General features: G+C 52.3%; 1 protein-coding gene across 1 annotated transcript; it reads right to left on the bottom strand.

Moving 5' to 3' along the window:
• Window positions 1–17,982: 17,982 nt before the first annotated feature.
• COL13A1 (collagen type XIII alpha 1 chain) lies at window positions 17,983–70,314 on the bottom strand (the record flags this gene model as incomplete). Its single annotated transcript, XM_080347670.1, has 40 exons — window positions 17,983–18,015; window positions 21,523–21,561; window positions 25,787–25,873; window positions 28,119–28,154; window positions 28,949–29,002; window positions 29,272–29,325; window positions 31,271–31,306; window positions 33,380–33,460; window positions 34,779–34,805; window positions 35,319–35,360; window positions 36,666–36,764; window positions 37,548–37,691; window positions 38,034–38,078; window positions 38,580–38,633; window positions 39,664–39,687; window positions 40,209–40,277; window positions 40,884–40,928; window positions 41,133–41,186; window positions 41,761–41,847; window positions 42,230–42,283; window positions 44,208–44,270; window positions 44,892–44,918; window positions 45,678–45,710; window positions 47,335–47,379; window positions 50,052–50,078; window positions 50,645–50,707; window positions 51,734–51,769; window positions 52,465–52,491; window positions 53,347–53,388; window positions 53,865–53,981; window positions 58,820–58,876; window positions 60,920–60,946; window positions 61,233–61,259; window positions 61,364–61,390; window positions 62,468–62,494; window positions 63,264–63,290; window positions 64,256–64,291; window positions 67,959–68,009; window positions 69,682–69,708; window positions 70,294–70,314. The coding sequence occupies 40 exons, from the start codon at window positions 70,312–70,314 to the stop codon at window positions 17,983–17,985; spliced, it is 1,971 nt and encodes a 656-aa protein (XP_080203796.1).
• Window positions 70,315–110,110: the final 39,796 nt, after the last annotated feature.

The raw sequence follows: 110,110 nt of genomic DNA, 5'->3' as shown, positions 1-110,110 counted from the left end.
CCCTGGGAGCTCCAACGTGGAGCCAAGGGAGGTCTTCAGCCTCCTGTCCTCAAAGGGAGGCTTTTCTGCCCATCAGGCTCCCCGCAGATGTGGGTTTGCCCTGTATTATGAGCCAGTCTAGTCTATACATAGGAGCAACGACATAAAATACAATCTGCTCCTTATTTTTCTGGTGACAGCGAGGTTGCAGGTGAACGGACAGCAAATCCTGCAGCCAGCTGCTCCACTTCAGAGCGTGCATGTGGTCAGGTACACCCCTAGTTCTCACTCTCAGTCACGCAGTGGGGAAGCTTTAACTCCATTTTGGTAGCCGCCCTGGTAGCCCAATGATCCTGGTTACAACACGACAGATCGAGATTCACTCCGCTGAAGTGAACAATGAACACTTCTGCCACAGGTGGTAGTTTTGTCAATGAAAGCACTGCCACTCAATTCCCAGTATTCCGTCACCTCCGCGAAACAAGGAAACAAAAGGACGAAGATAATTTGAAAAACATTACGATTACTTTAGGTGATACTGTCAAATTTGATCACAATCTGCATTTTAAATAGCATTAAAATAAAAGAAGTCATTCGACACCACTGACAGCTCTTGGGAACAAGCAGCATTCCCCCAAGGAGGGCACAGGAATCTGCATTTTGTTCTTATCTTGCTTATACCAATCCAAGTGCATATACAGAGAACGTCACCTGTGCCATACAGAGCCAGACATTCACAGAAGCCAGCTCAGCCGTAACAGCCACCGTTAAGGGTTGGTTTCTATGATAACGCAACTTGAATGCTGGTATCACTTACAGTATCAAGGAAATAAAATCACCACGTGGTCTGCAAGGATCTATAAAACCCTGGAGTGTCCTTGCCTATCAGCAAGATATTTTTTCTTTCTATGTGCAATATATTATGTGGACATGACAACAAAAGTTGGGAAAGATTCAACCAGCAAGCCTACCAGACGCAGACACCTCAAAACTCATGTTGCTCATCATCCCACCCTGAGTTTCCTTCAAACTGACAGCCTGGAATCACGAGCGGTGGTAGAAGAGCTCATAAAATGCCCCTCCTGACAGCTCAGCTCTAGAACAGGGGGCACCATCCTCCTCCAGCACAGCTCTAGAACAGGGGGGCAGCATCCTCCTCCAGCACAGCTCTAGAACAGGGGGGACAGCATTCTCCTCCAGCACAGCTCTAGAACAGGGGGGCAGCATCCTCCTCCAGCACAGCTCTAGAACAGGGGGGACAGCATTCTCCTCCAGCACAGCTCTAGAACAGGGGGCAGCATCCTCCTCCAGCACAGCTCTAGAACAGGGGGACGCATCCTCCTCCAGCACAGCTCTAGAACAGGGGGCAGCATCCTCCTCCAGCACAGCTCTAGAACAGGGGGGCAGCATTCTCCTCCAGCACAGCTCTAGAACAGGGGGCAGCATCCTCCTCCAGCACAGCTCTAGAACGGGGGGCAGCATCCTCCTCCAGCACAGCTCTAGAACAGGGGGGCAGCATCCTCCTCCAGCACAGCTCTAGAACAGGGGGGGCAGCATTCTCCTCCAGCACAGCTCTAGAACAGGGGGGCAGCATCCTCCTCCAGCACAGCTCTAGAACAGGGGGGCAGCATTCTCCTCCAGCACAGCTCTAGAACAGGGGGGCAGCATTCTCCTCCAGCACAGCTCTAGAACAGGGGGGCAGCATTCTCCTCCAGCACAGCTCTAGAACAGGGGGGCAGCATCCTCCTCCAGCACAGCTCTAGAACGGGGGGGGATGCATGTCAGAGCCAGCACAGGCGGCTGGGTCTGCCTCGGGACCGGAGGCTGGAGGAGGCGATCTCTGAGGTCCCTTCTTCCAGCCCTTTGTAATTTGTGACAAACTCTTTTATAAACATTCAGTTTTATATTATCCTACTGATTAACCTTTGTTCTTTTCAGTTCATGATAGCTGACATTCAAATTAATGAATAAACATAGGCTGGGAATTAAGTTTCTAGCCGTCAGAGGAGTGAACTTCTGGAACAGCCTTCTGAGTAATATGAGCAACAATAACTCATTCTAAGGTGGAACTTAATAAATGCACGCACTAGGCTGCGATCGGTTCCTGCAGTGCTGGCAGGACAGCTCCATCACCCCAGAGTTCAGTCCTGCGCGGAAAATCCTACAGAGAGCCATGCTGAAAGAGCACACTACAAGCACTCATCTATCAGAATCGTATTAAGCTGCCCTCTCACATACTTGTTCCCGTCGTACCAAATCCCAGTTGTATGTAAATCAAAGAAAAAAAGAAAAACTTAATGCGATTACACACACAGAAAATATTGTGGTTGCACTTTGTGATAGAAAATCAAAACATATTTGTATAACTAAGCACGCCGCCCCGGGGCTTGCTGTTGCATATACATTTCTGTTTAATTAATCACTTCTGGCTCGTTCTTACGTTGCCTCACTGAACTTTCCACCCCTGTCTCTCTACCCCTTTATTTTTCCTTATTTCCCCCCTGCTGCCAAGACAACCTTTGGAATCCCAACACATTTTTCCAAATACGCTGCAGGTAGCAGATCAGGAGTGTCTGCAGAACTTTGTGGGAGTCTAAATACAAAAGAGGTTTCGAAATTCCGCTAACGCTGTCTCTCTCTTCTTTGCAACTTATGTGGACCAAGATATACTGAGGAGTGGCATAGACAACTTGTCTCCTACGGGAGGCAATTTTTGGTAGAAGCAGCAAGCTATGGAAGCATTGCATGTACTAAAAACCAATTCCTACGGACCTGGACAAAGACGTGTGGTACGCTGGGGCTGCCAACTATCTATGCCAGGGATCCTGGAGAGCGGGTGCTAAGGGAATGGTTCCCAGGCTCGGGTGGCAGTTCTCGGTATCACAAAGCTGTCTGGCACATAGGAGCAGCAGCGGGAACGCAGGGGTTCAGGCCGTGCTGGCTTGGTTTGCCTTGAAGGTGCTGCACTCACCTGAACCGTTCCAAAGCTGCAAGCAGCCACAAGTTTAGCACTGCTCTCCCAATTGCTCTCTTTGGGTGATGCACCTAAGCGCCAAGGGCTTGGCAGCTGAAAATCACTGGAGTCTACCCACACTCACTGCCAGCTGATTCACCGTCTCTACATTTGTCCCTATAAACTACAGCCTCCGTTAAAAAGTACAGCCATGTTATTTATGTGAAGTCCGTCCTCACTGAGTTAGAAGAACTGTGTCTATATCTGGCTACCACACCATCACGATGCTTGGGTAATTTAAAGCAATTAATGTTTCTAATCCCTTAATTGGTCATGGCACACTCCTACTCTGCCATGACTCCAACATCCCTGTGTTGCTACGGGGGATTTAGCAGCTACCAAGTCTCCCAGAGCTCTCCACAATATGATGAAAATAGGGTAGACTTTTGGGAGCTGAGCCTTCCTCTGTGAATTAAATCTTCAGAGCCCAAAATGACCAGCGACATTTTGCTTGGCCTGTTGGAAAGGGCTCTACTCCCTTGCCTCTCTCAGGTGGAATCTGCTTGGGCCACTCGGAGGATCCCTCCGCTACAGACACTGCCACCTCGTTTTCTTCCACCATCGTTATCTGCAGAGCGTGATAATTGCCACACAAGGACACTGGAATCACAGACCACCCCGGAACATTCCTCTCACCATTCTGCCATTCGCATCCCACACCACAGCCCGACGGATCAAGGTTTAACAAAGCAATCTTAACACCACTTTCCAGTCCTTCCTACATAGATGCATTGAAGAACAAAACCTCATAATCATCTTTAGGCAGTAAGGACGCGCACAATTTTTAGAAAGGAATAAGCTGCAAACACAAAACCAGACTGTGACCTCCAAGGGAGCCTGAACCTAAGAAGCTGGCCTAGAAACAGTTCCAGAGATTAACTCGTCAAAATCTGGCACAGAAACACGGATGCAAATCAGAAAGTTCAGTGTGGTACAAAACGCCTCATTATTTTTCTCTAAGAACAACGGCAGAAAACATTAAAAGAAAGCTTCTTTTGCACAACGTAGTGCCAAAACTGTTGGAACACTGTGGAGAAAAGTCAATTCTGGCTGTTCCTCTTCACATCCCAGGTTGCACACAAGATACAAGCAAGCTAACAGCTACACCACATACAAAACACATACTGCCAACCAGCTATCGTGAAATATTTGAGCAACGATTAGGTAAATCCCCAGTCAAATTAACAAAGCTGGCATTGCAGCTTATCCTTCTGGACTGTACAGGTGGCTGCAACATCATCCCGCAGACTAAAATCCGGCACAGCGCGTTGCATGTCCTCCCTCAGACACCTGGACGTTGACAAGGGGACAGAACACGGACGCACGGGCTCACACGCTCAGGCAGGGCTGCGTGCTGACCTGGCTCTCAGCATGAGACCTGAAGCTTTGTAAAGCTTTGTACTGGAACCCTTTCTACCTAAACTGTTTCTGGACCGTTCCCGTGTGTTTGGCATCCAGGGGTTTTGAATTCTAAACACTGAGAAAACTTGACCTCAGCAGGCAAAGCCTGAAATCAAGGATGTGCCGGACTATCAACACACCTGCGCTTCCTCAGGTAGGAGCTGATGAGCAATCCTAAGACGTTATATCTGGGGGTCAACTTAGCCTGTGCACTCATATGCAAACACCACTTTGTCAAAACAACTTAGAAGACCTACAACAGAAGCTTGTTACCTGAATAAACGGGTAAGGCACGACCAACATGCAAACATTCAGGGGGCAAACGGCGGGTCTCCTGGACTCAAGCCAATAGACACGGAGTGCATTCCTGGCAGAAGAAGCCTCACGGTCACAATGAAGCCAGGAAGCAGCTCCCCTCGCAAAACACAGGTGCTGAGCACCGCACGGCTCTCATGTTGAGAGGCCAAGCCCCAATACTCCCTCACACCGAGTCTTCTTTAGGGCCTGCTGGTAGACAGCTGAAGGCCAGGTGAAGCGGCGCAGTCCACACTGGCTGCCCGGTGCTCCCGGCACTGGCCCTTGTGGCCAGGAAGCCAATGGTACCTGGGGTGGGTTAGAAGGGGGTGGTCAGTAGGTCAGAGAGGTTCTCCTGCCCCTCTGCTCTGCCCTGGGGAGACCACACCTGGAATCTTGTGTCCAGTTGTGGCCCCTCAGTTCCAGCAGGACAGGGAACTGCTGCAGAGAGTCCAGCGCAGCCACCAAGATGCTGCAGGGAGTGGAGCATCTCCCGTGTGAGGAAAGGCTGAGGGAGCTGGGGCTCTGGAGCTGGACAAGAGGACACTGAGGGGGGACTCATTGCTGGGGATCAATATGGAAAGGGGCAGTGTCAGGAGGATGGAGCCAGGCTCTGCTGGTGACAACCAGGGACAGGACAAGGGGCAATGGGTGCAAACTGGAACACAGGAGGTTCTGCTTGAATATGAGAAGAAACTTGTTGGGGTGAGGGTGGCAGAGCCTGGCCCAGGCTGCCCAGGGGGTTGTGGAGTCTCCTTCTGTGCAGACATTCCAACCCCCTGGACACCTTCCTGAGTCACCTCAGCTGGGCGCTCCTGCTCCGGGGGCTGCACTGGACGGGCTCTCCCGGTCCCTTCCACCGCTGACATCCCGTGACCCCGTGAGCGCGCCGCCAGCGGCCCCGCCCCGCGCACGCGGCGCCTTGCCGGGACACGCCCGCCCCGCCCACTTCCCCTCGGCGCGGCGCTGAGGAGGCCGCGCTGACTGAGCGGCAGCCGGTGAGCAGCGGGGAAAGGGGCGGCGGCGCCGCCTGAGCGCTCCGGTGCCGGCCGCGCAGGCGCCCGGGGGGGAGTGGCTGGTGGTTTTCCCGCGCAAACGCTTCCCCTTCCCTCCCCGCCTCACCCGCCCCGCCACCCTCCCCTCGGCGCCCGCTCCCTCCGGCACGGAGGCTCCGCGCTCTGCCTCGCCAGGCGCGGCGGTGCCGGCCCGCCGCCGAACGCGCCCCCGGAAGGGGAAGTGCCGGCGCTCCGCCGGTCCGCGGGGCGGCGGAGGCACCGAGCGGGAACCGCCGGCCCGGCCCCCGCCCCCCGGGGCCGGCCCCGCGCGCCCAACCGTGGCCCGCGGCGGTTCCTCCCCACAGCCGCGCGCCCCGCACGGCCCCGCCGCCCCCGCCCCCCCCCCGCACGGCGGCCGCTGCCCCCGCCCCGGCCACGGCGCCGGCCGGGCCCTCTCGGGCGGCTGCGGAAAAAGGCAGCGGCGGGGGGCGGGAAGGAGAGGAGGGGGCCTCGCCGCGGCCCCGGAGCCCGCGCCGCCGCTCCCTCACCTGCCGGCGCCCGCCGCCGCCGCCTTCTTCTTCCCTTCCCTTTTTATTTGTTTTCTTTTCCTCCCCTTTCTTCCTCTCCTCGCTCCCCCGCCCTCGCTCCGCCTCAGCCGCCGGCTCTGCTCCCGTATTGTATGTTCCAATGGCGATGGCGGCGGCTCCTCTTGAGGGGGGGTGGAAGGGGTTTCCTCCCGCTCCGCATAACCGCCTCTAGGAGGAGTCACCGCAGCCCGGGCCTCGCAACAGCCCCCCTATCCCTGCCGCCCTCCCCGGCATCGCGCCGCTCCTCCTCGCCCGGGCCCCCGGGCGCTGCCCGCGGGCGCCCCCTCCCCGCCCCTGCCAGCAGCGAGGGGGCTCCCCCGAACCCCAGAGCCCGCAGGCTGCGCGTCGGGAGCATGAAGGAAGAAAGCGCGGCTGCCCGTCCTTTCCGCTGGCCACAGGGCGGGGGGAGCTGGGAGCCATAGGGTTCCAAAGGGAGTCCCGGCGCGGGGTGATGCTCGAGGGTCGGTTTTGAGGTGTCCTCTGCCCCCCCGCGCGGTTGTTTTTAGGAAGGGAACCGCCCACCCTGTAGCCCGTAGGCAAGGTGACCTGCACGCCTCGGTGCAGCGCGTCCGACCCAACTGTTCCAGCATCCCCAAAACGGCTCAAAACGGCCGTAACAAAGAGTACCGGCAGCTCTTTGTGTCGCGTTGGAGCGTTTGAGGTGCTCACAAGCTTTTCAACTCAGCCACGAGGGCTGCAAACTTAACTCGCTTTCTAAATCAAAGCTCAGGGCTTGTTTTTTTCCCCCCACAGTCGCACAGATACAAGAGCTTCAGCTCTAAGATATGCAATAAGTTATTGTACTCCGAGTCTCACAATAGGTCTGTTGGCAGCTCCAAATACGCGATCACAGGCTGATGCAGACAGAAGAGTGCTGGGCTACACCTCTTAAACAGATCTCAGGGATATTTTTACATGAAATTGGTTTACGCAGTCGTTCCTCCACAAACATTTCGCATTGTCGCACTCGTTTCACTTGAAAGATGTTTGGGAGCTACTATAATGCACTAGGAGACACACTATTAACCCTGACCGCTCCAGCTCATGTGCAATCCTTTAGGAGGGTGGCTGGAAACAACAGAACAGAGCAATAAGGAGGCATCTATGCTTTCAGCTCTCCCTTCGTCGCTGTAAAAAAAAATCCTAAAGATTCACTGGCTTCCCAGAGTTGGGTTTTGTAAACTTTTGTGTCTGTAGAGAATCGCATTTGGTAGGGGAAAAACAATGAAGTATTCCTTCAGGTGACATTAATTGTGGACCACACCATGTCCAGCAGAAAGGGGGCGTGAACTGAGAACCTGGGCTTTCCCAGCTGCTCTGTGACCCTGGCTGAAGCACTTTACCAGCACCAGCTGTATCTTGGCTGTCATTAACACAGAAATAAAGATATCTTGCCTCTTTTTAAGCAAGCCGTTCAATGAGTAAGAGATCTGACGCGTTTCTGCGCATTAATGCTTTGCAGTCTATTCCCCGCTTCTTTTTGAAAAAAAACCAAAGTCAAAATGCTTTGAAACCATAGGAAGAAAATAAACCTCACGGGTGTGAGTTTGAATTATTTTACACATAAGGGGAAGGCTGAGCTGGATCTTTCCTGTTGAGACTTTGAACTTTGCAAATAGAAGTTATCTGTAGAATTCTGAGTGTACTGACCCACATGGAGAGGATAGGAGGAACACAAAGATTTTCAAGTACTAAGCATAAAAATTAAACTTAAAACGCATGTGAAAAGGAAGAAAGAGCATTTACGTTTTTCTAGTTCGAGATGCAAATAGTTGCATCCAATACTGGTAGCGATGATGCATGTGATACATAGCTTTGCAATTAAAAATAATTTGAGATGGGACAAAGTAAGCATCATCGATTTTTGAAAGCATTCCCAGTTTGTTACATTAACATCAAATGGTTGCTGTGTGTTCACAACACAAACATGTAGGAGGCCTAAAGAAAATAAAATAACGTCTTGTGTGTGAGACAAACTTGTTGTAACAACTCACTCTGCCTACAAACCCACGTTTCTGTTTGTAAACAAACATTGTGCTCACTTTCAGGCATACCTTTAGCTTTAACGTTGTGGTTTTCATACTCACCAGGTAGATACGCGCTGTGTAGATGGAACAAAGTGCTGTAGGAGTGGGGCTCCTCTCCACACTTGTCTTTCCCAGTGCAGCGTGGCCATCGCGTGTCACAGCCTTAGCAGACCCTTAGTTCAGTGGGTGCGCTGCAGCCTTCCAGCACAGCTTTTGCCTTCCCTGAAATGAGAGTCTAATTCCCTCCGTTTCTCCCCTCTCTCTCATGCCAGCTTGCTGTCGGTTCTCACCTTATAAGAACAGTGCATCCCAGAGTCATCACGTCCCCGAGCAAACCGCTGTGCTACGGGCAGCAGAGCAGGTAGGAGACATCTCTTCTGCAGCTGTTTTCTGCTGTTACTTGCATTATTTCAGGTCTGGCGGGGGGGGTTGCAGTCTGGAAAGAGTTTCTGTGTTCACGGCAGCAGGATTCCGTGTACATTTTTTGTTGCCTCAAGTATTTCTGGAAGATTCCGAGTTGCTTTGTGACACAAGAATAAACGATTTTTGTGTAGAGCACATCAAAGCAAGGCAGCGTTTCAACAGAGTTACCGCATGTGAGTTGTTCTGCAGTAACTGCCCTTTAGAACTGCCTGCTTTGCAGTGCAGCTGGGATACACGGGCTTTTCCAGCTCCGAGTTGTGTGTTGGAACAAGGCTGCAATAGAAAGGTAATGAGCAGCAGGTCACCTAAACACCATGGTGGGGAATTGGCAGGGTGGATATCTTTACAAATCCTGTAATGCAGAAGATGACTGAAAGGCTGAGGTTTTTGGTCTCAATAGCCGTTTCGATCTAGTTGTTTGGGAAGGAACTGTTACAAACTAGCGTTCTTCAAGACAAAAGTTTGCCAGGCTGAATCAAAAGAGAGCTTTCCCCAACCAGCAGGAGCCAGGCTGCTCTCCCTGGGTTGTACAGAGACCATCTGCCAGTTGACTTCAGAGTGCAAATACAATCTGTTACTTTGTCAAAATAAACAACATATCTATTGATGGAGCATACAGAGACTGCTGCCTGCCTGCCTATTGGAAAAGCAGCCTGTTTGTGGCACTCTCACTTTTGGACAGAAGCTGTTATATTTCAAACATCGTAATGAGTATTTCATGGCTCCAGAGCCAAGAGCCGTAGCTTTACTCTCGCTGGGGCTGGCCAGCATCCAGCTCCTCCTGCCAGAACAGCGATGTCAAGTGCTCCAAAAGCTCCGTCTTGTGGGCATCTGTAATCCAGGAGTTTCATCAAATCAGTGCGTTGTCATGTCATTAACATCATCAAAGCCGATGGATGTCTATATTATGGCACTAGATAACATACATAACTGACTTCTGCAAATAATCTAGACTTCTGTAATTATTTTTCCCCCACTTTGAGTCATTTTTAATGCCTCCTCCACCCTCCATGCTGCTCAAGAGCTTGTTATGCTAGTAGATTGTGTACGGTACGCTTTCCTTCTTAAAGAAAGCAGAGAAGCCAAATCCTGTCTTTTTTGGTAACTCTCTTACAGCGGTGTTTCTTAAAATTAGATCATCCCAAGTACTTGACAATTAAACACCTTTGTTTGTGTCAGATGCTGACACGGTGTTTAAGGTAGCCTGATGGTTAGGGCCTCTTCAAAAGTCATACATTAGATAACATGTAAGCAAGGAGGAAAGATCGCTGCCCAAACACCCACTGATTCTAAAAGCTAAATGCTGCTATTAGCTTTAAATATATATATATATAAATATTTTTTTTAAAAAGGGAGTGTTTTCATCCTTGTTACTTAGCCTTAAACATGTAAATGCAGACTGCAGGGATCATTGTCTTGACTCAGTTTCTTAGTCATGCAAGTAAAAATACTCATTTAATACAAATATTTGAGTAGTCATGGTTATTCACAATAAAGTTGGTTGGGTTTTTTTTTTTGGTCAAATGAAGATTCACAAACATATATTTCATAATTGTAGAAGAAAATAATCTGGGAACAAGACCTGGAAAATGATAGAGTGTTCAGTTCAGGAATGCTCCGTAGGAAGGGAAACAACAGCCAGAAGTGGGCCCGGTGCGGGGAGCAGCGGTGGTGACACGTACAGCGCGGCTTCTGCGCAGAGCTGAACGGGCCAGGGCTCTCAGCTGAGGAGCTGGGGCACAGGAGGAGCTGCACGGGCCAGGGCTCCCAGCTGAGGAGCTGGGGCACAGGAGGAGCTGCACGGGCCAGGGCTCCCAGCTGAGGAGCTGGGGCACAGGAGGAGCTGCACGGGCCAGGGCTCCCAGCTGAGGAGCTGGGGCACAGGAGGAGCTGCACGGGCCAGGGCTCCCAGCTGAGGAGCTGGGGCACAGGAGGAGCTGCACGGGCCAGGGCTCCCAGCTGAGGAGCTGGGGCACAGGAGGAGCTGCACGGGCCAGGGCTCCCAGCTGAGGAGCTGGGGCACAGGAGGAGCTGCACGGGCCAGGGCTCCCAGCTGAGGAGCTGGGGCACAGGAGGGGCTGCACGGGCCAGGGCTCCCAGCTGAGGAGCTGGGGCACAGGAGGGGCTGCACGGGCCAGGGCTCCCAGCTGAGGAGCTGGGGCACAGGAGGGGCTGCACGGGCCAGGGCTCCCAGCTGAGGAGCTGGGGCACAGGAGGGGCTGAACGGGCCAGGGCTCCCAGCTGAGGAGCTGGGGCACAGCCGGCTCTCGGGGACGCTGCCTCTGCCTCCACAGGAACGCAGTTGTGATACCAACTACTATAAAACGCTGTTTCTGATTGTAAGGAAAGCCGCATGGATAAAGTGATACATTTGTGAGTGATGCATTTGGCCACAGATTAATATGATAACAAAGCACCGCCAGTCTAAGAGTTAAAAAAAAAGCCTTTCTCTTTGTAATGCGTGTGAATTTCTTGAAGCAAACTATTTGCAACAAAACGTGCTTTTACTATGTAGCGCAGTTTTTAAATGCAGAAAGCGACACATCCCAGCAGGTGTCTGGGGACTTTTGATGCAATTATGTTTCAGTTTTGGCATCTGCAGAACTCCATTTCTATACAAAGATGAAGCGCCGTGTCACTGCACCGTTTGATCATCCAGGGTCTCATCTACGAATCACTCCAGCCTGTACTGCAGGATACTTCCTTGGCAAACTAGATCGTATCTCCCACTTCTCATGATTTTACAAAGGGGTTTATTTGTAGTTGTGTCTGATCAGTTCTTCCTGTGCTAGAAACAATGTTTGTCCCTTTGCATTTACGCTCTTTGTTATAGTCCGGAGCTGTGATATGCATTTAATTTCTCCTCTGGTGACATTTACAAGCACGTTGTCTTTCTGAATGGGACCATTAAGCTCCAGGTCCTCTTCAGAGGAGCTTCACAGGGCAGGACAGCACTGTTTGTTTGCCTGCTTTCGTAATTGTTCCTCAGTTCGATTTAAAAATCAATTTACATCATTAAAATAACTGTTTTTTCCTTCTAACTACAGAGTCCTGTGGGGTGATAAAAATCTCAAACTGTGATCAGTACATAAGTGAAGATACATTGAAATAAACTTACCTTTGGGTCTTGTGCTTGTCTAAGGCAGGACACAGCAAACCTTTAAAACACTGATTTATTGCACAAGCGCAGAATTGTACTGCTCTCCCAAGGTATAATGAGCCGTAATTTTTATAAAGCAAGAGTAACCTTAAAGCCTTAAGAAATGAGAGAAATCGTACGTTTCAAACACGTTCTCCTTCCCAAGTTGGAGCATCCAAACTTTTACATGTTTCTCCGTAACTTAATCCATCGATCACTGTTAAAAACCCAGATCCTTGCGGATTTTGCCTCACGATCCAAGGCCCATTGTATCTATACTCGGAGGAGGTGAGGAGCAAGACACTTTTGCTGCCTGGCAACTCAAGAGCTGAAGGTTTTCCATCAGCTCACTGTCCTTTCCCCGCTGTGTCGTCCCTTGGGGACACAGAACAAACCTGGTGTCCAGGAGTGACCAGCGGGCACTAAATAGGGCGGAAGGGATGGACGGATGTTCCCAGAGCTGCCTGTTTCTCCCCTTCGGCTGCGAAAGGAGCCAAGGGCAACGTGCTCTGATGCAGATGTCAAATTATCAGATATCTAAAGTTAGATGTGAGGAGTATATCCTCTATCCAGCCGCCTGTTTGCGTGGAGCCAGCAATAACAGTGCTTTTGAGACTTCTGCCCCACTGCCAAATCAGCTGAAATTTGCTGCCTGCTTCCATCGTTACTGGGCCTGACTGGCAAACAGCAGATAGCGTGATTTCCTTGGGATACTGACATCAAAACCATCCCCAAAGAGAAGTATGATGTGGAAGTGAATTCATGGCTTGTCACTTGCATGAGCTGTCATTTACAAAAGACAGAAACCGTGTGTAAGTAAACAGGTATTTTTATAAAAGGGAGAACAAAGTATGTACATCATAGGTAACAAATACAGATCGTATTGGAATATGCATGGCACACGTTAAAATAGAAACCTCATTAAAACATTGACACAAAGGAGTAAAGCGCCAACACGAGGCACAGGGAATTCATCCAAATCCTCTTGGAAAACAATGGGATGACACTTGAAATGTGGTGTCACGCTCACCATTGCAACCACCACCTGGCCCACAACATCTTTCCTTACGTCCTGCCCGGCTTTCCAAAAGTCCGTTCCCAAACCAACCTGCTCCTGGAACCTGTCACTGTTGTTCTCGTCATGGTGTAGCAAACAGGCTAAGGCATTTAAAATAGCGATCTGCAGCTCTTGCGCAGCAGTGTTCATCATCACATAAAACAGCACCTCCAAGTAAGATAAGCACTATCTTCTTTATCCCATAATGGATACGTGGTGATTAAACATACAAAATTGGTGTCTTTTACAAGAAAGCAGAAATGCTTTAAAGGCACTATAATTAAGCAGCAGCTTACTTTTATGAAACCAAACTGTATTTACTGCTGAGTTCTTCACATGTATCCTATCCCTGGTTTCGAGGAGGGGAGGGGTCTCATTGAAATCACTGCGTTAGGTGATGGATATGGGAAACAGGTAACTGACGGACAGTCTTTGTTCTGACTTAAACATTCATATGGATTGAAATAATTTAATGGAATCCCTTTCCTCATACACATTTAGTGTTTTATCCTTTAGTGCCTTCAATTGTTAATCACGCTGAGAGAAGATTTGATTAAAAACAATAGTGGAAAAATATATATAAAGAAAAACAAACTTATTGCAATATTTCAACTCCATTGTGATCAGTAAATCCTTATGGCACAGCCACCTCTACTTTGCTGAACTATTGCTAGAAATGGCCAACGTGGAATTCAGAACTTCCAGGATAAAAACCAAACCAAATCAATGTTATCCTATTACCAAGGAAAGAACGGGAGAAGGAAGGGAAACACTGTGCTGGGTGAAGCGGCTCCTGCTGAGGTGGACACGGCGCTGGGAAAGGACAGCCCTTCTTCCTTCCAGCAATTAGTTACTGTGGAACTTTATCGAAGGCCAAAGAATTCCAAGTAGCTAAACTGTGTCAACAGAAGTTGAAATAATGCCTTTGGATCAGCACAATGACAGTAATAATCACTGGTAACGCTAAAGTATATACAGCACTGACATTGATGAATGCCAAATAACACTGGATATTTAATGTACAGGCTGACAAGTTCAATATATATATAAAAAAAACCACACACAACAAAACAACATGTAAAAAGCGTATTCAGATTTAAATGTCTCAACCAGCACAGAAACAATGCCCTGTCAAGTTCTACTACAAGTCATCAATTTACTACAGGTGTATTAAATATTGTACATTCTGTGCCACCAAATGAAAAAAAAATCTCTCTTGTAGAATTAAAGAAAACCAGCTATGTGATAACAGCAAGGGCCTCAGAGCTCACTCTCCTGCAGGATTAGGTCACTAACGGCCGCCTGGTGTTGGCTGGTGAGCACATCTCTGACAGAAAAGGGGAAAAGTGTCCCAGTATCCAAGAATTTGGCATCCAAATGGTCCAAAGACGAGAAGCAGGGGCAGTGGATGCTATGGGGAGGTACCTGCTTGACCCCACACTGTGCCAACCACTACCAGTAGTAGCTGGTGCTTCCCTGACCACAAAGCCAGGCTGGAGCAGCCAACAACTACACCTCCTGACACAGGTTCCCTGGGCAGGACCCGTTTGTTCTGCAGCCCCACTCTGCTGCTGCACGGCCTTGTGTGCAATGTGGCCCGTAACTCAGCACTGCTCGCCGCACGGCTGAGGAGCCCATGGCATCTGCAGGCTTCCCGTGAACCACCACCCCTCTCGTCGCTGCGCTGCTCCACATCTGGACTCAATTTTGCGTCATTAAAAACTAGGAGAATGTGGTGGGATCAGGCCCCTCCACCCTGCATCAAAGGGATGCTCAGCGCTCTTTTACTGGGAGAGGGGGAACACAACGACGATGTTCTACCCCAGTTGCTCCTACCTTTAAATTTAAAACTGTGAGGGATAAGAGGAAATAATAGAGGAATCCTGTTTGGGTAGAGGAGCAGCAAGAATTCCTGCAGACAAGAGTGTACTCCTGAGGTGCAAAGCTTCATTGGAATGCTCCCAAAAGCGTGAACCCGCCTGGCCTGTGGCGCTGCCGCTGGTGCACAGCGCCGGGGTAGGAGCAAACCTTTGCAGGAGAGCAGAAGGGCACATGGACTGAAGCAACGTTTGAAACGTCACTGTGAGGAAACAATGGAATTATCACAACACGGAATTCCGCACTCCCAGCAAACCCTGCCAAGGAGAACGGACTGACGGACAGCGTGCGCTGGAAAGCAGGAGCCAAGCCCCGCTCCACCGGTTCCACGGCCAGTCCTCTCACACCCAAAGCACGTCTGACCCGCTGAACCCGGGTGTGACGGCACTTCAACGTCACGTTTTGCAGCAAAAAAGAAGTTTAGCAGGTTTATCTTTTAAAAAAAAATCTGCAATATTCTGACTAACTCATTATCAAATAAGTTCAACAAGCAAGCAAAATAATAGGCAAGCTATAAAGCTAAACTGGTTCTGCTGCCTAGCATTTTAAGCAGTAGCAGCTTTACAGTCAGCTCCAAAAACTATCAACAGATAACTACAATCTTAACTCATGTTTTGCCACGATGTTTTTCCATCGGGTCAAAATGTGTGACAACGGAGGGGTGAAGAGGGGAGGGGGTGCAGGGAATAAGAGCCAGTGGAAAAATGATCAGCGTGGGACCATTAGGGGTTTTCTGCAAATGCAGAACAGAGAGTTGTTTTGCCTGGGACAAGACATCTGGAAGCAATAGGAGCTTTGAGTAGGTCGGGGGGGAGTGTAAAAGCAAGGGAGACCCTCCACCCAGCAGAGCGCTGGCACATGGGCTCAGCATGAAGCAAAGCCTCAAGATAAGCTCCAACATGAGTGCATTGCTGCACTCCGAGGAGGGAAAACAATCGCAAGAGACACCACCGCTTCAGCAGGTAAAAGCTTGCGCTTCTCAAGAAAACATATTTCTTGTAATTGCTATTTCAGAGCTTTCTAGCCAAGCCTGAGCTTTCGGGCTGCACAACGCTGCTGAAGAGGACACAACGCATCTTGCCAGACTAACTACTTTAGGACAGACTGCCTAAGATCAGAAGAGACCATTCTCAACCAAGTGGTCCCTCACATAGCCCTTTTGAATTCTGTAAGTGTAAAGGAAGAGTTTTTGGGAGAGCGTTCTGTCTGGGAGGGGTCACTGGAACCTGGTCCCCGGCCTGCGCGGGTGGCTTTACCCCAGCTAGAAATGGTTTGCCTGTGGAAAGCACCATTTTACTGCTCAGCTCGGGTAAAAAACAAACCAAACTCAATCGGAATGTCCTGAGGACATCTTGGGCGAGGAACTTCCACAAACTTATTCCAAAAGCCCGTTAAAAATATACCTAAAAGAAAACACACAAAACCAGAAAAGAGCGAACAAATCGCTCCGAAAAATCATTAATAAAAAGAAGAGTAACATTATAAAACTATATATATAGAATTGTTTTCATTAAAAAAGAAGACAAAAAGCACACCTACCGCCTGCAGTTCTCGCTTGGTTCTCCCTCCTCCCCCCAAAAAAGTACAAATAAAAATACAAATGAAATAAATTAACCCTTTCATCAGCCTGGGTCGTAACTGGAACAACTTCTTCCTGTTACTCTATTTATCGAACACATCTGCCAGAAGGCTTAAGGAAAATCAAAACCCTGCAGTTCTTCAGATGGAACGGAAAGTAGGACTTGTTTCCTTGGGGTTATCTGATCAGCGCAGTCCCCCTGCACGGCAGGCACAGGGCTCTGGTGAGCGGGTCAGGATTGGTGCAGCCGGGCTGGGGGAGCTGTGTGGATGCAGCTTATTGCCTGTCTGGGGCTCGCTCTGATTTACACTTTGAACCCGAAATCAGCGCTTCCCCTCTGAACTGTAGTGTGAATTGCTCGTCATTTAGTTCTGCCTAATGATTTAGATAATATCATTCATTAACTCTAATAATAACAGCCCTGACTCACCAGAGTGCTTTAAATATGCAAATAGCATCGTTTAGGCCTACAGGAGCCACACGCTGAAAGTTAAATATGTGTTTTAGTGCTTGGGCAAATGGGATTCCCAATGCACTCAGTGAAGTAGAAAGGTTGTGAGTCATGTTTGTAATATATGTACTTAACAATTAATTGTAGGGTTTTTAATAAGTTGTAGGAGCTGTGGTGAAAAGACAGCGCGGTGTAAGCGTGAGCAGAATGCAACCTTCGGCTGGGAGCCGGGTAAGGGATGCAGATTTGGTACAAGTACCCAGAGTTAGACATCCTGCCCTTCAGGCCACTGGGGAACGTCCTCCGCACCTCCAGCACTTTGCCAAATCTTTATTTCCCTTCAGTGAATGTATTCAGACATGTAATGGTGGAACTTAGTGCTCGCGGTGGTCATTTTCCGTCTGGAGGTGCGTCTGTCGAGGGGCACCCGCAGGGCGGTACTTCTGGAGAGCTGCAGAGCAGACGCGTGCAGGACGCGCGGTGGAGACCAAGCAAAGGAGCGGCTCCGTGAAACCAGACCTTTGCCACCTCCACATTGCCTTCTCAGACAAGATACCTCACGCCTTCAAAACCCAGTGTGGTTTTCCTTTTGTGGAATAAAAGGGTCATCTCTTTATAATCTAACACGAGAAGTTTGTGATGAAAGGATTAAAGATGGAATCATCAATGATACAGGTGGAAGTTTGTCATCTGGTAACCAGAAAAAATAGCAAAAGGTTTTACCGTGTCCTTTCTGAGCAGCACTCTGAGCATGCGGGGCTGATCCATTTCTCTGAGGATAATTGCTCAAGAAGGATTTCTTTCTTGGATCAAAGTATCCCCCCCACAGAAATATTGTCCATGTCTTGCCCTTGTTTATACACCAGCTGCTGGAAAACGAGCCTAATTCTTCATCTGAAGAGCCTGACCACAACAGTAGAACCGAGTGAAAATGACCAAAGGAAACAAGAACACGAAGGTGTCATTTCCCAGCCCCGCCGCTGGCCTGCGGGAGGAGGCAAAGCAAAGCAAAGCCTGGGCACCGCTGCCGCAGCCCCACTGGAGAGCCTTCCCAGGCTCCAGGGAGCTCACAGGACACCTCCAGCAAACCTTCGGGAAGGTCTGTTCTTCCCCTTCCGTCCTGCCGTCATGTCAAAGTGCGTCCAGCCTCGGGCTTGCCTCACTTCTTGGCTATCAGCCAAGGAGTCTGACCCTTGAAGCGCAGACAGAGAGTCCCATGTGAAAACAGCCAACAACAGTGAGAGCAGCCCGCTTACAGCCTTGAGCAGGGATGGACCCTGAAATGGAGCTCCCACATTCAGGTGGGTGCAGCCCCAGCTTCTGCCATCGGGGCTTTTCTTGAAATGCAAAGCACTCGTGTTTGAGAAGAGCAAAGAATCGGTAAAAGTCTCACAAACTTGCAGCCTCTGGTTTATTACACCAGCAAGAGGGGCTGCAGGAGCAGCAAGCTGAAAGGGTTCTCTAGTTCGGTTAAAACAAAAGCGCTCCGCTCCTGCTCCCGTGCCTGCTTCCTAAGGAGGCCTGTGCAATCAGCCCCGGGAGCCCCGCAGAGCCAGGCGGAGCTGAGCTTGCTCCAGCGCCCGGCTCTGTCGCACCAGCCCCTCGCGTGGCGCAAGAGGAACGGCTGGTTTGCAAACTGAAAGCAGAAATTAAACAAGTTTTTGCAGTAGCAGGCTTTACTCCAAAATATCATTCTTAGAAAGGCTTTAAAATGCTTTTTGCTGAATTAAGTTCAGCTTTTTCAAGGGAATCCAAAAGGAAGCATTAAACAAGCCTCCAAAGGCCATCAGCTCCACAGCCCACAATAAGCACCTTTAGAGCCCAGCAGCTAATTTGAAGCCAAACCAATGATATGAACAGAGTGATCTGAGATAAAAAAGAAGGAAAAAGGTGACAAGGATAAGAGCGTGTGCTGACAGCGCGTGTGTTTGCTGACAGCAAGCAGCCAGGCCCCACGGAGCTGTGGCACCAGGGGCCCTCGTGCCTGCGCTGCTCCGAGTCGGAGCATCTCCACAGAGAGCAGGAAAACCATGCCGGGCAAAGCTGGGAGTCAAGTCAATCAGACCTGTTTCTCGGCCCATCCCTCCCCTCCTGCCTCCCTGCTGACACTAGTCGGGTACTTTCAGAGCTCTGGCAATTGCATTTCAAGGTCCCCGATGCCCCAGGCAGAAGCTTTCTGTCCCACAAAGGTATCCGCCAAAAAAAGAGCCCGAGAAATAAAGCAGACACAGCATCACCTCAAGACTCCTTTACCCTTCAGGGGCTGTGCCAAGACACAGTAACAGACGCGTGTTTTGTTTGCTTTTAGATAAGACAAACCCAAGCAAAGACAATCTCATGCAGCACAATCACAACACAAACCAGAAATACACTCCAGACACTGAAGGGAACAGAAGGCATCGTTATGTTCTTCTAAGGATCTATACATTTTTGAGGATTAAACATAACCAGCATTTTTAGAAGGGGCTGGGGCATTCAAGCCACCTACCTTGCAGGCTGAGTGCTGCAGGACCAGAGCAGAAACTCACCACCCACCACTGCACCTTCCAGAACCAAGGCTGCCACCAGTGGTACCACTTGGGCCTTTAGTGACTGTTTTGTGTTTAACAGGTGTGTAATTAAAACACCAGAGTTGTGTGGCATTCATTTAAATAACTGCTGATCCAATTAGCTGAGCTTCACAGCTTCAAAGCCTTATAACGGGGAGCCAGGTCTTACATTAATGAGTGATTACTGAGAGCACAAACGAGTTCCTTACTGCTCTGCAGTTGTTTGCTTTCTGTGCCGTTTCAGTTCCTGCACCCCAACCATCTCGTGAAAACATCACCCATGGCAAAGTTTCATCCAAAGGACAATGAAGACATGGCAGTAAATATCAGGAATTAATTTAGATTGAAAGTCACAAGGAGAGCCATCCGAGTTGGGGACAGCCTGTGCACAGGGAGGCAAGGGGCATCGGGCGGTAGAAACGCGTCTCCCTCCGTTGTTTGATTCTGATGGTGCTAAAAGGCTGCATGGAACCAGGCACAAAATAACTACCGGATAGCTTGTGCGCTGGTGGAAAGGTGCAGCTGAGCAGGCGAGGGCAGGAGGTGGCTGGGCTGCAGCCAGGAGAGGCTGCTGTGAGCCACCCCCCGATCCACACGTAGGTTCTCTCTGTGAACACAGCGGTGCTGCGGGAGCGGGTGCTGAGCTCCTCTTGCAGCCGCAGCGTTGCGCAGAGAGCGGGGCTCGAGTGGACCGGTCTAACCAGCCAGCTATCGCTTGTGGTTCTCCACTGGGATCTTTAAATACAGACCCCTGCTGTACCCGGAGACTCCTGGGCTGCACACTGTCTTTCTCCTCGAATGAAGGCCCAAGGAAAGCAGGCGTGTTTTGGGAATAAACCTGGGCTTCCACTACTTTGCTTATTGTCTAAGAAAAGTATATTTTGGTGTTCACTTTAGTTCGGTAGTGTGATTTTTCTTGATGGGTAGTTTAGACTCGAGACATTAACAACGGTAGGTCAAGAAGGATAATTAAGACATACACATGCAAATTATAATGACACACTCTGCAAATTTGCTTGCGACCTTTGGTTAACATTTTAAAAAGCCACGTGAATTGATTTATCTAATAAACATTCATTAGGATACCATCGCAGTATTCTGCCATGTGCTTAATTTTAAATGAGGCTTTAATTAAACTACTTGCAGGCCTACAGTTCAGAGAGATGTTTGAATTTCTTCCTGGCCAGGGCTCGTTGTGGCGAGGGTTGTACCAGCCCGTGGGAGGTGCTCTGGTTTAGTTTCATTGACTTTTAGTTGTTATTGTTATTTATTATTGTTTCCAGCCCCCGGGAGGGGCTCTGACTTGGCCAGGGACAATTCTCCTGGGGAAGGCGTTAGCGATCCCGCATGGCCAAGGGGGAACAGCCCCTGTCTGGTAATTATTAACCAGTGTGCAGGTCCCAGTGTGCAGTGGCTACTGTGAATTTTCCAGAAATACCTTAATTTAGTCACCACGAAATTGTTGATGCGTCACTTTAATAAAAATACATATTTTGAAATAGTCTGGAATGGTTCCAGCTTGAAAAATGAAAACGACCCTTTAATCTATCCAGGACAGTTCCTTTGGGCACTTTTAATGCAATAATTTATTCAGTTCCTATATTCATCATGTGTGTACAAGTATCATGTAAATATTACAGCTGTACTCCATGACAACACAAGCGTAATGCAGACACAGAATTACAGAGGACTGACAAACGGGGACGGGGGGACATCTAGTACTTTCTGTACAAAAAATATGCAGCTTTCTGATAATTTGTAAAAACGCATAACTTTAGGCATTTCAGAGAGGAACACCGTATAAAAATAAATATCCTATGTACAATAACACACACAGGCCTGGCCAGGGTTAGACTCTTCACTGCAAGAGAAAACGAAACCAGGCGTTAGTGACGATTCACCAGCAGGTGTTAGTGACAGCTCAGCAAGCACCGCAGTGCCCGCCAGGCCGCACAGAAAACCTCTCTCGTTTGCTCTATAAAACCAATCAGCAATATACAAACAGGAGAGTTTGGCATGCTGCTGCTCAGGGGCCTGGCCCCGGAAATCTCGTGCACCCCACACCTCTTAGCCACATGCATTGGGAACATCAGCAGGACCCGCGGCACTGCCGACTCAGCACCGTCACGGCATCCCCAGGGTTGTTTTACCTTATTCCAGCAGCCTTGAACTGGAAGGCCATCTTCCCCCTGCAAAAAATGTGGATGCAATAGCAGCTTAGGGCACAGAAAATAAGGCAGAGAAGGAAGAAAGGAGCAAAGGAGCGTGTTGTTACAGCTGCAACAAACAGCGTGCCCGGGCTGGAGGAGCAGCCTGGCAGCGTTCCTCGCCCCTTGGCGTGACCCGGGCTCCCGCTGGCCTTGCCAGTGCCGCCCGGGCGAGGGCTGCGGCTGGAGAGGGGACCGCAGCACGCGAGGCTGTTCTCGCTGCTCCCCGAGGAGCACGTCTAGCCAGGCTTCCCGGGGGAACGGGACGGGGACGCGGGAGGAGAACATCGCAGACCGGACAGCTGGTCCGTGTCCGCAAGCTTGGTTGGCTCTATAACGTGGAGGTGACAAGCACTAAATCTGAGTGCTGAGAAGGGTCTGGAAAAAACCTCCAGTTCCATTCTGCCCTTTTTATCAACGAGTTTGCGTTACCGTATGTGAGAGATTGCCTTGCCACCCCTCTTGCCTCCAAAAGGATCCCAGTCTAGGGCAATGAAGGAGGGGAGCAGCTGAGCAGATCCTGTGCTGGCCGAGGGGTCCCCGCTGGCTCCCGAGCGGGGCCTTTCACCTCGGGGAAGTCAGGGACATTGCTGCAAAAGTCCCCTGGCACTCCTGCGACCTTAAAGTCCTGGGCTGCACGTCCCAAGGTGAGCGTGTGATAGGGTTGGTTGGTTTGTATTGTTGAGGAAGGGCCGTGCTACTAAAAGACTATGTGGTTGGCAAATGCTTTTGTGAATTAGTGCAATTAATTTAATCTCCTGCAGCCCTACTTGCTGTGAGGAAACAGGAGATGATGTCAGATGTAAGGGTGGAGATGCTCCTCCAGCAGGAGTCACTTACTGTGCCGTGTGTGCGTGTCGGGGCCGTGGGCTATCGCTGGTGCCCAGGAGGACTGGAGAACAGAGTGTGCGACTGTACAACGCACAGTTCTCCCTCCACATGACTCAGTTCTCACTTCCTCCAGCACCACGTGAGAAATCCGCAGTGCAAATGAGCCCATTTGAGGCGGGAGAACAACAAATAAAGAACCAAACGCACGGTGGTATATTGGGAACTAAACTATTTAAAAGAGGTGCGCTCTCAAGGGACTGATTGAGTGTTGACAATGCTACAACCATATTGCTTTTCAAAAGCTTTTTTAGACTGTGGTCTCCTTGTGATATTTCCTGCCCCCACGTTACGTGGAAACACGGGGTTGCGGGTTAATTACCGGGTAAATCGTGGCGTTCCCATTGGTACATTGGGGTGGTGGGAATGAGTGGTGTGCGTGGCAGGAGATGGGAAGTTAGGTATACGGAGGAATGGGAGGCCGGGGAGTTACAGGTGGGGGATCAGAGGAAGACCAGGGTCACAAGAAGTGTTTGTTGCGGGCAGATTTGCCAAGAACGGAAACGCGACGTGCTCATGAGTACTGGGCGTCAACTCCCACGGAGCTGGGGTGTGCAAACGTTAGTTCACAGCCTCTGTACATACACACGCAGATGCATCAGCTGGATGCTAAGCCTTTAACCTGCTCGGATCAAAACCCATGCTCGTTTCCATTCCCAAGCTAGCTTGCATGCCGGAACACTATCTATAAAAAGAAAATAATGGCATCTCTATTTCACCAGATTTCTGGCAAGTTTCCCTTAACAAAAATAGGTATGAAAAGAGGTGCACATTCTAATATGGCCATGCGGAGTGAATCCGAACTGAGCGCAGGACAAGAAAAGAACGGTGGGCTTCTAGGGCACCGGCAGAATCCTTGCACCCGGGAAATTAAGGTGCTTGGTTCGGCCAAAACTGTCTCCATAGAAACCTGGCTATTATCAGTGGGGGCAATTAGTCAGCGTTCCTGCTCTCTCGTGGGCTGTTCTGGGCAGGTGTTGCCTCACCTGGGGGATCGGCCAAAGAATTTCTTCCTATTACCCAGAGTAGAGAGCAGCAGCCGAGACTGCGAGCGGTCGCGTTCCAGTCGCTGCTCCAGAGAGACAGCGCAGCGCCAAAGGAGGGGTGCTGGAAGGAAGGCTAACCTAGCTCTTCACCACGGGCAGGTAACAGAGGCTTTAATGGCAATTGCAGGGCTAGGTTCCTCCACAAACTACAAAAACCTTCCAAACGAAGCGTGGCTTTTTTCTTAGGGACACATTTTCCCAGCTAGTTGAACGAACTGATATCCCATACCTTACAAATGGCATCAAACACCTTTCAGTGAGCATAAAGCTTGGCTTGACTGTACTCGAGCAAGCCCAGTCAGGGCAAATGGGGGCTGGAAGGGCAGTGGAGTACGAATTTTAGTGTATTTTGGAGTTGTTGAGACAGCTACAGGGAGCAAAAGCCTCACCTGAGTGCTGCATCTCCAGAGAAACCCAGAGTAAGTAAACAGATTGGTGTTTAATGGGATACTTAGGAATCAGCTGCAGTTACATGTTCCTAAATACCTTTATCCTACAGTAGCTGGGTTAGTTGAGGCACCAATATAATAATCATCCTTAATACTTGAATAAGCTGGATATCAGGAAACAAAGCCATTCCAAATTCCAAGTTTCTTGGAGCTACAGTTACCATTTGGACTTCTAGGAAGGGTCACAAATAGGAATTCTCTGGCAGGAATCAAGGGAGATAAGTGTCCAGTTACTGTGTTTCACGTGCTCGCTAACAACAGGATAACTATTGTTTTCAGTCATCTCAGCGTATAGGGTGACAGATAATGCCGCTTGGCGTCAGGATGCACGAGCCGCATACGGGCACTTAAAAATAGTTAGTGGAAGCAGTGAAGCTTCTTGCTAGAAAGCCAAGCCGGTGCAGAGGCAAGTCCTGTGTTCGTTAGTCTGCCGAAAGCTCTCAAAGTGAAGGCAAAGAAGAATCGAAGCAGTTGTAAGTGCATTCACATTCCCGCCGCGTTTTTCCCGTGCCGCAAAGGAACGCGGAGAGCAGCTGTGAACGGCAGCACCGAGGGAAGGGCCTGTTCCCGACGGCAGCGGGAGGAAGGGGTGATGGACGTGGGCAAGGAAGGAACTGCCGGGGGCTTCTAGGGCATGCAGCTGCTTGGAGGTATCAGAAAACAACAACCAAGATACAGAAGAAAGCAAACGAGCATGCAGGAAAGGGAAGGTACGCCATACCAATGGGCATGGGGCATCCAGGCCGTCCAGCCCAGGTAACCCCGGCTCACCCTTCTCGCCTTTAAAACCTCGGAGACCCTGTTCGTGAAATCAACCACTATCGTTATTTCAGTTGATGCCGGTCACCTCCATGTGGCGGGAGGAGAGGCGAGGCGCCGCCGGCGCGCAGGGCACTCTGCTGCATGGCACCCTGCTGCACGGCACTCCGCTGCAGGGCACACTGCTGCAGGGCACCCTGCTGCACGGCACTCCGCTGCAGGGCACACTGCTGCAGGGCACGCTGCCGCAGGGCACGCTGCCGCAGGGCCAGGACACAGAGGGCTCGTGGGCTCAGTTGTAGTTTTGTCTGCGCAATCAGTAGCAGCAGTTTCCTTTCTGGTTTTCTGTGATCTCAGAGTTAAATCTGAGAGGACGGGAATGGTGTCTCCTCCATTCTGAAATCATCCATTCTCACTGCTCTCACCAGCAAACCCAGCAGCTGGATTTCTGGATGCACGATCCACCACTGCTCCTGGGATTTATGGCAGTACTACAGATTTTTGGCAGTGTTTACTGCAGCGTTTGAGTGTAGATGAAATTGCATACATATTCCTCTATTTATTCATGTGTCTAGATTTATAGACACCGTATTTTGACGGAAACGTAACCCATTTGAAATAACTGCGATTGTTTTCCCTCTGGGCAATGCAGCTCGAGTGCCCTGTGTCGCTCGCGGGCGATCACATCATCTGGCCGTTATTCCGGGGCAAGAGGAACATCATTCATGTTCTGCCGACACGGAACGTCTCCAGAGCAAAGGAGGCACAGGGCTCTGTCCATGAAGGAGAAAGCCCTGCGCTCCCTGCACATGGGGCACCCCCGTGTACCCCAAACCTGTGTGAGCTCTGGAAGAAGAAGGAACATAACCATGGTCACTCAACAGCCTGATTGCTCCGAGGCTCGGTGCTTGCCCCTGAAGAAAGCAGCTTTGCCATAGACTGCAGTGGGAACCAAGCTGGGCCTTATCCGGGCGTTGCGCTTTTACGAGACCATTATTTATGATTTCCTTCTTTCTTCCCCATCAACAGATCTTAAAACAATACATTTGATGAAACAGAACATACCAACGGACAGGGTGCATCTAATCCAGGCGCTCCTTGGTCTCCCTTATCCCCTTTAGACCCTCTAGAGCCTTTCTTGCCCCTCTCCCCCTGTAAATAATAGTTTAGTCCAAAAAAACAAGAAAAGAATACACAAAAGCTTTAGGATCATCCATTTCAAACCAATATCAGTGAAAGTTGTTTGTTTTTTTAAATTAAACATTTAGGAAATATTTTAAAAGGAGATGTTAAGTGAGAAACCATGTGTTTAGCAGCACAGACATACCCAGGAAGGTGTGATTCTTACAGAGGTTTAACATTACAGTTTCTCTGCAGGCTGCAGAGCCAGGGCAGTGGGGAAACGTCCCACCCATAGCGGGCCAGCCAAGGCAAGGAATAACTGGGCGTTTGACACGCACATCTACACCAGATCTTGCTGTGTAACAGAGGAAATTGTCAAAGCTGCTGTGCATGACACAGGGGAAGGGCTATGCGCAGAGAATTGGATTTAGGGTCCTTGCGGAGGAGGTTACGGGAATTAAGGGATAAAAATCAGAGAGCACAGGCTGCTGGTGGTTCTTTAAAAAAGTGTTAAACCCAAGGCTGGTGAGAGGAACGGGTGGGAGAGGCAAGGAGGAGGCGTCACCCAGAACCAAGCGCTGGCACAGAGGTAATCCAGGCAGGCACGGCATGGGCTGTTCTGGAGGAAGGACCAGGAAGAAAGGCGGAGGAGGAGGGAGGGATGAAGGGGACAAGGGTGGACCTGTAGGAGCGAGGAAGATGCACATACACACAAGAAAACAAAAAGGCATTAAAGTAACAGTGAAGATGTCAGGTTGGTAGCACAAGTTCAGGGTTCTCACTTTTTCAGCTGGGTTGCTCGGAAGGCCACCAAGTCTCATCGCTGCCTGGGGCCACAACACCATCCCCCCTGTCCCAGGCCCGCGTGCTCTGCTCCACACGCCGAACAAGGGGCGGCACAGGCACGGCTGGGGGTTCAGAAGCCACCAGCGCTCTGTGGCCCTGCTGGCCAGTGTGCCTGCGGCCAGCCAGACACCTGCTCTGCAACAGAATACCCGCTTCGCAAACCAGCTGGAAAAGGCCAGCAATTCTGTTAAGGTTATTTGTTTGTTTAGAAGCCACACAACCAAAGCAAAACACACTGGAATGAAGAAGCAGCAAAGCCAGAATTGCAATGATTAAAAAAGGGGAGAACTTTGGAAGTCCTGTGAAACTTGGGCCTTTCTCCCCTAGTTTAAGATGCCAGGTGGCTACTTGCTTTCCGAAACTGCCCGTTCTGTGCAGAGTAAGGTCAGAAGTGCATTGCAGATAAAGGACAGATAAAGAACACTCACTATGTATCAAAAGCAAATTCATATAAGAAATGGCCACATGGGCACATGCACTGTAAAACTTGACATTTTCAGAAAAACTCGGGTGATACCAGAGCCTTAGGAAGAGAACGTATATGTGTATGTGTGAGTACGTGCATAAAGACATACACATGTGCGCTACATTGAACTGCTTGGCATATTTATGCAATTGTAATCTCAGTAAGACTAATCCATAAATCATTTATATTTCTGAATATAAATTATATTCAGCTATAGCTCTCAACTGTTCTTATCAAAATGATTCAGAGCCTTAAGAAGCCAGAAGTTCCTTATGTGTGGAAAGGCTGATGAAGCAGCGAGTGCTCCTCAACACGCACGTTTCAGTAACATTTGTCTTCCCATAACGCAGGTGGTGTGACAGAAGAGCAGCCGTTTGCTCAGTGGCTCTGACCCAGCTCCTCACCATCGCGTCCGCTCAGGACAATGCCTGAGGACACTTCGTTTCTGATTCTTTAGGGTAAACTCATTTAATTTATCTTTTCCAAATGTCTGTATTCCACATTCTCTGGAGGATTGTTTGATAGAGGGCAACCTTCTTTTTCACGTTCAAGGGGGAATTTAGAAGCAATGTAGTAAGATGCACTGGCTCCTCCTCAGTTAATTCTCAAGGGAATCCTTACACACATCAGTACATAGACAAGCAGGATTTCCTAAAGCGTGCACGTTGGCCTAACTCTGCCACACATGAAGTTCATGCTTCAGTGAGAACAGAGCCATCACAACAAAGAACTTGTTAGAAAACCCCTCCTACAGCTTTCAGATAGATGTCACACTGTCCCAGGTGGTTATACGAGCTACAGGTATCACCTTATAAAATACAAGTCTGCAAAGTTACCCATATGAAGGTGTAGCAGACAGAACCACGTGTTAGCTACTGGAGCCCGCTCAGCAGTTAACTGGTCTGTCACCATGTGAAGGCATTAATTAGTAACTAAATACAAGAAATTTGCCAGGGAACTTACCCGGACTCCTTTGTCACCAGGTAGACCTTGTAAACCCTGAAATACATCAACACGAGAAGAACTGTTTTAAAGCAAGTAGGCCCCATTGCATTCCCACTCAAAAAGAAGAAAGTGTGTCCAAGAGTTAGTTTGTTTTCCATTCATACCGGTTGCTCTACGGTAACAAAACCAACCAAACAAAAACCCCACACAAAACACACACACTTTTCCAGAGACAACCTCTCCTTCATCTCCATGAGACCATCCGGGCTGTAGCACCACCACTGCTACTCTAAGGGTGCTTCAAATAAAGCACAAACTAGTTTGGAGAATGCAGTCTGAAAAAAACAGCAAACTTCACTATTTTTGTGTTCAACAAAGCAGCAGCTCCACGGCTGCACAAATCCAGAGTTCCAACGCTGGTTTGCTTTAGTAAAGCGGTAATCCCAGCGGCAGCAGCCTCGCTGACAGCAGCTCTTGTCACAGCGACAACAGGACAGGGGCGGGCGGGCACCGAGCTGGGGAGAGGCAGACACAGCAAACGTGCTCACAAGTAGCACGTTGGACTACGATACTTGTCCTGGGAGCCCCATGCAGCTCCTCTTGGTAGTGTGAGCACCAAGGTGAATCAAAGCTTTCTCCTCAGCTTCACCCACCTCATTCTCAATCATTGCTGGGAAGCTACTGAGCTCTTTCTGTTGCTCCCATGTGCACGTAAGCTGGTAACTTTGGTTCTTTAGCACCTAAACCCAGCTGAAATTGCAAATGCTGTATTACAGCAGCATAATAAGTTACCAGCCACAGCAAGGAAACGGGCACTGAAGACAAAGCCCCGGTGCGCTCATACTTACAGGAAGCCCCGCGGGCCCCATTGGTCCTGCAACTCCAGGGTCTCCTTTACTGCCCTTAAACGGAGACAAAAGAGTGGAAATCATTACACTCCTACTCAGTGCAGCACAGCAGCGCTATGGGTGAGACGTAAAGGACATTCTGAAGCACCTAAAAACCCCGGGGATGAGATGACACTCAAAAATCAAAGGCCCAGCTGAGGGTCTTGTATGCACATGGGGTGAGCAGTTCCAGCCCTAGGAAAATCTGGAGCTTCTCTGCCCAGGGGAGCTGGGGCACGTTCAAAGAAGTCACAGAGCGCTGGTCGCTTCTGAAGGAAACTCACCCTTTCTCCTTTTGGTCCTGCTGGTCCCGAAACCCCAATTGGTCCTGGAGTGCCCTGTAGTTGTAGGAAGGAAAACACATGAGGACGTTTTTATTGTGGGGGTTGGTTAAGGCCAGGAGACGCTGCTGCTCCTGTAGGGAAGAGCGCAGCCGGGGAGGACAGCCTGGTGCTGGGAGGCATCCCGCATCACTACGGCTTTCAGTGCTGGGGGCAATGGGTTTGAAGCAGTTGTTAGAGGCAATTGGAAGAACATGGGAGCCACTATGTCAGATCACACCAGCACCATCTTACAGAGCCTTTTTTAAAGTTTGAAACTATCTCTTGACAATCATTACAGCAGGCACTTATTTCTACCAGTTCCACAGGAGGGAATCTTTCCTCTCTGGTTTATATCAGACAAGGCTGAAAGCTGTAGCGGAATAAAGGCCGTTTAGATATAGGATAAACCATTGCCTTTTTCTTTCTTTCCTTATTTTCTGCTTTCCCCGTGGGGCTGAGGAGCCCAGCAGAGCTTGGTTACTGGTGCAGGCAGCCATCGGCCACGCAAGCCGAAAGGCGCCATGCGGCAGGGCCGAGGGCAGGCGCACGCGGGCAGATGCAAACTCAGAGGCACCATTCAGTCCCGGGTTCCTTGGCCATCTGTGTCACTCCGCCAGACCCTGTCGTGCTAGGGAGAAAACCCGTTCTCTTTGCTAACCCCTTGACACAGGGGCCGTCTCTCCTTAGCATCCCAAACTTACAGTTTCTTCGTGGGGCCTCGGGAAAGGGATACTTTCGAGACCCATAACCTGCCTTCTGGCAAGAACAAAGGATGAAGCTTCTGAAACGGGGAACTCTTTCTCTAACTGCTTTGAGGAAGAGGCGCTCACACTTTCCAAAGTGAGCTTGGCACCCTTTGTCACTGAAGTGACCCCCGTGACGTGAGCGGGGTGGCTCGGCCAGGGGAGCTCGGCAGACGCGATCCAAGCAGCGCAACTTCAGCGCAGGGAGGGAAGTGGGGAAAGGCAGCTTTTCCTTCCACCCCTGCGCAGGAGTTCACATCGCGGACATCCTAATGGCCTACACATACACATCATTTTAAGATCATTTAGTGCCAGGAAATGCACTGAGCTCTCACCTGCGTATTTATAAATTTAGATCCACCATTTCCCCAAAACAAGTGAGGGGACAAGCTGTCATTCAGATTCTGTTCAGAAGTTTGAGTGGCTCAATTATTTCCAGTTACACAAAACTGCCTTTTATTTTTAAGTAGCCAAATGGATTGTACATGAGTGATGCGTGATTTCCCAACAGGGATTAAAAATACTTGGCCCTTTTTTAATAGCTGTTACCAAAGACTAGCAAACGGTTTGCAGAACCGGGTTAGCATCACTTGTTTCGGTCTGAATTAAACAGACTGAGAAGCTTTGGCACAAGGAGTTTATTTACTTCACATCTCACAGCAAGTTGGCGACAAGAAGTGGGAATCTTGGCTCTTCCTGCTCCACTGTTGGATGTTGCTGCCTCTCAGGTGCGTGTGTGCTGTGTGTACTAGGGCGGAACAGCAGTGCAGCCTTAAGCACCACGTGTGAAAACAACACGCAAAGCTTTTTGCTCATGGGACAAAACACACGGGTATTATCGTGCCCAAGACAAAACCGAAGAGCTGCTGTCGTGGAAAGGTGGTAAGCAAGGCTGCCGAGGAGAACAGCAGGATGGAGACCCCTCACCGCAAAGAGAGCAAGGGAACAGAGCATCACGAGACCATGCAGAGATTTCATTCGTCTTGTTATTGAGATAAAGTAGAACAAATAGGCTGTGAGCCCAGCATCCTGGCTTGTAGCATCAAAAAAGACAAGCATGGACATCACTTCTCAGTCTAACACCCCCCCGCCCCCAGCAAGCCTGCGCTGGAGAAAATAAGGTTATTCCTGGGGTAAACGAGACTCTGGTGGAAAAGACGAGACGAGTCACAATACTGGGGAGAAGGGACGTGGGGTAATGGAGAAACAGAACTCACCGGTGGTCCAGGCCTGCCGTCTAAACCTGAAGCACCCTGAACAGACGGGGTGGGGTTAACAAAAACAAGGCGAGAGGAGAGGGGACACGTGAGTGATGCAGTGACTTGAGACAAACATGTGCTTGCAATAAACAACAATGAACATCTCAAGGACAGGTGGTGGTACTTACAAGCAAACCAACAAAAACATAGAAACACTGAATACATATAATAGTGACCTGCCACTTTCAGACCCTCCTAAGAACACAAATGTCCCTCTCTCAGTGCCACCGAGAAAACCCCTGAGGAAAAAGCCATTCTGTGACAGGTGAGGAAAAGAACAAGGTGCCAGTGGAGCTGGAACTGCGTTGCCTTAGTGGCCGGCTGGGCAATGCAATGAGACGCAAGGCTCGGGGGCCTGTGGTCACAGAGGCACTTACAAGCAGTGCAGAGCCATCAGCCATTCCCATTCCTTCCAAGAAACGGGTGCACGCTTGCTCCACTCTATATCCAGTGGTTTGGAGGCTTAAAAAACAGGTGGCTTATCTTGCTGTGTCACCAGAGCAGATTAAGTGGCCCTTTTCTGTCCGCTTGGCTCTTGCCCTGAGTTTCCTCATCTGTAAGATCTGACAGTGGTTCTGCCCAAGGCCCATATAGCCCGGTGTCTCATCTCAGAGCGGCCAGGAGAGGAAGCTTTGGTAGAACATAGGTCCCAAATACTGAGTTTTCCTCTGCTTGAGTATGGCAGTTTCCTCGGCTTGTCTGCCGCACAGAGAAGCTCGAGGCTGCTGCAGACAATCGGTGCCAGAACGTCCTGCAATTCTGGCATGATGTCAAGCCCCAAGTAACACATGAAAAGGCAGCAGATCCGGCTCCGGGGTTTAGACAGAGTCAGTCTTTGGAACATTTCAGTACCTGGTTGGCACTGCATTCAGTTTGATGGGCTGAAAACACCCTGGCTCAGGCCTGGAAAAGCTGATGGAGTTAGGTAGCTCTGAGGAGCAACACAAGGTCCACGGTACCTCTCTGATCTTACTTGAGCAAGTAAATGTTGACACAGAAAGCTGCCATTCGCATTTCTCAGGGCAAAACGGGTTTTTACTTCTCCCAGCTTCACTGAAGCACAATCCTTCGCATTCGAGGCTTCCGAAAGCGTCGCTTTCTGCCACGGGCTCTGGCGGAGCCGCAGCGAACACCCTCGCCATGAGCTCACTCGAGCGCCAGAGTCAGATGACAAGCGCCCAGGCCTGGAAGGTCCCTGCTGGGGAGCACAGCTACAAGAGGAGACGTCTTACAAAGACACGCACGTGTCAGCCGAAGTCGGGACAAGGGATCTGGGTGATGGAGCACAGGCTGACAAAGTCCCACGGTGCACAGGACACGCTTTGCGGTGCTGGTTTCCAGGCAGTACCTTCAGCAAGTGCTTTTGATGAGAGAGCAACTGGGTGGGACTGAGTCACCAGTGATTCACTGCCAGCTGTCGGCTGGGTCTCAGCGCTGGGTGAAGAGGCTTTCAGCAGGTGCCAGCTGAGAGCTTCACAAGGTCTTCAGGAGTGTATCTAAAGCTCCTGCAGCTTCCTCATCACTCTGCCCAAATTCCCTCACACCAAGCAAAGCAGCACACTAACACCGGTCTAACACGGCTGGGTTCACGTACAGCGGGAGCACAGCAGAGGCTTCGAGCGCATCAGGGAAGCATCGACCGTCGCAGAGTAACAGGAAAATTTTGGTAGCGAAGCAGCGGGTGCATTGAGAACCAGCAAGCTTCTGTCCAAAGCCTGGCCCGGGTGGCACGCTGCTGGCAAGGAGCCTCCTTTCCCACCTCTCTTTGACTTCTGTTTCTGTCTTGCCCCATTCATTGCTCTGAAGCGCAAAGAACGCACAGGAAAGCTGCCGCTTGCTTTCCCCTATCCTGACAGAGGCAGGAAGACTTAAAGCGATCACTGATCTATTTAACAGACCTAAAAGATGAAGGTTCTGTACAGAAATTGAGGCTTTAAGTTTAAAAAGCAAAGGCACAGATATTTATAGGTCGTCTCTTTCTTTGACTTTACATATCAAATCCCGGCATGCGTCTCCTATTGAGGGATCACTTTACAGCTGATACAAGTTTGCTTCCTGGATACTTACGGGTAATCCCAGTGGCCCTCTGTCTCCTTTTTCACCCTGGGCACCCTTCTCTCCTTTCATTCCATCAATCCCTGCTTCCCCCTAAAGGAAGGATGGAGCAGAAAATAAACCCACTGTAACACCGCTTATATAACAAGCATTCCTCCCTTCCTGAAGCAGCAGAGAATCCAAAGGGCCGCACAGCGATGCTTTAGCCCCATTTCTCGGCCCCGTCTGAAGAAAAGCAGCGTCAGGCGGCTGACCTCTGCGTGGGCAGCTGATTTAAGCCGTGGGCAGCAAGAGGAGATTCAGGCCCCGTGGGCAAAGGTGGGCAAGGGGAGCTGAGCTCACTGCCCGCGGGCTGTCACGGGTAAAGAGAAGTGACCGGACGTTGTCTGGTAAGGTGGGGTTACATCTCAAGGGGCAAGTGAATGACAGCTGTCCGTTTTTGTAAATGCTCTTCCTTGCCACTACCGAAAGCCTCTTTATAAAGACTTATTACAAATGGCAGGGATGGAACAAAGCCCTCCTCATTTTAGACATCTCTTTGCACCTGCTAATTAAGACTACGTGGATCCTCAGTTCAAGGAGGCACCAGTGCAGTATTTCTGTCTATAATCCAGGCTGTGCTGCGCAGGACTTTCATCTGCGTTTGTTTGGCACGTACTCCAGAGACAACTGCGCCTTGGGGAGTTTCCCAGGCCCTTGGGAGCAGTGGCTGCTGAGTTACAGAGAAGCAAGACATGACTGTGTCTGTAATCAATGCTTGCAAGACTAATCAGGATAAATATACCATCCCATTAGCAACCAAATAGTGCTGGCAGCCAAATACTGAGCATAACCAGCAGACATTTGCCACATTTTCCAGTCTTCGTCAAGAATAACGTCAGAGGAAAAATGCAGCGCTCCTTGAAGATTTCCACTCAAGTATTTTTTCCATCGAGATGTCCCGTTTTACTGCAGGCAAACCAACGGTGCAGGCCGAACATAGGCACATGGAGATGGAGATTAAAAAGCTTCTGATCACCACGAACAGTGAAGTTCTTGGGTGGCTTTACAGCAGAATCTGCAGGGTGAGGAACCTGGCTGGCTTTAAGCTGGAGCTCGGTTACTCAGGGCTGTACGACAGGCTGTCTGTCCGTCCCGCCATACAGACCTTCGCCCTTCAGACAGAGATTTCAACTACATCCCAAGGGTAGCGAGTCCCCACTTCCCTGGGTGAAAACTGGAGAAAATGACCAGTTTTCTGGGTCCTAAAGCGAGAGCTGCTAATCTGTTTCCTTCAAGAACACACTCACAAGTGCTTGTGCTCTTACCAAGATGGCAAATAGCGTTTGCAAGCTAGAAAGTTCTTAGTGAAAGGTTCTTGCACGTGGGGCAGTCTAGCAGAGTTTCAGAATGCAGTGTTCTGCAGCCTTACCTTCGGTCCTGGGAGGCCCTGATGACCCTGTGTGTGGGACAAGAGACAAAATATGAGTCACGTTTAAGGACGTGCTCTAAGACCCAGGTACCCCGGTTCAGCGTGCAGCACAGAGCTGTCGCTTTCTGACATGCAGAGGGCACAAATTCTCAGCCCAGGGGCCTCTTTATTTGTGTGAAGGGCACTTCATGTACTGTTCTCATCTGGTAAAGAGGCGGCTCATGCCAAGAACAACCTGGCAGCAGGCCAGCCTTGCTATTAAGGCCATTTTTGCAGTTGATCCCTTTAATCCCATTCATCCCGCCTTGCCACTGTCTTCCCTTTCATCTCAGACCAACGCAACCTTCTCTCTTTACCCACCCAGCCCATCGTAGCTCTGACCTGCCCTGGGGGCGCTTTTGGAAGTGATCCTAACCACGTTCCTGTTCCAACACCACCGTGTTTCTGGATGCTTTCTCCACCCAGAGTCCTCCCCAGCCACTTCCCACTCTGTCCTCATTCCCAGTGCTTTGCTCCCCAGGTGAATCGCTCTAAACTTACTGGAGGTCCTGGCGGGCCTTGGGGTCCAGGGGGACCAGGTATCTAGAAAGCAATGCAAGAGGAGTTACTGTCACAGTCTGCTGCCCTCAGAGGTGCCGGGGAGCTGCTGAGAGGGGGGACAGGGCCCAGCTGAGCGCTGCTGGCCTCGGGAACCCGGGCTGCCCTAGGGACTGTGTTAAGAGGCGGCAGCAGTCAGGGGCAGAGGGGCTGAGCAGCAGCAGCAGGGCTCCGGGGAGGGCTGTGCAGCGGTTGCAGAGACTTAGGAGGGGGGAAAGCAGTGTGGCATTTGTTTGGCACATACTCCAGAGACAACTGCGCCTTGGGGAGTTTCCCAGGCCCTTGGGAGCAGTGGCTGCTGAGTTCCTTTCAGGAACATGCTCACTCCCACTACTCTACCACTGCTCCTGCAAGAAGGCACAAGGGCGGCAGCAAGCAGCTGTTTCAGGAGGTCGGAGGGAAGGCGGCTGGCTCCACGCGTGCAGAGCGTACCGGTAGCCCATGGGCTCCTGGCTGCAGGTGCCACAACAGCCAGGGTTAAGTTCAGAAGGGAGAAGAAACAAATGGAAGAACTCAAAATACATTGAAATATATATATATATAGGTAGACACATGGAAGTATCGTTCACGAAATCTCTTCACTGAAAGTGCCAAGGAAAATATTTGTTATGCTTTCCATGAGCTTCTATTCTTCCCTAGACATTCATTATTGAAAAATGCAGCTCATGACAAGTCATCACGTGTCAGGGAGAAGCAGGGCACCAGGAGCTGGCTCGGTCCCACAGGGTGAGTTCTGCTGTCTTTAGCGAAGGGCGTGTGGTAAAGGAGGGGATGTGCTGGCTTTCCGCAACAGCGCTGCCAGCTCGTCCCTCCGCCGCGGCCGACATTGCAGAAGGAAGGTGAGGAAGGTGACCTACCGACTCTCCCGGATTGCCTTTGTTTCCGCGCTCCCCGGGCTCGCCCTTCTCTCCCTGCACACAACGACAGACCCTGTCACCACCAGCTGCGCGCCGGGGTCTCGCTCCACCAGAAGCCATCTGTGACCCACCCACATGCCGGGGAGCAGCGGTTCCTCAAAGGAGGAACGGGAACACACCATGTATTTCACAGGCAGCTCACCCGCAGCTCTGCTGCGCCTCTGCTTCCAGAGGAGACACCCTGCAAAGAGTGGTGCCTCATGGCTGCCCAGCAGCAGTGCCACGGGACATTCGGTGACACCTGAGCACCTGACTAAGGGGTCTGCTGCTCCCGAGAGACTCAGCGCTATAGGAAACACCCCCTTGGGTGGTTTTCTACACCTGTGTTGCTTTGCCAAGCAGGAAAGAGCAGCCCGTCTGTTTTCACTCTTACTGTCAATCCTGGAAGTCCAATGGGACCCGGCAATCCTGGCGGTCCTGGCATCCCTTGGTCGCCTCGCTCGCCTTTCTCCCCAGTGGGGCCATCAAGACCCTATGGATCAAGAAAGATTTGTGGATTTTTCCGCACGACTAAGTCAGGCAGACATACAAGACATCATTGCAAGACCTGAGACTGGCTGTTATCCTCCCAAGAACGCAATGGAAACCCCACACAACCGTCAGGCGCCCATGGAAATGCAGGGCTTCACTGGCACTGAAACTGCATGTACAAATGCCTGGACACCCTGCTGGCATTTGTAGATGTGCCAGTCACCAGAGCGGGGATAAGGACTGCTTTCCTGCCTCCCTGCTCTGCTCACAGTAGCCACCTGTTGTAACAGCAAGACTTTTATCCTAGCAGCCCTGTAGAGAGGCAGAAACTCATCGCATAAAACCCTCTTGGCTAGTGCTGGGGGCACAGAAGTTGTGACAGGCTGAAAACGGGGGACTGGGCACCCCGCCGCAGTTAGTGGCAGGATGCAGGGACTTACCCCGAGCAGCTGCCCCCCGGAGGGTGTGTGTGCCGGTACCTCAGCTGCCTTGCTCACGGCCAGCCCTGCCTGCTTACAGCGGCGTTTCAGCGTGAGCAAGGCGCCGGGCAGCAAGCTGAGGAAGAGACACAGTGCCCAGCGAGCAGGGCGGGCAGCGCGACAGCCGCCGCAGCACATCTGCCAGGCAGCCAACACCCGCCTGCTGGATCCGTTCGCTTGGTAAAACAGCAGCGAGGCGCCTCCAGCACCCACCGCAGAGGGGCTCTGAGGTACCTGAGGAGTCCCGGGGCTTTGCCCCTAACCTAAATGCCAAGCAGTGCCCCGAGAGGCTTTGGTTTACTCACCGGTGAGCCGGCTTGTCCTGGCTCTCCTTTCTCGCCCTTTTCTCCTGTGGCCCCGACATGGCCAGGCTCTCCCTTTAGTCCAGGTGGTCCATCCCTTCCTGGCAGTCCGGGAGGACCCATTTCTCCAGGCTTGCCGCGTGGTCCCTAAAATAAACCCACACAGAGTGAAACATTTGCCGACAGCATTAAGGTCACTCCTGCAGAGCGACCCCCTGGCCTGGAGACTCTTTCACTGCTCATCCTCTTCCTCACAGCGATGCCACCTGAGGAGTCATGGGCAGGACAAAGTGCACTCGCCGTGCCGTCCCAGCTGCTCCTGGTAAGCTGGGACTTGGATAAACCATGAATGCTCATTTTTGTGAAGCAAAATGTATTTTTTTCCCCACGTGGGAAAAGCAGCTGTGCAGCAGCAGAGAGATGGAAAAACGCTGCCTCCGGATAAGAGCACCCAAAGAAAGAGCAGCCCGCAGGGGCACCGCGTCTCACCTTTTCTCCGTCGTGGCCTGGAGGACCTGGCAAGCCGATTTCACCCTGAAACACAGAATTGTGGTACTTGGGCAGTTCAAAAGCAGCGATTCTGAGTCCTCCTGCATGGCACTATGATGATGAAGGGTGGGCATTGCAAAGTAGTCTGCAGGGACCCTGGTAACTAGCAGACCCAGGGAAAAGAGCATAGAAATCCCCATTGAAACAATACATTTGTGACTGCCTCAGAATTTCTCCAGCCTGCTTTACCCTGACAGAGTTCAGAGTCCCGGTGCTATAACATAGTCCCCAGCTGACATAATCCTCGCATAGAGATCAGTTCCCTTAAACTGCTTCCTAAAGGGGAGAGCGAGCAGAAAGGTTCCTTCATCTTTGAGATGAGGCATTATCACTGTGGGAAAAGGGGCTTTCAGGGTATCGTGCGTGAGGAGGGGCGGTAGAAGCCAGCGGGACAGTGTGACAGCGCTGCGCAGGGACAGCAGGGGCACTGCGCAGGGTTCTCGGTGCACTGCTCGTGTGTGTCCCTCAGCCCTGCCGAGCAAATACCTTCTGTCCTGGTGGCCCTGGAGGTCCAGCCACACCCGGCAGTCCTGGGGGTCCCTGCATAAAGAAAAATGCATTTGAGATTATCAACAGGGCTTCTATTTTTGTATTTTGAAACCAAACAGCTCTTCTGAATTTAAGGGGAAATTGCGGGGGGGGAATTTGCATTTGCACTGGAAATTGCATTTGCTTGGGAAGCCTAATAACAGGGAGTCCTGAGCGAGCAGGATGCTGGTCCGAAGTGAGTTGTAGCTAGGTATGTATTTCTTTATGTTTTCATGGAGGAAAACTAAAATGACCACAGCTATCTGGCTCCTGAAAGCAAAGTGAGCTTAACAAGGTTTTCCCTTCCTACCTACAAAAGTATATTTTTAGAACAAAGATCATAGGAAGCGCCGTACTGGTTAGATCCCAAGCACAGCTGAGGCAGAGCTAGACAGCCCTGGTGCTTTGAGCAGATCTCCTGCTCAGTGCGGGCAGTGGCGGGTGCGCGCAGACCCAGGGAGCGCTTTGCTCTCGCCTGGCGCTGCTTACACCCCCGCTGCGTTCTTAACAATCCATCCTTTCTCCCAACCAGGTCTCTTGTCCTGACAAGCAAAATACAGGGACCCTTTTTCCCTTCTTTTGGCTCCAAATAACTACTTTCCCTCTGTCTCCAAAGGGCCTGTAGTCCCTGCTGGTTTAAATGATCCATTTTGTACAGGACTGTTATGGCAAGTTACACTTATCAAGGGTGGAATCACAGATCCCCTCCCACCACAAAGGGTCCACTCCAGACTGGCAGTACGAGCCTGGCGCAAGGCACTCCGGGTCTCCTTTGCCTCTGCTGCCGTCATCCCCCTTGCTCTTCCCTGCCCCTTCTGAGCGCGTATTACCTCTTAAAGCAGGGAAATAAAAGGCCCGGTGAGAACTCGAGTGCCCCGATCAGAAGGCAAGACGAGCTCTTCCTTCAGCTGTCAGCAGCCCCGACTTTAGCTCCCAACAGCAGAGGCCAAATGTTTTAGCTGCACCTAAATTGTCAGGCCATCTGCTTAGGATGAACATACGGCTGCTCGCTCAAAATGAGCCAGCAGAGCTAGGAACTCACCATCAAGGCCAAAGTTCTTATTTCCTGGGGAGGGAAAAAAAAAAATTAGAAAGGAAGACAGGCATTTGAAAGCTAATCATCTTCTCTAGGAGGCAGTTTGTTCTGCACCAGTGTAACACTGGCCCGAATGAGCAAGGAGCCTACGACATGAACAAACAGCCCCGGGAGCTCCCACGAAGCTGTCATTGCATGTTTTCCCTGATTCCCACGCAGAAGCCAGGCTGACCCAGAGCCCATCGCCTCACGCTCCCGAGGGAGCCCGGCAGCCCTTCGCCCCCCATCCAGCCCAAATCACGCGCCGCTCCGAGGGGATCGCACACCTCCGCATCCACCAGTGTCAATGTATCGACTACACAAGGTGCGCAGGAGTTTACCAAAGCACCCAGGCAGTGAGCCGTGGGATGAGGGGGACTATGGAATAACAGGGTACTTCCTTTTATGCTACTGGCGAGGAAGCAGATGTGGGTGTTCCTGGTTGCCTGCGTCCCCTGGGAAACAGTAAAGTCCCCAGGAGTGAGTTGTGGGACAGGAGGGCAGTTGCTCACCTGCAGAGCCTCGCTGATGTTACCATCGTAGTCCATCATCTCATCCTTCCCAGGCTCTCCTTTGGGGCCCTGCAAGACACCAGCTCTTCAGCCAGGGCTTGGGGACTGCCCTTCCCACAGGGTACTCAGAGCCACGGTTCACCCTGAAAAGGGGCTCTCAGAGGGGCCGCCGCTTCTTCATTTATTAAACAAAGCTCTTTAAAGCCCATCTTACAGAGGAAACACCACGGAAGCGTAGCCAGGCAAGCCTGGATCACCATGCCGTGACCACCAAAGCTGGCAGGTCTGGGAAGTGGTGGCATTCAGGCTAGAATCCAAGAACTGGGCTGTCTGATGGATTATCAGACTTGGGCACACAAAACACCCTCCTGCTGCCCTTTGATATGCCAAGGGCCTGAATTCAGACAGGGGTGTCCAAGCCCACCTCTCCCTGCCGATGACCGAGCACTCACCCTGAGCGGGCTCGGAAGACTTTTCCCCCAAGGCAGGGGTGTCCTCTGATGAGGTATGGGGTGCAGAAATGGCTCGTCTCAGCCACTGAGCAGCTCTCAGCACTTTTAGTGCTACCATCTGCCGAGAAAGCAGAGCCCAATCTAGACGGGCAGTGTGGTCCCACTGTCCTTAGATCCCTTTGAAGGGCCAAAACTCTCCCAGTGTCAGTGAAGGGACACCTACCCTTGGGCCCATGGGTCCTTGGTCTCCTGGTGAACCACGTTCCCCCTGTAGCAAGAAGAACACGCTGTTAGCAAAGCCTATCCCCTCGCTTGCTTTGGCTCCAGGAATTGTTCTCTGCTAGTTCTCTGAAACGGTCTGGGACTAGACAGCTCAGTTTTAAACTGCTCCTTTTCAGCCAGGTTTTGCACATGGAAGAACAAACGTGCAGCTACTGACCGTGGGGTGGGATTGTGCAGAAGCACGTTGTACCTTTTCTCCCCGCGGCCCTGCAGTGCCAGGCCAGCCGATGTCACCAGCTTCTCCCTGAGAGAAAACAAGGGAAAGGGGTGGGTTTGCATTGTGCGGCAGGGCTGTGACTGCACTGCCGGCTTCGCATTTCCAGGAGGAAGAGACACAGCAGCGTGGCCCTGCCGTGTGCAGGGCTCCCGCTGTGACTTCACGCCGGCCGCCCTTTCCTCCTGCCCAGTGCAGAGGGAGCGTTCAGAAAGCACCTGGTGCAGACCCGAAGTGCGTGCACAGGAAGGCTGTTCCGAGTACATGGAGACGGGACCTCAGATTTAAGTTTTCTTGGTGAGACTTGGAGGGGCTCCATCCTGCCTCCCGTGTCCTCCCTGCCTGGAGCACCACAGGGACTAGAGGCTGTCATTGGTTCTGAGCGACCGGTTTCTCACAGAGCCCAGAGGGGACTTATTTGAGCACAAGGAGGGTATTCTATTCTCCTCCCAGAAACACAGTTCACAAATTCTCTCACCTTCAGCATTTGAAACAATGAAACTAGAACCCCCTGCAGAACCCTTTCAGCAGGTAATCAGAGGTGGGTGCAGGTGAATGCAACCTTTTCCCCTTCCCTCACATCCCTGGAGGAAAACACACTCACCTTTGGTCCGGGGGGCCCTGGCAGACCTGGAGGGCCAGGTTCTCCTTTAGTTCCCACCAAGGCATTCTCAGCACTTCCCTTATCTCCCTGTTTGCAAGAAGAACAAGCCATGCACCACAGTTTAGTCTCTGCATCTCCATCATTTCACTTGCCAAACTGTTGGCTTAGAGAGACAGGGCCCAAGACAAGGTCCATCAGCCGGCCTCTTGAGAGCCTAGCGCATCCTGGAGCAGGAGCGGCTGAAACGCCACCATTCTGGGGCCATGTTCCCAGGACCAGTGCCCCCCTTGCTTCGTGAAAGCCGCAGTTCCCCACAGAAAGGGATCCCTTGTCACACCCCTGGCGGGGGCGGACAACCAGCCGAGCTCTGCACAACACGCTCCATCAGGAGCGCACGAGCTGCACGCAGGAGGCAGGAAGGAAAGGAGATGAGAGTGGCCCCCCCAAAAAAGTCAGAGAAAATACAAACCTTCATGCCAGGGAGTCCAGGAAGCCCAGGGTCACCAGCTCGTCCCTTCTCGCCCTGTTGGCAACACAGACATGGTCGGGGCTGACTCTGCAGGCTCTCTGGCCTGGGGGAGCAGCCAAAGGATGAGCCGCTCCTGGTTTCAAACCCTCTTTCCCTTCCCCAGGCCATTTCATTTTAGGCACAGACAAGGCATCCTGCAGCAGAACCTGCTCAGGACAGGGAACGTTTGCTCCTGTCCTTTAGACTGTCCCTGCACAGCATTGCTTTCTCTCCAAAGGAAGGTGGATGGGAAAGGGATCCAGGATCCCCCCTGTGCATCCACCTTGTCACTCTGGTCTGCTAAACCCTTTTCTGTCGGCCCTTGAGCACAGGCTCACCCCACTCCATACACAGAGAAGTTCTTGCCCAGGGGAGATTGGATTTGGAGTGCAGGACCTTCTCTGTGCCCTGACAGAGTTCAGCTGTTTGCACAGCTGTACACTGCTTGAGTCCATCCCAGTTCTCACACCTCCTCAGTACAGTTTGAATTACGCTGCTTCGCCTTGGCAACAATCTCACCACCACCACTCCTGCACCTCTAACAATGGGCGCTGCTTGCTCTCCAACTCCCAGTTTCATCGTGCTCTGAAAAGAAAAGCAGTGCAGTGTCTCAGCAGCCAAGCTCTGTGACACATCCTGATCGTGAAAAGCGGTGAGAACGAGTGGCAAAACCAGCAGAGACTGGAGATGGTGATGTGAAACAATGCCTGGAGAGCAGAACCTGCTGGCTGAGCTGCAGGGGCACCACGGAGGGTGCCACGGGGCAGCGAGCAACCAAGGGCATCCAGCATTCGCTTGATAAAGTGGCCTTGCTTAGTTCACCATGGCATCTGGGTCATCTGTGGAGTGCCAGAGCTCAGGTAGTGGGATTTATGTTCTAGTCAGTCCATTCCACGCAGCTGCTAAACCCCTGGCTTCCAGCTGCAGCGTCCTGTTCGGCAGTCTGCATCTTGCCAGGACGGAGAGCGACACCAGGGGTTTGTTACCATGGTGTTTTAACCACATTGTCAGAGAAATGTGTGCTCTTACCTGCAACCCTCACACCTCCAGAACTTAACAACGCGTACAGGCTACAAAGAACAACTCAAAGCCCCTTTCCGCAGCAGGTGCCCAGCCCTCGCCGCTGCAGCAGCACACCCATCAGCCAAGCCAGCAGAGAGCCCGTCGTGGCGCCATGCCGTTACACGCCAGTGCTCAAGGGCACACACCTGGCATGCAGGGGGCTTGCATCAATGCTCCAGAACAGACATGCACTGGTGGAAAATCATTAACTAGCAGCAATTACTTTTTTCAGGCAATTCTAGAGTGCAGTGACCTCTCTGTCTAAGGCCATCTGGCCTCCAGCCGCCTGCGAGGCTGCCACCCAGCGCTCCTCCCTGCCAGAGCATGCACATTGCTGCTGTGAATTACCGCTGCTCGCCCCGGAAAGAAGGAAAATGTTTGCAGGATCTCACACCCAAAGAGAGGGTTTGGCCTTTGGGGTTTTTGTTAGGATACAATGCCTAACTCTGTCCCAGCCCCTGTGAATCCCTTTTGGTGTCCTGCTTTTCATTCAAGGACTAGTTTTCAATACACATGCCCATAAGGGCTACAGAAAACATCCTGTGCTGCCTGAACAACAGCGTAAAGCAGCAGATTGCTTTAGAAGGGAGGTCAAATTACTGAGTCCCTGCTTGGGGTGTTATTTCTGGAATCAAAAAGATGCAGCGCTGTCCTTAGTCGTTCCCAGGACAAGACTATGTCCCAGGCATCCCGTGCTACCCGCCTGCCGCCAGCCCCCTCCTCCTGCAAGCAGGAACACGCACACACTTCACCAAGGGGAAGAGCCAGAGAAGGACACATAATCCCTCGCAAGCACGACAGCGCAACGCAAAGCGGGGTCCCGCTCGCAGGAACACAGCACTGCCAGGACACCGAGCCCAGACACACAATGTCCTACCCGCTGCCCCCTCTTCCCTGGCAAACCTGGGGGGCCCATCCTCCCTGGGACTCCAGGATCTCCCTTCGTGGGGAAGAAAAGAGACAGAGAAGGTGTCTGTTACATGGCTGTCGCACGCTGTAACATAAGCCAGCGAGCCTCAAACAAGAGGAGCCAGCTGTTCAGAAACCAAGCTGGCTGCTTAGTGATGGAGAGCAACGGGGTATTTTTGTGCCGCGCTCGCCACAGGAGCTCAGGCCAGGTCACACTACACCGAGCCGGGGAGGCTGTGCGGGGCAGCTCACGCGGCGCTCGACAGAAGAGCTCCCTGCAGCAGCACGGGACACTTCTGGGGCGCACACAGGCACCCAGAGGCCAGGAGGGACAAGGGAAGGGGAGAGGGAACACACTTGTACTTGCTAAGCAAAGTGTGCTGTGCGTATTCTGTGGAGCAGGGGGAAAAGGAGGAAAGCAGCTAGAGGGTATTCCCATCAACACAGACATGTTTGCAGTACATCCCCCCTCTCACTTGGCACCACTACGTGCTACCACCACTTTTCCTACGCTGGCAAGTGCCAGCAGGGCCCGGATTTGGGTGCTAGGAAGTACAGAACTGTTCCTCAGCTCCCTCAGGTGCTCTGGGAGGGGGAACAATACACAAACCAAGCCAAGGTGCGGGTTCAGAGCAGAGTCTTCTGACAGTACCTTTTCTCCTGGAGTCCCAGGCTCGCCCTGGAGTGGAAGAGACAGGAAAATAAAGTGACAAATCAGGATGAGAGACCACAAAACCTCCCAGAGCTACCAGAGCAAAGAACGTTCATCTGTGGAGGCCTTAGACTTGTAAATAAGGGCATCATGGTGCTTTAAATACGTATTAGTATTTGTGCCTGGAACTTGTTTTATCCTCATTAGCCGGCTCCTGGGCCACTGTAAGAAGCCAGCAAGCCTCGGACAAGAGGCTTTTATGAGGCCAAGGAACCAGGTTGCAGTACGTCAGAAGGAAGTTCACCAGGTACAAGGGGGCACAATAAGACAAGTCCTATCCGCTGGCATTAGGGAGTTTGGCTGCTCCTCGCCCTGTGCGCGCAGGAGCGGAGCAGGGCCGTGTGTGCAGCGGGGTGGCGGGGAAGCGGCGCTCATACGGCACCAATGTGGCATCGAGGAGAAAACCCTCCCCACCAGCCCTGGAAATAACCTCTTATTTCTCTCTTTCTCCCCAGCAGCTGGAGGAATCAGGACAACAGCTCCTTGTCTCGTTGTGCGTCTCGGATCCCCGGGGTAACTTCAGCCCCTAAATCTGCACTTGCCATCCCATCACTGCTGTGGAGTATCAGGAGTTCACTGACCACTCTGCCAAAAGCAACAGCAGTTCCCATATTCCCCTTTAGTCGGAGCTGCCCGACCATTTTCTGTGCCTTCTGCTCTCCTCACTCCAGGACTTGTTCTTAAGCGCAGCCTAGTTAAGCCGTCGCAGCGCAGTGTGAAACTGACCTTCATCCCTGCGGTCGCCATCCCCGGAGCGCCCTGGAAAGACAGGAACACCTTGTTTGAAACGAACCGGACACAAACTTTCAAAAACAAAGCGGCATCAGCCAGGTGGAACCAAAAAGGCAAAATCCACATCTTTTCCTTTCTGAAAGTCAGAAGTAATGCTGCAACAGCACACAGCACGCGTCCTCCTTCCCTGCGCCGGCCCTTCACCCATGGCAGTGGCTCTGCTTCCCAGAAAGCTCCTCCAGAGACAGATATCATCAGCACAACCCGGTCAAGACAACCAGATTTCCACCCTCCCCGGTTTTAGTCCTGCAAGCGAATCAAAGGCCAACAAGCAGAACAGTGTCAGATAACTCAGGAATGCAAAGGCAGACTGAGGACCAAACACCGGTTCAGCGCTTGATCCCAGCTACATCAGCTGGAGCATCCTGAGCGAGGCCAGCTCGTACCCCAGGGCTGGCTTTCCATCCATTCTGTTTTCCTCACCGAAGCCAAACCCTGCAGTAAATTTTTGAGGAGCGCTCTGAAGCCAACCAACCACCTTAGGGAAAAACAACCCTTCCAGGCGCTGCCGTTCGGGCACAGTTCTGCAGCACTGACGAGCCACCGCCACGAGACCACGGGGTCCCGCAATCCCAGACAGCTGCGCCCACAGGGACAGTCACGTTTTCCTCGGCAGCGCTGGTGCAAAAAGCAGGTCTTCCCTGTCAGCCCTTCGCTCTAACATCTCTGTACGCCCTGTGTTAATGTTAGTTAGGTCCTGGTGAAAAGGTCCGGTTAGTGAAGCAAGTATGAGGGATACTAAGGGTGTAAGGAGAGGGGAGGGATGAAGCGGTGTTAGGAGTCGGGGTGTAGCACATGAGACGGAGAGGAGGACTGGGAGCCAAGTTCAAGGTGAAAGGAGCTTCAAAAAGTTCAAACAAGGAGGAGTGGGGAGCCAGAGAGCAGCAGGATCATACCTCTCAGCTTTCTGAAACAGAAATCAGGGACAAAGCTAAAAAACACAAGGACAGAAGATGGAGATCAGGGATTCTATGCAATAAAAGGGGGAAAAAGCATTCCAGATGGTCTCGGGTTAGTAAGTTTTAGTGATTTCAGGCTAGAGTCATGAAAGGGCTGGCGTGCAGCGAGTGGCTGGGGTTAGGCTTTCGCAGCGCATTTGGGACGCCTGTTCCTCACTCCTTGGCCTTTAAGCGGCAGATCGTGTTATTTTCTAGTACTTATCCTCAAAGCGCAATGCACACACATGCAAGCTTGCTTGCACGCTGGCCCTGACTTGTCGCTGCATTAGTGCAGGTTCACACTTGTGCAGCCCTACCAACCACACATCGCTGAAAGCCCCAGTTTACAAAACACCACTTCCCTATGAATGTCGGCGATTGGCCGCTCTCGCTAGCGTAAAGCATTAACATCCTGATGTTGCAAGACAGCATCAGACTGGCATGCCATTTGCTTTGTAAAACACCTCTTCCCCGCCACCTCCTTCATAAATTAGGCCCTGTATTTTGCCATTTAGAAGCAGAAAGAGTTCAGCTGAGGAGAGCCATTGGCTAACAGACACACACACAAATCCGGGCGATGCTTGCGCATCAGGGACAGTCGAGAGGGGTGGGTGAGACCAGGCAGACAAGCGTCACTGCTGTTTACGCGGTACCTTGGAGCCGTGTCTTCCTGGCAGCCCTGGCATGCCTCGCTCCCCCTGGAAGCAGAGTGAGAAACACAGAAAGAGAGCGACAGACAGGAGGTGAGGAGCACCCAGGGCACAGGGGAGGAGAAACCCTCCTGCTGATTGGGAGCGCAGCCCGCGCCCCGACCCTCGCCAAGCCCGCTGCCCCGGCCGGGGCCCTTTCCCACTGCAGCACCTCTCGAGCCCGTTTGGCACAGCGGGACTGAGCAGTGTCTGCATCCCGCTGCCGCATCCCCACCACGGCATTCTGAGCGACTGCAGGATGGACAAACTTAGCTGGGAGACACAGAAGCCAAGGGTTGCCTTGTATTGTTAGCCTGAATTCTATCTGGTGGTAAATAGAAAACAAACCATCTTTAGACAGACTGATTACCAGTTTTTATTCTAGGTGTTTAGTCCTTGCTTGGAAGGACTGTTAAGCAGGGATATGTATATATGCTTATTTTTAAAAAGTACTTTTTGCAAGTATGGCATCTTGCAAACTCTATTTTATAAAACGCTGTCTAGTACTATAATATAGAAGATCTGGGCAGCATGGGTACCTCCTACCCTATACAAGATACTTAACTAGGGTATTTTCAGCCATAAGAAAAATAAACCAGTAATTATGAACACTTCATAGTGAAGAAGTGGGGACCACTCTCAGTCCCTCCCTCCCAACTGTGCTCCCTGGTTTTGTTCTTACATGAGACCAGAAGGGCCGATGCTTTCCACCTGGAGACCCCCAGAGCAGCCCTGCGTGGGAAGCCATTCCCATCCCTGGCGCTTTCCTGAAGGAAACTGCCTTAATTATTTAGCCCTGCAAAAGCCAAGCCCCCTCGGGGAGGGGAGGAAGGCAGCCCCTTGCACAGGGCAGGCTACAGAGCGGTGTTTGCTGACCACGGCCTCAGCCGGCTCGCACAGCCCCCATCAGCAGGATCACACCGGCACCAGAGCTAATTAGAGAGCAGGAGCAACAACCATAACCCTGCACCATTAAAGAGCAGGAAGAAAGCCCAGAGCCAAAGCCAGAGAATAAGCACAAAAAACAACTCCACAGAACATCTTTGAACCCTATGCATTTGAAAGCCACAGTAATACAGTGAGTACCCACCAGGCCGGCCCCTTTGTGATCCCTCAGCTCCCCTTGGGCTGGGCGAGCGCGGCACAGGGTGCCCCGCGGTCTGGTGCACAAACCCCCAGAAGCAGCGCTGCAGCGGCACAGCCCAGCCAGGAGCTGGGACACGTCACCAGGGGCAGATGTGAGAGCCCAGGTCCCTGCTGGGCTCCGGGAGCACAGCCGGCAGCACCGCCCGCTCTCCTAAACCTCGCACCGACCTAGGTAACACCTTCCTGCTCCCGTTCTCATCGGGCAAGAGAGGCCACAGCTCTCCAGCCAAAACCCTCGCACCTTCCTCCCCTGCAGCTTTATACCCACTCGCGCCCATCACGACAGAGCATGCCCGTGCTATCAGCTCATTAGCAGTACTGGCTACTGGCTGCCAATTAAAAGAGGGACCCTTCCTTTTGTGTTCCTTTCTGTGGAAGGCAGATTACGAGGGGGTTATTGATCAAGGCTGTGGCCAGTTTCTTTATTACTCTTTCCTCAAGAGCATGAGGAAAAGCCTCAATCCAAGGACCTTTCAAAAAATACCCTGTCAGTAAAGCTGAACGTGATGACTAAGCTGGGGGCTGTGAGTCAAACACTTGTTCAAATGACACAGCTGATCACACTTACTGGTTGTCTAGTGACCTTCGTGGGACACAGATGTAGGTTCTGGGTGCAATTCTGTTCTCATTTACACAGGCGCACACCAGGAGCGATGCCTTTGTGCTTGATGGAATTACGCTGATGTGAAGATGGACACGGGGGAGCCTTTAGACTGGACTTTATTATTTCTGAGGAGGCGTTGTTTCCTTGTGGGAGGACAATTGCTGCTGTTCTGTTGAGCTGTTAACCCAGACCCTGCACTCCCCAAGGACCTTTCTTTAAACTTGATGTAACTCACCCATGCTAAGTTTTGAAGGGGCCTTTTCTCACTTCAAACAGTAATCCATCCAGATGGAAAAAATATAGAAAATGTATATGCTACACAATAAATGAGATGCATGCCACATATTAAATACTTGAAATGTATGTGTCACTGGTAATGCCTTTCAAAATATGACAGGACCAGTATTTTGTCGTGATGTTTAAGATGCATGGCAGGACGTGCTATGCTCAGACTGTCATGAACGCCTGCCAATGTTGTAATGTTTTAAGCACAGTCTGCATTGAGTAATGTACTTTAAATATATGAGCACAGTAAATTTCAGTCAGATAGATAACATCTGGGCACAGAGCATATGAGCCTGTGAAGTGTCCAGCGACACACGGAAATCCCAGTGCCAAACCTCAGCCCGAGCTGCAGAGTTGGATGGGTTTGATGCGTCAGCTAACCAGGTTTTATGAGGAAACCCCAATCCAGCCCATCAAATGGAGAGCTGCAAAAAGTCACCAGCAAGCTTCATAGTCAGAGAAATGCCTTTGGTAAGAATCTAATTCCACCAAACGGATACAGGCTGCCTGGAGTGCCTGTCTGTGGCTCATCAGAGCACACATGTGTACTCCATCCAACACCCAGAGCCGCCGCAGACCCAGCCCCTACAGCCCGGCGGCTCCCAGATGATGTGCCATGGTAGAAAGCTGTGTTTCTCGTGCCTACCTTTATGCCAGCGGCCCCTTTTTCACCCTGCCCGGCGGAGAACAGAGAGGGAGGAAACAGAGCGACAGTGAACGCGAAGAGCAGTCAGGCAAGCGGTAAAATCACAAGAGCAATGGCCAAGGAGAAAGTGGTTGAAGGAGGGAGGGTGCAATAAATGCAACCCCAGGCCACCAGGGACAACTGGCTCCTGATAGTAACATGGTACCAGCCCAGCCCGTTGGGTGCTGTAGGGCACCCGTACTAATGCTTTCCTGCATCTTTTGGGTGTAGAAAAACTATCAATCCATTCCATGGACCAGCGTTATCCTCGTTCTCTCAGCCTTAATACAAAAGCCTCTAAAGGCCGGGTCAGTCTGAATCTTTACTGGGGGCCGCGCAGGGCTGCACCTGGCCCTGGTCCAGCACAACCGGGACCTGCTCCGGCCAAAACCTGCTCTGCCTCTTTACACAGGAGCAAGTCTGTTTGCAGGGCTCGCAGCCGACAACCGCCCGCAGCCCCCGGCACCCCCGCGCCCCTTTAGCGCATCGCTGGGCTCGGGCGCCGCTTCCCCGCCCCGGGAGGCAGCGCCGCCGGCGCCGGGTTGAGGGGTTACCTGGGGGCCCGAGGCTCCGGGGAGGCCGCGTGCGCCGGGCGGGCCTGGCTCACCCCCCTCGCCCTGGGGAAGAGGAGAGAGCGCGGAGGGAGAAGCAAACACAGTGAGCAGCAAGAGCAGCAGCCCGGGGGGACGCCTGAGGAGTCAGTAAAGCTGTGTGAGGGGAGCCCACCACACACCAACCTACCCCTGGGGCCCTCTGGGAGAAGAACACCATTCTGCAGCAAGATATTCAGGCTGCAAAGTGTACAGATTGGAGGGAACGGTCCTGTGATCCTATATCGTATCAGAGCGAACACCTTTGCTCAACTCTCTGCTTTTTTCCCCCCTTTCCCCTGACCCGCTCCCCACGGAGGATTTTCTCTTCTGCTTCATCCATTGCCTCCACCTTTCCCAGAGAGAGGTCACAACCTCTGACACGAGTGCAGGCTCCAAATGAGCCGCACGAGTGGTTTCACATACGAGGGGCTGGCAGGAGAGGCCCCCGCTGCGGGGTGGTTGCGGGGACCCCTCAGTGCTGCGAGCACCTGCCCAGCACCCACGACAGGATGGGCTCCTAATGGAGAGAACGACAGCTCGCTGGAAGCAGAGGCAATAAATCACGGCTGCCCACAGAAGTGGGCTCTGGGTCCGCGGGGGCTGTAATTCCCACTTCCTGACACAACAAAAACTCCTCAGTTTATACACAACTAATTGAAAAGCTCTCAGGTCTTGTCATTTTGCTCACAGAGCACCAATAAAGCAGCACGGAGATCACAGGGGACACAAGACTCCTGCCTGCTGGGAACATTCGCCTTCTCCAGCTGCCACCGCTTTTGCAGTATCTCTTCATCCCCTCTCTCCCCTTTGATCTCCCTTTGTGTCTCTCCCCTGTCTCTGTCTCTTCATTACACCCTCTGGGCTTGACGACCCTACTGCTAACGAGCTGCTGCTGAAGGCGTTCAGGCATTGCCACTTCTGCCTTCTAACCTGGACTCTTCCCCGTCCCAGCCCGGTGTCCAGCGGCAGCAGAGCTCGGGGGGTCCAAAGGTTTGCAGCCGTGATCGTGCACCTTAATTCGTTTAACAATGTTGGAGCTCCCCGTCTTACCTTTCTGCCGGGGTATCCCTGGACCCCAGGGTCTCCCTGCAAAAGGCAAAAAGACACAGTGAGGCTTGGCCCGGGAAGGGCAAATCCCCACCCTTCTCCCTGGGGATGGAAGGACGTTCCGTGGGGAAGATCCAGCTGCTGCTCAGGTGGCTGTTAGGGGCAGTGCGCACCGGGCAGTGCGCTGAGCGCCGGTGCGGAGGGTGCAGCAGGCACTGGCAGCTGCTGCCGGCTCCGTGCCCCAGCGCTGCCATTCCCATCTCCTCCTCGGGCCAAGTATCTCCAGTAAAAACAAATGGGGGTGGGTGTCTGCAGCTGAAAAACAACAACCGCCACCTCCCCACTTGCATTTTGGCAAGTGAATAAATGGGAAGCTGTGGCGGAGTTAACAATAGCATTGCAAAATCGGTTCCTGAAGCGCTGGTAGATGCTTTGGGAGTGGAAGAAGCCAATAAAGCTGTGTGTGGCAAAAGATTTTGCAAGAGGGGCTGACGAGGCGCGCCTTGCTCGGCCGAGATGCGGCGCAGCCGTGTCGCCCGGACAAAACCCCTGAGTCAGCACATGGCCCGGCCCCAGAGGCAGTGCCGAGCTGTGCTAGAAATCTTCCTCAGCGTTTGGTGTCACCTCCTCTCCCCACCCGCCACCCATTAAAGTGTACACAGCTCTCCTTGCCAGGAGCGTCCACCCCTCTGTTCATCACCTTGCTCCCTTCTAAGCCCGCTGGGATGTCTCACCTTTGGTCCAGGAGGCCCAGGTAAGCCCTGTAGATAAAACCAAAACAGACTGGAGTTGGCACACGTAGACAACATTTCGGGGGCTGCAGGGTGACGGGAGATGCTGCTGCTGCTGCCGTTTGAAACGCGTCTCCACAGAGACGACTGGCACCGGCAAACTCAAACATCCCCGGGCTATTCTTCACTAGGTGGAAATTCTCTTAACCCGCGCTCCCAAATCAATCCATGCCCATCACACTCCGTGCCCCAGCCCTGGGCTCGGGGAATCACAAAACCAAAAAGCCGCTTTGCGTTGTGCTCCAGCATCTTTCCTATTTCTCTAGCTTTGATTGGGAAACTCATTCCCAGCCCACAGTGCAGCTCTGGAGTAAATCAGGTTGTGCAGCTCCCTCTGGCAAGCTGAACGGGGAGAACACGTTAACAAACAAACCACTTGTGCTTTTAAATGGGAAATGACCAAACAATTTACCTGACATGAACCCTTAAGCATACCGGATATGTGTATATCTAAATGTAAATAAACAAACCATCCTTACAGGACCTGCCTTCCTGAAGTGAGCAGACGGAAGGAGAAAACTAGTCTAGATACGCTGTAACATCTATAGCACCCTGGATGTTGCCTGCTTATGGCAATTCAGATGTTTAGTCACCGCGTCTTTGGCTGCTCGGAGCTCAAAGCAATACGGGGGCGCCGGCAGCACGTCCGGCCCGCTGTGCTGTGCGGAGAAGCACTTCTGCCTCAGGGGACAAGACCCGGCTGTCCTGCTGTCTGGCCTCGGCAGCTCTTGGGGACGGCGACTCCTCCCAGCCGCAGTCACTGCAGGGCCCGCGTGCCGCGTTTTGCCCACAGCTCCCCGGAGCGAGCGGGTTTCTGGTACCTACCTTCCCATCCCTGCCAGGCTTCCCGGGTTCTCCCGCTCTGCCCTGTTGCAAGAGAGAGACACATTACCACATTACCAGGGTTTTCTGCCCCATCCCCTGCCATTTAGCAACAGCATTATTTTAAACGGTGGTGCTGTTTTCGCCCTCCTTGGCTGCTCGTTACCAGCCTGAGAACAGGACGGGAGCAGGACTTCAAAGGGGTCACGGGGATCCTTATCAGTCAGGTTTCTGCTGTGAGCAGGACAATTACACCCCTCATGTTATTTCCTCCCCACGGCCGTCTGCGGAGGCTGAGGAGAAGGAAATGGGGCTGGTGCCACCTGCTCACGCCTGCGTGTCCAGATAGAGACAGCAGAGCAGGGCGCACGCCCCCGCCTCCCTGCTCCCCGAGAGCTTCTTCCTCCCCACGCAGCCCTGCGAGTCTCCTGGCCGTGGCTACCTTGGCTTCAGAAGAGGCAACAAAGGCCAGAGGAGTCTGGAAAGATGAAGCAGAAAGGGTTTTTTGTAACTGGACTTACAGGTGGCCCCGCTGGCCCGGGCTGTCCTGGGGTTCCCTCGGGTCCTGCTGGTCCAGCGGGCCCTGGGGGGCCAGGGGGTCCCGGGGGACCTTGGATTCCTGCTTGTCCTTGTTCACCCTGAGGTTCATTAAAACAAGGGGTTATGGGCGGGCAGTGCAAACCCTTCACACCCGCCCCCCCCGCCCCGAAAGGGATCAGGGCGGCTCAGCTTGGCTGAAGCACAAGAGGCAGAAGCGAGTCCCAGGTTAGTGCCAGGAGAGATTTCCAAGAGCGAGGGAGAGCCCAGCAAGGATGGTCTCTGCTCCCAAGTAGCAAGTGATGGGACAAGAGGAAACGGCCTCAAGTTGCACCAGGGGACGTCTAGATTGGATATTAGGAAGGGGTTGATAGACATTGGAACAGGCTGCCCAGGGCAGTGCTGGAGTCACCATCCCTGGAGGAGTTTAAAAGGCGTTTAGACAAGGTTCTTAGGGACGGGTTTCGTGCTAGAGTTGGTTAGGTTATGTTTGGACTCCATGATCCTGAGGGTCTCTTCCAGCTGAAATGATCCTGTGATTCCACGGTGGCCAGGCTGCCTGGTGCCCGGAGCCAGCGCCCTTTCGTTTGCAAAGACATCTGAGGCCACATCGTTAGAGCTCTCTTTAAAAGGGACCTACAGATGACTGTACAGTCCAAAGAGATCTTTTTCTTCACCAAGTCCGTCAAATACAATTTATATGTCAAGGATCAGCATCTCTGAAGCTTCTCAGGAGGCTTTCCAAAGCACTCGACAGTCATATGTGAAGCAAAGGCTCCCGTGACCACGCTGGTGCTCCCAGGCAGAGCCGCAGTGTCTCACCTCAGCCCCGCGCTGTATTTGTTGGGACAACACTCCCTCTGTTTTGCCAAGGGCCAAAAGTAGAAACTCCACAAAACCATAAGAAAATAACACGATCATCATGGCGTTTCTGAAGCGCGCCCAGCAGCAGCCCCACGAGCGCCAGGCAGAGCCTGTTCTGGGAAGATCTGGCACACCAGCGCCTGCGCAGCCACCTGCCGCTTCAAGCTCTGGGAGCGAAGCCGCTGCAGCCGGTTCCTCCCCGGGCCCCTTGGTAGCCGCTTGGCAGCTGTGGCTCGTGCCTCAGCAACACCATCTGGCCCGAAGGACCCGGGCTCAGCACCGCGCGGCGCTGAGGAGACAGTGGGTTGGAAGCGCCGTGTTTGAATACCAGACTGCTGATCCACCACTGGTGGATCCAGCAAACTCCTAAGGGCGCCGTGGCACCCGCGCTAAGCTGTTAGTCTCGTGGGCCCCCTCCCTAGATAAAATATCATGACATCCTGCTGCTGGTGACTCAATTTGAATACGAAAAACCCTCCTTGGTGGATCCACGGGAAGGGAGAAATCAAACACTGTCATTTCTCAGTCGTGGGCAGTTTGGTCTCCGCTGCATGGGTCCTCTCTACAGCCTGGTCCGCTACTGCTCGGCAGAACTAAGTCTTCTCCCACGCACTTGTGTGTGCAGGAGAGCGCACGAAATCTGTCCCCTGCATGTGTTCCGACCAAGTGTGCTGTTTATCTTGGCTGCCTTTAGTAAAACATGCAGATACAGGCATGTTTGCTTTATTTAGAATGATAAATGAAAGTAATAAGCTGCAAACTCCATCCCTTCTGCCACGAGGTCTATTTAAGAGAACATTTCCAGGGTGCGGGCCAGGCCCACGGGAAGCAGCAGTCCTGCCCTCGGAGCCGCCGCTCGCCGCCCACGCTGGGAAGGCGCCCTGTCTTCTCCCCATTCTACAAGCGGGTCCTGGCTCACCCCGCAGCCCATGCACGGGGACACGGGATCCGGATTTAGGGCACTACAATGCAGCACAGTGCTGGGAGCGGGTGCTGGCACCCCCGCAGGGAACGCGCTGGACAGAACGTGCTTTCTGTAAGCAAGTGCCTGTCTGCAGGTCCCTAAACACACACGTTACTGCAGCATCTTTATAGTCTTGTTAATGCATTCAGCACAAAAAGACGCCTGCAGATCTAACTGGGTGGTGAGTGGAAGAGAGAAGGTGTCACTTTCATTATTTTGAGCAGTTGACTAGAGCCCATCTGCAGTTCTTCCAAACACCTGAGTTGTGCCCCAGCAATGCAGTGCTTGTTCAGCCTCCTGACACCGGTCTCAGCTAAGCCCGAGCCCCTGCCCAAAGCGTTGGGAGGCGGCAGCAGGACTTTCCTCTCCCAGGCACTAGTGCTAACGTTTAATTTGCAGCCTCACATTTTTTCCTCCGTATTTATACACCAGGCTCCTGGAATTGCTTGGTGCTGGCAGATCTGTGGGAGCGGATTGCACGTTGTTGCACTCGGGGAATGAATACAGCAAAACGGGTCACGGCAAAGTTCTCCGGTGGGGTTAGTCCCTGGGGCACAGGGAATTTGCAGCCCTGGCTGACGACGGGACGCGGGGCAGCTGTTCAAGTTTCCCACTTCATCCTGGATACAAACTCCAGCTTCCACAGCCTTCCCGAGGGCTGAGTCCTTGGCGCGGCTCTTCGGACTGTCATGCGAAAGGCGACAAGCACGAGCCGCCGGGCTGTGTGGCGTGAATGCTGAACCGATGGGAGCTGAGCTGAGACGGCGGGCTGAGCGCCACGTCGGGGTCTCAGCAGCTGTGGGCAGGGCCCGGGCGCCCCGCGGTGCAGCCCTGTCCCGCACATGCAGCTCCCGCCAGTGTCTGTCTGTCTGTCTGCACAGGCAGCGGGTGACAAAACTCCACTGGGGGTGCCCAGCTCACTTCAGCGGGGCGACTACAGCAGTTCGTCCACACAGGAAAGTTAATCCCGACTGAACTGAGCTTAAAGGAGGCTCATTAAAAGCCACATGAACTCCCGACTGTGGACGTTCTCATTCACTATTCATATGTCCGTAATTCATTTTATGAATTCATTCCCAAACTAAACTGAACAGGAATTATGGCCCTGGAAACCAAAATACATGTGTTTACACAAAGATTTAATGCAACTTAATGAAACCATTATAAGAGCTTATTTAAACACATTCTCCCAAGTGTCTCGGACTAGACGAGCCCTTGGAAGAGGCGTTTGCCTATTCATTCGTCTCGCTTAGCTTTCACAGACATTAGCTGCATTTCAGCAAGAGCTTTCGAGCTTCTGGAGATTGAATATGCAGGAACCGACTCCTTAAGGTAGGAGACTGCTTGTCAACAGTCCCAAGAACAGTTTCATGGCTCGTTTCTTTCAGTTATGAAAACTGGCTTCAATGCATTTCTTTTTAGCCACATTATCACATCAAAGATTTCCTCCGCATCAAAGAAAATCCCTCAGCTCTGCCCAAACCTCTTGGAAACCCCTCTGTAGGGGCAGAAAGACAGGTAGCAAGCTGATTAGTCAGGGTAGGCTCAGAAACAGGCGATGAGCAGAAGTCTACCTGGAAAGTGCGTCTCTTTATGACCGGAGGTGGAGCCAGCCGCACGGAATTGAGGAGAGGCAGCAGCTGGAGAAGATCAAACCGGGAGTCGCAGGGCAAAGGAGCCCGTTGGGGCACCCGAGAGTCAGAGAGCAGCCGGGAGAGAACAGAGGAGAGGGGAACAGAGAGATGCCGTGAAATGAAGCCCCGTGTGAGAGGGCCGCGGGTGGCTGCCTGCGGGCAGACCTCTGAGCACCTCTCGCCATTGCAGGGGTCTCGCGGCCAGCCGGCTCTGTCCGGCGCTCACAGCTTTACCTGCTCCTCAGAGATGTAATGCACCTGGGGGAGCTTTGCCTCAGCTCTGACGCTCGCCTCGGGCAGTATTTACCGCAAGGCATCCCCGCTCTGGCTCTGCTGAGCTCACTGCTGGCAGGACTGTTTCTCTTAATTTCTCATTGTCACATTTGATGTAACTATCAAAGTGCCAATTTTCTCCAAGTTCCTATTTCCTTTCATCTTCCCTTACAAGAAATGCTGTATCTCCAGGCCTTACCCTTTGTCAGCACGTGGAGAGATGCTTATTGGTGAACAAAACAGGTCCTGGTGTGGCTCATTTAGCTGAGCAGACTGCCACCATGGCCACGGGAGAAGGCTTAGAGCTTGGTGCGTGTGAGCCCTTGTCTGGGGAGCCTGCGCTTCACTTTTCTAACGGCAACAGCCGCTGACTGCTTATAGCCAGGAATGCTGCCCTAGGGCACAAAGCTGACCCGGACACAGAGAAATCAAATGCACCAAAGCTCAGGAGCATTTGTTCACCCTTCTGCTGTATCCAGTTTCCACTTGCACGCCCGCTGCTGTCCGCCTGGCACCTGGGAACGCTCCTCTGCCCTGATCCGCCTTCCCGCTCCTATCAGTCTGCGTTGAGGCTGCTCCTGAACGCACAGGGAGGGCAGAGAGAAGCTTTCCGTGCTCAAGCACAAAACGTCCCCCCATGCGGTGTTCCCCTGTGTGAGCTGAGAGGTGCCCAGAGGTCTCCCCCGCGGTGACCGTGCGCATCGAAGCAGCGCGCTTTCGTCCCTTCGAACACCGTTCTTCGTGCGCGCAGGGAAGCAAGGACCCAATCCTGTTGCAAAGTGAAGTGGCAACCCAATATTGCAGCCTCGCCGCCCCGTGATCAGGCGGTTGCGTTCGAACACGCCGACCCAGACAGCCGCAGGCTGTCACAACAACAGCACTGCTGGAACATCTGGCTCCTCAGCCCCTGGAGTGTCTCTGAAATATTATGCAACTCACAGGAAAGCAGAGGAAGGATGCTGGAAAGGATAAGGAGGGAAACGGAGGGAAGAAGTCCTGAAAACAGGGGAGAAACAAGACCCAGCAATGGCTTCAGGTGCAAGTGGGAGAGGTTAGAGAAGAAACCTGAAGCTCTTCCACCTGAAACCTGAAGCTCTTTCCCTCTGTGTCCCCATGGCAAGGTATTTTCAGCAGTGCAATATTGGATCCGCATCCTCATACCTTTGCATCAGAACTGGGTCCCCTCAGACCGGTACCCACAAACCTTTAGTGTGAGGATCTGGTTAGAGCGCAGGGCTGCAAGGGTGGTACTTAGGTATTCCTAGGGGACAGCGAAGACACACGACACAAACGGGTCACAGTTAGACACGCAGCATCTCTGAGAGCAGGCGGAGCGTGGCTGGTCCCCCTCTCCCGGAGCAAAACACCTTCCGCAGAGCAGCATTCAGGAGCAGCTCCAAGGGCCAGCCTGCACCGAACGGGCAGCCCGTGCCTGGCCCTGGCCCTCACGGCACTGCACGCCATGCGGGAAAAACAGGCAACTACAAGAGGAGCCCAGGCATACGGTATCACGTCCTAACCCCACGCTTCCTTCCTAAGAAAACAGATGAAACAAAACTGAAACAACATCTCTGCATTTTCAGGATGCTGGTTTTCATTTCTGCGCCCAGAACGTCTGACAAAGGACCTTGTCAACCAGTAAAGCAAGAACAAATTGCAATTCAGTCAAACGTATAGCATTTGTACAACAAGGCTCACCCTAATTCTCATTTGGGGAAGGAAGAGAGGGAACTGCCCCTCTGTTGGCTGCTTGGTGCCTGTGACAGCCCACACCTGAGCTGCTAACAGCCACCCTTCCTGTGAGCGTCTCTGCCTTGGAACAACTCACGGGCTTTACACCAAATGCTGAGCTCGCTGCCTCCTGAGACCAGAAGTACCTCCCTGAGACCCAAGGAAGCATCACCAGGCTTTGCTGGGACATGAGGCTTTGCACCAGCGCTTTGTTTGCTGTCACAGCCCTGTGGCTTATCACCCTGGGGAGCCTACAGCCCTGAGCCACCAAACCAGCCGCCTGCGCCGCGGGCCTGAGCCCCGGCTGCTGCCGGCAACGCACAGCCTGCATCTCCGCTTCCCAGCGTGGCCGTGGATCCTGCCGCTGCTTTTCACCTTGAGCACTGAGGACAGTGGGAGCCAAGGCTGTAACAGGATCCCAGGACACCTCTTGGGTGAACATTGTTGTTAGCTTCTTTTTAACATAACAATCTAGTGATCCGGCTCGCCTAAATAAACACAGCTGACCAGCTATTATTGTACGGGGGCTGGCACGTACCCATGGCCCCTTCTCCCTTGTTGCCAGCCCAGCTCTCTCCCCTAACCCTGCCCCAGGGAGCATCCTGGGACCCGCTGCCCTGGGGCCAGGGACCAGAGCCCAGCTAATTGCCCAAAGGCCCATCAAAAATAAAAAGAAAGCCCTTAAGCCCATCTCCCTCTACATCCAGATTGCAAATTCCAGCCACTTTATATGATGTCGTTCCAACACATTTCCAGTGGATTTTCAGCACTCCGGCTGTTTTTAGAGCCGGTTAAATCTTACCCCTGCAATCCCCATGATGTACTCTCTCGTCTCTTGGCTGCGGCACATGCCAGCCAGGCCAGGTTGAAGAGGCAACATCCTGGCTTTCATTAAACAGACGCTGGCATCAGCCCTCCCTCTCTGCCTCTGTGCGGGCAGAAAGCCCACCAGGCTGAGGGACCGGCGTGGGGAGCGGTTCCCCGGGGACCAGCCAGAGCACCGTGGCCGGGGCGGTCAGGGCCACATCCAGGCAGGGAGCGCCACCCTTGCCCTTGTCTCTGTGCAGGGCTGAGGCCAGCACGAGGGAGAAGGACAGGGAGAAACCATGACAAGGTCTGCAAACCCTGTGCTTCTGGCCACGCCGCTGTAGCGGAGGCTGCGGGAGCAGGACAGAGCTGGTGCAGCAGCGCGAGGTGTGAGGGGCGACCTCTCCTCCTCCAGAAGCCCCGGGCTTCCCTGAGTTTTGGGGTGAGGACAGAGCCACCCCGCTCTGGCACAGAGCACGGGATGGGCTCAGGAAGCAGCCGTGACAGCACTGAGCTGGGGGTCGGCCCCGGGGGGCAGGAAAACCGGAGAACCAACATCCCTCCTGGAAAACCAACATCCCTCCTGGAAAACCTTATCTGCTGCTTTTCTGCGAAACGCATCAATCAGCCAAGCGCTGCCCTCGGGGCCCCGGTGACGCATCTTGTTAATGAAACCATCTATATTCCCAACAAAAAGCCATTCAAACCAAGGAGGATTAACATGCAGGAAGGCACAGGACAGACAGTAATAACACTAATGACTTACCCTGTGCGGGTACTCTGCACACTGACCCTGTGAAAGAAGGGGATTAAAAGGAAAGAGGTTAAACCACAAACAGAGGGGACCAGAATAGACACGCACGGTCAGATCCAGAGGGTGTAAATCGCTGTGGTTATATTGAATTCAGTGCAGCTATTCCGATTTGCACCCGACAAGCAGCGTGCCTCCTGTCCGCCATCCCCACTGCCTTCTGCCCTCGCTGTACTTCTCAGCCAGACCGAGCAGCACCAAGGCCACCGAATCCCTTCCCCGCTTACTTTTTACATTTGCTTTTCAACACGTCTCCCATAAAAATTACCTTTTCTCCTTTTTGTCCTGGGGGTCCCTATAAAAGTGAAAACAACAAGTCCTCAGTAAATTAAGGGGTTCAGTGCACATAAGGGGAAAGCGCTAAGGAGGAGGTATGGTTGCAAGAGGTGGGATACTTACAGGTTGTCCCCTGGGACCCGTGGCACCCTTTAAAGAAACACATTGTCGTGAATGCAAGATGGATTCCCGTTTACAGTGACAAGAAGACAAAAACTCTCAGCGTATGGGGTAGGTGGAAACTCAGCTTTTAAAAACAGTTGTGGGGAAAAGTTCCCAGGAGAGATCTGGGCTCCCTTTGTTACTCCGGAGGAGTGAAAACGCACACATGTTCTGGCTGCGCCGCAGGGGAGAATTATCGAAAGGAGAGGGGCAAAATCATCAGGGAAGCACCCCCTCATTGTTCCCAGGGCCTCGGCTGGCAGCACGGCTGGCCGGACGGCGCGCTGGGACGGCACCAGCGGCAGCCAGGGCTGAAGCCTGAGCTGCAGCCGCCTGCGCCGGGGTTGTGCAATGGGGGATGTCGGCTCACCCCTCCCTGGGGGCGGGAGGGGACCTTCAACATGTGCGCGCCAGAGGGTGACACCGGCACTTGGGCTCAGGAGAACAGGACTCGGAGGAGAACGTTGGGCGTTTGAGCAGGCGAAGGTAACCACAGAGCCGCTGGCTCGGCGTGCTCACGTGGGCGACTGCATCACGAGGAGAGATGGCAAGAGGAGCAAGGCTGCGTTTGGGTTCCTGTGAAGTGTGGCCTGAGTTTATCGTTTTCAACCAAAAGCATTTCAGTGCAACACACATATGAAACAGAGCTTCAACAGACATTTAATATGAATAATATGGGGGTTTTGCTGCTCTTAGATAAGTTGAAAGCTGCCAGATGGGCTTTGAGAAATCTTTCCATCAAATTTTACTTCTGCTATGAGGCCAACCACAAAAAATGTCAGCTCCCAGAGTATATTTAAGGAACGTAATTGCTAACTGCAAGAAAAACACATCCCGTGCGTAACTAGACAGTGGCTGTTGTCACATGATTAATCTGATAGCCATAATGTAAAAATTACAGACGTGTATCCCAGCACTGTTATTATGTGCTTACAGAATTAGGGACATAGCCTGCGCGTTAGCTGAACCAAGATCACTGCCCTGCCCAGGAGCTCATTTCCAGCTGAGAGGCAACGTCGTTTCAAACCCACCCGTCACCCGCAGACACACATATATTTTCTTTACCATCTCTCCCTTCTGTCCAGGATGACCCTGCAAAAGAAAAGAAACGTGCACCAGCTTTGGCCACTGCAGTGTCTAGAGGATGTTCTCTTGACCCGCTCACACCTGGCCCTGGGAGGTGCCCGTGGTTAAGTATATCTATCTTGTCAAGGCAGCTGCGACACAGCGCATGTGGAGCTTTGCTCACACGCCTGCAGGACACCGCTCCCTGCTACCCAAAGTGACAAGAACAAAGCTTTGGGGGTGAACATGGGGCTGAGGGCCTGCCCGGAGCTACAGGCTCCGTGTCGGTTGGGTTCAGAGGGAAGTGGTTTGGGTGAGAAGAACCAAGGTCTCTAATACAACGCTGATTATAAGGAGGCTCTATGGACAGCGTGGAGGTCTTTAGAGTCCTTTCCTCTTCTACTGCAACTCTGCACAGCACAGCAGCACAGAGAAGGAGCTGCAGGGTGGACTTCGGAGGGTTGTCTGCCCAAGGCAGAGGGCCGGTGCCCCGGGGACCCACTCTGTCTGTCTGGGGGGGGAGCGCCCGCAGGGCTTTCCTGCAGCACCCAGGCTGTTGCGCTCCCAAGGTGCTGCTTTACGGATTTGCCGATAAAGGAAGCAGCCTCTGCCTTCCCTAATCTCCTGACCCTTGCAACTGCCCCAAGGCATCTGCGACATCCTCCTGCCTGCCAGCCTTCTCATTTTCTTTTAATCCATGCATGTGCCTGACATTGCGAAATAATCCTCTTCCAAACACACTGTGTAACAGGCAGGCTGGCAGCACAAAAAGGCGTCAGAGGAGCTGCTTGCTTACCGGTTTACCGTCCAAGCCAATAGGGCCCTGAAATGCAAAAAAGGATAAACGGTGAGAAATGCTTTCACGGCGCTGTCTGTCCATCAGCAGCAGCACTGGGCACCAGACGGGAAGAAAAGGCAAGAGGGATTCGTGGGCAATTTGCGAAAAACCCTCAGCGTTTCAGATTTCGCACCGTCCTGTCAACTAGTTGAAAATCGGGAGTTTTCTCCAGACTTTGATTACAAAGACACCCACCTCCGGGGGAACGGGAATTTTTGCAAACGGCAGAACACTTAAAGTGCCCAGGGAAGAGGTGACACACGGCTGAGCAGCGTTTCGAAGGTACCATTTGATGAGAAACAGGCTCCGCAGAGCGCTGTCCCAGCCCGTGTTTCCTCCCGCGCCGCGCTGGGTCGCGTTCTGCTCCCTCAAAAGCCAAAGGCCACGGCGGCAAAGGGGAGATCTGCCTGTCCCCAGCCCAGGCGGCTTTGTCCTCTGCTGGGCTTTGCTGCTCCCCTGTCACCTGTAATGGTGCTGGAGGAGAATTCCCACCCCCGTGCCTCTTGTCCTTGCGCTTTGGTGTGGCCAAGGTGCTGAGCCCAGCAGGGCCCCGTGCGGATCACAGGCACTTGCTGCTATTGCAATATCACCTGAAAGCTCAACTGAGGTTGGAATTTCCCCTGCCCAAGGTTTATTTTCTTTGTTTGGGGGTGTTTCTTAGTTTGGTTTCCTTTTACTGAACAGATCTGGCTTCAGCTATGTTATTTTAACACTTTTTAAAAAAATTAATTTCCTTTGGGTGTTGTGTGGGGTTTTCGTTTTGTTTTGTTTTCTCCCTAAGTACCATTTAAAAGATAAAAAATAAAAGCAAATTAAGAAAAAATTCCACTTGCAGTGATATCAGATCAGGTCCTGGGTTTCAGACAGAAATGATGAGATACAGCGAGCACTAACAATACTTCCTAGTAATATTGCTCACCCGTACCTCGTAAATTAAGAGTTACACTCACCGGGAATCCAGGAAAACCTCTTGTTCCAGGCTGTCCCTGGGAAAGAAGGAACAGAGACAGTTCAGAGGAACTGAAGCAGATTTTGGCTGCCCGAGCCCCCCTGTGCACCCGTTCCTGCAGCCTCTGCTCGCCACCCCGCCACCTTCCGAGGGGCTGCCCGAGGTCCCGCTCCCCTCCGACGGGGAAACCTCTCATCCCCACTCCAATTTGTACAGGGCCAAGAAACCCTGGAGCAAGTCCAGCTTGGACTGCGCGGAGCTCCCTTCAAGATTCTGCGTTAATTAAATGGTGTCCCTAGCCCATAGACTGGGCTTTTGGAGTATGTTCCAGAGGCTGAGCTCATTTTATGGCAGCTCTTGCTGCCATAAACCAGAGGCGTTTAATGCAGGGTGCTGCTCTGTGCAAGACAAACCTTGCAGGTCACCAGTGTTTAAATATAGTCATCCCTCCCTCCTCCCCTAACCTCATGTCCCAGTGCATCACTTTTCCTTCACAAATAATTCTGGAAAATAGATGATTTTTCTTCTTTTTGTTTCCTCTGAAACCCAAGAGAAGAAGGAGAGGGAGGCAGCGTGATGAGAGGAACACGAGCACCACGTCCTTTCCCCACCTCTTTCTGGCTGGCCAGCACTGGCTACCAGTTTGGGATGGGTACAGCAGCCACTGACTTGGACTGTGCTTGGCAGCTTCTTCAGCACTCGCTTAAAAACACAAAGAAATAGATGGTCTTGGCTGTTTACTCATCATGGTTCTTCATCTTCTGGGACCTGCGACATCCCGGGTCGCAGTTACCCTAGATTTGTAGGTATCCAGTAAAGATACCACTTTATTTAGGGATTTTTTCATATCGGTTTCCCAAAAAGAGCGTGTGAGCCAAGTCAGGAAGCAATATGGACCAGACTGCAGCAGATCTGGGAGCACACCCATGGCGATGGAAAGGGCAGGATGAGGTAAATCCTGTACCACGCACGCCAGCGACCGCTGCGGCATCTCCTCTGAAAGCCAAGCCATGCTGCCAAAAAGCCCAGGTTTCTTACATGTTCTCGTGCTTCGTTTGGGGGAAGAAAAAGCTTTCTTAAGCAATTTGAGATACCATGAGCGGACTGTTTGAGTCCCACCAGGGCTTCCTAGGAAAGAGCTGGGTAGAAATAAAGGTTCCCTTCTGAAAGGAAATGCATGTGGGTGCATCTCTGCCTTGACCGGGGCGATCCTGTGTGGTGCTGAGGACTGGGAAGGAGGGGACGGGCACCTTCACCTTCGGGTTCCATCTCCTCCAGGCTCCCTCCATCTGCAGAGACACTCAATGAAGTTTGGCCCCTTCGGAGGATGGGGCCAAATAACCTCTTTGCAGAGTCTGGGGGACGCTCCCAGCACAAGGTGCCTCGTGTTGTGCTGAACAGTTGTGCAGGACCTAATCCCGTTTGCACTGTTTCTTTTCAGTGCTGCAGAGTTGAACTTGGTCAGCTTCACTCTGCAAATACATATAAAACCACCTGGTCCCGTTGGCCAGCGACCAGGAGGGGAGACAGGCTGTAAGTTGAAGGATCTGTCCGCCGCTGGTTTCTGGAAAGGCAAGAATCAAGAGGAGCCTAGCCACAATTCATTAATTTAGGTTCCCTGCTGGATACCTCCCAGGACAAGAAGTGCTAAAAAAAGAATTAGGGAGAAAACCTGGAAACTGTGCAATTCGGCTTCCTCTGTAGACTACAGACTGTTGCTGCTTTCTCCTTGGAGGACGGCAGAGTGATTTGCGTGGTACCGGGCCAAAACAACAGTTCAGCAGCGAGCGGTTCCAACAGACTGTTTTTGTTGGGTGGCTGGTTTTCCTTGTCTTCTTTTTAAAATGTTGATTGCATGCAGTATGTAATCCCGGGAGCTGCCAAATCATGGAGACCGTCTGTTTCTGCCACTATCGGCGCACTGTCCCTCTCCGGCCAAAAGTTAAGCAGCTCCGAGCTCTAGCAAAAACTCTAACCTCCAAACACAAATCTGGAAACTATTTGTCATCCCACGTCTTTCCGAGTGGCCCCTTGGCCGGGCTTTCCGTGTTTGCCTTCAGCGCTCAGCCATCCTTCTGACCCAGCACCAGCTCCCCGGACACTGGATCATGCTCACAGCAGGCTTTGGGCTGGAAGCGTGGAGCTGTGCCGGTGCTGGGGTGGGCAAAAGCCCCTTTTAAATATCATTTCCATCTAGGTTTTCTGCTGCTTCGGAGAGGCGACGTGTTCTGCACTTTCCCCAGCAGCAGCGGAGGCGATGAGGCGAAGCAGTAGCATCAACGCAGACATTAAAAACTGCCCTGCAGACCAGGCATGTGTCCTTCAGGAAAACAGCGGTGCCTGTCTCTGTTTGTGGGACCTACAGTGACAGGGACTGATGGCTTTTCTCTCCAGTTACCATAACCACACTATCTAGAAGGCTGAGAGCTACAGCTTGGAAGAAATAGCACAAGTAATAGGGCGTTTACCCTCTAAACCGCGCTGTGTGTGGAGCAGGGTGGCCTCTCGGAGAGTTTGTCATGGGGAGATCTGCAGCCCTTCCGCGTGTCCAGGGACCGTCTGCTGGCTGTAAAAAACTTGCAGAGACCCATTTGTGCCCTGGGTTTCGGTTCTGTAGCTTCTCAAACCGAGTTTGAGAAGGCAGGTGGGCCTGGGAACTGCCAAAGCTGTTTCTTATTAGCAACACTTATCATGGGGCTTTTGGAAAGCTAATTGGAAAGCCAGATGTAGCCAAGTGTTTGCACTGCCCGGGTCTCTCTCACTTGACCTCTGCTGTGAAACAAAGGTTGCTGGCGGCCCATCCTCTCTGCAGGTCAAGGACGGCGCTCTCCACAGGTTAATCAGGGTCGGAAGTGCCTGCTGGAAGGGGGAAGGTTGCGTCTCCACGTCTCTTTCACGGCGATCTCCGGTGGAGGCTGTGCGGGGCTGCACCGCGGGGCTGCACCGCCTGCATCTGCACAGACCAGACGCTTGATGGCTGAACCGCAGGGCACGAAACGTCCAGCATTTAGGGCACAAAGGTGCTCCAGCCCTTCGTGTTGGTCTTTTTTGATGGCCCTGTCCTTGTAAAAAGCTTTATCTGGCTGAATTGTGGCACGTTGCAGGGACATTCGTGCTGCAAGAGGGTGCAAAATCCTGCCTACGCTTGCCTGGGCTCCCCAGTCAGCAGCAGCAGCGCTGTCGGAAAGTTTCTGAGATTTTGGATAGCTGACGAGCACCTCTGAACAACTTCCAATTGCCCATCTTTGTGAGTTCCCCAGTCGCCAGCGTAGCTCTGACGCTGCTCGTCTGCAAAATTAGGGGGTTTTGTCCTCTGCTAATGAAACCAAAGGCTGAGATCAGCCTGGCAAAGGGTGTGTTTTCTCCAAAAGCAATAGCAGCCCTGTTGCAAGAAAGAAATCTGCTTCTTCATTTTAAATACAGGATTATGATTTCCTCGCAAGAGAAGGCTTCCACATTCCTTCTGGAGCACGAGCTGTAATTTCATTATATATAGTATATAATAGCAGTATAAAACCAAGCCTGGCTCAGCATAGGAACCACATTATACAGGGTTTTTGCTGTCTCCAGCCGGTGCCTTACTGCCCCTCCTAAGTCTCTCCCTGTTTCTTGCCCACATCCTGCACCAGTCAAAAATAGAGAGAAAAGGCACTTACGGGTGGGCTGCAGGGCCCGATGACAAAATAGAGAGAAAAGGCACTTACGGGTGGGCCGCGGGGCCCGATGACAGACATGCCCGCTGCTCCCGGCGCTCCCTGCGGGGGACGGGGAGAGGAAAAGGGTGAGAGAGGGAGAGCAAAATGCAAAGAAAATAACATTTCCACCAAGAGCGGGGTTGAATGGGCATGCTCAAGGTGTGGAACCTTCAGGGCTCATGGGGCAGCTGCCACTCCAACCTCCCCCAGCTCTCGCCCCGCGGTCTGGGACAAGAGATGTCATTCGGAGCTGATCAGACATGCCAAAAAATGGAAGCTGCACAGCAAGGAATACTATAAACACATAAAACACTTTCTGGCAAAACAGAGGTTCTGCCCCATTACAAGCGTGAAAGATGGCCTGAAACCCTCGCTGTTTCCTTCCCGCGAGCCCAGGAGGAGCGAGCCCTGCACAAAAAAGGAAAGGAGGAGGGACGTGCTGGGCTCCGGCGACACGGGAGCTGCAGGCAGCTCCCCGGGTGCCTCCAGAACCGCCTCGCCTGTGTGCTTCTCAAGCACACTTGGGACGTGGATGAAAACAGCTGCCTGTCCAGCCCCAGCCACCCACGCCGTGCCGTGGGCAGGACACGTCCCCGGCTCTGCGAAACGCGGTGTATTCCCGGAGGCAGCTCAGAAGTGCCCAGGGCTGGGAAGCCTCGGCACGGAGGATCCGATGAACCAGGCAGCCTGTGAGCAAGCAGAGCTCTGCAGAACAAAGCCGCAGCCTGCCAAGGACCCAGGACTGCCACAGAGGGCAATCACAAGTGACTTTTCCCTTGTTTGTTTGTATCTATCTGCTGTCCTTTCATGTTGAAAGCTTTGGCCAGCAAAAAATGCACGGATACACAGAGAAAAAGCAGGATGGCTTAAGGCACTGAAATCTTGGTCTCTTAGATAATGCTGGTTGGCTCCAACGAGCAAGTAGAAGCTCGAAAGCAAGGAAGGAGCAATCTCTGTTCTACCTTGCCCTTCCTTGCTGCTTTTCTGTCTCCTATGAATAGGAGCGAGTGGACCCGGTACAGCAGTGCCCTGCGCGGACAGTCCCCCCGTCAGGTGAATATTCATCGCTTACCTATCTCTACACACCATTATTCAGTTATTTTACACCCCTACACCTCCATCCTGCTGTTCATGTGGGTGGGAGATCCTCATAGCTCTAGGGAACACGCACTAACGCCAAAGTGTCAAACACTTCAGAGCATGGGGGTCAGCCGTAGGGTGCTCTGCAAGCCACCACTTCTTTGGGGGGACAAAACACCCATATGTGGCATGGCAAACAGTTTGGGAGATGGTCTCCCACACACTTAAACCATACCAGTTTTCCTTAGGAGGAAGAGGTCTCAGCATGTCAGAAATAGGAGTGTGTCTCTTCTTTGCTATGGCCTGCACCAGGGACCAGGCTAACCTGGGAGGTGGGGGCAGCTGAGGGTGGCTTAGGGCAAGTGGAGCTGCTGGCGGGTAAGAAACTGAACAGTTAATACCCAGGAAGCCTTGAGGGGAGCCCTGCGTGTGCCCCGATGGCTCTTACGCTGTTAGTAAATTGTCCAGAAACAGCATCTTTGGAGGCTGAGTGGCCTGGAAAGAATTCAGGAGATAAACTTGCACTGGGAAGGAGAGGGGGCAGCCCAGGGAGGTGTCAGCCCAAAGCTGGCCGCAGCGGCCGTGACTGTGACCCGGCGCTCGGCCGGCCCTAGAGGAGAGCAGCCAGACATGCGGCGAGGAGCAGACTCACCTTCTCTCCAGGTTGCCCTTTCAGTCCCTGGGTCAGCGGCAGCCGTCACAGCCACATGCAAGAGGGCGCAAGGGGGAGAAAGAAAGAGAGAGAGAGAGAGAGAGAGAGATACAAACACAGGCGTCAGCGGCAAGGGCACACTCCCCTGCCCCAAAACCCTGGCTATGCGGCTGCCATGAGCAGGGTGGCCTCAGCTCCCGCCCCAACACGCTTCCCTATCCTCACCCTGGGGTGTCTGAGCGAAGAGCAGCTTTGAAATACAGCACTTGGGCAGGCAGGGATGCCCCCGCCTTGTTCGGGGAGGGTTATTTGGAAAGGGCAGCTGCAGGGTGTGTGTTAGCAAGCCCACAGCTAGCAAGCCCAGCCAGCGCACGAGGGGGCACCAGGAGGATGCTGAACCAGCAGAGGGTCTGAGCAATATGGCACAGAGGATGGATACACCCCCCCAGCATGGTTTGCAGAGCTACCCTGCCACAACCTCTCAGGTGCGGGGCTCGGGCTTTGCTCAGGGTGAACCTGTGACGGTTCATCCTGAAAGCCCCCCCCCGCTAAAATCTTGGGGGTTGGAAGAGGATGGGGAGGACAAGGCACAAGGAAGAGGTTTCGACTTACCGGCCGCCCAGGGATGCCCATCGCACCTTTGTCTCCCTGGTAATTAAGGCAAAATCAGAGGCAATTGGAAACCGTGCAAAAGTAAGGTTATAAACAGCACAAACGAGCTGTGCCACAGCTGCGGCCCCGCGCTGTGGTGGGAGCGTTCGGGGGTTTTGGGAGAGGGAGAGGGCGAGCGGGTGTTTGCGGGTGCCCAGACCTGTCCTTAAGCACACGCTTAAGCCACCAGTTTGCTTGCGCATGTGACAAACCAGCACATCTCGTAACAGAAGTGTCATGTGGAGGTTTAGGCAGCAAAAGAAGGGCAAGAGTTTGCAGTCTAACAAAACATAATCCCCATTTCCAACACTTCATAAACCCTGGGTCCTGGGAACTGGCTTCCTGCAGTAGCCAACTGTCACATTTTTCTCTTTCTTTACTGAAGTCATCTGGGTGTTAGCTATTTATTTATAGAGTTATCACTTTAAAACAGGATTTTCTTAGCCTTGAAAACACGGTCCTGTCCAGAAGCGAGAGAAAAATGTGGGAAAACAAGCTGACACAGGAAAAAGCACGTCTGGAAGAAGACATACGAGCAGCTGTGCTCGGTGTCCTCTACCCCGCGGGATCCGTCCCAGCGCACTGTCAGGGCGTGAGCCATCCTGAGAGCGGCTCGGGGAACGGCTTCGGCTCAGGTGGCACTGAACCGAGCCTCGTAAGCACTCGAACACGAGACCAGTGGCAGTTTTCTTCAGCCGCTTGCCTAGAAGTCGGTTTTCTACCTCTTACAGTTAAATTGAACTGTGCAATAAAAATTAAAAAAACCAAAAAGCCTCTGCATCCCCGCTCACCAAAACTGGAGGCTGTGCGGATTTGGAACATAGCGGCTGATTAGTGAAGGGTCTGAATGATTATGTCCTCAGCAGCCACGTAGCTTTTGCTCTGTATTTTGCAAAAATGATATGGTAATAATCTCTCGGTTCTGTTTGTAGCCACCTTTGGGGTTTCTGTATGTAAAACAGAGCGTCTCTGCCTGTGTGTGCCGGCATCTGCAGGCAAAGCCCAGCTCCCTGGTTCCTGTGGCTGGAGACGCCAGCCCCACAGGTGCTCCCTCTTTGTGCCTTCCTGCATGTTCGGTCCCCGTGCATGTGAACGCAGCCTGAGATCTCAAAAGGGAATCTGCTTGGCCAGGTGTACACAGAGGATCCTTTGGCTGTGCATCCCGAACTCAGACATTGCTTGCCAGGATCGAACCATCACCTGGTGAGAGCGCAGCTGCCTCCCTCTGCAGCGCTGAGGGGCTGCTCGGGACCGGGGCCGTCCCTGCCCATGCAGTTTTGGTAAGTTGAAAGCAACATCCGCTTTGCAAAGGCATTCCTTGCAGATGAATGAAGCGCTGAACCGCTGCTTGATTTTAAATTTTGTAGATGATGCGTTATGGGAAAACGCTTTTCTGTAGGGTTTTAGGCGGGTTCTCAGTCCTGCTAATATTTGCCTATCTCTATGTGCTGGCAGTGAGCAAAACTGGTGTCAGCATCGTGCCCTGGGGTTACTCTGTGGCTGCCAGGGAACGCTGAGTTTTCCTGTGCTTTTAGCCCCCTAAACGCCGCTTTCCTGCAGAGCTGAGCTCCCTCAGCGTGAGCCAAAGGCCGGCTCTGTTCCTCCTGGCCCTGTGGCAGCCGGTGCCCGAGCAGGGAGCGCCCAGGCGGAGGCTGAGCGGCGCTGGGCTCCGGTGAGGACCTGCTGTACATGCCGGCACCGTGTCCGGTACGCGAGAGCGCGGCGTTACAGCCCTCCAAGCAGGAACAGCCAAGGGGGAGCTCCCAGTAGGGCAGCAAATAGATGCCAGATGTTTACAAGGAAAGGACCTTAAATCGCCCGTCCACGGCAAACCCTAAAATCCACATTCCTTCCTCACTCGTAGCTATCTGCCTCAGATGTGAACACTGTTATTACAGACTTTTGCATTTCTCCCGGAGTGACTTGTGCCTTTCCAATCCTGCAGCAAGCAGCGAGCCCCATCCGCAGGGACAAACACTGCACGCCGTGCCTTCTCAAGCACACCCTCAAGCTGACAAAGGCATCTTCAAAAGCAGGAGGGTTCCTGGGGATTGTGTTCCTCTTAAGCTGGGTCCCACAAAGCTCCTGTGTCCCGAGCCACAGCCTGTTTGCAGCATGCTGTTCCCCATGGGGTTTGCTGTGCAAGACCACTACCTCCCTCCAGCTTACAAAGCCTGGAGACCTGCTGACAAAGGTTCTGCCAGACAGAAGGCATGAGACAGCAACAACAGCAAATAATTAGGTGTTTACCAGGAGCCCTGGTGTTACTGTAAGGCCCCGAAGCAAAATACACAGAAATGGCGAAAGTTAGCTTCAAATTCCAAAGGGAGGGCTTGATAAAGAGACGAAACCCCATATAAAGGTTTAGGAAACAGAATGGTTAAAAATCTCTCCGCAGCCCCTTGACCACCAGCTCTGATCCCTTCGGTCTCCATCTCCTGTTCGCGAAGGTTCCTCTCCTTTCGGTGTGGTTCTGCCCACAGCTCTGCACACGGGCTCTGAAGGTATCTGCGTGTCCATGGATAACAAGCAAATTACAGGCCTCTGACTTTCTTCCTTAGTTTCCATCTGCTAAATATTATTTTTTCATGTATGGAATTGCTGCAGTTGCCACAGAAATGTTGCACGTTCAGAAATGGGAGAGAAATGTCCATGAGAGGATCTTTCCCTTCGGATGTGGTCCAGACGGCCAAAGAGTCCGGGAACTCCAAGACTATTGCACTATTTCATCATTTCCTTCCTTCCTTTGCCCCTTTTAGTCCCAATCTCACCAAATTTCTCGCATGACTGCGGGTTGCCCTTGTCTTCACCAAAGCCTCAGCTGACTTCAAGGCTTGCGGTGGGAGCATCTGTTGGGCAAGAGAAGAGCGTGAAGGCCCCTTTTGCTGCTGGGGTGTTGCTCATCCATTTCCCTGGCTTCTCTCCTGGCCGTCCTAGACTACGAGCAGGGCTCAGCGCGTTTCTCATGAGTCTTTCTGCCCATTCCCGCCCTCACGCCAACGTCGGCACCGGGGGCCAAGCCCTGCCACCCGCCATGCTGTGCCTTGCAAGCTGGGAAAAAGCCTGGGAGAGAAACACGGGGTCATCGGCACTTCGGGGTTGCTATCCAGAACATTGTGTGTATCGGCCAGCCCAGGTCTGTTGCTCATAATCTTGAGTTTCCATGCGGTTTTAATCACGACAAATATGAGGAGGGGAAATATTTGCTATGGCGACATGTAGGACTCCTCGTTACTCCCCAAGCAGTGAACTTTTGCTCGTGCTGACCGAGCTGGTCTCGCTCGCCAGCCAACCAGAAACCCCAGAGGTCCCGAATGAGACGAGGGTGCTGTTAGCCCGAGACAAATTCCACTCTGGCTAACGACGCTCGGTCTGCCCGACTTCCTCGTGGTATTTCCATTGGCTGCAGCACTCCTCACGGCCCGTCCCAAAAGTCTGTGTGCGGAGACGGGTTCAGGGGTCGCAATAAGCCGGGATACGGTAGCATATATTGTCAGCACTTCTCCGGTGGTCCCAAGTGTTTCTGCCAGGCTTCAGTCTTTCGTTACGATATTAAGTTTCTAACTCTTATTGCTTTAGGGAAAGCCTGGAGCGCACGTCTTCCTCACCCCGCGAAGGCGCAGACCGCTCTCCAGGAGGCGTCTCCGTTGACCTGTGGATTTCTCTCTGATTTCTCACTACAATAATAGAAATGCCAGCACCCCTACCAATTTCGTGCCCGTCCCATCCCTTTAGTGTCGACTCACTCCTGCCCAGGGTGGCGTGGCGGGACAGTCCTGGATGGAAACCACTTGTAGCTCTCTCCAGAGCAGTTCTCTCCTCCCAGCAGCCCAAAGGTAACGCTGAAATATTAATACATCCCCTTTAGCGGCCGGTCCCGAAAGCCCCTGGGATAAGCTGTCACTGCAGGCTTGCGTGGAGCAGCCTTCCAGCTGTAAAACACTTTCAGACCTTTTGGCCTGGAAGGTGCAACTTTTTGGAAGATTGTTGTCATTAAACTGGGCTGAGCTCGTATATCTGCGGGAGTTCACTCTGTAGCATTTCAACTTGATGAAAGGGGAAAATAGGTTGTGCAGCAACTCCTTCTCCTCAGAACGTCATCTGCAAACCGTTTAAGACATTTTTGCGTGAACAGACAAAAGATGACTACCGTATGTTTAACTTCTCATGTTCCTTCACAGAAACCCACTATAGTTACCCTATTGTGAATGGATATAAACCATTTCCTCTGGAAGGACCGTGCTAGAGACAATATAGCGTTTCTTTATAATCCTGAGAGATGTCGATATATGGCCTCATTCCTTGTGTTGCTTCTTCTGGTTCACTGTGGGTCTCTTAATAGCTGTAAGAAAACTTCTGCAACAACCTAGCTATTTTCCTGCAGCCGAAGTCGCCTGCGCTGAGGTTTTGCATTAGCTAACATTTGAAAAGGAAGCTGTCAACACAATTTTTCCTCTGAAATGGATAGTTGTGCAGCTATCCTTGAAGGCCCGACGGTTCAGGAAGCCGGGGTGAGTAGCAGGGAGCAAGTCCCTGCAGCTCAGCTCCCGCCATGTGTTCGCGTTCTGCTTTTCCTTCTTTCACAGGCACGTCCCGTTCGGCGTGCGGCACCCAGCGCACGTGGAGCACACGCGGCTCCTTCCCCGGGACACGTGGGGCCAGCTGGTAACACACCAATATCTGCACCCTGCGTCCTCATCCTGCGCTCCCTCCGCCTCACCCTCAGAAGCCACGATGCACCCGGGAACAATCCCACCCCAATACCGGTCCTGAGCACCCCAAGTACTTGCTATTCAGAAGATCCCAGGGTACCAGCACTGCACAGGCTGCTACCGCACCAGGCAGCACAGACAGGAGACTCTGCTAGGTCATGCCCCGCAAAGTCTGTGTCAACAGCTTCTAAAACCATAGAGGTTTGGTACTTACAGGCGGACCTGAAAGAGAGCAGAAAAACAAGAAATAATTGATTTTTTAATGCAATAAATCCTAACAGGAAGGCTACACAAACACATCGTACCATCTTTTTGGCTTGATCATGATGCTGCTCCCATTTGCTGATGCACTTTCACCATCTCCCTGCTGATTAATTAATGTATCCCTACAATTAGCAGCACTGCTTACAGTCACCACAAGTGTACGGCAGCTTCAGAAAGCCCTGGGCTGGGAAGGCCCTGTAAGTCAGGCTCTCAACACGGTTACACTTGCTTTTGGTCCTTTGGCACACAGAGGATCCCTCCCTGCCCGTGACACACCGAGCACAGCAGACCCGTCACTTGTGTGCCCCCCTGCCACATCTCACCCACTCCTCGGGTGTCCCTGCCCGTGACACACCGAGCACAGCAGACCCATCACTTGTGTGACCCCCTGCCGCATCTCACCCACTCCTCGGGTGTCCCTGCCCGTGACACACCGAGCACAGCAGACCCGTCACTTGTGTGCCCCCCTGCCGCATCTCACCCACTCCTCGGGTGTCCCTGCCCGTGACACACCAAACACAGCAGACTCGTCACTTGTGTGCCCCCCTGCCGCATCTCACCCACTCCTCGGGTGTCCCTGCCCGTGACACACCGAGCACAGCAGACCCATCACTTGTGTGACCCCCTGTCGCATCTCACCCGCTCCTCGGGTGTCCCTGATCGTGACACACCGAGCACAGCAGACCCGTCACTTGTGTGACCCCCTGCCACATCTCACCCCCTCCTCGGGTGTCCCTGATCGTGACACACCGAGCACAGCAGACCCGTCACTTGTGTGCCCCCCTGCCGCATCTCACCCGCTCCTTGGGTGTCCCTGATCGTGACACACCGAGCACAGCAGACCCGTCACTTGTGTGCCCCCCTGCCGCATCTCACCCACTCCTCGAGTGTCCCTGCCCGTGACACACCGAACACAGCAGACTCGTCACTTGTATGCCCCCTGCCGCATCTCACCCACTCCTCGGGTGTCCCTGATCGTGACACACCGAGCACAGCAGACCCGTCACTTGTGTGACCCCCTGCCGCATCTCACCCGCTCCTCGGGGCTGAGAAAGTTGAATGTGGGGAGGCGAGAAACCCTTTGCTGCCAACATGCCCACACGTTTTCCACCAGCAGCCATGATCTTGTAAAGGTGTGGAAAGGTTAACGAGGAAAGTACATCTATTAAACACATCAGGCACCTTTTCTCTTTAGTGCAAACTAATTTTGCCCTTTGCTTCTTCCTCTGTTCCCATAGGAACCAATCTTCCTCTTGGGAAGAAATTCCCTCAAATGCTTTGGGGTTCTTTCATTCTGGAAAGCCTTTCGGAAGCGGCCGGTGTACAGCACTGCACCTCCCTAGCACGGAACGACGTACAGCATGTATCAGGGCTCAAACAGCACATCTCTTTCATCAGCTCCCAGAAAATGCCTCAAAAGCCTGACAGATACTGTGCATGTGGAAAGAAACCCCTTGACTCGCTATTCTGCGGTTTCCTCTCTGTGGGAGAAGCAAGACACGCCATACAACTGTCAGGGCTTTCTACATTTTCCATACTTTATAGACACTGATTTTTTTTCCTTTACATAAAGAAGTGTGTTGCCAAGAAGTAAGAGTAAGCAGCACAACAGGCGAGCTGACAGGGCACAGGAGCAGGCTCCTCTTCGCACGGGAGGAGGGTGTCCCGGTGAGCACCTGCACAATGCTTCAGAATATACTGCAGAAAACGCGCCTGCCTGAAAAACCCTAAAAGAAATTGGACATTTTTGATGAACAAATATTTTCTGCCTTGGGTATCTCTCACTTCGCGCGACTTCTTCATAGCAGGGACTACAGCAAACGGTTTGGCTGTCAAGCTTTGCTGATCTAAAACTGCACTGTCAAATGCTACTCTTCGACTTTTGCTCAGCTTTCGTCGTAGTTGGTCAGAAAACGTTACCTCTAAAGTCTACCCTTTGGGTAAAAATAACAAAATAAGAAGGTTGAGCACCTTCGTGGTGATTGGCAGTGCTACGGTCAGTGCGCACAGTCGGAATGCTCACCAGCTCCACCAGCTCTGCCCAGACTTAGGACAGGAGCTCCGGGGAGCTGGATTTGCTTGGTCTGGCGACCGCCTGTCACCACTGTTGACGCTGAGGTCTCTATCCTACCTGCCGTGCCAAGGTCAAACAACAAAGGAGTCTCTATCAGAGTTCATTTTGGAGGGCAAGGTCGGACTCAGATGCAGGAATCCTAATTTTTGCCAGACTAGGAGAAAAAAACAGTTTTCAGAGCCTGGCTTGGATGACAATACAGTTCTGTGAGAGAACTGTTTTGGAGATATCCTGTTTCAGAGTGAGCGCCCTGTCACAAGGTCAGTGCTTATAGCTTGCCAATACACAGACTTTATTTCCATTAGCAGCACTATAGACCCTTAATAACCCACCTACCCGTCTGCGCAGGTTTGGGGCACTCGCTGATTGCACGAACCAAACTGTTCAGCCAACGTTGAAAGGAAAACTGAGCTGCAAGCAAACCCTGAGCCATCCCTGCCCTTCCAGACCAAGCGCAACCAGACAGCAGCACCGCCTGTAATGGCATTGCAATGCCGCTGAGAAAAATACATAAGCTTTTGTTTGCTCCAGAAGCTACGTCCGCAGAGCAGAGTAAATCAGCAACGCCGGCAGCTCCGGGGCCACCGGGCCACACACCCCACACAGATCAAAGGCAGGAGACATGTTGGAGGCCCATCTTTGTTATATGCCCTCTATAAAATTAATGGTTATGAGAAGGAAGGACTGCACAGTCTTGTGTAAACACACATCAGTGAGCTGCAGGGACACAGCCGTGGCTGCAATAAGTCAGGCAGTGGAGACCATCCAGGGACTGGGCTGTTCGTGTGACCCGGGAGAAAGCGAAGCCCTTGGATGTGGTCACTTCTAAAAGCAGCACAGGCTCGCAAGGGCTGGAGAAGGAAAGAAGTGAAATAATGCTTCAGCAAAGTGGATTTGTCATGTTCTGTCATGGTGATTAATGAGAAGCCCAAGCAGAGCTTCTAAAGAGGCTCGGTCTTTAATATAACAAGAAGCAATTTAACGCACGTTAGAGGAAGGAGCAGGGGCATCCTTGCACCACTGCGCCCAGCCGCTGCAACCACGGGTGGGCAGGCTGAACCAGCCGCTCCACGCTGCGCACAGGGCACGGGGCTCGGCCCTGGCCAGGGTCCGGCAGAGCTGCCCGCGGCTGCTCAGGGATGCCGGCAGCCCTGTAAGCCAAGGGGGCAAACCTGCAAGTCAACCAGGCTGCGCAGGACCCTTCATGAAAGCACCGTGAACTGCAACACGGTCACCGCAACACCACTGCGTATTGTCCCCCATTGCGCCCTGGCCCCTGCAGTCCCAGGCAGATTGGGGCGTCGGTGTGGAAAGAGGCGTGATTGCCTCCAGGAGGGCCAGGTCTCCGTGCTGGTGGACTCCAACGAGCACCAAAAACATCCAGGAGTCAACAACCTTAACAGCCACTACGCAAATCACACCTGTGAGGGTTTCTCTTCTCGATGCTGCTTAGATGGGCTAGATCCCCTTTCCATAGGCAGCCAGCAGAGAAGGGACAATGAGTCAACAGAGCAGGGATCAAAGCTACCACCATGGATGTTTCTAAGCCCGTTCCATAGCTAAGCCCAGCCAACAGACAGAGCCAGAGCTCCCAGATCGCCAAATTCCTCAGCCTTGCGCAGAACAGGGAGCCCACATTTGTAATTAGCACCTCCAGATCCTGCGTGTTTCGAACCCGATCTCGCCAGGACCAGAGCGATGCCGGCGCTGGCGCGCAGGCTACAGCACGATCATCCGCCCACGACGGGCAGCTCAGGAAGCTGCTCTCCGTGCCGGCGCCTCGCTGGAAAGCGCTGGAGGGCTGTAAGCGCCTGCGATCGCTGTTTATCCAGCTGCGGCGCTTGTCGAGCAGCGGGGGACGGAGGAGACGGAGCAAACGTGTCAGGAGTGGACGAGTGGGAGGAAGCAGCGGCCTCCTGCAAAGAGAACTCCAGAGCACCTTTGAAAACGAACATTGTGAAAACAAAGAATTCTTGCGGGGGTACCCGGGGTCCCTCTAAACACAGGGCCTCTGGAAATTAGCACCATCTGCGCTGTCCCTTCTCAGCTGCTCTGGCTTTTATACAGATAGGAACTTTGCTTTAAAGAAGCTCTGCCTTTCCTGCAGCCCGAATAAGCAGCCCTGGTCTGCAGGCAGGATGGGTCCACCTTATTGCACACAGAGAGGGGACACACCTGTGACGAACAGCAGAGCCCTCTGCTCACTTATCCTTCCGCATGGCTCATTCACCCAGTAACCACCCAAAACACAACTGCAATGACCGTTTTTCCCTCGCCCACACAAAGAGATAAAAACCCACCCTCTTTGCTGTAGCCTCTTCAGGCTCAGAAGAAGGGATGCTGAGATTTGTAAGTGGGTCGTATTTATCCTAATCTGGAAAGTCCCACATCCCAAAGTCTCAGACCTTAAAAGCTGGACAGTGTCAGAGGGTCGGTGTGGTGTGAGACCTTCTGCTGATGGCAGAGATATCCCTCAGCTTCACAGACAGCAATGCTCTCTGGGCTGACAGGATCATGGGAACCATCCCACCCATTTAAGGGCATTTCCTGACGTCTGGAAAAGTGTTCCATCTCTCAAATGCTGCTGCTGTTTTTCCTCTGACTTGTTGGACGGGGCAGTCCGGTGTCCACATGTGGGTGTCTTCCAGCTGCTCCAAAGCCATACATACAAAGGATTGTACTTTTTTCTGCTCTATAGCATACACAAGACAAGAAGGATGGAGAGGGCATATAAAGATGTTATTGTTGCTTCCTTGGGTCATCTTCACTACACACGCAGGCAGAAGGGAGATGTAAACATGTAATTCATCCCTGAGGAAATCCAGCCATTTCACAGATCCAGAAGGCAGCCTTAGCGAGTTAAAGAGATACAGTTACTTCCTGACATTCAGGACTATGTTAATTGATAGCGAGATAGCTGTGGCTAGGCAATTAGTTACGAAACGCTGATTAAAATGTCAGCAGCCCAAGCACAACCTTAGCCAGGGTGGCGGGGAGCCCCTCATTCACGGCCCCGCTGGTGTTCGGCACAGCGTGACCGCATTTTGGAGCAGGCAGACCCCAGTTTAGGTGCACGGAGTCTGGTTTGGTGTCTCTTAAAGACTGGCCATGCTGCACTTTCCATGCAACAGATGCAGGGTACTCCTTGTCTTTTGGAGACTTCTTCCCTACCTCCACCAGGGGACAAATGGTACGAGGGGAGGCGGAGGTGTCATTAACTCAGAGCTGCAAACTGAAAGGCAAAAACGCCACACGCCTTGACGTAATTCAATATTATTAGTTGTAGGGGAAATTAAAGACAACAGAAACATCAAAACTAATACGAACAACTTCAAACAGCAGTGATTACCCAAAGCACACCCTCCAGAAATTTTGCTTCAGGTGTTGTCAGCAACAGACGACAATCTGAGTGTGTGACTCACTCCAGAGAGCAGGAGCCCCTCTGTCCCCAAAACATCCCCTCTCAGCTACAGCCACGCCGGGAGACAAGAGGTTCTTCAAAAGGATCGCAGAAATGTTGGACAGCAAGAGGCTATCGGGGTTTCACTGCCAAAAAATGCCACCGCCGCTAAACCGAGGCCGCGGGTTATGCCAGTCACTCGGGCTCGCCTCTGATATCGAACCCATGACATCACCAAGACTCGGCAGATAGCAGCAGCTGTTGAGGATACAAGTCACTGCCCAGGCACCCTGAGCATCCCGGCACAGCACCAGCACCGGCCCCTGCCGAGGGAAGGCCTCCAGCACAGCAGCAAGAGGAGAAGTCCATGGGCAGCCATTCCCAAAGCGAACAACGAGGTGGAGTCTCACAGGAGAATTAACAAGGTTAAGCAGCGTTCTCAAAAAGAAAAGAGAGGGGCTGATAGCAGAGTTAAGCCGCAGACTCTAACCGCACCTTCCAGCATCCGCTTGTTGTCTATGAGGACAACAGGAACCGCTCAGTCTCCAGAGCCGGAAGAATCCGATGTGGAAAATCCGTGCCACTGGCATAACCGCAGCGAGCCCGTCAGGCAGACTGAAGCGCTCAAAGATGAGGGCTCAACAATAGACAAACAGAAATACTCCGACAAACATTTGGGAGAGCCCCTTGTGAAAACAAAGGGCAGGAAAGGGCCAAGAGCAGATGGTCCACATGGTGCTGGCTGTACCCGGGATGAACATGGCACCTCCGGCACTGCTTGGGGAGAGGCGCTGGGATGGCCAACTCGGGGCAGAACAATGCTCGTTTCGGGCAGGCATCCACGGGTCAGCAAGCTTCTTCCAAAAAGCAAACAATCCCATTTGTCCCTGCCATGCTGAAGCACTTAGCACCACAGAAAGCCAAGAAAACAGGGCTGGGAAAGGCCCCAGGGTCAGCTCGCCCGGTGGGGTTTTGCGCTTCAGATCTGGAAGGCCCCTCGGGGATTTCCAGTAGCCATGCGGACCCCCGGATGGTAGATTGAAATCAGATGGTGGCAGGCGCAACCCACCCATCGCCTTCTGCCAAGAGCCAGCGTGCCCCGGGCCCCGGCCAGCCACCAGCTGGAAAACGCTGCTCTTGGCTATCTCCCCTTTCTCTTTCCCTTCTGCCTCACCCGAGCAAACCAAACAGAGATTAAAGGATTCCTGGGAAATGAGAGGGACACGAGGTTGAGGAGGGAACGTCTTCAAAACAACCAACGGAAAAAAAGGCTCTACCTAGCCCCATTTGGGCAAATATTTCTCTAACCTGTTGCTGTCCTCTGGGGATGGAGACACCGCACTGTTCCCTGGCGATCCAGTCCAGGCAGTACCCATGCCCTGACTCACAAGGCCATATTTATTATCTTTCTTAGAGACTACCCAGAATTTCCATTGTTGTTGTTTAAGTCAGTCGATGACCTCTGATGCACAGCTAGCTCGAAGAACAGCTTTTCTTATTTCTCTCCTTTTTGCGGTTACCTTTTATGTGTTTGAAGTCTGCAGCCCCGTTCCCCACAGTCTTCTCTTGTCTTCAGACTAAACAAAACCTAATTCTTCCAGTCTTTCCGCAGAGACCGTGTTTTCTGGACCTCTGTTCACTCCTGTCACTCCTGCTCAGCGGCCCATTTGCCTCTTAAAGCGTAGTTCTCAAGTTGCGACCTGCTCTCTGGAACACTGTGAGTCAATGGCAGACAACTGGGTGAAGGCAGAAGACGTGGTGCGTGTTTACCTCATCCCCAGGGGAAACTGAGTTCTCCCCTGTCACCTCCTCTGCCTTGCCCTTGTCTTCTGGAATGTCACTGACAAGTCTCCTCAGCTTCTTCCCCAGCTCTTGCTCCCCGGGGGCACTACCCCACTAGTTCTCCAGCTCCTTTTTGAAGTCCACCTGAAACAGCTCAGAACTCTCAGCCTGAAGACAGGGAAAAACCCAGATCCACGGCACCTTTACTTCCTGCTGAGAATGACAATCCTTTTCGTAACGTGGTTGTCTGGGAAAAGTAGAATGTTGGAAACTACTGTAGCTAATAATTATTGAAATAAATTATCTGATCGTGCATTTAAAATGCAAATGATACATTTTACTAACTTGTCAAATTGCACAGATTCACTTTCCTCCCATATTATTTTTGCGATTAGCAGCCGATTTTACTGTCTAGCTCACTGTTATATTTTCCCCCGTCTTGTTGTTCCTTCCTCTCTTCCATCTGCTAAGTCTTTTCTCCTTCCTTCCTCCTTCCAAAATTCTTTGCAGCTTTTACAAAACAGCAGATTCTGTCACCTACCCGGGGAGGAACAAAAGACCATTGTCTCCAATTTATCTTTTAATAGACTCCTTCCTCAAGCGCCTCACGGACTGCCAGTACTGCCTTCCAGACCCTGTCTCACACCCTTTTGAGTTATGAAAATGTTTGGGAGGGTCTTTCCTTTAACAGAGACATTTTTTCCACCCCAGAAGATTGATAGCTCCCAGTTACCACTAATCACCCTATCAGCAGTTGGACATGAGCCTAGCCACAGAGCTCTTCCTCCAGAGGCCAGCACTGCATCCCTGTCGCTCCTCATCCTCTTCTTTACGGACGGAACAAACTGATTAATTAGAGACACCATAAATTCTCCCTTCAGGCTCTTTCCTGGTGTGCTGCCTTGCTTCCAAACAGCATGCGGAGGAGAGCGGGGATGATGCCTTTCACAAGGCAAAACACGATGGGGTTTCTGAGCCCAAGCGGGTTTGCTCAGCATGTTTTATTGCACAGGAAGAGGAGAGTATTCATTCATTCCTCCAAATCTAGCTGATGCTTTCCTAGCACATGTCAAGCTCTGAGAGGTTTGCTTAGCTTGGCTACCCCCAAACTCTGCCTGTAGTAGCCAGGCTGGGGCAGCACGCACACATGGACACAACACGCCTTGGCTAATGGGGACCAAAGGATTCATGGCTTTCCTTACCTAGAATGAACTGAGCGTGCAGATCCCTTCCCCGACGCCTCCGGTGCCCAAAGCAGATGCTTCGCACAGCACACACGACAGAGAGAGCCATCGGACTGGAAAGGCAGAAAATAACCCCAGCCAACTGCCGCTTCCCTGCTGAGCGTGGTCTGGAAAGCACCTCTATCCCCTCACCTCCTCACTGTGCCACATTTGGCTCAATGAATGAGTTTGCTAAACTCTGCCAGGAGCTCTGTCTTGACTGAGACTGAAAGATTTTTCTCATTTAGGCACACAGGTCGTTACTTTTTAAGGTAGCGGAAGATCCCATTATAATCTCGAGGAGAAAAGAGAGTGCAATGAAGATGGAAAAAGAGATATTTTGCCCTGTCCCCAGAGCAGAGAAAAAAATAACTTAGGAAAAAAACAGCCAAGTTTAGAAATTAGTTTCTGTGAAGCTCCTCCTCATGGCCAAAAGGAAAGGCCCTGAGGGCAGGATAGGAAAAGGGCATTATATTTAGAGAGAAACTTCTCCAAAGCACATGGGGTGGCTGGGGAACACGTGCTGCTGGGACGCACGCCTGGCAGAACAACGCTGGGGCCGCTCAGCCGCTGCTGGAGTGTCCCCGTCCCACCGAAACAGCCCAGCCCTCCGTGTCTGAGCAGAAAACCAGACAAAGAGCAAAGAGAAAGAACGAGAGTGGAGGTCTGCAACCGTTGGCTGCACGGCAAACGCACATGGAAGAGCCCACGTGGAGAAGGAGGAGGTGATGTGTGAGTGCACGCCAAACCACGTGGGACCGGGGACAGCGCATGTCCCGCACCAGCCCCCCATCCAAGAGCCACATGTTTGCAGCTTCCTCTCCTAAAACACCCGAGGACCCCTTCCCATCGCTGTTCCAAGAAACTCCAGGACCCCTGTGCATTAAGAGCCAGGTAAATGCATAGAGATCTGTCTGGGATGGCTTTGAAATTCAGGGAGAGAAATACCCACAACCTTACTCCATAACTCCTATCTCCCCACAGAAAAAAACAAACACCCCGCAAAAACAAACAATCAAACAAAACCCACACAAAACCCAACCAAACAAAAAACACAAAACAAGAAACCCACAACAGACATGTGCCGTAAGCACACAGGTCATCCGTAAGCAAGAGATCACCGCACGCGCCAATTGCAGGTACACTAAAAAACATAAGGCTACATCTTTCAAAAAACCCTACTTCTCTCGCCTTCTCATTTCCTTCTGTTCTTAAGCCCACGTTAAATCACATCGCACGGGGAATGCCGAACACTCTTGCAATATCCCGGGTTTCAGACGGGTTGGGGTGGGTACCTCGGTCCCTGGTGAGCCGAGGGCTGAGATGCGACTGCCCTGTGGCCAGTCCCACATCTCTGTGGGGTGCTTTCCGAGGGTCAGCCCTTCTTTCACCTGTGTTGTACTTGGAGATAGTTGGTTTTAAGGAGGAGTTAATCTGCAGGCAATGGCTGCCGTTTTGGGAGACATAACTACTCCCTCTTTGCTGCCAAAATCCCTCTAATAAGGAGCTAATATTTAAAAGCTAGATTAAAAAAAGAAGAAAAGAAGAAGTCCCAGCTCATTGTGTGCTTCAGCTCCATTAGGGATGAGGCCAACACACAACTCCAAGCAGCTGCTCTTGCCTCCAGCCACATCTCCTCCCTTGGACAGCAGCAGCAGATGATAGAGGAGGACAAGCAAAGAGCAGACACCGTGACTGCGCTGCATCCACCCAGCGCCGTGTCCTGGTAGCGGGTTCAACCTCAGGGAGACCCTTTCCCAAAGGCAAGGCATAGCACGTGGCCTCTACCTGCTGCTGGTTGAGCCGCACGGCACTTGGAGCCCGTTGTGGACGGGATGGCTGGGTGGTCCCCAGCATAGCACACATGCTGCCCGGAGCAATACCAAAGCATAATAAACAAGTTCCTCACACAAAGCTCTGTCAGTTCAGATTCCAGTTGGTCTGATACGATCTCCATCTTCTCTTTGAAAGAAAGGAAAAAAAAAGCAAAGCAAAAAGAAAAAACCAGGCATCCTCGGGGAGAGGAGTGAGGCAAGCGATAGATTGATACCGCCCGTGTGCGTCTCAGCCCCCCAGCGTGGGGAAAATGTGCTGTTAATCAGCTGCCTCCCTGAGGAATACGCTGATTTAATTACCTCCTGCTTGCACAGTCCAGCTGCGATGCTGCTCGCCCAAGACATCACATGAGGAAGAAACAGACACCGAGGCTCAGCAGCCAGGCTGGAATGAGATGGGTGAGCAGAGCAGGAATCATCCTGCCCCCGGTCTGGGGAGCGAGGGGGTGAATGGGTCTGGAGAACCAGACCAACGTGTAGCGGGCTGCCTCCCAAACCCGTATGTTGCCACAGGCACTGGAGAGGCGATGGTTGCATCAAGAAGCTGCCTTTCCCCTGTCTGAAGCACAACAGCGCTTGGGGGAAACACAGCGGAGACGTGCCGTGGGCAACAAGGGCAGAAACGGCCAGATGAAATCAAGATGTCCAATAGGTGTCACGCCACAGCGCCCTCCCCTCGCTAGCTGCACGTGAGCACATCTCTCCAACCCTCCGACTGTCATGCCACCGGTATTCCGCAACATTAATCTGAGATGCATCGGAACATCGCTCCAATGCAGGCAAACATTTTTCAAGGCTTACGTTTTACAGTGCTTCTGAATGTCAAAGAGGCAGTGCACAGAGAGGCAGAGGCCGGGTCCGGCTCCTGACAGGGGAGAGCTCCATCAGGTGCATCAGCATCAGAGCGACTCGCTGGACAGTCACTTCAAAGCAGCTCCAGCACGAGGTGTGAGCTGCTGCTCTCCCACCTGGGGACACAGCCGGCATGTTTAATTATTAGTGTCTGTACCCTTGCCTGCAAAGGCCGGCGCGAAAAGTGTTGCTGCATCTTTAACTGCTGCCAGTGATGGGAAACTCATTGGAGTGTGTGTTCGGAGGGGAAGAAGGTTAAGATGATTAACTGGTGCTAACAAGTTTAGGATGTGGAAAAAGTATTTTCTTGGACGTCCATCAAAGAGGGGATTGGATGTTTCCCGGCTGAGGGGGGTGGGCAGGCAGGAGGTATGTGTTTAACAGATGAGGTTCCTGCCTCCCCAAGCCCGCTCAGCCCCGCATGATGCAACCTCTCCCTTTTGCGTGTTGCCTCTCCCCCTGTCCGTCAGCCCTACCTGTGGCCTCAGCCTGGCACGGGGGCTGAAAGGCGATCCGGGGGAAGGAAAGCTGCCCCTCCACTCTTCCTGTTGATCCGCGCCCCAGGACACCCTTTGGGCACTGTGGATCAGCCTGGTCCTTGGTCCCCAGCGGCCGGGGCGAAGGCACAGGCGGACGCCCGGAAGAGCCAAGAAGGAATCAGGTATCATCACACCGAAACTCGACGCCCCAGAGAGGAGAGCTCCTCCCGGGCCCCTGCAGCCCCCCTGCAGAACCCCACTGCCTGCCACGCCGCAGGGACACAAACAGAGCCACCCCCGTCACTGCCCGGGCCAGCAGTGCGCTTTCCCTCCCCATCGCCCTCGAGCGCGCAGCAGCAGCTGACATTAGCATCAGAGCAAAGTCCCCTTGCAAACAGCTTTGGAGCGAGCCACTTGGCGCCTGCAACATCTCCCTTGGCCCATCACGGGTATTTTCGGTGCTCTTTGCCGGCTGGCGGGCGTCCACGCTTTGCGCAAGGGTCTCGGACGCCGCCGGGCACCATGCCCCGCCGCCGAGCCAGGCGGCCGGTGCGCCTTGTCCTCATTCCTCCGGCCGCCGCAGAGCTGCCGGGACGGGCAGCACACGCGAGACCCACGTCGTGGGGCCGGACGTGCGTCAGCGACTGACGCAAACCAGCCCGGCCATGTGCACGCAGCCCAGGCCTGGGAAAAATCCTCCGCCCCGGTAGCGCGCTCACGCTGAATCAAAGCCTTCGCCGTACAGTAGCAGCACAATGTGCTCTTCGGGTTTCCCCAGCCAGCTGGGATGTTTTTGCCTTGCTTTGTCAAGGCACTGATTTATGCCCATATGTACCATATACATTGTAAACACAGGCACGCAATGGTGTAAACACTTCTACCAAACATCTGTACACAAACTCGTCAAATATGCAGCAGCTCCCTGCCGCAGCCTTCGACACACGTCCGGGGCGCCCCGCAGGCAACCTGCCAGGCCCGGTCTGCGTGTGGGTGCCATTCGCCACTGGACCAGTTATTCGGATATGGCCTGGCAGAGATAGCAAAGGTCACGGTGGGACTGTTGCCTGATGCAAAGCGGCACGGCCACAACACTTCTCCCCTGTGTCCATCGGTGCTGCGGGCTGGAGCCCAGCGCAGCGGGTGTCTGCTCCTGTGCAGCGCTGTGCGCACACTCCTCCCTCCACAATCTTCCTCGTGCATTTCATCCTCGACGTGCTTCTCTGCACCGTGCCCTTGTCTGGGGAGGAGGTCAGGTTGTACCTGTTTTCAGCTGGAGCACAGCTGGAACAAACAGCCAAGGATTATGCAGGGCTGGGATACAACATTCCGGATACATAATACACAAGCATGATTAAAGTTACTGCTTGTGCCACTGGGATTCATGCAAACCTAGACACAAACATGCACTGTTCGCACCTTTGGGGAGAGCTCATCTTCCAGAGGAAAGAGCCGCGGTATTCTGTGTGTTTGAGAGAACTTCCTCCCACCTTCCAGTCAGTTTAAAACAAAAAAAGCTTAAAATAAAAAGCTTAAAATAAGAAAGCACATAAAAGGACAAAGAAAGGAGCCCTGGGGCATCCAGGAGACAGGCCTGAACGTGGTAAGAAGGAATTATACAAACAAGCAGCTGGGTGTAAACAAACAGACCAGCCTCTTGCACAGCACTTGTGCCCATCGTCATGCCTCAGCGCCTTCCCTTTTTATCGCATTGACTGTTTCTAACCCTATTTTGGATCAGGAGGAAAAGGCAGAGGTTTTTGCCTTCCTAGCTCTATCGGTGTGGTAGCACCATAAGGATGAGGAAGCCCCTCAAGACCTTTGCAGCCCCGACAGTGCTCTCAGCTGCGTTAATAACGTACACAAGCCCTCCCGTTCTGCACTGCGGCAACAACAGCAGGTTCATTAAAATCCGTTAAATACTCCTTAATAAAGTCAGTGTAAATCCCAAATGCAGACTGAGCCGGATGAGCCGATGCTTCGAGGGATAAGAAGCATCCTTACTGCCTCCTGCCACCCCTAAGCCACAGATGTGGCCACCTCCAGGTGACAAAAGCCAAGGCGGGGTGACGCCTTGAGTCGCACCACGCAGTTGTGTAGCAGCACAGCTGCCTACGTGTTCAGAGAAAGAGAGTTAAGAGACCAAACTGTTGGTTTGTTGTTTTTTTCCTGAATTGTTCATCCCCATCTATTCTGAGCTGCTCACAGAATCCGTGGAATTCATTGTGTGGTTTGCATCTTCAAAACAAATGAAACAACAGTATGTCTAAACCAAACAAACCCAACCCAAAACACAGCCAGCAGGACAGGGTGCATGAGCAACCTTCGAGCCTAAAGTGTGTGTACGCTCTGGAGGGCTCAGAAAAATGTGGATGGGGGAACATATTTAAAATTCAGGGAATAATAGAATTCCCAGGGAGATTTCTTATAAAACAGGGGGGGAAGAAAAAGTATTTAAGCAATGATTATGCTGCAATTTTGCTTCCAGATGTGCCGTGCCACGGGGGTGCCGTGCCACGGGGGGTGCCATGCCACGGGGGGTGCCGTGCCACGGGGGGTGCCGTGCCATGGGGGTGCCAGGCCAGCACACTGCATTTTGTGACACAGGAGGTGCTGCTCTGGCTCTGGTGCTGCCAGATACCAGCCACGGTGGCCCAGGCGCTGCTCCCGGCAGAGCAGCCCAGCCACGAGGGCTTTGCCACCGAAATCAAGGGAAAAAGGCAATTCAGAGAGCAAAACGCTTTCAGTGAGAAGCAGCTGCTTGAGAGAAATGTCCTTCTTTTACTGATTTTTTGGTTAAAAGTTGTCAAAAAGCTGCATTTAAACACTCTGAAAGCAGAAATCACCTTTTGCATAGTCAGCACGGAAAACCGTGCTGACTTATCATCCGGAAAAGGAGCCAAACACAAAACCATAGCATTTCAACTAGTTCAATGCACCTCCTGACAAGAAGGCAGCGGGGACGAGGGTTTCATTGCAGGCTCCTACGTCGCATTCCGCCTGGCTCTGAACAGGGCACCGACACAGCTTGTGGGTGCCAGTGTTTAAACAGCCGGGGTGACCCTTCCGCACCTTCACCCCACGCCAGGGACCCCAAACACCTTAGAATCATAGAAACATTTCAGTTGGAAGAGACCCTCAGGATCATCGAGTCCAACCATAACTGAACCTAACTCTAGCACTAAGCCATGTCCTTGAGAACCTTGTCTAACCACCTTTTCAGCCCCTCCAGGGATGGTGACTCCAGCACTGCCCTGGGCAGCCTGTTCCAATGCCTCACAACACTTTACAGGAAGAATTTTTTCCTAATATCCAATCTAAACCTCCAGTGGTGCAGCCTGAGGCCAGGCAGCACTCAGACAACAACCCTCTTTCTGATTCACCTTCACAGAGACATTTGGGGAGGAGAGGAGGCGAGATGCCAGGGGAGAAACAGATGCATCCACTTGGATACCTGGGCCAAGTGTGCACACCATGGGCCCCACAGTTCCAGGATACGACTGGGGCCACCGCTGCACCTTTGCTCCCGCAGGCCACCCTGCAAGAAGGGAAACAGCAGCGACATATTTGGGTTGTGGCAGTTCCTGCTGGTATTCCTGTACCATCAATCGCAGCCGAAAAGAGTGGCCAAGCGGCTTTCCCTGCGCCCCAGGCTGTGGCACATAGGGGACCACGGTGAGGCTTTGTATGAGAAGAAACGCCCAGGAGACATTCCCTTGCAAAACCTCAGAGACATTCCTGAGAAGACCCCAGTCCCTGGCTAATGCCAAAATCCCGGCAGCTGCCCCACACCCAGCCCAAGCCCCTCTAACAGCAGAGTTGTGCAGCTTCCCTCTGAGCACCAGTCTCGGGAGCCCCCGGGGCCCGAGCTGCCTCCTCCCGCAGCCCAGCTCCCTCCTCTGCCCCAGGCAGGGATGGAAAAGCCATTGGGCATCCCTCCGAGCTGCGTCCCCGCTCGCACAGCGAGCCGCCTCCAGCGCCGCGGGCTCCCGACCTGCGCGGGGAGGAACCGGACCAAAACAAGCACTGCGGGGGCAGAGGGAGACGAGCCAGCCTTGTGTTTTTTTAAGGGATATTGAAGACTGGAGCGGAGAGCCAGCAGAGTCGAAAACAGCCATATGGGGACTGTGAAACTAGGAGCTGAAGAGAGGAAGATGGGAAAGGTCTCATAAAGAGAGTCACAGTATATAAAACGCACAAGCGCCTACCTCTGCCAGGAGAGCTGCGAGAGGGGGCTTTGGGGGTAACCCCTGGCTGATTGAGACTGTCCAGGCAGGCAGGAGCTGGATCTGCAACTGGGTCAGTATTAAACCAGGAAAGCTTAGAGTTTCACCCTGTCAACCTGAAACGCAACGTTTTTCCCTCACAGCACTTTGTAATTACGTGGCAGAAATCGAGGGAGGTCGGCTGGCCACGAGAGGCTCCTCCAGCCTCGGGTAGCTCTCCCGAGCTCTCAGCCACATCCAGATCCCACAAGGAAAAGAAACGTTCAATCACCCGAGCAAAAGCCGCGAGGGGAAGCTCGCTCCTAGAGATCAGACCCGTGGTCCCACCAGCATGTGCGCAGCCCCAGCAAAACTCGACAGGTCTCATCCTAGCGCGCGAAAACCTCAGATGGAAACGTGTGCTGAGCTCCCTGCTTGTGCTCAGCCCAGGTGAGGCGCGGGTCTCGGAGCAGAGAGCAGCTGGTACGGTCATTGCTGCCCCTGAGGCTTTGGGGGCCTCTCCTAACCTGCCCAAAGATCAGCCTTGCAGGCAGTGGGGACAGAAGGGATCACACAGGTTATTTATCTGTCAGATGAAGGAAACTGAGTCATTAATTGTCCAAGAAGGCTGTGCTAACCTTGGGGACTGTGTCCTCCCCACTGAGAGCTCTGAGCTCAAAAACCACAACACCGAGGAGCACCATCTCTCACGGGTAGTCACACCCAGCCCAAGTGATCTCAAGTAGCAGCTTCTCAGCTGAAGGAAACTTATATTTCCTCCTTATCAACTCTATAAATACAGCTGCACTGTTTTCCTGACCATGTTATTCCTATGGTCCTTATCACGCGTGCTGAGATAGCTGCAGCGCAGTCACACACTTCAGAGTCGTCTTGCTCTACTACTGCCAGCTTTTCCAGACCACTTACATTCATGTCCTGAAACTCTTCTATGGCAACGGGTGACCCTGCCTGGGACCTCCACATCCGCACTGAACAGGTCAGCAAATGAACTTGCCTTCCTGTTCCCCTTCTTTGCCACGCAGGGACCTGGTTCACAGTTGGGGATGAACTCAAATGTCGCTTCTGATAAACATTTATTTTTGGTGAGGAACACACGTGTTTATAGGCAGTGGAGCAGACCAGCAAGAAGCATCGAGCATGCGCCAAGTCTTGCAACATCTCGACGCTTCTCAACCCTTCTGAATACCTTGGTGTCCTGCAAGGGTCACGCTGTCTGCTCCTTGGGGCGTTTTAGACACAAGGGAAAAAATGCATTGAGGAAAAAGATTCTCAAGGTCTCAGGAAAAGAGACCATGTGGAAACAGCATGACAGTGCTTCCAGGTGGCCTGCGTTGCATCAGCCAGGAGGCCAAAGGGAAACACCCTGCAGCAAAGGGTCTAAGATGAGACAACGGCCGGCCGAAGGCGCCTTCATTTCTGCACTGCCCACAGCAAATCTGGAATTCACCTGCCGCAGTCTCAGCTTTGGACCATTGCTTCATTGCCCTCGCTGGGTTAGCTGGCAGGGTGGTGGAAATGTTTACAAACTGTTTCTGTGTCGTGGGGTATTTGATGGATACTAGCGAGTTTGACAAGTAAAAAGGAAACCTGAGCATTTCAGATATTTGTTTTTCTCCCAAATCAAAGCTACCCTTCAAAAATACTACAAGCTTAACAGAACAAGAGGCACCTAAGCACTGTGAGGAACCCAGCCCCAGCTGCTGTCACAGCTGCACAAGGGCTGAGGTATCAGTACCCACTATTACAGTCTTGATGCTGAAATACTTGGGCAATTCATCTATCACACACGTGGTGTAGGGGGCCACATTCAGACCTCAAAAATCAGCGAACCTCTGTTTTCTCTGCTCTGCTTTCAAGTCCCAAGTTTCCTTCTCCACACTGGCTCAAAAGCACCAGGAGGATATTCATTCCTGTGGTTGCATGGCATTTATACGTCAAGCCTAGGAAGGAACTTGAAAATGGAGTAGTGCTATGATTTGTGATCCCATTGAAGGGAAAAGGTTGAAATTTAGAAACAGTTGAACTCAGTTTGGATCTGCTGGTTTGAGAGGAGATACTTAGAAGGCGTTTCATTTGTATTGTCTTCTAAATTGAAACCAAAATAGTTCTTGTTGTTTCTTTCTGAGACTAAATAAGAAAGCGCATCAGTCCTGATCTGGACTAGTCAAATCATACATTTTCCAATGTTCTACAAGTCTGGATCCTGGATTTTAGTTCCTTTCCATCACAAACCTATACAGCTTTACCTCTTGCTTTTACAAGCTGCTGCCTTACAAATCCATTTTAGTCTGGCAAGAGACCGTATCTCTTAGGTTTGTACACAGGTCTAAATGCTCCGATTACAAGACATTACCTGAAAAGACACCCTCCTTCATCATTTCATCTACCACCATCCCACTGTTGACCATACTTAATTACACTTGGATACACGCACCACCAGACACTGTCAAAGACCTCGCACTGGGCACCAAGAGAACCAAGGAGAAACCACTGAAAATGGAAACGGTGCTTTCAGATCTCACCCAGACACAGCTTTCCCCACCTCTTTCTTTTACAGATGAGCTTCAGCTGCTCGGTTGGGATACACACATTCAAACTCTCACAAAACTTCATGGACTTTGGATACAAGTGGTAGCTGGCACTCCTCTGATTTTTCTCTACACAGTCAGATGCATCAAAAGACAGTGAGGAAGGCTGCATGATTCACAGTAATGGAATGAAATGCCATTCACAAATGTTTTTTCCATAGCAATTTGTCACTTATTGTATTGAAACCACTTCAGAAGATGTGTCTCAAAGAGCCTTTTGATACTAGAATGATTAAAACCATAATGCAATTAAGCAATCCCATAATATTTCTGTACGTTATACGAGCAGGACCTTGAGTGACCGCTTCAGTCAACCCCTGATATATGGCCGCTTCTAACAGAAGGCTATTGTCCTGCAAGATGCCTCGGATGGTTGTATAACACCAAGGAATTCAAATCTTCTCACCCCAGAGGCATTTTGGCTCACTAAAATCCGACTGTCCAGCTTTGGTGTTGGGTCTGGCCCACGCGTCTCAAACCTCCTCCAGTCAGCCAAGCAAGAGGCACCTCCCAAAAGCCGTTCTGCCCAACGCCAAAACTGATGTCTAAAGTTAATGGAAACATTTGCTCATCTGGATGTGTCTTTCTTTATGGACTACCTAGATGTCTGCCTGAATGCTCATCACTTTTCCTGCTGTTTCTGTGATACGCAAAGTTAATATTTACATATGCACCCAGCTCATTGCACACATCTCCATCTTGATTTCCTATACCTCAAGCACACTGTTACACAAGTATGCATAACTTTGCATTCGTATATTTTAATAAATTCATTGAATGAAAAGAGCTTGCAACAAGATGTAGCCAAAAAAAGCCTTTCCGAAGCACCGGCCATCCCAGATTCCTACCTGCCGGGCAGCTGCATCGCTGGTGTGCGTCTCGAACTTCTCGATGTCTCGGCAAGTGGAACTTTAATTTCTGCCAAGGGACAAAAAAGGGCAAAAGGATTCATTAGTATTGTTGAAACCAAGCCTCCAATTCTTGGAAAAGCGGGACTGGGGGACGCTACCCAAGTAGAGATGGGAGAGACAGAGCAGAACGGTTTGGGAATGAAGCAAGGCATTAAAATTCATAGCGCTTAACTAGAAATGTGGAGTTTGATTGGAAGCAGGCTGAGGAAGTTTCGTAATGGCCTCCAAATGTGGTCCTCCTGACAGGCATTACAAAATCAAGAGCCACCAGCAGCGAATAAAGGGGCGACTGCGTCCTCACGAGAAACCCGCGTTGTCACAAGAGCCGCCCGGCAGATGACAAGCGGAGGCCTGACACAGGTACTGCTGCCCACGGGCGGGTTCCCCGTGCTCACGGGGACACCGAATGGACAGGGGTCCCACTGAAAAGCTGCAGCCGAAGGTGGCCTGAAAGCAGCATTTCCTGAAACCTTCGGAGGCTGAGAGGCTTCACTTTTCTCCAAACGCAGAGCAAGACAAAACCTTCCAAAAGCTTCCACAAGGTGGAATCACATCAAAATGTTCATTTCTAATGAGTCTGGGTTTCCAGTGGTGCCAGCGTGCTGGTCTCCTGCTCTCTGGCCCCATCTCTTGAAGGGGCAATTCAGTCCACCTGAGGCCACCGCATCTTCCCTCACTGGAAATGTCATCGAAATTGACCCATGTCCTGAGCAAAATGCACTTAGGGACAGTATCCCCACCACCCCTCATAAACATTTCTAAAATAACTGTGATTTAGTGAAGAAAATGCAAATCAATCCTAATAAGTTATTCATTAATGCCTGTGAACCACACTTGGTTAATGATCTGAGATGATTTGAGAGGGCTGAGCCGCCAGGGTGCCCATGCTAACGAGTCCCTCCCTCTTCCCTCCTAACCCACAAACTCAGCTCCCCATCCCGGCTGCATCTTTTTATTGTCTGACCCACTTCACCACCGGCACCAACATCTCAGAATAAAGAGCCAACAAGCTTTGCCCAGGATCATACAGCAGCGGTGCGATCTTCACAAGCCACTGAGCACCTTCGTGCAAGAAGGCGGCATTTGGGGGAAAATTTCTTTCAGAGAGAAAAAAAACCCAAAGCAACATGTTTCTTGGTGGCATGAGGGAAGGCAGGGCTGGCTGGACCATTTCCATTTCGCACTGCGAAAGGACTGCCTTCCTCACTGCAAGGCAAAAGCCAGCGAGGGCTGTTGTGACTGACTAGGAATTGAATAGTTTCAGAGCTCTTTTTTTCGTATGGTGGACCAAAATGTTTTGACAGCGAGCTGATTGGGTATCAGGGTGAGGAGAGGGTTTCGCATGAGAATTGCCAGTTCCCATGCAGCATTTTATCTGTGTTTACCTTCTCGGTTTAAAAGCGCAGATATGTGAATCTTTGGGCATGTTCCCACCCAGCTGCCACCCCCAGATGGCTTCGAGCACTTCCAATGGTCAAACATGGGCACAAATAGGACAGCAGAGCCTTTATTTGGATACTGGCGCTGGTATGTAGACGCACACGTTCCCGTTTCCATCCACACGTGTGCCAACCAAAACGTTTGAACACGAGACTGCCACATTTGGGTGGGGGTTGCCATGTTTGGGAACCGGGCTTAGCACAGGGAAGGGGTGATGGTTCAAGTAGGCAGGAGCAGAAAGGCATTTCCCAACCTGTGAGCGTCCAACGTGCTTTCCTTTGTGGGACCGAAATCTGCACGAAAACACGCAGCAGACCCCTGCCCGGCCACGGGGAGCAGCGGGGGCGAAGGCAGAGCTAGGGCTTGCTGCTAGCAGCTTGGGCTGGGCTGCTCTGCCAGCAGCAAGGACACAAGCAGCATAACTGGACTTATCAGGGGAAGTGATGACCCAGCAGGACTTGAGCGTGACCGGCAGAGGAACAGGAGCGATAGCATTTCCCCGTGACTTTATCTGCAAGGTCGGGGTGGTGGAAACACCTGGAAAATAGCCTTCTCAAGGGTGGGAGCACCAACACCATGCACCCGTCAGGCACCTACTGTCACCGAGTGTTTTCCCCATCCCTGGCCGCCGCGGTGCCGCCCAGAGCTCCGCACAGCCCTGGGAGCGCAGAGGGCAGCGGTGCCGTGGGATTGCTCCCCATCAGCGGGAGGCAAAGCCTAGTGGGAATCTCAGAGTGCCTGCAGTTCAGTTTCCTGTATAGTCTGTTAACCAAACACTGACTGCAACACAAAAAAGCCTTGGCTTCTGGAGACCTCAGTTCAACTCTGGGTTCAGACGGTGAAACAAAACGAATTCCTGGCCTTTTCTGCTTCTCTCATTACTACTGTGCAAAATACCGCCGGCTCCAACACAAAGAGAAAACAAAAGGGGGGAGCTTTCATTTAAAAGTGGCCTTTCCAAGCAACAACTTCCATTCCCAAGCAACAGAAAACCATTCATTTTAGGGCAAGGTGGACTTCTGTAAACTACAATAATGCCATCTCTGGGAATCTGGTGGGCTTGATCTCCTTTCTAGGACATAGGGTTTGCTTTTTCACCTGAGAATTAAGCAACAGAGCAGCAGCTGGCTACTTCTTGCCCTGGCAGAAACACCGAAAACGTTTCTTATGGAGAGGATCGGCTTGTTGGCATAGCCTGCTTGCTCTCACCTGTCACATTTTCAAGTGACTTAAACGGCTGCACCTTCCCCTATACATATGAACAGGGCTGAATGAAGCTCTTGCCAGCACTGGGGGCACAGCTGACGGGCTCCCCTGCGAGGACTGCGCACCTCTGTGTGTTTAGGGAGCCACCGCACACCGCTGAGAGCAAAGGAAAGGAGGAAACCCTCTGTCTGCAAGAAGGGTCGCGATGAAACACGTGCTGGCAACAAGCCATAAAGCCAACGCCAGCTTTTCCCGTGGGTTTTGGCAACTCGCTGCTTGCATGACAGGACTGGCTTGAGTGGACAGGGCACTGAAAGTGAGACCTCCTCTGACATTAGACCATGGCCGTGGCCTCCTAAACCTTGCAAGCGCCTGTTTTGGACAGGCACTTGAGATTAGGTGAGAGAGAGGGCACTTCTTCAAAGAGGGCAAATTAATAGCTCTTTAGCAGACACAGTTGTTTGCAGTCACTCGGGGAGGTGAAATCGTTTCCCACCACTATCTCCAACAGCTAAAAGAAACACGTTTCAAATAGATAATCTATTACAACCATCAGGAGGGATTTCAAGGGCTGGTGGTTTTGTTAACTCTCATTGCTCTATCTCCCATTGCGCTGGTGTTTCTTAAAGGCCCAGCTCTCGGAATTGCCAGAGCATGTGGCACAGAGCAAAGCAAGCCCCCCCAGATGGAGCAAAAAGCTCGGAAACAACGCCATCAAGGTTCAGGGACCGCAGGCAGCTGGAAGGAAACAGGACTTGCTGTCAGCGGAATTAGAAGCAAAAAAATATAGAGTTCATGGTTTTGGGGTGAAAAGCACTAAGCTGAAGACGGAGGCAGGGGGTGCCCAGAGCAATGCTGCTGCCCTGGGAAGCAGAGTTAACTCAGCAGTGCACTTCGACACTCCGGAGGGAAAGAAAACAAAACAAAAGCAAAAAAAGCTTTAAGTTGGGAGGAAAACGGAGTTTTCAGGAGTCCCTCCTTTACTCACATAAGTGAGGAAAGTCCCCGGGAAATGAGCCTATAAGGAAAGCAGTGAGGATCAACACTCCCTCTCCATCCACGGCACAGCCCCTGAGCCCCTTCAGCATCACTAAAGACACCAAAAATACCTTCAACACACCCCCGAGAGGCGAAGCCGCTCATCGCCGAGCAGAGGGGCAGGGGATCTTCCCCTAGGCCTTAGGGGACAACTGCTGTTGGGTTACACACACACACGTTTCTATCTCTACCAGCACACATTCTGTTTTCTGTTTCTTTCCTAGCGGCAGCACTGAGTCCATCCTCCTCTCCACCCTGCCAAGCTTTTGGCAACCAAAATAGTACCAAATGTTACCCAGCATGAGAAAGGACCTTGTTTTCCTCTTTGGAAAGCTTTGCCATTTCTGCAAATGCCCATAGTGAGCTTATTTGTAAATACCATTTCTGCAAAGGCCCATAGTGAGCTTATTTGTGCTCTTTGCGTGAACTTCTGATGCCCCATAGATGCAGAGGAATTCCCGACGCAGAGCTGAAGCTCTCCCTGAACTACCTGCTTCTGGCCATTCTGCACAGATGATTTTGCGGGAAGACTTAGTCAATCTGTGTCTGGTAGACAATTCCCCTCCGGCATTCGCTGACACCGGGCAGAGGTTCACACAGCAGCGAGGGAAGCAGCACCGCTTGGGCTGCTTGTGGGAATGGATCTGCCACCCTCTCCTTGCTCATCCTGACCCGAGATGGAAACTCTGCCACAGCCAGCAACAACTGATCCAAAACTGGGCTCCACGACCGGGAAAACATCCCCACCAGCTGGCTTTAAATTGATATTTTGAACAAACCAACCCATCTCCTCTCCCTCCCAGTTTGCTTTATTTTTGTTTGTCTGGAAGGAGGACACCTAACACGACTTTGGCATTTTGCATTGCTCAGTGCAACCCGTCCAGCGTCCCCACAGCTGCTTGCAGACCCCTGAGGACTCCTGGGGCACCTCTGGGTGCAAACTTGGCATGGTGTGGAGAGCACACGGAAGTATGGATTTGGAACATAACCTTAAAGCTCCTCTACCAGCCCTCACAGACTTTGCTGCTTCGCGCCCCTCCAGCCGACCCTTCGCAGCCACCAGAGGTAGAAACGTGCCCGTGTGCTCCCCTCAGCTCCTGCCTCCCTGCCCAGCTCAGCCCAGCTCCTTCCAAAGAGAGGGTTTCTTTAAAGCTCTGCTGTTTTGTGATGGATAACACTGAGCTGGCAGCTGTGAAACACATTAAAGTCAAAACACCAGGAAACTTTGCAAGGATGTGGAAGTGAGAGGCAGTGAGGGTCTGAGCAGGGGGGAACGATCATCCCCCTTTCATGTCCATCACAACAAGCCTGATCACATCCCCTCTCCTCCCAGTCCTGCTCAGCGCTGTCTCCTGCTTTCCTCGTTTTTCTTCTCCCATCCTTTCCCCATTCCCCTTGATCTTTCCCGTTTTCCTCCATCCCTCTTTTCCCTTACCAGCCACTCCAGGAGACACATTCGCTTCAGACCTGATGCAAAGGAGGACCGGGGGGGTTTGTTTTTCTTTCCTAAGCAGCAGCCCCATCTGCCACCCCACCATCTGTCTGCCAGCAGCCCCCGGCCCTGCACCTCCAGCCGCTGGCCCACAGCAGCGCCTCTGCCTGAGGTGGGGGGGTCTGAGAGCGCTGTTTGAGGAGCCGGGGCAAGCGCTGGCCCCTCAGGTGGTTCCTGGCCCTCGGCCGCTCCCCGCAGCACCTGCCGGAGCGCTGGGGCCAGCCCTAGGGGCGCACGAGGGGCTTCTTACAAAACAGGGGTGCTGCCAGGCACCACGAGAGCCCCGTTTCCTTGCTAAGCCGGGCTATAAAAAGGCGGAAAGGTGCCGTGGTCAGCAGAGCCAGCGGGACACAGGGGGCCATCCGGCCCCGGGCACGGCTCCCGGCAGGCATCCTGTGGCACTTCTCAAATCACTTGGTAGAGATAAACTGCGACTTCCCAGGAGACTCGTGCCAGCAGCAGCAAGAGGAATGCTGCACATTATCCCCTGCCCGACGGTGGGGAAGAAGAGGCTGCACAAGGGTGCAAACACGGGACACAGGTCCAGCCATTTGCAACAACTCTACCTCCCCAAAAAGCTTTTCTCTGTCGGTGTTGATGCATGGACCCCATCTCCCCCCTTATTCCTCATCCAGTGAGGCCACTCAAAACTACATCCCTCAGAGCTCCTACAGTGTTTCCCGACTTGAGGTTCACAGCTTCTGACTACAAACCCAAATCAGTCCAAGGACTGCTCCCGCGGGACCCATACACGGTAGCTGAGCCTGTCAGCTCTAAGTTTGTCTCCTCACCGCAAACCTTCACTGCTCCTAGGAGGTGCGGGGGGTCCCCAGGTCCCCCTGAGTGACAGGCGGCACTGCGGCGAGGCAGGTCCCAATAGCGACCGCTCTGATCACCCTGCTCCTTGCCTCGTTTGGAAACAGTAGCGCAGGAGGCTTTTTCAGACAGGAACAGTTTCTGGGCTGGCCCTGGGGGTGTCTCCAGCCTGTCTTGAGCAAGGCGGGAGTAAACAGAGGAAAGGAAAAGTGAGTGGAAATGGCCCCTGCCCTGAGTCTCACTGCTGAGCCTCCCCTAGAGCTGTAAGAACAGGGCAGCGTGGACCTGCCTGGAGAGTTTCAGAGATGTGAGGCACCATCTGCTCCCTGAGAGATGTCAAAACCACTTCAAAGCCCCTATAAAGCGAGGAATCCTGCAGGATACTTGCCCTACCCAGGGCAGAGGAGCCCAGACAGCCCCCAGCAGCACCAGCACAACCAAGTAAAAGGTGTCAGGAACAAAAATTTGCACTTTGGGGCCCTCTTTATCAACCTGCTGGAGCTCAGGCTTCTTCAGCAGCAGCTCTCCCCGTGTTCAGAGGAAGAGCCTGCTAGTCCAGCCCAGTTTGGATGGATCTCTGTAGCACAGCCGCATGTTCTGCGCTGCTGCTCTGCCAGCACCAGAAACTACCCCGGCAGTGCCCGTGTGTCTCATCTTCCCGAGCCAGGAGCCACGGAGGGGCCATGGCTGGCACGGCAGAGAAGCCAGCCCATCGTGACACTGGTATGTCTGCAGCTACCTCCTCCCATAGCCACACGGCTGTGACGCGCCTCACCTCTCCTTCTCCCGGGCTCAGACCCTCACTGAATTCCAGGTTCAACCTCTAGCTCCAACTCTTTCGGCAGGAAACGCCACCAGCCGCTCTTCCCTCCCTGCCGGGAACAGGGATGAGTTTTCCCCCTTTGCAAATTGCAGCGTGGGCTGGGGCCGAGAGAAGCAAACGCTGGGTGGGTTGGAGAGGTGAGAGGGACCTGAAGGCACAGGACCTTCAACCTAGCAGCATCACGTGTGTAGAAATACATTTGTAAAGGAGAAAATAAACAAAACAGATAATGTGACTATGCAAGCATGCACATGCCTAAAACGCAGAGCACCGCAAAATATACACGCAAAATGAAAGGACACCGACCTCATCAAGCAGTTGGTCAACTCTTCCCAAAATAGCCGTCTCCATTTGGTCTGCTGAGAGCCAGGCAGGGAGCCGTGTGGGTCTGTCCGCTTCTAAGTGGGACACGCGGGACTGCAGATCGGAGGTCCGAAAGTACAGCAGGAGGCTCAGCACCAGAGAGAGCAGGGAGACGCCGGGCAGCCCCGAGCCCAGCAGGAGAGGGAGGCGGCAGCATCTCTCCCCTTCGCCGCTCCTGGGGGGAGCCACGCACCCCCTGTCAAAAGCTGCTTCGCCGACACCTTCCCAGCTCTTCTCCTCCAACATTCCCTCCCTGTCCTGAGAAACAATAAATAAATAAATAGAATAAATAAAGCCTCACTCCTCCTCCAAGAAGCACAATCCAGAGGGCATAGAAAAAGAGCGTCCAAGGGGATCCCAGTGCCAGCAAATCACAATTAACAATAAAGACAAAAGTGGATGGGGGGGGGGGGGTGTCTTTAAAAAATAAAAACAAACCACACACACAAAAAAGCGGTGCAGAAAAAAGGATCCAACTGCAGCAAGGAGTGGGAGAGGAAAAAAAAATACTAATCAGGGTTTTTGGTTTTTTTTCCTCCTGTGTTTCAGTCTTTTGGTTCTCTGGAGGGTTTTTGTTTCGTTCTAAGCTGCCAGGCTCAGTTCCTCCGCAGACCGGCCAGGAGTTCGCACATGAAAGTCCCCATTAGAGAGCGGTAATTCTCAGCTGCTCTGGCGACGCTATGCTCCGGCTGATCGCGGCTCCCCTGTAACATGACACACTCCAAACGAACGGGGCTGGGATGAGCGAGCTCTGCGGCTCCCGAAGTAACCTCCTCTGAAGTAACCTCCTCTGCTCACCCGCTCTCTCCACCTCTCCCTTGCTGCATGATTTATTTATTTATGCAAAGCGCCGGGGTGGGATCGGGCAGTGGGACGCCCCTGTCCTGCTGGTCCCCAAACCACCTCTCTGCCGCCAGCCCTTCCCTTTGAAGTGGCTCTCGTCGGGGTTATTTATAGCGTCAGGAAAGAGATTGTAAAGCAGAGGCTGGGCTCGCACCAGCCCGGGTCTTTCTTTCCTCGCTGAGCTGAAGGGCACTTCACAGGATGGTACAAACGTGCTGTTCTGGCCCCCGTGCAGATCCCGGGCAGCCCTGCGGCACCGATAGGGGTATTTTGACCCTGATATTCTGAGGACAGGAGCCAGGCAGGGTGAGAACCAGGGGGAAACATCTGGAAACGAGAACTGGCAGCCGAGGGCTCTGCAAAAAACAAGCAAAGGGCAGCAGGGAGCAACACCCCAGGCAGGCAAGCTGCAGTGTAAAAGGGGGTACCTTTCAGGCTTGATTGGGGTGGACAACCTGCCAAGCTGAGGGGGGTGTTCAGAGGAATTAATCTGCTGATGCTCTCTAGCAAAGCAGAGCTTCCCATCACCTCCTCCGTGTCCCACAGGACACGGGGCGCCAGACAGAAAACCCCCTTGGTGGGAACAGTCTCCCCAGGATAAGCCGCAGAGCAGCTCCAAGCCACGCGTCAAGGAAACAAAGCCTCTTTCTGTTCTTTGGGAGCAAGGGAGGCTCAACTCTCCCGACTTCTCTGAGCACAACATACAATATTTTATCCTCCAGGGTGACATGCGGGCTCTGCTGAGCCCCTGCCTGTCCGTCTGTCTGTCCTTTGATCCCCTTCTTGAGCACACACAGCAGCAAAGCAGCACGGGCCCCACTGTGGTGCACACTCATTAAAACCTGGACAGCAAATTGGTCGCTTGAAATCTGGCTCCCTTGTGGCTCTTTTGCTGTCATTTACATATTTCAAATGAAGATTTTGCGTGCAGTCTGTGCTGGAAATTACTGGCAGAGAACACTCATATTCATCTCCCGCCCAGTCTCCGTTTCTGAGGGCTGGAAGAAATAGATCTTCTGGGAGCAGGTTAAAGTGAGCACAAGCTGTTTCTCCTCCACCAGACAAACCCTTGGAGGGCCCGGTAGCACACAGCCCCAATTCTTTGAATGGCCTCATGCCTTTCGCAGCCACTCGCTTCCCAAAACGGGGTTTTAGTGTCTGCAAGGCAGGAAATCTTTTCTTTATTTCTTTTAGCAGGTTTCTTGTCATCTCGCTGCTCAAATTCGCATTGCTGCTCCGGCACGCATGGAGTACACCCCTCTGATGGCTACAGCCTTTCAACAGTTTCTCATATGAGCGGGGCAGAGCCGCGTCACCTGTGGACCCAGCACACACAGGGTGTCTGTGGGTTTGAGAGGCACAGCCACCCCAGTCGCCCACCCCCTGCTCAGTCTCCCGGTTACATCTGCGTTGGCAGCCTATTTCTTTGCAAAAGGAAAAGGAGGCTTTGGGGCTGTGACTCTGCCGAGGGAAAAAACGTGGCCCATGGAGTTCCCCAAGATGCTATTTGCCATCACTGCAAATAAGCAGACAGTGAGAAATGAAGAGGAGGTGCTGAGAGGCTGGTTATACAGTGCTTGGGAAGCAGAGACCTACACAGGGAAATACAAGTCAGTAACTGGGATGCTGGGCATCCTGGCAGCCTCTGAAGTACAGGACGTTTCAAAAAGATGGGCCTGATTTGAAATCGCTATGTCTCTGCAACCACAAGCTGCCCGTAAACAAACCTCTTACACGCCGTACAGCAGGTGGAGGGAACATAGAGCATTTAGGAAAATGTTACTAAAACTTGATAACTCACAAAACAGGTTGGTTTTGTGTAATTGTAACACTTTGGGTCCATCTTCTTGGAAAACCCTGCACACAACTTAAAAGACTCGGGTTGAACTACTGCCGACCGCAGCTACTTGCGGGTGTTATACACAGCGTCACAGGAGGCTGCCTCTCTCTCTCTCCAAGCACTAAACATCACAAAAACGCACCCTCTGCGCTGAAAAACGGAAATCTGCTGGGTGTCTGCATTTCACTTCCCACCCTGGCTGGGGAGAGCCCTCTGCCCTTTGCTCTGATTTGTGACAGAGATCCTGCTGTCCAGACACGAGCACCATCCCAACGACGCTCTAAGTGCCTTTTCCTGCCTCCGCGCCAGCCCCTCTGCAGCACATCGACTCCTTTGGGAGGTCTGTCACAGCCGCTGCAGGCTGGGGAGCCGAGCTCAGACAGGTTCACGCACAAGCCTTAGCTACAGATGTGCAGGAGGGTAATTCTTCTATCCATGAGGCAGGCATTAAGGAGCCCGGTCACCCCCCACCAATACAAATGGATGAATTTAGGTACAACCCTGAGCCAGCTGTGCAGGTCGAGCCTGCAGCACCACTTGCCGAACCAGCTGCCTCCCGAGACGGGCTGCAGCACCTGGGGTCACCTCATCCCTCCTAAGCTGAGCGTGACCCAACCTTCAGCTCTCTCAGCAGCCTCAGAGGAGGGGGGTGCTGGCCTGAAACAAGTCTGTGGCCCTCGAGGCTGGTCAAGTAGGAGGAGATGCTCAGCTGCAACCAAAGGGAGCGATTTCACTGACAGCGACCCTTAGCGCAGGTCCTGCGCACGCTGAGCTTGGGGCTATATCCTGCTCTCCTCAGGGAGATTGGTGCAATTCCCCACAAGGACAGTAGCCACGCATTTCCATCACATGTACCAGGTCCTCCAGGGTGGTCACAGACCTCAGTGTAAACATGTAATGAAACCTGTAGCAAATATAAAGCCATATATACCTCCCAAAGTGGCTGAAGCCCTTCTTTACCATAAAAGAAAGCGTTTCACATCTAGCACATGGCACTAGGTCAGTTGACACAGTGGAGATGTTACCTACAGGTGTGAGAGCCTCTGAGTTTGTGAGTATGTACTTTGCTCTTCTCAGAAGCATTTGTACATGGATATCAAAGCGTCTTACAGAGGTTGCCCTGTGCTGCTCTGCGACAGACACACAATGCTCACAGAGGGGCACAATAAGAGAGGACCCCCCCTCAGGGCACAACATGGTCTCGTTGCAAGAGACTATAAACCACGAACCACTCCACGCTGCTGGCCAGAAACAGCAGAGCCAGGCATGGATGAGGTTTCTCGCTGCTATACGCATGGTTCAAGCCAGCAAGGTATCTAGAGAAGGTCTTTGTTGGGGGCTGGAAAGGTGCTTGCAATGGCAGCAGGCCTTCCTCTCTTGCCTTCACTTCAAGCAGAGCCCTGTATTAAAATTCTCTTTTATTTTTAAAAAAGTGCCCTCTCTGTCACCAGCTGGAAGTTGAAGCCAACTCATGGAGATGGCTGCGTGCTTGGTCCCACCAGGAACCTCCAAAACTGCCCGAGGAAAGCTTCCCCTTCTCAGGATGTGTACTAGGGAAAACCCCACCCCGCTCCTCTTTCTTTCTGTTCTTTTTTTTCCTCCCCCCTCAGGAAATGCGGGGGTCTTGGTGTGCTCGAATGAACCATTAACAAGCAGCCGACATCTCCAGCTATTGTAAATATATTAACTCAAGGCCTTTCGCTGCATTTATTAGACTCAAGAACAACATCTGGAAACAGATGTTTTCTCAGTGCAAAGTAGAGGAGAAAAAAAAAAAACAAGGCAGGGGGGCAAAAGGACTCTTGCAAGTGGACGTGCATGGGTCTGCAGAGCATCCTTCACAACGTGCTGCTGAAGGAGCAGTGCAAGGGGCTGCAGCCGCTGCAGCCACATCCCTCCTAGGCAAGGCAGTGAGAGCAGGACGCCTCGGGGGCCTGCATGAGAGAAACGGCAGCCGGGGGGCCACCCTGCCTCTGGGCTGCAGGGCAGAGTGGGCACGCCTGGGCTCCCTTTGGGGCATCCCCGTGGTGTCCCTTCCTAAAAGGGCGAGCGGAGGGGAAACCTCCCACCCCAAGGACTGCGAAGGACCAAGGGGTGCTGCTTTGACCTGGAGCCTCAACGATGCCATAGCTCAAGTTTAGACAAGATTTAGAGAATTACATATTACTACTAGGGTCAAAAAGCAAGCAGGCACATGCATATTTAAAAATACATCCTATGACATTACTGGTAAAACTCCATCCTCAACTATATACACTTCAGCTTAGGTGCCAGAGGTGTCTACGGTACAACCGAGGTCTAAAATCTGCATTTCTTTTGAGGAAAATGCAGTCACACTCATTCAGATACACCCAATTTAAAAAACAACAACAAAAACCACCATCACCACTACACAAACACACAAGCACAACCAGTATTTTGTCTTCTTTAACCCCAGGCTCACCCCTGAGATCTCCATCTCTGTCTTTCCTCTGATATGCAGTTACAAATGCTTCCTTGGCCAGGTCAGGAATATTAAGTATTACCTAGCTAATTTGGCAGTTGTTTATAGGAAGTATTAAGTAGCCTATAGAGCAGAACAATTCCCGCCTGAGGAGCTGCTCTAACCCATTGTGGAGTTATAGAATAAAGACAGATTCAATCCTTTGGGAAAAGGGTTATGAAAATACATGGAAAAAATGTACTGTCCGTGCATAGTAATATCATGGCTGTTTTCAATCACTTGGTCTTCCACAAAACAAAGGGGCTCGCTGCACAATATAAACTCTTAGCCTTGACAACAACGAGTGCAGAAACTAAGCAGCAAAGCCAGTAGTATCTGGCTGGGACTTTACGTTTTCGTGGCTCTACAACGCTGTGCCAGGGAAGGAGCGGGAGCCTGGGCACCTGCTCCTGCAGAGCCCCCAAGGAAGACGAGGCAAACCTGGCTTTTGCATGCTTCGGGTGAGCCCCTCTCCCTCACCTCTGCGAGGGAAGGCGCTGCAGGAGGAGAGTGCCAAGCGCTGGGTGCGCAGTTCAGCTGCCCACGCTCCTCCCTGTGCTTTCAGCTAATTTCTCGCCTTTTTTCCACAAGACGAAGGGATGGGCTCTGAACAAACCATGCTCTTCTTAGAAGAAGCGGCTTTCTTCCCCAAGAGAAACATTTCACAGTCAAGTTGGAGGCGGGGAGAAGTTTTACCTCTTTCCAGCAGTAGCTCATTTGGGTTTCTGCCTCCTGATCTGGAGCTGATTTTTAGCGGGTCATGCTTGATGCCATTGGAGTCTGTAGAGATGATCATCTCTGCTGGCCTTGTTTTTGCTGTTATCTTGTTTGTGCAGAGCCTGGGTGGGAAAGAGAAGGTAATTAAGAACAACAACATTGCTACAAATAAGAAAAGAAAAAGCCTCCACCCCTGCAGCACTATTTCCCCGTATCTCGCTAGCCTAAAATTCACACAGCAGCCTGCAAGAGACGGGGTTTGCTCAGGTCTGAGATACACCTGGCCCAGGAAAACTGCATTGGAAACACCTGTGGTTTTGGTGAAGTTGGGAGACCCCCGGTGCAGACCACCACCGCAAGCTCTCAGCACAGCTGCAGCAGTGCAAAGCGCCAGCCACAGCACAGAGGCACCCAGGCTGAATGCTCAAACTCTGCTCATACAGGTGGCAAAATAAGGGTGAGATTTTCAGGCACGAAACCAGCAGAGCCAGCTCCAAGTGTGAGGGTCAGTGCTCCCTGAACACAGCGTCCTCCAGTACAAGGCTTGGGCGACACAGGAGAGCTGCTCAGTTCCCACTGCAACAGGGCCCTTGCAGAGCAGAACATCGGTCTTTATTCAAGCCGGGCTCAGGCATTGCATGCTCAGTTGGTCACTCATACACCGAGGTGCTCGCCATGGTGCATTGGCACACGCGGGACTGATAAGTCAGAGCACTGATTTGCATTCAGATGTACCACTAGTTCAGTGAGAAGCTACTGCTGAGTGCCTTCAGCCTCACTGCACACTCTCCTCACCTCCGCCAGGCTCAGGGCTCCCATTCATCCTCCACTGCGTGTTTCCACACACGCATCACTGAGAAAACTCTTTCTCTTCACCTTCGGCAAACACAGACCAGGCTTGTGCCCAGGCTGCCAGCAACCTGGGACAACCACTCAACGTATGTGGGGTGAACACGCTATTGGGTGAGCTGGAAACCCTCAAATCCGGGCACCGAACAGGTCTGCCGAGGGGAGAGCAGATGTCCCACACGTACCCAGAGGCAGGCAGAGCTATGCCACAGCTCTGTCTAGAAAATCAAACCCTACAGTGCTGGGGCAGGCGTGTGTCCCCGTGCAGGCAGCCGGGGAACCCACAGCAGCTTTGTACGCGCTTTGAAGTTAATGAATCGGAGCTGGGAGGATTGGGAAACCCAGACTAAGTGTCAACTGCACTGGGGGAAGCAAAAATAATGAAGCGAGGCTCCCCCAGAAGACTGATTGTTTCGGAGTCCAGAAGTGAAGGGGAATGGATACAGCAAGCTCAGGAAATTGAAAACAACTTTTGGTAAATACTTCCTCTTAACTCCAACACTCGGTCTTTTATCAAAGCTGGCTTAGACCCTGACAGCAACACGCAAAGCAGCTCCGCTCCACCGTAATGCAAAAGACAGGCCCGGCAGCCAGGAGGTTAGCAGGTAATGGAGCGGAGTCGGCTTCAATTTCCCTGGAAATTGCTCACAGAGGAAAGTCGGGAGACGAGGAGCACCGCTAATGTCCTTGTGCGACGCCACTCCTCCCCTCGCACGCGGCAAAGCCCCGCTTGTGCCCTCTGCCGCCCACGCCGCGGCGCCCCGCGGTCACCCCCGCGGTCCCCCCTGCTCCAGCGCCACGGACAGTCAAGACAAAGCACAGCGGGAAGGACGTGAGCCCCAGTCCCTGGGAGCAGATGGGTGGTGTCGGAGAGCATCCCACAGCAGCCCCTGATGTAAACCCTCCTGGCAGGGTGGTTACGCTGCCTTCTGGAGGCAGCTGCATCAGCAAATCCTCAGCCATCTAGGGAGTCTCTTGTGGCTCGGTGGGATTTCAGCTGCCACCAGGGGCTTGTCTCCTTTTAGCATCATCATAGTGAGACTATGGAAAGATGCTTTTCCACTCCAACATGCCCCTGGCAAGGCCAGTTCAGATGTGGGATACGCAGGGCACACCCAGGGCTTTAGTATTCCACCGGGGCACCACATCCCCATCAGCCTGGGCATCCAAGGGCCATGGCTGCAGCAGAGTGCCAAGAAAAGAGCTTGTTTTAAGAGAAAAGGCCCAATTCCTCTCACTCGAGACTCATTAAAGTCAATGGAAAAAAGCCCTTTTTAGCTTCCCTAGGCTTTGCCACTTATGCGTCACGCCAGAATGACGTCAGTGTAGTCACTCCAGATTTATGCTGGTTCAGAAGAAGGGAATCCATTGTGGCAGGTCCCGATGAGAAGGGGGAAGATCTGGATCCTCTAGCCACAAAACTCAGTATCTATGTGGAGCAGCCAAACTCCTCATTTTTACCACAGGCAGCTGAAACCGCCTCGATGCATTATAACGTTCTCCCTCTTTCTCCTCAATAAATCAGT

This window comes from Nesoenas mayeri, assembly GCF_963082525.1.
Source record: "Nesoenas mayeri genome assembly, chromosome: 7".
Classification (NCBI taxonomy): domain Eukaryota; kingdom Metazoa; phylum Chordata; class Aves; order Columbiformes; family Columbidae; genus Nesoenas; species Nesoenas mayeri.
The sequence above is the reverse complement of the archived record's forward strand: the minus strand, read 5'-3'. Positions and strand labels throughout refer to the sequence as shown.